This window comes from Anarhichas minor, unplaced genomic scaffold (assembly GCF_050575085.1).
Source record: "Anarhichas minor isolate MPS153535 unplaced genomic scaffold, ASM5057508v1 ptg000004l, whole genome shotgun sequence".
Taxonomy (NCBI): domain Eukaryota; kingdom Metazoa; phylum Chordata; class Actinopteri; order Perciformes; family Anarhichadidae; genus Anarhichas; species Anarhichas minor.
In genome coordinates this window covers 3,413,959-3,534,292 of record NW_027466450.1, presented here as the reverse complement: position 1 = coordinate 3,534,292, position 120,334 = coordinate 3,413,959, and the positions used below count along the sequence as shown (strand labels likewise).

The 120,334-nt window shown below is 41.1% G+C and overlaps 4 protein-coding genes across 13 annotated transcripts; 2 read left to right on the top strand and 2 right to left on the bottom strand.

Annotated features, from left to right (window-relative positions):
- Positions 1-9,083: 9,083 nt before the first annotated feature.
- On the bottom strand, positions 9,084-46,499 carry LOC142971151 (nck-associated protein 5-like). The gene is made up of 12 exons (XM_076111790.1): positions 46,471-46,499; positions 40,112-40,202; positions 36,963-37,118; positions 32,686-32,754; positions 30,733-30,771; positions 29,901-30,020; positions 20,058-20,234; positions 17,027-19,917; positions 16,575-16,689; positions 15,758-15,833; positions 10,448-10,834; positions 9,084-9,208 (listed from the first exon to the last, which is right to left on the bottom strand). The coding sequence occupies exons 1-12, from the start codon at positions 46,497-46,499 to the stop codon at positions 9,084-9,086; spliced, it is 4,275 nt and encodes a 1,424-aa protein (XP_075967905.1).
- Positions 46,500-61,861: 15,362 nt separating this feature from the next.
- ftcdnl1 (formiminotransferase cyclodeaminase N-terminal like 1) lies at positions 61,862-73,254 on the bottom strand. Of its 6 annotated transcripts, none has more exons than XM_076106586.1 (6): positions 73,233-73,254; positions 68,124-68,254; positions 67,639-67,734; positions 66,925-67,080; positions 64,574-64,762; positions 61,862-63,170 (listed from the first exon to the last, which is right to left on the bottom strand). In XM_076106586.1, exons 2-6 carry the CDS (start codon positions 68,236-68,238, stop codon positions 62,734-62,736), a joined length of 993 nt encoding a protein of 330 aa, XP_075962701.1. In that variant the 5' UTR covers positions 68,239-68,254; positions 73,233-73,254; the 3' UTR covers positions 61,862-62,733. The 6 variants fall into 6 exon arrangements, with proteins under 6 accessions (XP_075962701.1, XP_075962668.1, XP_075962676.1 ...); XM_076106553.1 differs by lacking the exon at positions 73,233-73,254 and adding an exon at positions 69,089-70,113; XM_076106561.1 differs by lacking the exon at positions 73,233-73,254 and adding an exon at positions 69,146-70,113.
- On the top strand, positions 70,144-86,817 carry LOC142965530 (uncharacterized). 5 transcript variants are annotated; one of them, XM_076106514.1, is made up of 23 exons: positions 70,144-70,304; positions 71,164-71,240; positions 72,262-72,327; positions 72,426-72,532; positions 74,884-75,132; positions 75,722-75,840; positions 76,272-76,390; positions 76,874-77,198; positions 77,356-77,483; positions 80,194-80,316; positions 80,424-80,457; positions 81,305-81,532; positions 81,686-82,158; positions 82,414-82,541; positions 82,762-82,878; positions 82,974-83,090; positions 83,681-83,776; positions 83,866-84,047; positions 84,189-84,235; positions 84,364-84,407; positions 84,680-84,748; positions 84,868-85,018; positions 85,195-86,817. In XM_076106514.1, exons 2-23 carry the CDS (start codon positions 71,187-71,189, stop codon positions 85,330-85,332), a joined length of 3,114 nt encoding a protein of 1,037 aa, XP_075962629.1. In that variant the 5' UTR covers positions 70,144-70,304; positions 71,164-71,186; the 3' UTR covers positions 85,333-86,817. The 5 variants fall into 5 exon arrangements, with proteins under 5 accessions (XP_075962629.1, XP_075962637.1, XP_075962642.1 ...); XM_076106522.1 differs by lacking the exon at positions 72,262-72,327 and having other exon boundaries at positions 70,145-70,304; XM_076106527.1 differs by lacking the exons at positions 70,144-70,304; positions 71,164-71,240 and adding an exon at positions 71,356-71,480.
- A 2,434-nt stretch (positions 86,818-89,251) lies between these two features.
- impg2a (interphotoreceptor matrix proteoglycan 2a) lies at positions 89,252-111,153 on the top strand. The gene is given in 23 exon segments (XM_076103048.1): positions 89,252-89,362; positions 89,467-89,685; positions 91,824-91,990; positions 92,080-92,105; positions 92,218-92,250; positions 93,259-93,301; positions 93,356-93,359; positions 93,704-93,771; positions 93,868-94,026; positions 94,942-95,067; positions 95,070-95,131; positions 97,332-97,540; positions 98,700-98,743; positions 100,758-100,953; positions 101,227-102,179; positions 102,482-102,769; positions 102,862-103,081; positions 104,789-104,999; positions 106,008-106,196; positions 107,017-107,218; positions 107,952-108,031; positions 108,559-108,626; positions 109,156-111,153. Coding segments are annotated over 22 exon segments (3,624 nt in total). The 5' UTR covers positions 89,252-89,283; the 3' UTR covers positions 108,605-108,626; positions 109,156-111,153.
- The last annotated feature ends 9,181 nt before the right edge of the window (positions 111,154-120,334 follow it).

Genomic DNA, 120,334 nt, shown 5'->3' with positions numbered 1-120,334 from the left:
ACTTTGGGACGAGGGAACCGGAAGTGCAATGATGCTGCTGACTTCTTTCCAGGTTTTAGGACTCATTCCTGCAGCACTCTATTGGGATCATTAAAGTCTCATGAAGACTCATAAACAGGCATTTCTTTCTGCTCTTCCGACTACCCTAAATCTGTCTTACAGAGGCCAAATAACTTCAGAATTTTTGCTTTATATATAGCTCGTCATTTTACAGAAATTAAACTGACAGTACAGATTCAGTGCTTTCACCTCCAAAGTCCCCAATCAGAGTTTAAGTCATCTCAGTGCAGAAAATCACTTCATTACCACGCTTCAGTTTTATCTCCATCCCCCCTTTGACCCAATATATCAAATCTATTAAAGATGATAGCGTCTACCCACTTTGTTATAAAAGCAGGGGCGTAAATAGACGGTGCAGGTTGCACTGGGCATTTGGGAAGTTTGAGGTCATCTGGTGGATGGATGGCAAATGGGCCAAGAGGGAATCTGACTGTAGAGGAGGGACAGAGAGACACAGAGACAATATATCTTCACTGCATGATGTGTATGCATGGATCTTTGAAACAAGTGATACATGATTTTTCTGATTCGACAAAAGGTAACTCAAATGCAATGTTTGGGTAACATGGGTTTTGTGGTCTCCGGGGGAACAAAGTGTTATCGTGGGACCTCAAAGGGCTACTTTTCATGAACCAAATCATAAACCAACATGTGCCTGAGGAAAAATATTGCAGGCCGTGAAATGCATCATAAGTTAGAGGTAAACAGAGAGGCTCTCCAGTTCAGCATGTGCCACAAAAGGCTCGGCGATAAGGCTCTGTGAAGTGAGGCACTTTTCAAAAACTAATAACACAGTCTGTAACACTTGGGGGGGGGGGGGGGGGGGGGGGGGGTTGGAAACTCTTTCACATATTCAAAAGATGGATTAGTCTTTTCAGTGCTGTACAGCGTGGACTAATATTTTATATGGGGCTGAAACCTCGCTGAACAATTTCTGCTTCGCAACTGTGGCCGTTGGTGCTGAGCCCGACACCATATCAACATGTTCTTTCCCAACAACCAACCCATTTATACTGTATATGCCTCACCACACCGACCAGCACACTGCTGCATGAAGAGTAAGAGGAGTATTTCGGTGCAGAAGAAACCAAGATGAGATCTGCAGCAAAGGTAATGCTTTGTCATTGTTTACCGGTCCCAGAGGATTTTGGTCCGTCTCAATCCTTCGTACGAACTCCAATAGTTTCATTCAGAGTCATCATGATCAACCTGTTTCAATTAGCGGATGAAACACGTTGTCAGTGCTCCATCAAGAGGCTGTGGGGAAGTTGTTAGTGATTTATTGTGGTAATCAGCTCGAATGGAACTAGGATAATTACACATTAAGACACACATGAATGTTATGAATCCCTTCTTTGGTGGAACTTTAAATTAGCAAACGGGTCATTTACACAACATTTTAGGCAATGTGAAGATTCGCAACATCAAACAGGACACTTTTTGCTCTGAAATGAGGTGTTCAGGAAGACATTTAAAGTGAAACCGCTAGTATGAAAGTAAAGGACATAATAGGCAGCTATAGCTGTCAGAATAAAAGATGGTTCAGTATTTTAGGAGAAAAATGTACCGACTGGAATTCCTAATTTGAGAGTTTCACTTCATTTTTTTATGCATTAGAATGAAATACACTCTTAGTCAGGCGTCAGCAGTGAGAGCAACACTGCATTTAGGAGAGTTTAGCTAAATGTGCACCAGCTTCTCCCTGTGGCAGCCTCTAAGTACGAGTGTCCTAACATGACTGATGGCACACTGGGAGGCATTATGCATAGAGCCTTTCATAACAGCAACACTAATCAAGGATGACTGACCATCAGATCAGAAAAGAAGCCTGCATGCATCTGAAAAGTGAAAGTAAAGCTTTTTGAACAAAATGTCCAAAATGAGTTCAATTTATAAGGGACATATGAGACGTTTTTATCTTTGGAAAAGAATCATAATGCATGCCTTGTTATTGAATTATTGTCTATAAATCAAAATAAAATCATGTCAACGAGAGTATAAGACGCTAGGACTTAAAGCATTTACTCTGACAGCTCAAACTGCACAAGGTTACAGGAACCTTGATAAGGATAGGCTGTTTGTCCACTTCATTTACAGTTAAGAACAATATATCTAAGCTTCTTTGTTGGCATCAAGGACAAGGACGTAATGTTTTACTGGGGATGGGATAGGGGGACATGCCTCACTTTTCAAAATCCTATCTTTATTGTTCAGATAGATTTTTTTGTTACTAAACATTTCTGAACATTCTTCTCTGACTGATCAGTGATCGTTGTCCAGATTGGACAAGATCTGGGTTGATACAAATGTTGAGTAGGGCGGGTCATTCCTTCGCCACAGTAGGAAAAACCATTTGGCCACCTCTCTCATTGGTGGAGGGTGTTGAGGCCCTATGAAGACTGAAGTAAAGAACTGCAGACACCACTCAGGGCTGTAAAAAAATCTTCACCACCGTTGTGTGTTTTTTGGGTTTGAAAGATAATTTAGTCAGCATTTAGTTACAGTTAACACTCTTCTAAAACATGCTAGAAAAAACGTAACCTCTTTGGTAGAGGTAATTAAACACCAGATGAGCAAAGTGCTCTAAAATATCGATCATAAATCCGTCTCTTTCAAAGAAACTAAAGCTGATTTTAAGAGGGTTAGTGCGTTTATTATGGAAAAGCATAAGAGACAGTTTCATCATCATTTTGTATTTGAATGTATCTACAGGTCAAAATATGTATAAATACATGATACATGTGTTTATTATTTTTGTTTTACTTATGCATGTAAATAAAATCTTTCATTGTGAACTCAACTGCACAACATTTCTGTGGGTCATGTTGTTCATTATCAATCACGTCTCAGAGGAGAAGAAAAGACTGGAAGACACTGATTGATTTGAGGCCTTCTCCTCTGAAGTTTGCCGTCCTTGTTCTGAGAAGCACCTGATTCAGCGTCTGTGCGGCCCTTTCCACCTGATCAATCAGTCCAATCAATCTTATCTGCTCCCTTGGAATGATGTGTGGTTTGGTAGTTACACTATACAGCTAATGAGATCGTGGGAACTATAATTGTCAGGGGAAGAGTTGCACAATTGCACACAAGAGTACATTTGATCAAGGCACCATGCTCACTTCTTATTTGGCTTAAAGTGTTAACGGAGAGCCAACAGTGTCTGGTGCCACTACTCGTTAAAAGAATAATTTCACATTTCAGGAAATACGCCTATTTGCCTTAGTTGGAATTAAAAAATGGATACCACGCTCATGTGTGTCACAGGTGGAAACACTCCTAGTTCTGTCTAATTAAGACGACATAGCCTATCTGATTTGTTTAATCGGTACAATCCGTACGTAAAAATACTCCGTTACATAACCCCCTTTAAGACTGTAACTTATGTATTTGTACACATTAAACATTTTGCTTAGTGAGCTTTACAGGTGCTCGTAAGCAATTTTTCTTTTTTTAAACCTTTATACAGAGCTAGGCAGGCTGTTACCCCCACCTCAAGTCTGTATGCTAAACTGAGTTAACTAAACTAAGCATCTCCTGGCTCCTATGAGAGTGGCATCAATCTTCTCAATTAACTCTCGGCAGAAAGTTATGAAGCATGTTTTTTCAAATGTGGAACTATTCCTTTGATGTTATGGAAAGATCGTGATCGTGGACAGATGATAAAAAAGAAACTAACACTGCCAGTGTTGTAAGGAAATTCTTATTCACACACTTCAACTGTATTTCCTTTACCTTGTCCTTCACTAAACCTCACACCAATTACTGCAACACATGGATGTCGATTTTAGAATAAGCCTTCTTCATTTTTGTTTGCTTTTTCATTTTTAGTTTTCATCTGACAACACTGTTTGGCAGCTCAGCAGGAGTTTGCTTCCAGTTTGAGAAATTCTGGTCCAGTGCACATGACATGTTGGTTGGTATTCTGCAAATTGTTTGCTTTGCATTTAATGGAAAAAAAAGAACTCTTGTTGTCACAGAGTTGGAAAAGTAAGTTGGACCCAGTGCTCTGTAGCGCTTCCATCTTTCATACAGGCAAGCGGAGAGATTGGGCTGGAATCTGGGAGTGGAGGAAACGGTCTCCCCTGTTTGCATAAAAATCACACCTGTTGCTTCTTTTAGCCACATGAATTCACTCAAATACAACAAACCAAAAGGCAGAATCCATAATGTATAAGTATTGAAATAGTTTATTTTTTTCTTTCTTTCTTTTACATAAAACAAAGAATATCAGTAATATACAATTCTCAATCCGCACTGCTAAGGTGACTGTCACACGAGAACATCACTGTTATTATTGGGTTCTGAAAAAAAACAAACATTTAGAGGGAGAATAACTGTAATAGTGAGTAACAATATGTGCAATAAATGGTAAATTACACTCATCAGTGCTGAGTGCAAATGCAGGGCATTAGAGTAAATGTTAGAAAAATACAATACTCTTGTGAGAGTGAGACTCTTCATTATGTGAGCCATTTTAAAAACACAGACACCATGCTCCATCGACCCGTATCAGTACAGCCAATCCGTTCCCTGATCCATTAACACCTCGTCTCACCTATGTACGCTACATATTTCAGTCATTAAACCTGTGTGATGCTATTGGCATGAACTCCCCTTTAAGTTTACAATTATTACCTTCAACATATACATGTAGCAAGTGAGTAAAGATTTAAAGAGGTAAATACAGTTAAATGACATGACTAATGACATTGTGCAACGGTACAGTGCTCCATGGTTCTACATCACGTGAAAGTGTAAACTGTGTCTAGGGTTTCAAAACAATATGGCTATAGTCACCATGACAAGTCTGATATGTAGATTCAGTTGCATTCATTTTCTGTATATGATTAGCTCAGAGCAGTGTTTGGCAATATGCATTTTGGCAAACATTTACACAGGAAGGGCAGGGAGCCGACAAAGGTGTGAGGGGGGAAACATCGCAAAGCAGCTAAAAGTCGGGATGCATTCAAAACACCAAAAACGTTACTATAAAGGACACAGCATACAAAATAGAGAAACTGGTGAGGTATTATACAGTTAAATGTCCAGACAAAAACTGACAAGAGGAAAATATTGAGTTCAGGTAATATCCTTAAACCATTACAGAACAATGAAATCTGGTGTGTTCACTCAACCCAGTCGCCAGAAAATATGTTGTCATTGTACATTTCTGCAAATGTTTATGCAAATGTTTCTGAAACAATTTCATACCAGTCTTGTATGACACTTGCAGAAACACTCAATGGAACGTGATTAACATTGTGAAACAATTGGTTAGGTTGAGGCAATAAAATTACTTGGTTAAGGGTAGAAAAAAAGTTAATGGTTTGTTAACATAATAACGTAACAATACAAAAACATTACGTAATATGCGTAAAGTCAATGTCTACTTTTGGTTTCACACGGTTCATGAACAGAAATCTGTGTTTGTTTGACCCATCCACCACACCTCCCACCTCCCCTGTAATGCTCATTGTACTTTTTTTGTTTTTGTACCACGTTATCTTTCAATAATGGTCGCTGGATAAACTACATCACTTGCTCTGCGTATCGCTCTTTGAACTACACACTTGCTCCGAGCGAATGCAAAACGTATCCAAAACGTATTCAACGTATCCGTGGTTTGCACAAACGTACAATGCCTTTTCCTAGGGACTGGGCTGGTTCACTGGCTGCAATGAAATGGTTGCACATTTTAAAGTTGAGGTTTACTTATTAAATCCACAGCATCTATCAGAGACAATAAATGGTATTTTCCCTGAGCTAGCACAACAATGTCCACAATGTGCCTACTAGGTGCTAAGGTTACATGCAAAACTCACTGCTTTGTCTTGATGTCATAACTGTGGAAATATGTAAAAAATACAGAACGCAGTACACACGTGAAGAGTTTCATGACAAGATGCAATGTGCACTGTTTTCAAAACGTGACAGTTATTTAAAGTAATTTCAAGCGTGATAGTCAGACCCACGATGGAGGATATTCAAAATAGACCTTTGCTTACGTAATGACAATATGTAATGTGTGTAATATGTCATAAAAACTGAGCAGTGCATATCAAGTGTCCCTCATCAGTATTTTTTACCTCTTGCGATGAAACTCGTCATATAATGGATATCAGATTCATACGATGCATTTCTGTGGTTAGAATAAGTGCGAGGGTGGTTGCATGCAAGTTGATATTAACATTGTGACAATAAAAAAAAAAAGTTTCCAACAAGATAGTGCACACTTTAAAGAATCACATTACTAAGTCAGGTATAGAGCTCATGAATGGCAATCAGTAGTAAGTGCTGTACATAAAATGTCTGCAGGATGGAAGTCATAATTTGTGATCTTGAGTTTATAAGTTTCCATCTGAAAATAAATTACTGACATATTTATTGAAGCTTAGATATTTATAAGATCTTAAGCAGAATTTGATCTTCACATAAACATTTATTAAAATGTTCATACATTGCTGGAGAATGCAAATAAATGTCTAAACAATCCATGCTCAGCAGGATTTTAGTGGAGGCCTTTAATTTGCATCATTAATCTCCAAAAGTGGCCACAGCTGGTGCCATAATGGAGGTCTGGTGGTGATTTGGTGGTTTGAACCTGCATTAACCAATTTTTCTTTCTTTCTTTTTTAAATAAAATGGAATCAAATGATACTTTTTAGCTTCTTTTGGCTCATTGTATTGGTTGTGCAGGCGCACAGTCAGATAAACCCACTGTGCGCTAACTGCGCGCACCAAATGAGAAAGCTACCGAGTGGCTTGTTCATGTAGTGAAACAGCTTGCAAGACCCAAAACTATTTCTAAAGAGTTGGCGGAGACCAAAAAAGGGATAAAAGGAGTATGTGTTGTACTTTGAATATAAGATTCGTAAAGTGGCCAGAACCAATCAGATAGGACGTTGCTTTTTGTCTGCTGGATATTAAAATAGGCTCTTGCAAACTATGTTAGCTATGTCAGTCATTGTGTTAAGCATTTGCTCTGTGCACTAGTGGCTACATTTTAAGTTTTAAAAAAGCAGGTTAGGAAATTTGCTGTAATGTGTTTCGATGTTTAGATTATGGAACTATAAACAGTGTGTCCGCAAAGTACTAACAGTCCTATGTATACTGCTTTGTTAGAACATTTCAATCAGAAACAACTCAGTTAGAGCAGTTAGTTTAGCTAGCTAACGAGCATGGTTATGTCGTCTCAATGTAAACTCGCAGCTGCAGGCCACGTATGTTAGCTTAAACTGGACCCACTGTTCAGGCGTTAGCTTGTGTGCAACTGTGTTCATGAGATGATTACAAGTAGCCCTGAAAGAGCTACAGTAGCTAACCGCACATCACCAAAATAAAAAAGCCGGCCACGTGCATGTTTTTGTCAAAATTATTACTTCTCAGGGTGGAAAAAAAAAAAAGGTAAAGGAAAATAACTATGTCTGTTTACCTCTAGTCCTGTGAGACAGCAGAGCTGTACATTTAGAATTTCAACCAGCTGCTCCCAGCTGATGCCAATGAGCTGCAAACCTCCAAAATGGCTGCCAGAAGGTTGATTACTACACCTGAAAGGCTACTCAGTATCTCCACACTGCACTAAAACCTAGGGGGAAGCCTGCAATGCCAAGCTCAGTTGTTGTCCAGCTCTGAGTGTTTCATCCTGACACAGGCACGCCGTATCCAAACGGTGGGACTTAGGGATCCTCCATGTGTGTTCGAGTGATAAATCCAACTGATTGATTGATTCCTTGCTTCGGGATGGCTGAGTAACTCTGAAATGGAAGATGTAGAGCAGAGTGAGATCCTGCAGCACGATGCCATGCATGCGAACAGCATGCAAAACAAAACATCTGCCATATAAAGAAAAGTAACATCATTTTATAAATTGTTTTGTATAATGCAATATTTATTTGTTTATTTCCCCGGAAATGGTTAAATCACATACTGCAATACAAATCCTCTGTGTGTGCTGAGAACCTGCACATACAGAGCCAATTTTATTCAAAAGAAAGTCAGAAACTCTTTCCGCTGACTGCAGAGCACCTCAAATTACAGTTTATGGTGATTTCAAGAGTATTGTGTTGTTGGAAGTTAATTTAACATGTACCGCAGCTGCAGTTTTCCTGCATGCACTGTGGTTAAATGCAAATAGAAACAGACAACTTGTGATTTGATTGCAGTGGGCAGGGATGATATTTGTAAGAAACCTACTGCCCTGCATGTTGATGCGAAGTTGCATCATTTTCCCCACATAAATCAGTTGCTTAAGTTCAACTGGCACCTGATCGGATTTCTGGATTGTTACTGTGGGAAAACTGTGTGTTATAACCTTGTACAGAAAATGAGTATTTCTGTAAATGAAACGGATTTAATAAAATCATTACACCCAACACAGAATCATTATGGGCATTTTGTTTGTGTGTCAGACAGCACCTGTGCAACATCAAACCTGTGGCTGGTTAACCCAAAGGTATATCGTACGTTCTTATCTTATATTTACCACACACACACACACACACACACACACACACACACACACACACACACACACACACACACACACACACACACACACACACACACACACACACACACACACACACACACACACACACACACACACACACGTCGGAAATATCAGCATAAATGTACTGTAGTGAAATGCAAATGATGTTTGTGAAACTTGTCAGTCATGTGTTTATTTGTTACCATTAAGCTTACTTTCTGCTCTGTGGGGATGAAAATTAGTTTTTACAGGAAAGTGTAGCATTTTAAATGCACTTTTGAGGCAAACTGTACAGTTTCTACGACATGAAGAGAAATTGTTGCACTTCACTTCATCTTTGTAGCTACACGCCACAGTGACTTGACTTTGACGCTCAGAAGTAATAACCTAAAAATCGTCTCTAGTTTTTTAGTATCCTATCATGAAGGAACTTCTCAGTGTAACACTGGATAAAATATTTAGAGAATAAAAACGGACACTGGAAAAATGATACGTGGACACAGCATATAACAGGTTTTCGGCCTGAAGTTATCACTTAAATAAACCTGTTCCATCGTCTCTTACAGTTGGCAAGCTGAAGTCTTGTCTGCTCTTTCTGTTGGCTTGGAGTGGCTCGTGTTTTCGATTTGATATAGGTCAACTTCTTTGGTTCCATCCCACCTGGAAAAAAAGCACAGAATGAAACTCATTTCAGAGGTTTTCACAGCAGTCAGACTTTAGTCTCTCTCCTGTCAAGCAAAGGACTCAAATGTGAAGTTAGGAGAACAGGCTGACATCTGACATCTTCAAAGAGAGCAAGATTATCATTCTGAATTCAAAGTGGCAGGAGATTTGAGTGAGGTCTAAAGCATCGTGAAAGATGACAACATTGTAATTCTGACCTGAAAGTGACAGCCACCTCTCCAAACTGAAACAATGTGCAAATGAAGCTTGAGTCTAGTTCGTCAAATATGGGGTGACAGCTTAGGTGGCCTAAATCAAACTGTTAAAAGTAGTCACTGTGCGTCAGAAGAAATGACTGACATATAAAGTTGGGCTGTCAGTTGGGCTGTAGGGTTAGCAATCTGCACTAAGAAACAAGTGAAACATGACTTTAATTAGCTAGCTAGCTAGAGCAACTTTAATAAAACCTGCAAGCGACAGTTGCCATTTCAGCCTGCACAATTGATGGTCGTCGGCTAGAAATGAGAAGCCTGCTTTTGTCTACCTCTGTCTGAAATCAGGTTTTTAAAATTTACTACAAATTGCGAGTCATACATTTGCCACAGAAATCATGATAAACTGCATGCCATGCAAGAATGGAACGCTGGACAGGCTTATAGCAACAGTAACTAACTTTCCAGGCTGTAACATTACAAAAAAAAAAACTTTTCTTTTTTCTTTTACTGCTGCAACGTGACTTGTGATAAACGTAAGGAAGATTGAAATGAGAACAGATTGCCAATCACTTTCAAATAATAAAGTCAATCAAGCGAGACACAGCTGCTTTAACTGAGCACCAGCTCATTAAGTGTCTGTGTTCCCCATTCCCATCATAGTCCTTTTGAAACTGTGCTGATGAAAATATATAGCGTGTGTGTGTGTGGTGGAGAACAACATCTTCTTAACATGCTCCTCACAATGGATAAATGAATAATGAATTACACGAGCAGAACCTTCATTGGGTATTTCCTTTTTGAACGAGAGTGACAGATGTCAGAAATTTGCAGCCTGTTATATAGCTTATACAGAACAATTTGTTATATAAAAAAAAATTGCATTTAAGATTACATTTTTCTTTCTATGAGATGAGTTCAGGAGTTTAGTGGAAGAGAAAGGAGAAAACCCTACGAGCGTCATCTTCACTTCAGCAGCCCACACACTGTGCTTCTTGCAGAAACTTCTGTGGCTTTACTGTACCTGGTGGTGGTCTGGGCAGCCTGCTCTGGGTATCACACACACTGGCAGAGGTCACAATGGGTTCAGATTGGGGTTGGATGGGCTGGAGGAAGGCCACAGTGGGGAAAGGCACTGACTGGATATGGGTCATAGAGGAGTCGGAGAGGGAGTTTGGCACCCTTGCATGGCTGCAGTCCTTAAAGCTGGAGGGTATTCTCCACCGGGGTAATGGGGAAAGAGACATGTCCTCGCTGGAGGAACCGGGGACACTGGGTGGACTGAGGGACGGTTCTGGGGTTGATGAGGATTTGGGGAGGAGGTGCAGGATGGAGGCGAAGAAGGAACAGGATTCAGGAAGGGGGATGGTCCCAATTCCACTGTCCAACGTTCGCATCTTGCAGCCGGAGCCTGCGGCACAAGGAGAACAGTCGAAGTGGCTCAGGGTCGTGGGAAAGACAAGGAGAACAACAGGAAGGAAACAACAGGGTAACCATGGTTGAAGTGGCGCTAAAGAAACTGTAAAATGTATATACACTAACATAATAATTGACTGTCTAGTGTCTCGAAGGACAGTCTGTCTGGGGTAAGTTGTTCCATGTGGATCATAAACTGTTTGTCATTCATGGATAACAACCCAGTCAACACAAAAAATGTTGGCGTTGTATGTTTCTGCCACCCACGGTATACATTGAACGTCGACGTTTCTGAACGAAAAAAACAAGTCATAAACGTGTTTCATATCAACCTCCTATCACGCTTGCAGCAACACACAATTACACGTAGTCGCTCAATATACTACACGACTTGCTCAGATCGAATTCAAAAACATTGACATTCAACGCATCAGTGGTTTGAAGAAACGTACAATGCAAACCATTTTTGACTGGGCTGTGGATAAGCTGCTAGAAATGATAACTGATGATTTGAATCAGTTGAAAAACGTTCACTATCAAATGAGAGCAGCTTTACCAATCAATATTAATTTACCTTTCTGCATAAGCTTGTTTCCCTGATGCCTCCTTGTTGTTCCTGCAACATTATCTTGACTGTTTGAGCTCTAAGGAGCAGATTCTAGTGTTGTGTTTTTGATCATTTCAAAGCAGACATGCAACAGATGGTTGGTCTGTTTTTTTTCTTTCTACTCATGCTTGCCGATAGTTTCCTCTTAAAAGCAAAGTTGAAAAATGGTGGTTCAGTACATATAATTACACACTAGTGTAAAGATTTTGCTGATCACACCCTACATGTAGCCCCACCACAGAGGACGACTCGGCCAATACAAATGAAGCCCACTTAAACCACTGCTGCTTTGTATTACAGATGTTTAATGGGTGTGCGAATACTAGCATGCATTGATCACACTGTGAATGTGAAAAGCACGGAATGGCATATGACATGAAACTTAAATACAACCCCATAAGTGTGTATTTTGTTTGCAACATATCAAACATAACTGCCAAACACACAGTTATGTTGTATGTGATGTTTCTCAGCTTTGAGATTAAAGATGCAGAATTTGCATTGTTCAATCAAAAGTCTGACATTGTGTCTCCAGAATTACACATTATAACAGTTGTTGGATCAGAGAATCGTCTATCTTGCAAAACAAATGTCAAAAAGATATCCTCCAGCTGTTGTCATGCAGGCTCATGTTATATGTACCCTGTGGCAGGAACCTGCAGGCAATCTCACACTGGAGCAAAGGCAACAGCTGCTCCCCCTTTATTAATTAAGACTTTACACCCCTCTTCTGGGATACAAGCTCATTCCCCCCCCCTTTTTTCTCATTCCGTGTTTAAGCTAGAGTGCTCAAATGAATAGAGTTTTTCAAATTTGTCACCCAAGGGAAATAGTATAGGATCAGTTTTATGTATAGTACTTTTCCGTTAAAATAAACGACATACTCGCATCATATTACAAATGAGTTGCAAATGTCAACGTAAGCAGCAATAAAAAACATCTTAGCACCTCGGAATAGCTTAATTTAGAGCATGAGTGACGGACACATTGTAGCAATGTCACTAACATCCATTGCAGTTATATGACAATTGCTGCTTTTCATGTATCACATTTGTTTTGCTTTAAGTGTCTGTCAGTGAAGCAGCGCTTGAGATGGAAATGGTCATTTATACCCTGTTGTGAACAAGAACAATTAATTGAATTGAGAAGACACTGAACAGAGACACTATTGATTAGTTTGGTCTTTAGTTGGAAGTTAACAAGAACCACTGTGACACATTCTTCCCTGGAAAGGCAGAATCACAGAGGCTGAGAAATGATTGTTTTCAACAAGCCTTTCGCATGTACGGTGAGGTTGTTATCCTCCTCACATCACATCCCCTCTCTGTTATGCCAAGCTCAATCAATAACTGCTCCATGTCACAAAGCAACACTGCAGTAATAATCTTCAGATTTATTCTTTGGCCAGTGTGTTGATTGACAGCTGAATCGACAGAACCCTAACCCTAACCTCTGTTGTCTGGATAAAGATTTTTACAGTTAGCATTTAAACATTTGCAGGTACATTATTTGTAGTTCAAAGTGCCGACTAGCTAATCAGCGGTCTAGCCTGGAAACTGGGTAAAGTCACAAAAAAAGGGAAAGGTGCAAACCAGGAGCAAACACGAGGACCAAACGCTGGAGCACGGAGCAGACACGAGGGAGACACAATGCTGGAACAGACAGGGGAACGAACAAGGACGATCTGACAACCAGAACGGGGAAAGCAGGGGAGTATATATGTGTGGGGTGATGAGAAGATTGAAGGCAGCTGTGTGGACTGGGCAGGTGAGTAGGATGAGTGTAATCAGGGGAAACATACACACACACACACACACACACACAGAAACACAGGAACACAGGGGGCAAAGCCTAAAACGTGACAGTGTCATTCCCCAGTGTCACTCCCCATCCCCAACTTTAAAATAAGAGAGAAGAAGAAGAAGTCTAATTCGATGAGAAATAACAAAAACAGTCTCAGATGTACAAATGTGGCACCTCAGTATAAACTACAGACCTTGTGACTAATGTTGTTTTTCGTTTGACTCGCATTATTTTGAAGCATCAAGTTAAAAAACTATTCTGTCAACTCTTCATGAGGCCCGACAAGTTCATGCCAAGCTTGGATGGTTTAATTCAGCTCACAGCTGAAGGCAAACTTAATTCACTCAGCAGTGGCTTGGGTGAGCGTGCTTAACTGGTTCAGTACTGAAATTTTAATGAGGTGATTAAACCCTGAGGGCAGGCAGTCGCCCGAATCAAATACGCTTGATATTTGCAGCGTCTTGCCCATGGTGTCACTCTGGCCACTGAAATTCCAGCAGGGTCTGTCAGCGTCCTCTACCTGAGCGATGTGGAGAGTTTTATCTGCAGCTATTTTTAACCTAGTAAGTGACCACAATGAAATAACGACCAAATTAAGTTTTACTTGTTGTCTAGTTTCAGTCTCCTCTCTCATTGTTGGCTAGGTTGCGACCTTAAGTTAAATAGTAAGCGGAAAATAACTCATGTGTGTTGGTCAGTGTGAGCGAGAGAGATCGCATTTGAGCAGCAAATTGACCGAAGCAAAATGGACCTGAAGTGTTTTGACATACGTGTTTGGGATACTTGCCCATGAATCCATTTTCAATAAGAGACCCGTTTGAACCACACCCAGGGGTTATTAGAACTGATTCGAAAGAGACCCAAAGACAGTCGATCCCGATCTGAAAAGACCTGATAATTAAATCCAAAATGTGGTTGAACCAAGCAGACCCAAGCTGGGAGAAAACACCAATACATGCAGCAGCAATACATGTCCTTTTTATCTGAACTTCACATTTCACACCGTCTCATCATTGCCCTTTATGCCTCCTGACATGTAGGGCAGCAAAACCGTCTGCCCCCCCAAAAACATTCTTCTTGACATGTGATGATCATGCCACGCCATTATCTGGTCATTAGATAATTTGTGAATTGGACATATTCAAATTACCCTTCTCAAGAAAACATATATCTCCTTCCAACCTCTCTGAGCAATGAATTTCACTATTTCACAATGTTTAACCAAGACTAGCACGTAATCCACAAAACCAGTCCCAAAATGTAGACATTCTGATTGAGTGTGTCTATGAAGCAGACAGAGCAGGATAGTTGTTGGACCGTGGTTGGGGCTCGTCGATGCTACGCTATGATGGGCTAGTCTTGCTTGAGGGGTGGGACTTAGCGAAGGGTCAAGACAATACAATGGGACCTTACATAACCCATTCGCCTAAAAAGTATTTTTGGGCTAACATGTTAGAGAAGAAGCCATTGCACATTCCTAATTAATACACATGTACGTATTAGAAAAGAAAAAAGATGAAAAAATTTAGCCGTTGAGCTAAACAAACTATTATGTGCGTTACAAGTAGCTTTCCATACAGCCTAGGGTTGGCTGGGATTTGGTGACCTGTGGAGTCGGTTGCTTATTACCAAACACCTGCTGTAATTATGTACTAGATAAATTAGTGTAACAGGAAGCGTCGGTCTCGGGGCTATCATTAAATACGCTCTTTCCGAGTGATAAAATGTATTCTAAAGCTGAACCTGTCAAACTGCTCAAAATCTGTAACAGCACCACCATTTATCCACTTGCGACACGTAGCCCAACTTAATTAATTGGTCAAAAATGTGGAAACTAGGACTGGAGTTTCCAAGTGCAGCGCTGTACAAAGGATAATCCCATCCTCAATCCACCTCAACATCATCATCATCATATGACAACACAGCTCTACAAGAGGTCAGTGCTGGAACTGTCCAGTCGAACTTCCTACATCACTGTGGCCGGAACAAAAACGCCATGAAGGAGCTTGGATCACCATATGGATGAGTAGGTTCATCCCAATTGGGTGAGCCTGTGCATGCAAATTTTTAGTGCATGGATCTGTGAAGATGAGTGGTCAAGGACATATACAATGTCCCCATTAAAGGGCAAACTCTGAGTGAAATACAATCGTGGTGAAATGGTTCCTGTTTGCCTTGATTCAAACTGCCACCCAAAACAAAAAACAAATGCAGAAATAGAACAAATAAAATTAACAGAAATATGGAGGAAAAAGCACACACTGACAAAATTGAGCATTTTGCATGTTTGCTTGACTGTTTGTAGCATATTCATCATGTTTATGACTTACACATATCTTTCATATTTGGTCTTCACTTCTGTCTGCAAACTGTAAAATGGTAAGCACAGATAACACCTTAATGCTAGCATGCTGAAATTGCTCAAAGAGCAAATTGGGGAATTACTCATTGCAGTGACCGTAAGGAATTCTGGAGAGTCCTACAAAACAGTGATTAGAAAAGTCTGACCTATTACAGCATCCTGGTTGGGGCTCTTCACTGTGGATCCATTTTCACCATCAGCTCTCAGGTTCACCATCTGCATCTATGTGTTTTTGTAGAAAGTCAAAAGAGAAGTTACCTACGTGTTCTTCCATACTTCTGCATGTACAGTGTCACCCAACCTTGACTGTGTCAGAGTCCTAACGTGACAAATGAAAGAATTTGCTCCATATTCTGTTAGCATTTTTAGCTCTACCCTTATTTTCCTCTATTGACTGATAAGTGGCACTGCATATCGTAAGTTTCACAGGTTTTGAACTTCAAACAATAATCACATATTCAAACTACGATATAGTATGTCGGCTTGATACTAAAACTTAATGTGTTCACTTGTTGAAATATTAATACATTCTTTGGATGAATAAATGGACTCCAATGGTAACATTGTGATTAATTTAAAAGGTCACAAGATAGGATTTGGTAATTCAGGCTGAAATGATGAAACTGTGTGTAAGAGTGGTTGAGAATTAAAAAAAAAAAATGGAGGGACAGTTGGTGGAATCAGCCTGAAGTAATTCTCACTTGTAAAGATGGTCATGTAGTGGCTTTCTGTTTTCATTTGATCCCACTTTATTTTTTATACTAATTATAAGTATATTTCTTATACATTTGTTGTTTTTGTTCATATTGTACTTTCTGGTGCAATTACAGTAATGTCATATTACTAAAACAAACATACTTTTACATAAAACAGGTTTTGGGGACACATCTATAAAGACATTTTTGTGATGAGAACTAAAACTGGCCACATACAAATAAAATGAGAGGAAATTATTTAATTTACCTTCGGGTCCCCAGTGAAGTCAGTATGTTCTTGTATCTCATTCAGGGACATTCCTGGGCAGGGCATTGAGATGCATGCCCGCACTGCATCATGAGACTCTCTCATCGCCACAGAGCTGAAAGAAAACAGTTTGTCAACAGATCACTACATACTGAGATCCTCTGATATTGACTCAACATGCCCTGGATGATTTGGATAAATTACCCTATATCGCTTTAAATCTCTGTATGAAATTAGTCTCAATTGGTCTCTGGGCTAAGGAGACTAGCAGATGACAACTTGATTAAAAATGTCCGTAGTCCTCTGAGGCATTAAGTACTTCATTAGCAATAAACTATGAAGAAAATCTGCTGGAACAAAAACTGAAGGTTTAATGTTGAGATGAAGATTCAATGAAAGTCGAAAAGCGAGTCAAAAGATGGCATTCAATAGTGATTTTAGGAATTCCTTACCTTTCTTTTCCATCGCTTTTTCTTCTGTCTCTCTTTTTGTCAGACTTTGTTTGCTTTCCTCCCAGAAGTGATGTAATCTTTTGCTCCCTCTTGTCCTCTTTAACTTTGGGTGGATCAGTCTTTTTGCTGCTTGGAGCAGGAAGCTTACTCTTACGAAAACCAAACCAATTTGCTAAGGTTGAGCCCGATTTTTGCTTCACTTCACTGGTTCTCTCCTGTTCCTGAGTCTTGTGCAAGTTCTCCTCTATGCCGAGCATCACTTTCTCTTCGATTGTGGTTATAGAACTTTGTCTCTCTGGTTCTTCAGAAACTGGCTCGCCAAAGGCGCTTGAAAACTGTTGCTCAATCTGAAGGCGCCTAGCCTGCTCTCGTTGGTGTTTAAGACTCTGAAGTCTTTCACTGGAGGACTCCAAATGTGAAGGTATTGTCAGGCCCTCTTCAATCAAAAAGTTGTTCAAAAGGGATCGATTCATTGGACAATGGTAGCTACTTGAGCAGCTCATACTTCCCGGAAGGACATCACTAAGAGAGTTCAAGGAGCTACCTGAGTGTGTTTTGATCTGGGTACGGACCTTTCCAGATCTGTTGAAGCTTGGCCTGTCCATGTAGCGTGCACCAAAGCTCTGGCTACGAGCCTTAGCCCCATTCATTCCCATTACTGGCTTAAGTGGAGGTCTGGTTGACACAGACACAGAACGTTTAAACAGCCAACCTTCCTCATCAAATCCCCAATCTAACATCACACCACTATCTGATGCAACAGGTTGAACAGAGGGCTCAGAATCCAGTGAGTTACAGCGGGTCTCAATCTTTTTGCGGACTTTATCATGAGCTCCACACTCATGTATCATCTGGGGATCACATGTAAAAGTCTGAAAGGTGTGGATACCTTTTGCAGTGGAGTTTGTATCATCTTTGTCATGTCTTCCAAAAACTAGGAAGGTATTGGTTTCCTGTCCAGAAATTGCCTCATGAGATTTAGCATTTACAGGGAGAGACATAATTACAGGTCTTGAGGTGGAACTCTGAGGATTATTGGCAATCCCATGGCAGTACATCTTAGAATATGCCTGAGACAATACATTTGAAAGTTTTGGCTCACTAATGCTTTGTTGGGATCTTTGTAAGATGCTCTGACTTGGAAATATAGATGGAGCACCATGTTCATCATGGCATGTGGCAGTTCTGTCCATAGATAGCTGGACTGACTCTGAAGACTCTTGAAGTGAGACAGATGGCATCTTAGATGACTGGGTATGGTAGAGCTTGGCAGGGATATCTGTCAGTGGCTTCCCATCAGCACCCAGTTGTGGAGCTGTATGTTGATTGTCCTTTGCTATGTTGGATTGTTGTGGCTGTAAAATAGAAGGAAGATATGATTGTGGCTTGGTGGTGCCCGATTTTATCTTGCCAGTAGTAGAGCTTTGAGCCTGACCTGCAGATGTATATGCTTTTGGTAAGCTGTCATAACTGGGCCGAAGGACAAGAGAAGTAGTTCGACCTGGGGGTGGTGGTGGGGACAGGGACCTACGTTCTGAAAGTGCGGGAAAGTGCTGGTCTTGGCGTCGTTGTTTTCGTGGAGAACAGGGTAAGTTGTCGTAGATGCTCTCTTCCACAGACTCGTTGCTTGATTGAAGTCCAGTGACTTGCAAAGATGATTTTGTTGGGCTCTTTGAGCATTCATTGATCCCTGGCGGCTTAAATGTCTTTGAATGTTTCACAGGGGATGCGAGGGGAGAGCGTACACTCTTGAGAGACTTGGAACTTGTTGGTACCAAAATGTTCTCATCTTTCTCAACTTTAGATAATGATCCCTTGTTTGAACAATGTGTTTTATTGAGATTTGTACTTTTGCTAGGAACACTGTGCCCAGGAGGGCTTGACTGTCCTTTGGACCTGTGGCCCTTGATGAGTTTTTGGTGGAGGGGAGAATGTGTATGCTTAGGTTGTTCTTTCCCTCCATCCGCACTCTTGCTCCGCAGAATGAAAGCCTTTCTTGCTGAGTCACAAAGCTGAGGTTTCAGTTTCCTCTGTGGAGATTCTGAGATGGTGTAGTCCTGGCTTTCACTGACAGCTTGACTCGCCTGGTCTCTGCAGTGAGGAACCTCCATTGAGGAGCTGCGCTGTCTGGCTACACTCACAGAGCTCAGAGCACTTGTTGCAGAATGCTGAATAGAGGAGCTCACGTTATTTGTATCTGCTTCGACTTGCTTGAATGCAAATCTGCCCTGTTGTCTTTTGACATGATCAAGTCTGGATTTACGATCAGTAGGCCTTTCCTGGTTATTGTTTCTGTCACTTAACTTCATGCTTGAAGGCTTGTTTTTTTCCTCCAAATGCGTAAGGCTATCTGTTGGGCTTACACCAGGTTTTACTGAGGGGCCCTCCAAAAATAAGAAGTTGTCTGTGACAGGTGAGGGAAAAAGACCAGAATTCCCTCCAAGTTTTACAGGGTCTTGTTGAAAATTGTTGTCATCATCCCTTGTGACATCCAGTTTCTGCAAGCAAACAAGCTCTTTTGTTGGTTGATCACTGGATTCTGTACTTTGTAATTTAGTTGATTCAGTATTGGCATCATCTGAGTCTAGGGGGGCAGTAGTCCCTGCTCCAGCCTTCAAAGATTTACTTGGAGGGGCTAATTGCTTGGCTGTACTCCCTTGTTGGCCACACTTGACACCAAACGAGTATATGCCCTCGTTGGAAGTCATACAATCTTTGCAGTGTGGCACAGATGCAAGTGAGGATGCCTCTTTGGAGCTGCACATTTGGAGACGCTTCAGGCCTTTCAGAATGTGGCCTTCCTTCCATCCCAGGTCTGTCTGCTCAATGGATGCAGAGTGGTTGCTGGATACTGAACCCGTACTCATCCTTTTGTCCCGGCTTGCGGTGCACTGTGCATTACAAATCATATTTACAATTATTGAAATGGAATTTACAGAGGGATCACCAACATGCCATTGAGATGACAACTTTGACAACTTCCTTTTTCTTCAAATCAAAGGAAGATGATTGTAAGATGAAAGAAACCCACCTGCTTGGAGAATCCGCGTCCCTCTGCCCAAGTGTGGGAGCCACTGGAGTACTCACTACCAGCACTGGATAGTGACAGTTCACTGCCACTGCCGCTACCACTACTGCGTGGGCATGTTAGACTCAGCAGGCTGGGCCACCTTCCGGGAATACCTGCTTTTCCATTCCTTTGGACCTCCTGGAAAATCATTAATTATGTAATGAATCAACAGAAATTAAACAAGCAATGCATGTCCTTATTGCAGGCTAACATTGACAAAGCATTGGCAATAAGAGACATATTAACAGGATATACAATTCAATTTATCAGTAGTGACAAATATTGTAATTATGACTCTCTTTGCAGTCTGAAGGAAATACACTATGATAATGCCCCATGGCTCTCCATTTGTCTCTGACACAGATCCCAAAGAATCGATAGGCTGGAGACATGGCTGTCTCTTTCCAACCAAAGGCTAATTGAGGAATAGACTGACATTTTCAACTCCAATTGTCAGAAGGCCTTTGTTGTAAAATACAATGTGTCTGCATGTTTCTCTGGTCTTGCAGGTGTACCATCATAAATGTTTTGAAGCTGGTCAATGAGACATTTTAAAGGGAGGCCTCTGTGTTCTGACATGTAACACTGAACATGGAACATCTTGATGTGTCTGCCTTTCATTCATATTTAAAACAGAACTGCACATTAACTGATGGCAGTAGATTATGATGCTTTTATGTTGGTCAGCGTTTACAAAATTAACCAAAATCAACATTCACATAGTGTTCCTCTGACTCAGATCAAATTGTTTTCTGCTAATGCCAGAACAACCATTTGCCCACACTGTGCCTGTTCATCATAAGTGACAGATGAAAGGAAAGTGCATTGGAAGCCTCTTGATTGAATAGTTTAGTGTAATGCAGGCAGAAGTATAACTCATAGAATGTTGTAGAAGATTGATATCACAGAATATTGTTTCCAAAAAATGTCTTCAGCTGATGCAAAATATTTGTATTAAAGAGAAATGATGACAGAGGTAGCTTTGAAAGAAATGTTGAAAGCTTTGAAAGGACTTTCACTGCATATTTTATCACATACATTTTATTTGGGAATAGACTCCCTTGTTCTAAATCTGAAGCAGCAGTTCCCTGTAGTGATCAAGCTGCCATCTGTCTATCTGAGGTTTATTTATTGATTGGTTTATCAATTGATACTAAATTGATTTTCCCCCAGTCGTTTACGTGTATCTGCTGTAAATTAAATAAAACAATTGAATTTTCTCTGACTAGTTAATGACCCAAATCACTCCAGTGATGTAATGTGGATGAGTCACTAGTACTGCCAAACTAGCTGAGCATCAACACTGTACAACTCCATACAACTTGTAGACACTTCTGGCTCTTTGTTTTAGTTTTCCAGCTAACATTAATCCTGATGAGCTGAGTGTGCGGTATCAGCCTAGCACGAAATAGCAAAAATGTTCTCATGTCCTGTGATGGTAGCAGTGTAACATTATCTTCGTTGTCAGCCTGATATTAATATAAACTAGGTTTGCAAAAAATTGAATAATCAAACATGTTAGTGAGTTGACTGTTTAGCCTTTCATTTTGAATGTTTATTGTTTTAGAACTGCTCATAGAAACTGGTATGGACTTGGTTTCCAAGTATTTACTATACGATATGGATCACATCCAGTATGCTCCATATAAGCTTTAAGCTTTTTGAAACTAGTTTTATGGCCCAAACAGCACGAGAGAAAATACATTTATCAGTTTTTTGGTATTATGTAAATTTTGATTTCAGTATAAGTATTGATTTTGATAAGATGCAAGGCATTAAAAAGCACTGAATAGGCAGAAGGTACAATTGTCAATTTGATGTCTTCGCTTCATGGCTTATAGGTCCACTTTTCGAGTCCTGTGTAGAGAGTCCAGTATGTTCCTAGGAACTGCTGGCACTATTCACTGGCACGCAGCAGATGCTGTTTGCATTGGTGCCATTTCCAATCAAAGGGACCCAAAGGTGTCAAAAGTGTTGTGACCCCATTTAAAATAGCATTGAACGTTTGCAAGGCTGCCATGGCCAGCTTCCTCTCAAAGTCATTAATGTCATATGTCAGCAATAATTAATGTGAATAGGAAATAATTGCATAAGGGAGCCAGGGACTGAAGTGATTTGGTCTATTCATTGATATTCACCTATTATTTGATTATCCGTGCTAGCCATTATTTCACGAGCACAGTGGGAGGAGGACACATTTGACCATGATTGTGCGGATTAATCTTGGAACTAATTACAGTCAGCATGTCGAGGGCTATCTGAGATTTGAGTGATCCACTTTAACAAACCCTCAACCAGACTGGCCCTGTGCTTAAAGTCAAGGGCAAAATTGAGAGTTGTGGAGATGTTTCTTCCCCTTCATATATTGCAATAATTTCCCCCTTTGTGAGGCGACATTTCTTAATATTTCTGTACATACAATTCAGACATGATTATTACAAATAGTGAAAGAAGAACATGCAACCACACCAACGCCTCTTCCAAATAGTTGTCATATGAAAGATTTGCTCAAGGCCCCATATTTTAAATACAGTGTCTCAGGGGTGGCAGAAATCATCAGCTCTATGTTGTATATACAGTATACCTAAACCTACATTTGCATTTTGCAAAGGTACTTTCATCAAAGTCAGTGGGCCTAATGAGTCACACAGGATGTACTCATCATAAAATCAAACAGCATCAAATTCAGAAGCTCAGAAAGTTCTGTAGATAGAGATATCAGGAGTTACTCACAAATTATTTAAAAGCTCAAAGCCAGGCGTTTTCGACTTAAAAGTACGTCTATGTCGTGACTAAAAGAAAAAGTAAGTGAATAAATAAATGTATGACACATCTATAAATGGAAGTGCTAAAATGATTTGGTTTTGTGTGACTGTTTGCGTTTGTTCTGTCTGGCTGTGGAAGATCCAAGACAAGAGTGGAGCACTTTATACTGCATCTATTTGCATGTTGTTTCTTCTTTTTCATATAATTATTACTATCATTATCATTTATCATTAGTAGCACTGACTCAGACTTTTAAAGGGGACAACCTCAAGTTGCATTATGGGACAGGTTTTTAGAGCTTGACCCGTAGGGACTGAAAGTCAGAATATCCCTGCCTCCCTTGCATCAGTTATGAGCACGTATACAGTATAAAGAGTGACAAAGTCTGCATAGTAAGGAGGTCAGGTTGGATGGATGGATGTGTCAAACAAAGACAGGACTATCACCCAGGAGACCTGCTTGTGTCACGCGTGAAACTAAAACTCATCAAATTGACTTATTTTTTGTGTTAAAACAGAGTTACTAATTTTGACTCAAACCATGATCGTTTCCTAAATCTAACAAACTAGTTTTGTTGCCTAAACCTAAATAAGCTGTTTTGTTGTTGTGTTGTGTCAAATCCACAACATTAATTACTTAAAAAATAAGTTTAGCCCATCTGATGCATTAGAATGGTAGTGCTAATGGGCTGATAACATTTTAAATAGGTAATTGGAGAATAGCAAAAGAGAATGTCATTTTCAGGTTCACTGCCACCAACCAGGCTGCTGATGAATGGGCCATTCAGATACAAGGACAATGCACTTTAGCCTCCATGGACTTTTGAGTTCATTTTAAATTTCACAATCGCATCAAAACTCGTCCATGCATCCCCCAGTGCCGCCCAAAGCAAGGTTACACTCAGCTGCTCTTGAAACCAGTGTCTTCCCCTCTGGTGTTAGAAACACATTCTTCACTGCTCTCACCTCATTCAATATCACACTGTCTTCCAACTCATACACATTCTTGTCTTCAGGCTCCTTGTCATTAATACTTCCTGCGGATCTACACCTTACTGTTTCTCTTTTTCATGTCCCCCCCTGCTACTCAGTGTTTAGCCGGGTTGGGCTCTAACTAGACGCACTGCTGTTCACTTTGGTGAACTTTGGCATGACATACAGAGAGAGGAGGGAAGCAGGAGTGAAATGGTGGAAAAGCAGACCGCACTAGCTTGTAGCCCTGCATGGTGAGGTGAGCAGATATAGTGTAACTTGAATCACATAATTGAAAGTCAAGTTAAACTTTTTTTAGTTTTAAATCAGAGCTTAGTGCAAGCAAAACGTGTGTACATGTGAAACTTATATAACGAGGCCTACGAGGGAAAGAGTTGTTTTTGTTGTACAATGTGTCTCTGTTGTAAATCTTCCTGCGAGGCAAAAGCAAATGCATTTTCAGACACTTTAAGAAAGGGTAAATAATTGTGCCTTTGTTATAAGAGGTCACACAGCAACAAAATCAAATGCCGTCTGGGGCACTTCAAAGGGGCAAATGCATTTGACATTATTACATTGCCTTTATCTTTTGCTGCAGCCCTCCCAGGAAGCATATCTGAGGAAAGAGGCAACTGTTGGTGTTTAAAAACCTTGCAGTCCCAGGTCTCTTGAGTGTCGCTCTGCCACTGAATTCCAATAACATTGTGACAGATGACCCTGTCACACAGTCACACAGCTAGGACTCTTTGGCACAGAGACATAGCGAGACAATGTTGTTGTTGTGAAGGTTCTAATCATTTAATGAAACATCCAGAGTCACGGTCTAATCATCGAAATGAAGTAACACATTATTAGAGCTTGTTCTCTACAGTGGATCCTTGATTTCAGACAGAGGTAAAGCGGGGTTCTCATTTCTAGCCGGCAATTGCTGATTTTTTCGGATGAAATAACAACTGTGACTTACAAATTAATTAAATGTGACTAACCAAACGTTAGCTGTAAGCTAGCTAACAATGTGGTGAAGATCTTGCAGCTAATGTCTGTACAGTTGATACATTGGCTGTTTGTGTGACAGCTCAGCCACTGACTGACTGATATCTCTCTCTCTCTCTCTCTCTCTCTCTCTCTCTCTCTCTCTCTCTCTCTCTCTCTCTCTCTCTCTCTCTACATGGACTTTCAACTGGTGAGGATGCTGACCTGGGGCTTTTTTTGTGCGATTACAGCAATTTGCATTTTTTTTCAACTTTTGTGTCAGTCATTAGTACTTTGACACAGAACATGAATATTATCTGACAAAATATGCCAATGTATCAACTGTACAGACATTAGCTGCAAGATCTTCACCACATTGCTAGCTTAGGCCTACGGCTAACGTTTATACAGTTGTTGTCCAGCTGTCAAATACGCACAAATGTATACGAATATTTGCTTGGCTCTGTACCTGAACACACCTTTATTGTTATAAGTATGAATGGGCCAAATGGAAGGTCAGACTATTTTTGTTTTTAGCATTTAGCATTTTAGCATTTTCACTTCACAGGATAAAAGGCGTTTAGGGTGAGGACTTAATGTATTCGGCAAACACTATACTGAGTATCGCTGGATGGAGTAAATGGTGTGTAAACTTCCCCAAATCCAATAAACAGCTACACAGAGCCACTACCAGTAGCCTCTGGTATCTCTGTTAGTATCCCAGACTAAGCCCCACATAGTGGGGAAATACTACATGGTGGATGTGCTCACTGTGAGCACCCCTGTTGGGCATTTCTTACGTAACCTCCAATCTGTGCACCTTATATTTTGTGCTCTCTTGCCTATAATTACTTTGCACATCCCCTCAGTAAAATGCACAAACTAGAAACAAGATTAAAGAGAGAGTTATTCCCACTCTCTCTTTTTCTCTTTTGTGTGTCGTGTAATGCATTGCACCACGCTCTGAGTCAGTCAACCTGACTGGGAACAGGGGTGCTCACAGTGATAAAAGGATCTAATAAGCATAACTCAGCAATGGAAAACTAATTTTCCGTCTCTCTACATCATTTTCCGTGTTATCTGGCAAATTGATACACCGCAGAGTGTTATGTCTCCGATCTCAAAACCATCCATCACTGATCACAGAGGGAGACAATGAAATGACCTGTGTTACATTTTTTTTCCGAGTACTCTCTGCAGCTGTAACAGTGTAGAGCATAATGGATTCGGGCTTCTTTGCTCCCACTTTGGGGAAGTAGAAAGGCCAGGATCTCTTGTAATCATGCAGCTCATCTGATCTCAGAAGGCAGGCTCATCACTCAGACAGGTGAGCAGCTCAGGGTCTTTAGAGAAAAGGGACTTGTGAGGAACAATGGCTTGGACCATGTCTGGCACATTGAATGCATTCTGGCAATGGGTTCAGAGCAGATCATCCACCATGTTATTTCTACTGAACAAGCTCAAGAAGAAATTAAAACCAGTCTGTCCATGAAATAATATTCAACTCACCAAAATATCTTTTGATGTCCTATGGTGAAAGTACCATTTGAATTACTCTTTCGAAGCAGCAACAACATCCTTTGTATAACTTTTAAATTATTTTCTAATACAGGCTTATGTGAAAGATTATTCTAGTTCAGTACATTAACTTCCATGCTCACAAAAAGAGAAAGGCTTCAGAAAATAACACAGCTTTTGCTATCACAGGCTTTTGCAACAACAAAAAACACTGAGCAATCCTTTCATAAAGTTTTTGTGGTATGAACCATAACCTTTTGTGCCTAAAACCTTAACCTGATGAACTGTTTTGGTTCTCTTCAACCTGTTTTGTTTTTAGTAAAAAAGCTCTAAAAACCCTCTATGCCACCTGCCTCTCACCAATCAGAACAAAAGAGTGGGGCATTTAGCTGCTAACGAGCCAGAAATTTGCATCAGCAGTTGGTGGAGATCTAAACAGAGCTTAAAGGAAAGAAAATAGTGGACATACAAGTGAATGCTAATGTCTGCTGGATAAGTAAATTGCCATCTGCTTGCTAAGTCGTTCACCGTTTGTATCTTTTTAAGGTGATGATATGTAAAAAAAATGTATTTACAACAGCAACATAAACCAATTGTTTTGATCAATTAAACATTTTGTGTAATATATCATATGAACAAATCATCATCCTAGATACAAATTCCCTAACCCTCCGAAAACTCTCGGGGTTCAGTGACTTAATATTTTAGTCATAACCACAAGCAAATTGTTGCTTAGCTGCACAGCAGGTGGTCACAGCAGGAAATCACATTTGTAACATTTCTCAATTAAAATACCCCAAACTTTGGAATCAAAGATTTAAATGCAAAGCTTGCTCTAAAAACCTTTGTTTGCGACTTTGCTGGAAATCAATATAACAACTGTAGTTATTATTCAAGCTTTAGGCATGAGATCATTATCTTACAGTACTACTGTAGCCTCCTGGATAACTGTGAATGCTGCATTAGTGAATCAAAGGCATCATTTGGCACATAAAAGGGTTTTTCTCATGCTGCTGGCAATGTTGTGTTATTAACATTTTTATTTTTATGCTGTAAAAATTCATCTTGCCCTGTGAAACAGTGAAATTGTCTCGTAAGTTTGGGAATTCAGTGCCCACAGTAACAATAGGGTTTATTTTCTAGCCTGAAAATGATCTAATGTTTAATCAGAGGAATCTCGGCTGAACCAAAAAAATCACACAAAATATGACCACACATATTGAAAAACATCTGTGATATGATTGATAATAGCACTGTCTCAAACTCAAGAAATTTGGCCAACTAGTTGCTAAGTCAGCATGTAAATTAACAAGGAGACCTTGTCAAAGTTTCTCAGTACGATATTCAGAGAGAGATTGCCTCCACACGGCTCTCAACATGGCAGCTAACGATGCAAACAGTACAAACAATGACAACAGTGCTGACAGAGCGCGTTAAACAGTGTTTAACGCTTCTGCAACAACGTTTTCAGCTGAAACAGCCCATTGGCACAGTGCAGTGCTGTGGATTACAGCCAGTGGGGCACAATAGAGAAACTCGGATTACAAGACACGCAAAGGGAAAGTGACTTCGTTGTTTGCTGCTGTATTAATGCACTGAATATTGTTTTGAGAAACTTTAAATCAGGCTCTAAGGAAAAAATATCAGCATGTCCAATACTCTCTCCTACAGAAGCAGCTGAGCAGCTCTGCTGTGATACATACGGTTCTCCTACTAAGACATAATCCCTCTTTTAGCCACATCTGCAAGTTTGGCCTTTACAGAAAAGGTTATAGATGAAGGACAGCATTTCCTGCTCTGCTAGGCTCCCAGCATACTTAATGACCTGGTATGGGAATTCCTAGACTTTCCTTGACAACTTCTTGACTTGGAAAGTGTATAAGTGTATCCATTATTTTTTTAATTACCAATTCTATCTGTGATATCAAACTGGTGCCCTGAATACAGATAGCTTGAGTTTGTTAGTGTAGAGGAATCCTGCTGACAACCCGACAGTCCAAAGAGACCTTTAGAAACAAAGCAACTTGAAACTTCTTGCCTGCCTTACGCATAATTATTCTCTGCAGAGACAGAAGGGTCGTTTTATCAGAATTTGAGTTTTGGATGAGACAAAGAGAGTAAATACAAATATAATATGTGAAAATCCAAAATTGTATCGGTCAGATACACTATATTTTGCATTTAAGCAATAAGTATATGTCTTAGCTGTTCCAGTCTAATTTCACTTCACAATGAACTGTATAATGTACCCTTGGATAAATTAGTGACAAGCAGGACAAGCAGTGCACTGCACCAGTATTTGCGGAGCTGGAGCTATTCAACACCACAGCACACACTTTAAGTGTAATTGGCTTCAACAAGCGTATGTATTCCCGCTGGTACAATGACAGTGAGAGATCCTTATTGCAGTCAAATAACACAACGTTTCTGTCAATTACAGCTTACATTCCTTTGAAAATGAGGGGCTAACAAGCTGGGCTCGACCATCCAAGTCAGAGGCTTTCTTCCAATATTCAGCTCAGAATGCAAAAAGAATCATCTGTCCACCAAAAGTATCATCCCTCATCAATTATTCATGGTAGAGCTGAGCAGTTGACTTTAGATTCATGCAGCAAGTTTCACAACAGGACACATAATTGCTCCATATATATATATATATATATAACACCAAAACATAGTGAGAGCCTTGAGATCAGGGGTGCCTCATTATTGTTACACGCTGATCAAAGCAGCTATATCGAGCCTGTCATCAGGTTGCATGAATACACCTCAAAATACTTATAACAATTCCAAAAATTGAATCAGGCAAACTGTGGATCAAAGGTTTGCTGGAGGAAAGTTTAGAAGAAAAAGGAAACATTACAAGGTGCTGTCATGCTGAATATTACTGTTGCAAAGGAGAAATAAACTGCAGTTTGTTGGTTTTACCAGGCGGATCATGACAATTTTAAAAGACACACAAGCATCACTGAAATAGTAAACATAATGGCACAAGCACATGTATCCGCATATGCACGCACCATAGGCGTGCTATCGATAAGAGCAGCTTCAAAACTCTCCAGTACAGTTAGTGGTGAAGTTCTACAAGATACTACAAGAAGGCCCAGGTTTAAAGCAATTATCCCTCCTGCTCTATGCTTGAGAGCATTCCAATTAGAGAAACATGAGCAACTCTGCATCTCTCTTTCCGGCTACAGCTGGATAAGAGGTCTGGCTCACTATTAGGCTAAATTCTGACATGATTAGCATAAAAGAAGAGAGTGGTAAGGGATTTTAATGCTTGTTTGATGACCTACAGCGCACTGGAGCATACTACTTTGACAAAACAACACTATTTAGGAAAGGAAGAATATAAGGCCCAAATAAATCCTTTACCAATTCTAAATCCGACAGTAAATCTGAACAGCGTAACAATTTATATTGAATTGCACCCTGGATAGACTTCTCTCTCTTCGTGGTCCTTTATAAAGTTAGTAACCTTTAGAAGTAGAGCACTGCTCATGTAAAATTCAAAAAGCCTTGAAGCGGGGTTGCTCTGTCAGTGCCTGTTTGTATCCATTGTGCCATGTGTTCCTACCTGGGAGACAGGAACCGTGGACATTTTGACACGTTGTTGAAACAGCACACTCAGTATGCGGTTTTGCTGCTCCAAGTCAAAGACACGGGTCCGCAGCTTCACACACTCCTCTTTCAAGTCCTAGAAACCCCCCAGAGAGAAGAAGAATGGACAGATAAGTGCGAATGACGGGGATATTTCAGAGAACCACCACGTGTACCAGATGCTAATTCAACAGGAACAGGACTCAAAGCTGTATTCCTGCAAGATGAACACGGCAGTGCTCTAAAACATGGTCAACTAAAACAATATGGATCACAGGCATTTTTGCAGATGAATCCTCATATTATAAGAGTGCTTTCTGTTGAGAAATATTGAAATATGCTCGATGAAGATCAATATGTGGTCTGGCACATTCATTTATCTAAACAAAGGACTCCATATTCAAAGGGTAGAAGAAAATGAATATATGTAATCATATACATATACATATAGAATTGAAGCGAATAGATTGGCCCCAATCTCCCAATCAAGCTATTTGAGTCAGTATCGGCTCGTTATCTGATATACTGGTATTGGTTCATCCTTAGAATTTATAGGGATTTTACTTTTACATTTATTTCCTATTTTATTTTCTAAAGCCATCAGATCCATGAGTCTGACTTGTGTCTATGTCTGGTAACCCAAAAGGATTTAAGATTCTACTGTTGAAGATCATACGGTTTGACATGTGCTGCTAATCTTTCTCCATGTTGGTGACATGCTGATCATTGTGACAGTTATCATATCCCTGACGGATTCTAATGGCTGACAGGATTAACGACGCGTCAATGCTGCAGAGACAAAGACAAACCTTCTGTGTGAGGAGGGCCTGGACCACCTGGTTAGCCACCTTGAAGAGAATTGAAAAAAAGTCAGTTAGAATATGTAAACAAAATGCATTATGAGTCTGGCAATTATTTGGATTTCAGAACTTTCTGTGGAGCTTTGAAATGGAGAGAGACTGTAAATGAAAACGAGCCAGTACAAACAGCATCAGAGAGAATCTAGAGGCATGTAAGATGCTGTGAGGACAAATTGACAGCGTGTTGCATCACAAAGTCCGATTTAGTGAAATCACACAGCAGCGGCCTGCAGTTAGTCCACGTAACTTTATTCTCAGCACATAAATAAAACAAAATAGAGTGAAAAAAAAAAAATCTGAACAAATGTCTTTTTTGAGAGAATGTTTCTTTTTCTACCTACAAAATGCATCTGCTGACCTGAATGCATGTATCAGACTCACCAAACTTTTGTCTTCTTAATATTTGATGAAAAAGGAAAATCATTTGTTTAGTTTTTATTGTTAATATAAAAAGGTATAATCTGAAATGTCTTCTTTCCTGCTTATAATGTCTGAAGCGGAAGCATAATATACCGTGACACTGGAATAATAATGTTTCTACTTTTGAGTGCCTCAAAATGATTCCCCTCTGCCTCTTTCATCTATCTACCAAAACAACTCGCCTCGGCTCATTTACACCATGACAGGAAGCCTTCTGAATGCTTTCACCCCCAAAAAAAGATTAATGTGCATAATAAGACTGAAAAGCAGGAGAAGAGAAATTCATCCCACAGCTGAAACTCTAAAATGTCTGTCCTCAACCAGAGTATGTTAAATTCTCATGGGCAGCAATCTCCATGGTAACAAGCCCATTAGTGAAGCCCGCTAAAAAAATAAAGTGGATCAGTCTTGCTGACTGGAGAGAGACGAGCGAAAAGAAGGGAAAGAGATGGAGAGACAATCAAAGGGTTGTCAGGGAGAAAAGGAGTGCAGGCAGACACGCCACATGCAGGAGCTGAGAGTCGGCCCTCCTGAGCGGTGAGGCTCGCTCCTCCAGCTCTCATTCTTATATCGCCCGTGGCTCTGTTGTCTGTCCACTTCAATTAGAGATGTTCCCTTCTCTTGGCTCTCCTCTATGGACTGCACTAACACCGTAGATAATAGGCTGAGTGTGTAAGTGTGTCTCTAGCTAGAAGCTGATCGTCATCTCAAGTCATAATCAACAGATAACTTTGTCTGGCCTGAAGTTAAAAGTTAGAGAACTATTGTCCAGCATTTTGGGTTTTTGTTTTGTTTATATTTACTTTCCTATCAAGAGTGAGGGGTAGAAATTGATACCACTCTCATAAATGTGCCGGAGCACCAAACCAGGTTAGCCTAGCTTAGCATAACAACTGGAGGCAAGGGGAAAAAAAGATCCACCAGCCAGCACCTTGAAAGCTCTAAAACATGTTGGGTCTTGTTTGTTTAAATAACACTACACCATTAGCTTGCTGTGCAAAGGGGAAAAATAATACACACACTTCCAAAGCTCCTACAAAAATAGACTTTAGAAAGTTAACAACTGTCCAAACTTATAGTGGAGTGTATTGTGACAAATCAGTAGAATACTGTCTTAATTAATGAGCTAGCTGTTTCCCCTTGCAGCCAGTCTTTATGCTGAGCTAAGCTAATCAAATCCTGGCTACGGCTTCATATTAACCCTACAGACATGAAGTAGGGAATAAGTTCGTTTTCTTATTTCTTCAGAATCAGTTGTTAGCATTATGTTGACATTGTGGAAATATTACACAAGCAATTATATTTTGCCCTGCAACTATTGCTATACTGCAAACCAGTACTGACATGAGATACATCCGACATTTCCAATAGAAGATAAGCTAAATGGTACCACCGTTTGAAAATGTATTGTGGGACGTGTGGAGCGTAACAGTACAAGCAGTGAAGATAGATAGTAAAATTTCAAAAGGCAGTAGCACTCACCTCATCCAGACAGCGTTCATACTGCTTCCTCTGGTTGTCGTTTTCCATTGACAGAGCAGAGTTCTCAGCCTGTAGAAAACACAGACAGATAAACTGCATGAATTACATAAAATATAATTTAGAAACATCCAGACATAGTTTTTTAGTCTCAGCTGAGAATCGAATACACACGATAAATAATATGATCGTTCCTGCCAAAAAAACAAGCATCTTTATAACTGTGAGCCTTTGATGATATTTTCTTCTCTCAGACAAACAGAGAAGCAGACCGATGGACAGTGAGGAGGCTCTCTCCCTGCAGCACTGTAGAGTTCGCTGGTTCACTGGAGAAAGATCCAAATGAATGAAGCTTTACATTTCAGGCATCCAAACTCCATCGGGCAGAACTTCACAGAGTCTGTATGGCTCACTCGAGGTAGATATAATTCAATTACTGACTGAGTTTTTGCACGACGGCTAACAAAAAAAAACATTCTTGAAACTCAGGAGGTGACTTTCCACTGAAAATGATTAATCCAGTAAATCTTAAAGGCCAGGCTGAGGCGGCTTGTTTTCACTAAAGTGCTGTGGGCAGCTCCTCCGAACAACAGGCTCACAAAACATCTTGGAAATGGCTGATAATGGCAGATGTGAGCAGGGTTCAAAATAAGTGGCCACCTCACAGCTAGGCATTGTCTTCAAACCCAAGGAGATAGCCAGAGATAATCAACGCAGTATTTTAACCCGGTTCTCAGTGGTCCACACAAGACGTCTCATTTTCTTTCTTAGAGAGGAATCTTTGGACGGTGTTTAAAAGGCCACAGATCAGCCTGAAGGCTTGCAGCTGGTCTGTGTAAAGGTCAGGGAAGTCCAAGTTATGAGTTTGAACTTTAAGTGTTTGAGCCTTAATATCGTATGGGTTGCGTGAGCTCGACACTTGCTATTGATGTAGCAGTACATCTTTACAAATGAGCATGATTGATTCACATGTTATACAGTAGATTGCAGGTTAAGAGAACAACCTCTCTTTTCAATACATATTGCATTTAAAATCTTAATTCATAAAAATGAAGGAGCTGTTTTTGCCTCTGCATAAAGTACATAAATAATATCCAGAGTGTAAACATAAATCACGTGAAAAGATGTAAATGTTTGGTTGCGTTCTTACCGCCATGCTCCCTCATCCTTGTTTTTGCACAGTTATCATGGTTGATCAGCAGCGAGCATCGAATCAATCAGTGTTTCAGACTTAACTGTCAAATTCCACTGAATATTAGTTTTTGGTTGAGAGGAGTCAGTGACTTCACCTCGGTCAAAAAGCACAGCAAGCTCAGTTTGTTTTTATCATTTATCGCTTCACTCTTATTTGTGGAGCATTTATTTTTCTTTCAGTTTTTCATAGATTATATGGAAGGTAGCCAAGTGTGCCATAACGACTGGAAAGTAGTTTCAAACTAAATGGAAAACCTTGTAATGTTTCTCCAGTTCGGCATTAAAGTTTAATTATAAAATAAAGGCAGCCACCCACCATGAAGAGGCAACGGCATGGAGACCACAAAATACACTCAGAATGATCCATTAGGGTCAACAAAGTAGACAAGAAAATTGATGTAATTTAATTCACTTTATTGTAAAAAATCATCACTAATGACAGAGTGGTTATGCGGGCTTAGTAGTATGCAAGCATGAGACCACAGTATTAGCAGAGGAAATTAAATATTACTGAAATATCACTGAAATGGTAATATGGTGGAGAATTCAGCAAGCATCCACGCTGGTAATTACTTTCACACAATTATTGTGACGTTATCAGGATGTGGGATGCAACTTTGCTGTCTTTGCAGTGATGAGATCAGCTTTGATGCCCGTATGATGTGGTTTGCATTATGCTGCTGGCAATCAATCAATCAAATAATGAAAATCTGCCGATGTATTTGTTTGGTCAGTTTGAATTGAATCATTTGCTTGGTTTTCACACTTTATTTACAGTCTTTTAGCAGAGTCACTGCAAGTTTTACATGTTATACATTGTGTTTTTCAGAAAAAGTCAGGCTTTTCACAAATGCCATCAGTTTGCATGTGAGCTGTACTCTGTTGCACTATGCATGTTTGGACAAGAACAATTTGTAGGACTTAAATGTTTTTTTGCTAAACTAAAATTGTCTGACTTTTTTGTCCATATGACCTCAGGTTTCACATTCTCACTCCCAACATGTCGAATACCGAGGCTCGCTAAGTGAGCCTAAGCTTCAAACTATGACGATCCCTGCTTTCTTAGAATTAAAAAAAAGGCTTTTTCTGTGTCTAACGAGTTTACTCCTGATCAGCCAAGAATTACTTTTTTCATATGTATTTCATAAAAGAGCACCATGGTTACAGCAAACGTTCCAGGTATGTGGTAGAAGTGGAATTATGAAATTCTATTGGTAAACAAATGTATGTTCCTAAAGCATTGAGGGATAACTCTGTAATATGCAACCGCTAAATGAGCTGCGAGGGCAAACGAGCTGCCTACATGTAAGGATACGTCCAGTAACGGCGCTTGGTTTTGCCTCTAACGGGCTCAGATTGTTATTATAACTGTCTGACAACAAAATGGAAAGGACCCTACAGAGACTCAAACTGTTTTTACTTGCCTTTCGTTTGATCCAGTCTGTTTGTTTTAGTGTCCAAGTCCCGCTCAAGGAGAAGTCTCGTAGTGAAATCTGAATATCCCTATACTCGGACCCAAATAAACAAGCCAAGGGCGGCCATTGAATTCAAAGATCTTAATCATCTCAACATTCTGCCATGACATGGAAAATCATCACCTCACAAGATTTGAGAACGAGACTTCTCCTTGAGCGGGGCTCTTTCCATAATGTTGTCAGGCACTTATAATAACAATCAGAGCCTGCCATGGCAAAACATAAGCACTATTAGTGAATGTAAATTACAGAGCTGGCCTCAATACATTGCAGTACATGCTCAGTACCAGACCAATTTCAGAACTTGTTGTCCCTATGCATCAGTTAGACACAAATCATGGGAAAATAGGGTCCAGGTTGAAAGAAATAACTAAGTCACCCTTTAAGGTAAAGCACAATCGTTATTACTGATCGTAACTTTAAAAACAACATTAACAAATACGAGCATCACAAAATAAAATCCAGTACAACAACTGCAGAATTAGCAAAGTGAATCCTGTTTCTGGGTGGATTTTACCTTTAGGCTTGGCTTTTGCAGGAGTTATAAAAGTGTGATCAATAATAGCTGGGAGACCTCTCACAGAATGGCAAGTCCTATTACCTTCAGCAGGCAAGGTGTGACAGCGAGGCACACTGTACATTCACTGGAACACTGGCTGCAAATGTTAACTACCCTGTCAGCATTTTAATTATCACTTTCCGATTTGAATAACTCCTTTGTATCCCACTGTTCCCCGTCTTGCCCCTTGCACCGCTCTGCAGCATAATGGGGTCTCATTTTCTGTGATCTCATTTTTAAAGATGGATAGAGCAGCGATGAAACACTGATTGTGCTTGTTTCTCACCTACACGGCTCACTGGTATTTCAACGGGTAAACAAAGCTACACAGAGTCGGGTGTTATGAATGACACGCGACGGTGGTTAATGATCATTTCCTTCAAACAAGTTCATGCTTTTCATTTGATAACCGACAAACTTTCATGCTACAGTGTTCTTGAGGAATCCAGTACCTGAGGCAGCTTTTGAATTATTTTGATGCATCTTAGATTCCACTAATGATTGAATGTAGTCTAGCCCTCGGCAAGCAAGTTTCACCACAACACCCAGTCCAACACAACAAAAATAGCAATTCAAAGCTAAAGTACAGGGGCAATTCTAAAGGTTTGATGAAGGCCAGTAAGACAAAATTAAACATTTTAATGGCCAGATTTGGTCCACAGGCCACAATTTGCCTACCTGTGCTATAGCGAAATAAAAAAAAAAAAAATGTATCTGCATAAACAACCACTCAAAGTGTTACCCAACGCCATGTCACTTCTTTAACAACCCTTACCCTGTAATCCTTTAATTTAAATCTTGTAGTGATCAGACAGACCATAATGTAACCACTACAATAATGTTCAGTCCTTGGAAAAAAACAGCCTTGTGTGCCGTCCTTGAGCTGCCCAATTATTCCAAGTCTCTATTGAAATACGTCTGATAAAAAAAAAGAGAGTGGTACTCTCAATATATCGATCAATGTGACATTTCAGGGATGGGAAAAGGGAGGAGTGGGGAAATGGGGAACAGTAGGGGGAAGGGGAAGAAGTGGACCATGCAATCCGCTTTACCTCCAGGGCTCGGAGTCGCTCTAGCAGGGGATTGCTGTCCTTTGAATTTTCATCTGACCCTCCGCCGGCCTCGGGCGAGGCAGGCATCTCTGCTGCTGTGGCTGTGGGACCCTCCAGACTGTCTTGCTGCTTCCACATTTCCTCCAGGAGTTTGTCCTGAAACGCAGTGAGAGCGGATCAAAGACGCGCATGCCTTCAAGTCACAAAGAAAATGAAAAATGCATTCTTCATCATTGTGGGCTCCACTTATATTAGCAATAAATCTTGATAAACGACACCCTAACTGCATTTATAAAACTTCCACTTCACTTCAAAGTTCATAAACCCAGAATACTTTCATTGGTGACATTGCATCAAATGACCCCCTGTTATGTATGAGACTGTCAGTCTCCCTGGGGAATCAACACTTACTGTGAAGCTTCAGCAGAATTGTAGCCTTTTTGAGCTTCGGTTCACTGAGCTGTATGGTTGACTAGTTACATCCCAAAAACTACCCAAGTGCACCTGCTGTTTTTGGTTCATGTATGCGCAACGGAGCAAAGTGCAAAAGGGCTGGGTGAAGAGGAATATAAATTGGAGGGTGTGTTGACTTATAAATACACTCTCAGCCAGTCACATCGCTGGTCACATCGTTAAACACCGAGAATCAGCGTTTCCAGAAAATCACATTGTTGTACTTCTCTGGAGGATGCAGAGCAACGTAATCTGAACATACAGCATCACAAACCCACAGAAGCACACAGGGATTTTAACGTTAATTAGTCAAATTAAATTAATAACAATAGACTGTTTGGTGAAACAGTTTATATGACTGCATCAATCCAATGCTATTTCATTCATATTCCTACTATATTTTCATGCTGTAAATGGTCACATCATAATTTAAAATGTTAATTTTGAAATGCAATTCAAGAATAAAGAACGAAACGCTGATTTAACAATCATTTTAACAATTGAAAAGGAGGCCGAGGTATAAATGAGCTCTGGTAATCTGACGTCTCCACAGAACACAACAGAACCCTGAGTTGTAAAGGACCAGTCTTATGTGTGCAGAGGTGTGTGTGTGTGTGTGGTTATTTTGTAGCAGCCTGAGGTCTTTTGCACGTGATTTGACGAAGGTAAACTCAGTGGATGGCCGCGTGTAATGGCACAGTGCTCTTCTCTAATAAAAGGCTGTCCTGCTTTTGTCTCCGACTGCTTTCAGATGGCTGCAGGGACTCAGTGAACTGAAGGAGAAGCTATTCATTCGGTATAAAGCAGCCGTGGACAAAGAAACTCATATTCACTTACAGATAAACGCAGACTGATAACGATGTTCCTGCCTTAACCACATTGAAAGATGTTTTTGATGCTGATTGAAACGCACCTACTGGTTGGAGAGTGATTCATTTCAATGGTTTATTTAAATTTGTAAGCATTATTCAGTTATTGCTGCGCATTTGCTCCAAAATTAAGTTTGCTCTCGTTTGATAAGAAGTAATACCGTGACGTCTATTCTTAAAGGTAAAGTCCAATGACCAATTTTCAAAAGAAGAGTCAACAACTTGCTTCACACTGCTTCATTTGAATGAGCCTTCCACCTGTTTGCACCCCTCCTCCCACCTGTGCACCGCGCGCTCTGCACTTGGCAACCAAACACAACACAGCTGGGCAAAGCAAATTCAAGAAAATAACAAGCGCGGTCAGCCCGCGGCTTTCACTGGTTGTTGGGATGCCAGAAAAGTAGGGCACTGAAAGTCTTTCTCTCTCCTCATATGAATGCTGTTAATGTGAAAAACATCAGGTTGAGTTGACGGAAACTTAACAGATGGATCAGGCGTATGGTAAAGAAAAAACAACTGGATTTAATTGGAGTTGAATGAATGCTCTCTGTTGAAAAAGAGAAACTGAGAGCAGCAGAGTGGTACATATAACATAACTCTTTTTTTTGTTTTAGGCTACAGGTAATTCCCCTCCTATATGTTTTTTTTTACCAGGGCTTAATTGTTTGTTCCATTGACTATTTTTTGAGATTCCGCCTATATTTGAAAACTTTTTTTGCCGATTTTTATGGTCAGTGTTTTGTCAGTGTTTTGTAAAAGACCAATCTAATCCAAAATACTGTATTAGGATTTTGATCTCCCCCTTAATTATTAAGCCCTCGTACAGTTTAGGAAACTAAAACAAGACAGACTGTTGTTAGGAGAAGAACCAAACCTGCTATCTCCAGAGTCAGATGATGTTGTATCTAACAACACTACTCACACTTTCACTGTCTTTGCTACTCAGAGAGGATAGTCTTCACTGCACAGTGACAAGAGGTCACTTGTAAGGAAAACATATTTATTTGTTTGAACAAATGCACGTTTTCTGGTGAGAACCGTCACTCCGGCTCACAAGTTCAGACAAGCTGGGTGTACACTTCCTGCCCAGTGTGAAGTGGCAGAGAGGCGAAGTTAACAAGTGGCTTGTGAAGAGAGTGGAATATTTACCAAGACAAAGAGAGACAAATATTTTCAGCTTTTAACGCTGAATGTATTCATGGCCAGAGAGCAGCAGCACTGGAGCTGGTAGTGGTATTGAGCTCAGTGGTTCAACTATGATTTTCACATGTCCTTGCGATTCTGCATTTGCAGGGAAGTGATTCAGTTGAAGCCTTGACTTTCCTCCGAAGGGTTCAAGTGTCCCTGTAGTAGGTATTGACTTAGATTTAAATTTTTTTATTTTAAGTGCTAACTCCCAGGAAATGAACACCGCTTTAAATAAATCAGCTTTCATCTCAGTTGGCTGCATTTTTGTTGCATGCATTTTAATCTTGATAGAGGAAATTATAAACGTGACTGGAAACATGAAGCCATCATCTGAAAAAGATCAATCGTAAGCCTAATGGCAAATCATCCATATAGGATTTTCTAAAGTGTTATATCTGCAATCTGGATGATGAAAAGTGAAGAAAAAAAATCAATTGCTCCCATATTTTACAGTTCTGTAATAGTGCACGAAAAAAGCTCAAACTACTGTTTCACTTTATCATCTGAAGTTTTTCAGTTTCTTGACAATACTTCATTTGATTCAGATCAAAATGGTTTGCGCAAAGAACAGCATAAATATCAGTGTTATAAAACCATAATAATACCAAAGGACTTAGTGACCGGTGGTCCCTCTTGTACCTTGTATGCTTTCATGAGGTCCAGTGTGTCCACCTTGGGCCCTTCCAGTGAGTCCTGGTTCTGTAGTAGCGTCCGCACCGTCTCCTCCATGCTGTGTTCAAGAAGAAAACAGGCAAAGTGGTCAGAGTAACCCACTGGATGGCAGGAAGTGCTAGAGAATCAAAAACGCAACGGGCATGATGGAAAAAAACGTTGAATCTAAAGTTGAAGTGAACATTTTAAAACCATTCTAAAAGCTCAACTAGTTGACCAAACACTGTATATTCACATACACATTAGATGCAATTTTCTAAGATTATCACAATTGAAGATGTAAAAATATTTAAATATATATAATGATTATGAGGATACACCTTTGTTTACATTTGGATCACTGCCTTTATGTAATAGCTCATGACAAAGCACACACTGAATAGGGAAATTAACAATGTCTGCAGAACAATGAAATGTTTCCAGCTCGGTGAGTACAGTAATGAAGTTGCTAATTGGATGCAAAGCTATAGAAATGAGGGGTTGTGAAGCTGATACACCTGTTTATGGAAGTTCTCATGTTATGGGGACATTTCTCTTTTAAGAACACATTTCAGCATTTGCAATGACTGCATAGGTTACACTATTAAAGCTGCAATTGAATTTATGTCATGCTGTGTTGTACTATTTATACTTAAACAGGCAGATTAACAAGAAAGAGTTCAGCTGTTTAAAGTTTTAATTGATTCCCTGAAACCAACATGTTTCTGCAATCTGCCTTCAGAAGAATCACATAACACATAAAACACTGTGGCTTTAATGAGGAAGAACTGATATTTTGGCCACTTTGGGGCAGCAGAAATGAAATGTGAACACTTCATTGACATATCATCACCTTTTCATGTTGATATGGGAAACGTGTTCGCAAACTGTTTCTAATTCCAGCAGATACAAAGCAACATTACCAATAATTTGGAGAATATCTTTTTTCTTTTCTTGCAGTGCGCAGCAATATCAGTGACCTCTTTCACATTGCACATAGTTATTGATCCATTAGTTAACATTTTAAAAAGATTGTAGCGTAGATTTATTGTTTGATTTCAGGTATTATCTGACCCAAATTAAATATTCAAATGTTCTAAAATCATGCCTGAAAATTCAGATTATGAATAGTTTTCATATTCACATTGTCACATTGTCCTTAGACATATACTACCTCCACATATTAATAACGCTTCGCAACATACAACCTCGGCTGACATTTGCTCGAATAGCTTCCACTGCAGTGTAGTCTTGCCTTGTGATTTTGTAATTGTTTTCCCTCCGAGCAGTCTATGCTTGATCGACACTGACTATGTTCCGCATAGTGTTGTGCGCAGTGACATTTTGCTCTGTCACTTCCAAAGCAGCTTGTCCCCGTGTATGATGCATGTGGCACAGTCTTTAGCACTAGCTGCTGACTGTGAGCACACCAATGGCATTCCTGGCCCAAGCCACTAGCCACCAAAATGAAATCAGCGGGTGAGGTGGTGGTGGTCACGAATCCGTCAAACTGAATCAGATGCACGATGCCACCCTCTGTTACCACCAATGCTCTCTGAAGTGATAGTGAGGAGTACAAAGGTCACATCTTCAGCATCTACTCCACTAATAAGAATATATGAGTTAACACATCTTCCTGTGTGCCCTGTATGAATACATCTGATACTAAATCTACTAAAGGTATTATCATACAAATCTTTTTCGGCATCTTTTGGTTATGTTTCACAGCATCTGAGCCTCAACATCACTAAATGAAACTGTCGCAATTTACCATCGATAATTTTATCATTTTATAATTTTAACACTGGTGCCGGTCCTCCTTAAAGTTTTCTCTCCTCGTGCTTCCTCCTCACAAAGTCGCACAAATCCACCTGACTCCATTCAACATTCATGTTATTCTCAGCAATATTTCATTCAAAGCCTCCACTTTTTCCCCACTCTGTAGTCATTCACCCCATGCTGCTTTCCAAACTGAACTCTCACCGGTGCTGGTCATTTGAAATGAGGCTAACCACACGGGCCCTCAGCCTCCTCGGCTCAGACTTTGTCATTACTTTGTGTTTGTGATTGGGCACTGAAGGGAAAGTGGGTCTCTTGGTCTCCCAGTGGACCATGTGGGGAATAATGTGCAGCCGAGTGCTCTCAGAAAGGGGAAAAACAAGCTCCTACCCTGTTCGGCTCTAACCTAACAAGGCCTCGTACTCTCTTCGCCATCCCAGACTCATGACTACAGTCTAGCAGGAGAGATGTCTGCGGTCTGATTGTCCCTGTGTGTTCAACCTCATTTCAGAAGTGCTGCTGAATGAACGCTGAATTGTTCTTTTGCGCTAACTTACTTCGGATTTGGAAAAATGTCTGTTGCATTGTGGTTCTGGCCACATTGTAAAAACTCACAAGAGACAGATTAAAACTGCTTTCACAGGCTGCGCTGGATTCCCTGTGACTCATAAACTGACCTTTATATGTAAAACCATTTTTCTTTTGAGACAAGAAACGCACCAGAACATGACAACGGCAACACTGCGCTGTTGACAATTGACTTGTGCCGCGTTGCAACGGCTTTTTGCTACGTTAAGCAGACTGTAAAGCGCATCTAAATCACGTTGTGTCTGAAACAACACATTTCAAACAATTGCATCTTTAATGAAGCCATTTTGAATGTTGTGTTTGAATGCCTGATCAATCTCAGAACCCATTGGCTGTCGGTCTGAATACGTCTAAGCCTCTAGCAGCAAGGAGCTATATTTCTGGGGTTGCGGTGTAGCCAGATATCCGGACCAAGACTTCCTTTTCCATGCACTGCCTGCTGTTTACAGTCAGATCAGTAACTTAAGGTGTGAATCGGGATTGTTTCACAAGTAGCCAGTTTACAAGCTCATTTTAAACTAAATCCTCGTCAGACGATAGCGATGGCTAAAGATGAATGCCTGATATGATAGCAGTATTTCCAAATGAAGTGTATGTTGTAGATTAATGCACAATATCAGAAGGCATTTTTGCAAAGTTCAGAATTGACTCCATGGACATTGAAAACTATCATTCTAATGTCGTATGAAGCAAATGTTCTTTTTTTAGACAAAAATACAGTTCATACTATACTTTTGGGAAGTAATGAATACATATGGTGCTTTTTATGCTTTTTAACAAACTCGTCCTTGTACTTCAACTCTTTAAGCTTTAATATAATCAATATTGAAGGTGAAATATAACTCTCTGGACTCCTGCGAAGCATTATTTTGGTTCATAACATTCCAGCTCTTCCTTTAAATATGGAAGATCTACCTATCTATCATGTACTATGAAGCATACACAGTACACATGCTGCATGTATACTCTCTACATATGCAGACACACATGTGCACCCATGCATGTGTTTACATGTATATGATGTAGATATTTGTCCTGGATTGAAATGACCACTTCCTTCTGTGACCTTTTGCCACAGGCTGCACTTTTCATGCCCGACAATGTATGAATGAACGGCCTAGTTCCCCCCTTAACCCCTGCAGTAAGGTGACCCCTTTCCCCACTTTAATGAAAACTGAGCCAGTGCCAGACACAAGCTGTATGGGGAAGCACCTCACTACTATTCCTCTCAAGGGTTTTCCTCCCTGTTTATTTGCAGCACACTGATGCATTTAGGTGTATTTAAATATACTGACAAGAATTCCATATTTATTTGATATGTCAACAGAAGGATAATTTGGTTATACTAACTCAGCTGAGTCACAGGGTCCCACTGCATTTATTTAAAAACCCAAAATGTGTGGATGTCAAAAAAAGGGGTGTAGATGTTTGTTTTGACAGTTCACATAAAATCAATCTGTAAATGCTAAATATTTAGGTGATGAATGAGTCAAATTAGTTTATTGTTTGGTGTTCCATTATTCTATCCATTGTCTACGCCCACTTATTGCTAAACAAGGTCACTGAAACTGTTGTCTATTAACAATCATACACAAGACACAAAAAGTTCTTTACTTTTTAAAACAAACATCTTAACCAATTTAACAATCTTCATCTTGTGCAGAACGGGCTAAGTTGCTCTTACAGTTATGAAATACCAAGACAGCAAAGTGCATAAAGACAATGTAACGTGTGTCATATATATAAAGAGAGAGGTTTTTTATATTATTAAACAGAAATGCTTCAAACTTAATGATCTACTTTTCTTCTAATAATGAAATAAGAAATCAAGAGAAAAAAGATAAGTAGCATCTCAAATGGTGAGCCAACAAAATGACTCAGACGTGATTTGGTGTTTGTTGTAAATCTAAATTCCAATCAAAACCACCCAGATCTTTTCATGCGGAAAATATCTAAAAACTTGTAAGATTTGAGTGATGAAGTTGTTCTGTAAATAAAATATGAGACACAAAGGATCCTCCAGAGCTTCACCAGCACCACTTAAGGGTCGTTAGAGGCCAGTGTTTAAAGAAATATCACCGGCAAATGTCATCAGAGCACTGACTTAAAAAGGCTGCTTTTGGATTAGACAAGAATAAATGGATCTAGATATACTTATCATAACAATTAACCTGTCTCTGTCATTTAACGTTCACGAACACCCTAGCCATATTTGTAATGCTAAATATGCCTTTTAGCTGTGTAAATATCTAAGAAAATGTAAATTCATTATGCAAACAAAACCCAATCTGCTTCTATTATACACCATGACCACGCCCACGTAGGAGACAGGAAGTGTGTACCATTTCAACTAATAGAAGATAAAACGAAGGACAACAGTACAGCAAGAAGAAACTTTTTTTACCTTCAGAAAAAAAGAGACCCCCTGTTCGTCCAGCGACAGCAGCATAATAAAACTCAATCAGGTTTACTCTGTCCCGTAACCTTCTTTGAGGAAGCTAGTCTTAAAGTTTGGTGCAACATAATTTATATAGTTTATTTAAGTTATACCACAATTAAATCAGGTTTAAAACTTAATGCTAAGACAAAAATAAGACCAAAAGGTTGTGATATACAGTTGTCTGAACCATCCCTCTGTGATAACTAGCAGGGAGGAAAGAACAAACTTAATTCAGGCAGTGGTTCAGATCTGCGTGGGGTGAATTAACTTACAGTCACATATCATCGGGCCTCATCTCACACCTCACTGAGCATATGCAGATGAGATCGAACTTGGATCATGAGGGGCCATCAGCAGCCTGACAGTTGGCTGGACATAATGCTCCGTTATTATTTCTCTTTATGGCATGCTGGGAGGGGAGATCAATAAGTGGGGACACAGTGGTAGCCTCTCGCTGCAGTAGGTTGACACTTCATATCAGGTTTTAGTGTCGGCTACTCCAATAAAACTGAGCATATCTTTTCTTTCCAAGACAGTTCTCTGCATGAAGTGGGCTCTCAAGTTAATGAAAATGTTGGATGTCGCCACTGAAGCCCAGCAGTTCATCACATTTGGTGTTGGGCCTTTGATGGATGTGTGCTATGCATTATGTTTGTTGCTCGCCTCCACAGTTTGTCATTGAGTTGTGGCCTTTAATCTACCGAGATATAAGCTACTGTGATACAGCGGACACTTTTTGATACTAAAAAAAAGTCGGCATAGCTGGCAAGCTGTTGCGTCTTGCACAGGAGAATGAGGGCAACAATGTTTCAACATTGTCATTAAATAAGCAATGAACTATGAAAACATCTTATATGGAGATAATTGCAGGTGGGTTTTCAAATCTCACTTGTCAGGGATCCAAACAGTGTCGCCTGTCTGATGGCAGTCAGTTGGCATGTGACACCTGGGCGACGCCTCCATCGGTCCCTTTTTTTCTGTCAATGCTCTCCACCTTGGCAAGCCAACGTTGACGGTAACTCTGTTTATTCCTCGCTCTGCCTTCTTGTGAATGCCAAATTTGCTCTTGTTTTTGAAGTTTCATTGTTTGTAGCCATCGCTCATCTTTCCTTTGTTTGTTCGGTCATAGTAACTCTTTACTGACAGTAAATGAAATCATTAGTAGTTTCTGAAATTGTATACATCCGAAACTAAATGGAAAGTTCTCAGTTCAGTTCTGAAACATCTCGCATCCTATGACAGGATACAGAGACTATTTGAATGTAAGGTCAATCATTTAAATAGAAATGTTAATGAAATCATTGTTATTTAATGCAAATGTCTTTCAAACTACACAACCCTGAACTCTTCTGCCCCAACCACATGTAGCAAACTTTGTACAACTCCCTATGGAGCCCCAAGAGGCTTTAGATAACTTTCACATAGTACTCCCCTTTAAGATCTCAAATATCGGCATCAGTATTTGCCTTTAAAAGTCGGGCTCTAGTAGAGAACTCCGCTGTGTTTCAGTGTCGTGTTGTTGGTGTGGGGAAGGTGCTACCTGGAGAAGTGCTGCTGCAGTGACACCATCTGCCGCCCACCCTGCTGAGACTTAGCCCTCTCCCTTCTCTCCACGCCCAGATGTTGTTTGTTCTCCAGCTGGGGATTATTATTATGGATCAGTCTTGGTGGCGTAGCTGCAGGGGAGAGGAGTAAACACAGTAAATTTGTTGTTAATCTTGCATATTATAATCCCACTGACGATTTCAAAGATACAGACAGTACATCTGTTCATTTCCCTTTCCCTCTTACATCTATGTTTTAAAAAAAAGTTTGGAAAAGAGCAGGACCTGTGCAGAGCATCTCCTTCCTCTCTCCACCTCACACACTAGTTTTGAATTAGTGTCGACATACGGGTTTACCCCACAACTGACAGGTTAGGCGAACTCCCTTCTCTCTACTCACATTTAAACAGGGCCTTGGGGTAAACTGTCATTTTGGAACCAAATACCTGTATATATATTTTAAAAAATGAAGAAATCAAGGATGTCATCATACTGCTAACGGTAGCAAAAGTTCTGGTGTTGTTCATATTATAATTACCATATTGCCTTATGGCTAGTCCTTTGGGTGTTTACCTGTCTGAATATTACTCAGCTGAAAAACAGTTGTGACACAAAGGGCTTCAGTACAGGAAGAAAATAAAGAATTATTTATTGTACTTTAATAGATTTTTGAAATAGATTAATCTCAATTCACACTATAATGAATGAATATAATGTGTATGATTTCAATCTTGTGTCAGATTGATTATACATCTACATCAGCTAGTACGACTGTAACTGCTGTCACCAACCCTCTACACTTTTGTCACAGCAGACATTTTGTCACAACAGGAAAAGCACAGGTGCATCTAACATTAACAAAGCATGGCTCAGTTCCTTCGTGTCCTAGAAAGCCGTACAAGTGAGCAACATGCACAATGCCAGAATCCTAGAATTAATACAACAAAATATCAAAAATAGCCAGTATTAATGGTAATAATTACATGTGCTGTTGATGATACACACACATCAGAATGGTTGCTTTGTAAAAGGTCTATACAACTGCTATGATTACTAGTATTTCTGCTACTATTGTGACCAGAATGCTGAATGAATGCTGAGGAAAAATAATCTACACATGTGAACTAGCCACATACATATAGCAGGGTTGCCGAAACTGAAACAATCCTTTACAGAATTAACAGTCAACCTGTCCACCCTGAACATGGATCAGGGTCATTCAATTAGTCATTGGAAGTATTAAATAATCAGTCAGATTTACATGTATTTTTCTTTCTTTTTGAGAATGTATTCCATCAGATTTTCCCTCGTTTGTCTGTCCTTCGTCCCAGAAGAGCATGTAAACACAGTGAAGAATAGCTGGTGTACTCCAAAAATTATTTGAGTATTTTCATTCTTTTCATGCAAAGGGAAGGTCAAATCTAAAAAAGCAAAGGCAAAATTTGAGGGACCTGACACACATGTGAATCCTGAATCGGCACTGCCATCTAGTGATGTTTGCAGATTACTGCAGGATCACTGCACAGTCTCAACATAAATCAATTTCAATGTTCATCCACCTGTTGTCCCCTCCTGCTTTGAATCCTGAGGACCTAACAAAGAGAGCAGTCAAATAGTTCACATGTTCACAAATAGTTCACATGTTCTTGCTCAGAAAAAAAGCCTGTTCACAGTTTTTTTTCATTGTCTCACGAAGTAGCTAAATGAAGCCTTTTTTTTTTTTCATGTTGCTGCTGTTTTGTTGTAAATATAGGTTCCAAGCACATGAAAAGGCATTTTACTTCATTTTGCATCGCCATAGCAGGAACAGCACAGGTGAAATCACGAATGATAATGATTTATATTTTCAATTCCAGGCTCAGTGTACATTTGGGCTCACTGTCTTTGCTTACTGGGACACTTAATGCAATGGAGCCTTCGTTTAAGTTATAAGTTACACCTGTGTTTCGTCTGCCATAACAAGTGTGCTGTAAAACAGGACCATATGACTGAAGCTGTTAAGCCACATTGTTAATCAAGTTACCTATAATGCCCAAATGCTTTTTCCAGCTTGTTCTGAGAAAAGTCATCTTCCAGTCGACAGCACACAGTATAGTCTCCTAATGAAATTGCCAAAAGTAGTAGTAGTAATGGTAGTAGTAGTAATAGTAGTAGTAGTAGTAGTAGTAGCGGCGCTTTATTTCAGTTCCTATTAATAATTTTCTAAAAAGAATGCACGTATAAATAAATAACAATAAGGCAATACATTTAAGGGAAAACCAAAAACTATTGACCAAACAGCTGTAGGCTGAAGCTTAAGCTCATTCTACCCTTTTTACAACATGCAGCCCTTACACGTCTAGGTTTAGTCTATACACAATCAAAACAAAGTTCCAAACGTTCCATGCACAATAATAATCATGACTTTATTCCACAACCACCCCAAGATATAAATATATTCTTTAATATTTGTCCGATTACATATTTCCTATTCCCCTAAATAAATAATTCTCTCATTTCAAACAACCTCTGAAAAGAGAATAGCATGCAAGTTAATAAATAATGCGTTGGTTGGTTTGTTGGTTTCTGTAGCATGAGAATTTGATTACTGTTGGTTTTGTGCGTGTTTACCTCCACACGGTAGCGTATTGTATGCAACTCTGATAGCACAAGAGTATACGTATATAGTAAGTTCTGATTTAAGGTATCTTTGGTTTTATATTGGAACGGTTTTGGAGATATTTTGTTTTTACGTTATTTATGTAATGCTCAAGCCATAACTTTTCAAGTATGTGTTGTCCCAATAGTTGGCCAGTAGATGGAGTTCTTCATTCATTTTCCTCACTAGTCTTTCACCATCTGAATTTACCGCCTGCCTCCTCGTATGTTTGTCTGTTCTCCTTACAGCCACACTGTAACAGAGGAAGCAGGAGAAGACACACCTGCCTGCCTGCCAGCCAGATTACACCGCAAGTCAGAGGTGTTGGTATATTTAGCTGAGTCACATGTCGCCTTTAAATGAGTCGTGTGACACTCTTTTCAGAAATCATACATTTATTTATTGACTCCAATCCAAAGTCAGAATGTACAAATTAAATAACAAAGAAAATCTCTACTTACAAAGTTTTTCCTCAAAGACGTATTATTCTCGGTTAGAACATCATTTGTAATAAAACAAATTGCTCATTTTGTACAGTGACTCATTAAAGAGTGGGTGTCTCATTTCTCAAATAGCAGATACCTCGTTAAGAAATGAAACCCTTCAAATATACCCACGGTGTCACTGGGGATGTATGAGAATGTCAAGACATTCACACTGTTTCAGTAAAATAACTAAACTACTGTAAACACACAGCATTATGTGCCAATGCCACTGAGGGAGTCCATTCTTAGACTTCATCCTCTATTAATAGACAGTGACACGCTGTTCTTTGGACAAGATCTCACCAGTGTACTAATTTAACAATTACCAACAGAGGTCCGTTTAGTTTTGCACAGTGGTAGGTTTCATTCATTCGTACATCTCAACTGGGTAAAGACTTAGAGATATAAAAAATAAAGGATTTTGTCTATGAATCAGATAATAGATAAGAGTATTCACATAAGAAGATGACAGTCTATAAATACTATACAATATTGTGCATACATAAAGTATATTAATGTGTAACAATGCATGTTAGTTGTCAAATTAATGTAGTGTAGCAGGAAATGTAATATTTCCCTGGATGAAGTCGAGTAGAAGCCCAAAGTAGCGCAAAATGGATCGGCCTACCTCAAAAATAAAGTACAGGCTCTTTTCAGCATCTTGATATAGATGATGAAGCAACTTGAGACAGCGCAAGCAAATTGACAAAAGAAAAGCAAGTGAAGAAAACATTTTTGCCACTGATAACAGACAAAAAATAACAATTTAAACACAAGAAAACTGAGAAACAGATTCACCAATTTTGACAATGCATACGCAGCATTAAGAGACACGCTGGAAACACAGAAACCACAAGCAAATACGGCTAGAGACCATCTTTTGATGTGATCACACCAACCGCGACACCGAATTAGACCAGCTCTGGCCACACCCATCTTTGAGGTCAGCCTTCATTTTGGTCTCAACACCTGTAATGTTTTGTGACTGCATCCTGCACATCCGCCGCTATTGTCCGTGACAGAATCTGTCCACAGGCAGACAGACATATAAACACCTGGTAAAGTACTCGATGACACACGCACAGACTCAGAAGGTGAAAATAATGCCTGGCTTGCTGTCCCTGCTGGTAAAAATACCATCAGAAGTTTCCTGGGGAAACAAAAAATATAATTTTTCTGTTTAAGCGTCCCAGTAAATCATGACTGTGTGACAATGAGTCAGCATGAACAATACCAAGACCCTGAAACTGAAGCAGCTTAGTGGAGTTCAGCCAGCATTCATTTTATTCTCTACGCCTGTAGAGCATGCTTGTGCTTTACTGTGACGTGTGAAAATGTCTACCTTTACAGAGCACTACTACTAGAAGGTTAACGCTAGGCCAGTATATCCAATACAATTTGAATCCCATATTCAGAATGTTAGTCAGTGAGTTTTTAGAGCTCTTTTTGATGAATTCAGCTGCGTTCTCCGGCTGAAAACAACGGTACGAGAGCGGTGAGAGTGAAACTAAACAGTGAAGTTGTGTCTCTGATAGATAAACAATGAGTGGGAACTCATTGTAAAGCTCTGAAAAACTGTAGGAGCTGCAAATTCCGGGGATAATTCTATGACGGTTCATCACTATCAGGGACCCCTTTTACATTTCTTTGATACATTATGAAATTATTATAAAATAATGCGAAGCTAAGCATCTGTAAAACATGTTGTATCTCATTTTTTTTAACCAATACACCCACAGCAGTGTACAACAATTTGTGAATTTAGGGGGAAGTGTAACTATTTCTCACTGAACAGCATCTGGATGGAGTTATCGTGCACAACTTCCTAGAGACTTGACAAAGTGAAGTTGCAAAGTTTGGTACCATTGTACCTTAACAGAAACCGGTACTAAAACTGTAAGTGGCAACATGTTTTTGAGCTAGTAGTAATGGTAGTAGTAGTAGTAGCGCCCCCCCCCCAGGATGAAACCATTAAAGGTCAGCTCCACTCCTAGTTGGCTTGTGTTTTTGTTCTTGTAAGTAGTTGTACCTTGAGCTCTCTCAGGCACTGTGTTATACCTTTGAAGACAGGTTCTTCTATATTTAGACCTTCTGAATTATTTATTCGTAAAGAGGGAGAACATACAATTAGTTACAGGTTAACTAGAAGGGCACTTGGGTAGCGCAAACAAACTAAAAAAACGGGTTCCTCCATGGCCTCCATGGCGGAGGCAATAATAAATATCCTGACTAAAACCGCAATATTATCACCTTAAAAAATTTAAATAATTCAGGTTACCTGTAAATCAAGCTTGTAGCTTTATAGCTATTTTGCATTGTTGTCTACAGTCTAAACAAACTGATCTGAGTCATCTTTAAAACATTTTGCTGTCCTATCTTTAATCTGATTGTGAACGTTACGCTGATCACTAGCCTTCCATTAGATTACATTATTCAGTCCACATTAGAGCCTTTGTTACGCCACTTAAATATCCTGAGAGCCGTTTGTGTTTCTCTGCATCAGTGTCACAGAGACAAACAGTTAGACATTTACTTTTCAATCACAACGACTGGCAGAGAAAAAACAAAGCTAGAGTGTGTTTACTTTTACCTTTCAGAGAGGAAAGCACTCCGGTGTAAATAATGTAATTGCACGTCTTCCTTGTGGGTGGGTGGGAGGGTAAATTGGTGTAATCAAGGCAGCAGCTCAGCCTCTGGCATTGATGTTGGAATGAATTAGGACAGGACCTCGCTGAGATTTCGCCCCCTGGGTATCTAATGAATACATACTTCTCCCCCAAATCACATCCTGCTGATATACTGGCGAGCCAGTCTGAGTGAGTGTACCGCACAACCCACACTGGGAAATGAGTAGGAAATGTAGCTTTCACAAGGAACTGTACTTTTACACTTTTAAACATCAAGCTCAGGATTTTCACACAGACAACTGATACTGAGCACACCAGGAGAATAAACAATGTAACATTACATGTGTTACCTTTTATAACTCATTTTCACAGCTTCCCATCAGTACAGCTAGAGAATGTAGATGTTGTTTGAAACTTGTTTCCTTTGTTGAATTTATGTCTTTCTGTACTGTTCAGTTGATGCACTCCTGCCTCTCATATACAGAAGGCTACTACCATTCGGATAGAGATTTACTTTGTAATTTGACCTGTCAAATTACAAAGCACTTGGTTAAAAAACAAGTTACGTTTTTTTTTTTTATTGTGGTCCCCACTGTATTTATGTATGGAATTTAAAAGCAAGACTAAGAATCTACCGCCACGCTAGCAGCTCTGTGAGGCTTATGCCTGATTTATTATGCCATCAGTGCATGCTACGTCAGCGAGGGTCAGTGCACCTGATGCAGATTGTCGAGGGCTCACACCGGGTCGTCTCTTTTCGGATAAGCTAACAAAACCATTACATAAAAAGTGGTTTATTAACAAAATCTTTGCCATAACCCCAAGAATAAACCTACAAGGACCTCATGCCTATTTGTAACTTAAAAACAGAGATGATTTGAAAAAAAATTTTAAACTGAACATAAATGTGTGTACCAGATATTTCAGTAACAACCAAAAAGTCGACCTTCCCTTGGCGCAAGTGGAAAAGGGATTACCAATGTCAGTAATATTCATCGACAGAGAACTATTGAGATGTACAAAGTTCCAATCCACAGATGTTGAGATATTTCACTGAATAAGTGTGAATGTCATCAGGGCATCACAAAAATGATCAGCATTTTCCCTCTAAGGGCCTGAATATCTGGAGCAAATGTCAAGAAAATCCCTCCATCAATTGTCAAGATATGTCCTTTACAAATGTCAAGCTTATCGTGGCAATACAGGAAAAGTCAGGTATCACAAACATCACTCGGCTTCATCCTCTGGGGACCATGAATGTCTTTATAAAATGTCCTGGCAATAGTCTGGACCAAAGCGGTGGACCAACATGGTCATGAAAGGACATGTTCAATATTACAACAAGTGTGTGCAGCATTAAAACACACACATGAACTGCAATACCTGCAACAACTTCTGTCAATGTCTAAAAGTACTCAGAAGTTTTAACTGACGGATTTGCTAACACAGAGTTTGCAGAGATGATAACCAAAAGACAACAAATAATATTAATTCAAAAATAATGCTTTAGCTGAAATGACTAAGATCATGAGCAACCAGTGAGGTGATAGATTTGACCAAGTCACAGTGCTACTCCTGTCGCCTGCATCTGATGGAGAAATACTGAAATGTCGGAAAACAAATGAGAAACAAATATAAACAAAATAAGTATATAATAAATTAATTCATTATGTCATTAACATATTCATTTAATTCAGTTCAGTATTAGAGAGGGTTTTAAATTATCTGGTAAACATGGAAATGTTATGCGTCCCTCTTCCCTTTCATTCCACAAATAGTCCTTGGATGAGATATTTTTAGCACGAGGCTATTTTTTATGCGTCCTTGATGTTGGAAAGGTTCTAACTCACTGTAATGCTGTTACCATTCTGTCGTCCCCAGTCTCTTATCTGGTTCTGCAGTAAGTCTTTACGGAACAGTCAAGTTCGATCTTTGATGAAGAGCTATTTATTACAGATTTGTTTCATTCATTTGAACGTTTATTTATTCAGGGAATGATTCAGCTCTTTCTCAGCTCCACCCTGCTGAACACTGTCATCAGACTTAAACCGGTCAATTCTAATATTGAAAGTTGTACATTTAAATTAGATTCACGGGTTTCATGCTTCTTTTTTTTAATGCCACAAAATGGCAACAATTCATATTTTATACAGAATTGTCCTGTTGTTATATTGGCTAAGCTCATTAGAATCTAAACTTGCACTAATCAAACATGTTTCTACTAACCATCAATACAAGAACCACATCATGTGAAAGTAGTCCATCAGAGTGGCACCACACACACACACACACACACACACACACACACACACACACACACACACACACACACACACACACACACACACACACACACACAATTATCATCCAACACTGCAGCTCTACCTTTTTAGCTCACTGCTTTGGTTTTATACTTCACAGATATACAATTTACAGCCAACAAAGCTTCTACAGTATAAGCCCATGTACACTATACGTTACAGGAAACACATGCCAGTGTGACAGTGAGCTGACATGAACAATACCAAATGAGCTGTTATAATGTTTCAACACATGCAACCAAATACATCATGTGCTAGACAATAAAAGCCCAACAAACATTGAGGTTATCATTTCAATTTGGCAGTTTTGGGCCACTTGGGAGCAGAAAAACATCAAAACAAGTATGCACCGTCAACACCACCAAGGTGGTTGATGTACTGTAGCTTATGTGCTAGCAAACAATCGACTGTTTACATATCAAGCAGACACGGAGGAAGATTAGGAAAGGAACAGTGTTTCTGGCCACCAGAAACACGTACGCACAAAAGCAATCAACTTGTAAAGCTGCTCAAAACGACATTCGGAGCACATGCATTGCCTCCACACGGCTCTCAACATGGCAATGATTGAGCTGGCCATTAAAGCTGATTCCAATGTTAATTTGAAAACTATTGATTACTGCTGGTTAAGGACTTCTCTCCAATGGATTTTCAAACGGCGCATTAACCACTACTTACCCATGTTTTCCAGACCACTGTGGAGAGTCCAGCAATAGCCCTCCCTGTCCAAGCCTTTCTTTAACCTTTAGGCTACCGCCGACCCCTTTTATGCCACTGCACAATGCCATCATCCAGCCGCCCAATCGAATGCATTAGACTATCTGCTTCAATGCACCAAACATGGAATAGATGCAGCAACAGACAATGGTCATCCTCTTGCCCTGAGCTACTCTACATCCACTCCTGTTTAAAGGAATGTTCTACATCAAGGTCAGGTCAGCCCTGTTGTTACGATACTACTTCTCAGACGTCCCCTTGAATGAGGCAATCGACTCGTAAGTGTCATCATATGTTGAGGAGATAAGTGAGGTTATAGCTCCTGCAGTGAGGCAGGATTATGAGAATTAACAAACCCTTATTTTTCAAACTGACTGTCATGTCAGCGGAGCAATTACAATGATGTGACAGATTAGATTCTGTTTAGCATTTTGTTATGCCATGAGGGACAGGGCCTAGTTGTTCACTTTTCTTTGTTCACTGTAAATCACAGCGTTTTCTCAGCTCTCTGTTAAGCCACTTCTCCTGTTAACTCTTTATGCTGGAGATTTCTGTTGAGCTACAGCACCATGAGAAGTCTGATAACCAGTCGGTTAAGTGGTGACCACTGGAGGTACTGCCTGTACTACTGTCAATAGCACTACACCTACACAAGCAAGCAAACAAACAAACTGTAAATCAATCCCCATGGAAATGATTAACAACAGATGTGTGAGATGACATGTAGGCCGCTTCTCGAGATGCTGAGATCATTCTTAAGTGGAGCTATGTTTGACATGACGTGACTAGAGAGGGAACATTTTGGACCCACACAATGAACAAATCTGGACCACATTTAGAGTCAAGTTGCTGCTGGCATTTAAAGGGCTACAATAAGACATATGTGGCATTGATTGTATCATCATTATTAAGAAGGCACAGATTACCAAAATTGGTATCTGATGCCAAGTTGGACCAGAGTTTTCAGTCACTTGACATGCAGATGCATGTCATCAGATGTGAGCTTTGAGCATCTAACTCAGGTGTTAAATGCAAAATAAAAAGGACACACTGAAGAAATCTTTTCATTTTCGTACATTTTTTAAATACATGACAAGATTTAAGTCTCAAAATTCTAAAAGTGTAAGCTCACTCACCAAGGTATTTGTGAATGTATAAAGCTGCCAGTATGCTTCTTCAGAAGTGCTCGTAGAATCCTTTAATAACTTCTGAAACTCCTCCCCCCGCACCTTTCTGATATAGAATTAGAGCGGACTGTGTCCGACCATCAAACTATAAAGCAAGGAACCACAGTCGGTCTGTGGGTTTGTGGATATATCCTTTGCATATCTGGACCACTGCTCATTCGATCTCCTTCACACTTGGCGTGTGCTTCGGACCCAAGGACGTGCAGTGTTTGGTGCAATTTGGCCATATGGTGGCGCTCTAACAATAAACGTTTGAACTGTAAATATCAGAAACAAAAGCATTTCTTTCTATCCATATACTGTATGCCCATTTGCGTCCAGATAGATTGTCCTCCATTTTGAATTGTGTCAAAATCAGTTTTTTTCGCTACTACTCCTACTGATTTTGAGCAATTGTCACCAAATCTGGCAAAGATCATTTCTAGATTAACCTGGAAAAAGCTACTTTTTGGGATTTCAGATTTTCCAAACTTTTTTGCTATGGCTGACTCACACAGTTAGGTCAAATGCTGTCGGCAGAGCTGATATAAAAAAAAAAGTCATATCATTTGAAGCTTTGTGCAATTGCAACCACATTTGGTGGACATGTGTCGACATGATGTCTGGGTGACTATACAATAGGTGGGACTGTAGCAGCATCATCTAACTTTAAAACAAGGAATCTCTGTCTGTCTGTCTGTCTGTAGACTGTCATCCCATCGACTTCACACGTGGCGGGTGCAAGCAGCCATACCGCGGTTCTTGACGATGCTGCAAGCAGAACTTCTGGGGGCCAAGCAATTGGTCCTTTTGGGATGGTCACACACTCCCAATGGGTTTCTGCAACTTACTGAAGCTGACATTCACACCCAATTCACAGGGTGATTGGCCAGCTGTGAGGAGCTGAAAAAGTTCCCCGAGGTTTGAACTTCTCTTGCTAGCTCTTTGCTTCAGTCTTAGCACAACTGTTTCTGTCACTTGGCACGTGAATAACTGAGTGCAACACTATGAATGTCCGTCTGAAAATGTGCGCCATAATCCCCATACGGTGTCTTGTCCTCCCCTCTCTATGACGGCTGGTTTTTCACTCCACCTATGAATGTAGCAGTTCGGAACAATGATGAACACTTCTGATATCCGATGGGGTCGGACAACACGTCGTACAAACTAGTTCATTTCCAGCACACGTTTGTTCCAGCAAAACAAGCTTACGCTCAGCAGATTTACAATCTCCTGTGATATATTCAAACTTCATTCAGTTAAATAAACCCAAATTAAAACTGGCTTTCTCAAGCTACTAAATCAGCATCCAACGGAAAATATGTAAACTATGGCATCGCAATGACAGGACTAAAATCAGCATCCTCCGCTCCCCATCACATGACGTGTATTTACTGAATGAGATGCTCTTTGCTCACCTATTGCCCTCTGTCTAACCTCTAGTCAAAATGTCTGACCTCTGGTTAAGTAACACCCACTACTATCTTGTGGTTGGAGATGTCCCGATCTGTGATGTGTGTTATTGACTTCTGTAAGGTTGCTGGATTAAGTTAAAATTAGATGAACTAAAATGACCTGAACTGAACTGTACTGACCAGACTGAGGAGGAAGTGACTATGGTCGAATGTGTCTTTATCAGACAGGCTCAGATGGGATCCAGCTGAATCATATTGCTTTATCTTCCCCAGGGACACATTTTCCTTGTGTCCATTTCCCCTCCAAGCAGAACGAAGCCAAATGCTTTCAGAAACCAAGAAGACTTGAATAAATGTTTTATTCAGGTCTTCTCAGCCTGTCCTATCCTAACCTACTTTCCTCAGTACTTTGGGGGAAGCGCAGTTACTTGTTGCTCGCCATGATATCTCCTAGGTCATGCATTATACATGGAGCTATTCTGCATAGTGCATGCACACAATATTGCATCAGTTCATCATCACAGTCACGCCATGGTACTGTTTGAAGCCTCTAAAAGGAACTCCATATATCCCCCCCACCCCCAATTTCTGTGTCCAAGAGGGAGCAGGCACGCGTGTGAGAAAATAGAAATTGGATGTACGTGGTCGTAGTGATTTGTAATGTATTCATGCAACACACAGGCACGTGCACATACAAAACCCATCAGCCTGACATTTGAGCGTGCATGTCAGAGCACGGCATCCTTACCCTGGCAGTGGCTGCGTGTACCCACGGAGACAGATGTCAGCAGAGGTGGCAGGTTGAGCGGTCTCCGCCGAGGTGTAGAGCATTCCTCGTGCGCATCACATCCAAAGACCACCGGAGGGGCGGTGCACGGCGAAGAGCCAGGACTCCACAATCTGGGTCAGTGCTGCTGGAGCCATCCTTATGATGAAGAAGGTAGCCACAGAGAGGAGTGCAGACGTCACAGGCCCACATGGATCCTAGCATCCAGCCACCGGTCGCATCCTCCGTCTGCAGTTATTTCGCATCCGGATGCAATGAATCCCACTGAGACTCAGACGGGGGAAAATCCATGGGGTTCTCACATCCACACACGACGAGGGCTTTCTGCTATGAGAAAATAACCTAGTCTGCACGAAGCATCGCCGCCTCAGTGACAGACTCTCCTCGCATTTCTCCTCCTCCTCTCTCTGCCTCCGCCTAATTCACTGCTTTATCGCTCTATTTCTGTCTTTCTCTGATGCTCAACCATATTTCCACTTCACTGCCCTCTCTCTCTCTCTCCCTCTCTCTAATTCTCAGCTGTGTCTCAGTGCTCTGCTCAGCCTGTGCCCAGAGGATGTTGAACATGTGTTCAGGGTGGGGGTTGGGGACAGCTGACTTCATAGGTGGCACGCTTACTTCCCACACTGATAGGTTAGGGAGCATGGCACTGTGCGCTCACATTTTGGGCACAGCAGCATCTAACTGGCAGTTGCGTTAGGCAAAATCAGCTTGGCCTCTTTTTCTTGTAAATGTTCCTGTTTTTGAATCAAGCATCTGAGCAGTCGTAGATGGGATTAATGGCTGTGATTAACCGTCACGCTGTACTTGATTGCAGGAAATCTGTGGGCTAGGAAAGTAACGACGGGAAGGAGGAGGTGATTTCTATATGTGACATGATAAAATCACTGCCAGCTTACTAAATAGCCCTGCAGGAATGTCAGATGTGGGGGGAAATAAATCTTATAGGCTCAGATTCTACTGAAGCACATGAGTGTTTTTGCTCCCGCTTTACCCAATCTGCCTCTTTCTAGACGAGACACATTTCTCTATATACAACAGGAGCAGAGGGAAAAGAAAAGATGTGGGAGGCAGAGTGTGTAGGGGAAAAAAAAAATGGACAAACAGAGAGAGGGGGGAGAAAGGGAGAAGGAAGGAGGAGGGAACAGAGAAAGCAGCAGGAAAAAAAAGAAAGAGAGAACAGAGAGCTTTGGAATATTTATAGCAGGCTGGAGACTGATGTAAAGAAATAAGCTCCTCTATTTCTGTGCTGTGACACACACGGTCGCATCTTGGATGGTACGCTGTCAGGCTAAGTCATATCAAAGGGATCCTATGGTGCTTCTGCAGCAAGGATGCAAATATAATGCAGCTGCATGCAGGAACATACAGGTCTTTATTGAAGCAGATTGCACACCGAAAAATAGATTTAGGCTTCAGTGGGAAAGTGTTTTTTAAATGGATATTAACTGCTGAAGGAAGTGCACTTAATCATGGAAATGATGACCTTGTGACAATCATAAGAGCCATTAGACTGAGTCACATAACCCACGAGGTTGTATGGCAGGGTGGGGACTTTTGGGAAAGATGAAATTCCCTGATTTTCATTTATAGTCTTCTTTTTCCTGGGAAGCAAAGTGTGTCTGTTGTCAAAATGACAATCAAACGCTTTTCACTGTTAGCAGAAGAAAAATGAGTCGAGTCGAAATGGATTTTGTATCCAAGACGCGATTTTGCTTGCAAATTTAGAAACGCGTGTGTGTTTGTGGAGACAGGATACCTCTGGGCTTATGCTGTGACCTAGATTAGGCCTTGATGCTCCCAAGCCTGGCAGGCTGAGTGTATGTGTGTGTGTCATCCATAGAGTAAATGCGTTTGCACGTGTGTCTAGATGCAGAAGAGAAAGTGTAAGACAGCAGAGAGGAGAGAGAAAGGATGTGTGTGTGTGTGTGTGTGTGTGTGTGTGTGTGTGTGTGTGTGTGTGAAAGGGAGGGGGAGAGTTGTGTATATACGCATGAAATGAAGCTGCATGGCTGCGTTGCTTGTGCGTCTAAGAGCCTCAGCTGGATGATATACAAAGAGGTGAATGTTCACACACCAAGAGAGCTTATTCAATGCACACATTGATGAAAATTGCACGGCTTCTGCCTCAAAGGGCAACTTTACGTAACTTCAAATGCAGAGAAATGCACACAGCATGATGAAAAACATTTTTAAATTCAGAAATTGACGCCAAAGCATATTAATCTGACTGGAGGATTTTGTGAATCATGCTACCTTGGTTAGTGCGTAAAGATTAACAGATTAGCGCCCACTCTCTGCATGTAGGTTATAGGCAGTTATTGGCTCTGGCATCACTGATGTCCTGAACATATGGCTAAAAATGTAACATCAGGATTTGCTTGCTTTTGAAACTTATGCTGACCTTGCCTTTGTGCCACATCCATATAGCCCAGGTTATTATTACCTAATGACTCAAAACCATACCTCCTTGCCCCATGAATGTGCTGCTATTCAATGCATTATACTGACCTTATGTAAGAAATGAGTGGAATCATCTCGCCCCAGATAATTTCTGACCTGTCCGCTGGCCAAATTCGTCTCAACGTTATTAAATTGTTTATCATCTGCATCATAAGCTCACACTGTGTATAGACTTTACAAGATGTTTGACTAAATGGTAAACAACTATATATATATATATATATATATATATATATATATATATATATATATGTTTAAAACTGCGCTCAAATTGGTAAGTTTACATAGTACACATGCCGCCAAAGTGCTGGATGTTTCTAGAAGAATTCTGTCCATGACTTGTGATAAAAATAGCTGTTTCACACACAGATGGTGAATCTCCCACAGAGTCATGCATGCAAGGCTGATGGTGGAAAATGATGGGAAACGACTCATCAGCAGAGACTCATCAGTAAACATAAGTGTTCCATTTGTTCCAAACAGGAAATGACACACACACACACACACACACACACACACACACACACACACACACACACACACATATATAAGACAATTCAAATTCCACTCTGGAGGACGATATTGTGGGATTTATGGGTCTTGGTTGGGTAGAGAAGAAATTCTGAAATAAAACCCCAAATGTCTTTCAGTGCAAGTGTCGGAGTAGGAAGGCCCTGATCAGACAGGTGTGTTAGAGAGGATGTGGGAATATTTGCCACAGTTTAACTTGAACCCCCACCTCATGAACAGAATACCAGGATAAAAATGTTTAATCAATAAATTACTTTGTTTAATGTTATATTCATAACATGCTATCACAAACAGTTGCTCATCAAAAAAAATAAAAAATCTATAAATGCAGTCATTAGTGATCTTAATCAATGTTAGCAATATTAAAGATTAGATGTCAATATTAGCGTTATTGGATTGTATCTCAGGTAATATGAATCTATGAGTAAATTAAGTGAAATGCCCTGAACGAGTAAACAGGTCAATGGTTCCAGTTACTGAATGCTAAGTGCATTACCAAAGGAAACATTTAAACCTTCTCTACATGCTAAAGCTGTGTGCATGGAGCTGTAGGCTAGTAAGAACCAGTTTGGTGTTTCGAGAATGGTGTTTCATGTATGTCCCTTTCCAAAGTCAAAATAATACAAGAGCAAAATTGTAAGGAATGAGTTTAACAATGGGTCTGCCTGCTCTAACGTAAGATGCAAATGTTAGCATCCCTGGCTAACTAGCATCAGCAGTAACTTAGCATTACCTCCAAAGTCAAAGCACATATTATTTGGTGATATTGTTGTGTTGGATTTTGGGTTACATTAGTCACATGTTGAGGACCAGAACATCCGCTGTGTGGGAGCCAAGATGCTACTATATTAGAGTTTAAACTAGTTAGAAGCTCAGTCTCAAACTATATTAGGATTGGGGAAGTTTACACTCCAATGGATTTAGGTACGTTTGCCAACACACTGCTTTGTCTCGGTACTTACTACTTAAATTGAAGCATAGTGCTTGAAAATAAAAAAACAGAGAAGGCAGCTTAACAAACGGTCAACTCTCATGGTAATTAAAGTGACATCAAACAAAGATGAGGTTCTTTTGCGTGAGGTTTTACTGGTTTTGGCAAGGATTCATTTTCACATACGGATCCTTCCCTGTTCTTTCCAGAACTCGGCAATCCTTTGAGACAGTGCGAACTCTGCCAGGCCCCTGCACTCATGGGGGGTGAACCCCACCAGCGCGGTGCCCATCACGCCAACCCCCTCTCTCCCCGCCAGCTCCGCGACCCTTGCCGTGATGAGGGAAGCTGGAACATGGCAGTACGGCTGGCTGCCGATGCTGAAACACGGCCACGGTTCACCTGCAGTCGTTTGACTAGTCGGGCTCCCTTTCACGCTTTCCACATTACAGGCGATTTCCACAGCGCCCTCATGTGGCAAGGCCAGCACCTGCACCCCAGGCAGCCCCCCCGGGGTCGACTCCCTGAGGGCCGCGGCGATGCTGCGTCCCATGGCCATGTCCTGGGTGTCGATAGTAACGTTGCAGTTCATGACGTACGGACCGGCTCCAACACCTGCAGGACATCAGCCAAAATCAGAACACAGAAAACTTAACCCGTCTCATTTACTCTTCTTCAGTAAGCGCAGTCCTGCATTTTACTTTCAGCAGACAGCTTTTGCTATTGCAGAAAACAACCGCAGAGGAATCAGCGATTGTATAAGGAAGGGATGAAGACCTTCTTTGGTGAAGGAGTTTCGACCTTGCCTCAAAATGCAAACGTGTTGTTGCTCAATTGCATTATAGTGTACTGAGGCTAGTGTCGGTGGTGAAATATGGATATTCTGCCACTCACGCAATTGATTTCCCCCTGTAAAACTGTTGAAAAACAATTCAAAACAGCAGGTCTAGAAAGACGCTCTTGCTCTGAGTGTTAGGATCCCTGTCTGCTCCTCTGTTTTTTCCCCTGTCTGTTTTGTTATTGTGGGCCATGTGCTTATGCTTTGTTTTTGTGTCAGCCTACAGTTTCCATCCCCGTGTTCCGCCCTCTACCACATCCCTATCCTCAGGAATTCCAGCTGATCATCCCCAGCTGGCTTAAATACCTCGGCGTTTCCCCGGCGCGGCGTCAGTCCGTCCGGTTACCAGTCTGGTCACGTAAGTCTGAACACCGATTCAGTGAAGACCGTTACCCGTTTGTTTTCTGTTCCTTCAGTTCTGAGTGCGGTCGAGTTTCCCTCCCGACTCCGGAGGCTCCCTGTCCCGGCCTCGGTTGAGCTTCCCTCCCGACTCCGGTGGAGATTATAGGAGTGACTTTAATTTGCTGGACAGTTAGTCTTTGTTTTTTGTTTGTTCTTTCTGTGACTCCTCCTGCACAGTTAAATAAAGTCTTGGCTGGAGTAAACCTGCTGTGTGCGTGCGTTTGGGTCCACTAACTACACTACCACATAACACTGAGGGACTGACACAGTTTGTCTTGAGATAAACAAAAGAGACTGTCGATCAAACACCTTTGATGTTGCACCAGAAACATCTTAAGATGACACGACACTGGCAATGATTGCCAAGTTTTTATGTAAGAATAAGTAAACAGCAGTGGATAACAGAATGGACAAAGATAACAGAAGGTAGGTCACACCAACAGCTGTTTTTAAAGGATAAGTCCGTCTTTCAATACTCTCATCACATGCCATATTGTCTATTGAAACAGTGTTCGCTCCGTGTAATCACTCATGTCCATAATGGCCATGAAGTGATGACTCTATAGTGTGCTAGCGTGACTACACCATAAGAGATTGGAGGACAAAATCAGCAGTCCTCGCTATGTGCAAAAATTCATCCTAAAATTCAGCTGGAGCTAATGCTAATGTCAGCAGATACCCTTTTAATTTGGATAACTCAGACTTCTGGAGCCTCATATTAGCTTCAGCTGAACTTTAGAACACATTTGTTACCCAGACATATACCCATGGTTCTCACCTGTTAGACCAAAGGGTTTCTGTGGCTGCGGCCCCATGTCGGGCCTGATTGCCTGCAAGTCTGGCGTCTTCTTGAACCAGCCCATCTCCTTCCTCCTCTGTGCCAGCCCCCGCTGCAGGGGGGAGTCTGCCCAGCCGAACAGGAAAGCACTGGTGCCCTGGACCCGCTCCGTGAGTCCCTGAGCAACAGCTGAGCCCCGGCAAGAACGCAGACGTGTTAGTTAACCAGCAAATGGAGCGCATGTCATCACATGCACGCAACTTCAAAAGCACGAGAGCAATGAGAGCATGACAGACAAAACACACCTGAGGGGATTTAATTCAGACGGAGGGAAATACACGGACACATGGACTGCTCATTACGCGCATGCATAAATACAGTGCTTGTTAGTGAGTTTGCCAATTATTATTCTGAAATCACACCGCACAGATTAGCATACATCAGGCATGCTGGCACACATGCTGGGCTGCTGCTTATTATCAGCAAGACACATGGCTGCTAAGTCAGCTGGCAAACTGTGAAACTAATCAACAGCACAGGAAGCTAAAGATGTCACCTCATCAGCCACTAAACGCATTGCTCTAGAACTCATTACAAATACTATACGTCAGGGCCGATGAATGAGGCAGATACTTTCTAAATGACTAAAGAATAGCCCAAAACAGGGTTGAGCGAAAAATTACAGCTGCCCACTGCAAAGGGGAAATTGCAACTTCAAGTCACATCTATTGCATGTGTCATCCCTGTGTGCACACACTGGATGTTTACTCTATTTGAGCCATAGAGTCAAAACCTGTTCATCTCAGTCCTAAGCAGGTGCTGCAGAGTGCTGCAGAGACACGAGTAATTGCTGCCTTCAAATGGAACTCGTGAGCTCATGGTTACAACACGGGATGTCGTGCACACAGTAGCCTTGGTGTTCAAGGGGTTAAGTCGTGAGAATGGTCTCATTCACATGAACGGAGGTATTAAAATAACTCCGGATATAAGTGCATTTTAAAACTGTCAGGACTTTTTTTTTTAAATTAATTTATTATACTATATTGATCCCTTTAAGGGGAAATTTGTCTCTGCATTTGACCCATCCCTGTAGGGATGGGTGGGCTGCCAATGACAGGCAGCCTGGGGTTCAGTGTAGTACACTTCGACACGTGACACGTCCCAGTCGAGGATCGAACCATTGACCTTCCGGTTCCCAGAACAACCCTCTTAACCCAGTGAGCCACGGTCGCCCCCGTCGTGAGAATGGTCTCATTCACATGAACGGAGGTATTAAAATAACTCCGGATATAAGTGCATTTTGAAACTGTCAGGACCTAATGATTTAAATGAGGGCTATTCAAGTGTTCATACGCTGATTTAGCTCTAAATGATCCGCTGATTTACAGACATCTATTTTCCAATGTAGGTCCATGGGAAAAACTATTTTTGGGATAACGTGACAATCTGGCATCCACAAGCCACCAAGGATAACAATTTAGCAAGCTAGCTAGCGGATACCATTTTGCAGGAAATTAAAGGCATAATGTAAGAGGAAAAAGATGAATCCGTTGGGAATGTCAACATTTTCCTCAGACATTTAAAATTACAAAGAAAAACTCGATAGGACTAAAATAACAATATATTAAACGTGCAAGATCCGAGATTGGGAGAATTTAGATTGCCTCTCAACGGCTCTCAACATGGTGTCGGCGAGCCGGCGGCTCACTGCTAAGGGTGCTAACGATGCTAACAGTGCAAACTATGGCGAAAGTGCTGACAGAGCTAACAGTGTCTACCTGAGGGGGAAGAGAGTGCAGAGAGGCTGCCATGAGCTAACCAGGGGAGCACGCTCACGTGCACTAAAAGCACGTTTGGCCGGCCCGTCTAGGTCAGTAAAGCAAGGAGAGGCTCGGATGACATCACACAAAGAGGGAGAGTGAGTTCACTCTCTGCTCGGGTATTACTCCACTATATTTTTTACATAGCAAGTAGTTGTTTGTTGCTATTAATGCTCTGTATGTTAAATACAGCTCCTTTAAGAATGAACTAAACATCCACCGAAAAATGAACCTCCATGGCCTCCGCCTTTTCTGAAAAGATCAGCCAACGCGTCACAACTCGTGAACTCCGAGCTTTCAAGAAAATTTCCACTAAGGAGGTTGTGGCTAATACAAGAGGGAGGCGTTCATATGAACTCCTCTTTCTCGTGAACACTGTAAACATGACCTCATTTGAAGGCAACAAATGACGGTGCCCTGAAAGCTAATGAACAGATACAACATAGGACAACAACTGTAAGCTCAACTGACAGGGACATGTATCTACGTGCACTCACACACACACACATGCATGTACAAATGGCACCTCACCCCGAGCCTCTTTAGCACAGTCCTCCACTCCCACCTCCTCCCCCAGGGGGTAGAAGGGTATGAGGTCGACGGCACCCATACATGGGTGGACCCCCTTGTGGGCGCCCATGTCGATCAGCCCGCAGGCTTTCTCGCATGCAGACAGAACCGCCTCCCCTTGAGTGCAACAAAAATGACATCATAACAATACATCAAACATACTGTCAAAGCCAAGTCCTGATGTGATGGTTAGGAAATGTAACTAGTTTTTCTATTTATTTATTTTTATTTAAAGTTGTTTGTTAGCTTCAGCAGAAATTCTGATCCAAGACTGAAAAAAACTGAATTCAATATGATGAAAAATAGAAGATGTGGTTAAATTAAGCTGTTTCAGTCTTTAGGAGTGGGTGGAGGACAAACAACTGTAAACCTCGACAACTCTGGCTGCATTGCCAGACGGTCGTGTTGCGGATAAGCATCCAATGAGATAAACTTTTCACTGTGATCTTTGCCAGAAAAAATGTTCATCCTGATTTTTTTTTTGTGTGCGTTTAAATCCCTGACAAAGTTTATTAAAGGATCCCCCCCCCCCCCCCCTCAGAGGATTGGAGAGCAGACTGAATCCCAGCTGTAGTACTGCTGCAGAAAGTAGCTGACTCTATTCTTCCCTCTGTAGCAGGAGAAAGAACGTAAAACCGTGACATTGCACCACACATGTAAAGGTTCAATACTTACCGATAGAGTCGATACTGGCCACAATGGTGATGACGGAGCGGTTGTAGTCATGGTCGTTAAAGATGTTCAGCACCGTGATCCCCTCTCGTCTAACACCTGATGTATAATTGTAGAATAATCACCCAGGTTTAAATGATGTTTTAGGTGAGGCGCCTGAGTCTTCTCAGGTCACTATGAAGCTTTGGAGCGACATAACAAAACCAGAAACCATGTCTAACAGCATCATGGAGGACAGGGAAGTGAATGTGGGAAAATAAAGTATTGTGAGTAAGTCAATTTAATAATGTTAAAATTAGGAATAGTCAGGAGGAATAGCCTCCGGACTGATGTTAGCTGTCTTTAGCATCCTTAGGGGTTGTAACGTAGCCTGTGAATAAAGGTTGAGTTATTCTTTCTCTGCAAGACAGAGACCAAATGAATGCTTTTAGTAATAATTATCCCCAGACTCATTAATTACAAGTGATAAAACATTAAATGTCACTTGCCTTTATTGTTGTATAAGGCTGCCCTGGCCACAGTCTCCACCAGGTCTTTCCTGCGAGCCTCGGAAACATTGAGAAGACAAGCCACCAGTCTTCTACCAAAGGAACTCGAGGCCATGTTTCTACCGTAGCTGCTGAAAGTACAGAATGTAAACATGAAGTTCACTGACCAGACTAAAGACGAACCAAAAGCTGAAGAGCAGCCAGTCATAAAACAATATTCCACTCCTGCCCAAATGTATCTTGACAGCAACGAAGCCAAGATAATGACTTTCTTCACCATGCATGACAACACATGTTAAAGTATGCCACTTTCTAAACGAAAAGTTGAATTCATAAGCAACACATTAAGAAGGTTTGCTTCTACAGGTTTATTTGCTCTGCTAGAAGCTTACGGTAGCTACTTGCTACTGTTTGAAAACTTCATAGATATGTCTGTGTATCTAAAATCACTTTGCTGACTCCTCTCTACCTGTGATTTTGTTATAATCTTAGCATTTACCATTATTTATAATTGATTTATTTTGGCAAGTGGGTGAGATCTTTAATAAATGCATGACTCTTAAACTGCTGAATGTCAACTGTTCACTCCAAATAATAAAATAAAATGTCTGATGATGCCATCTACAGACGGTTTGTGGAGCTGCCCTTTACTACGGGAACAACAAAGTAACAAAATACTTGTTTTTGCCTGTGACAAAATTGTGACCGAAGCATGCAAAGTTTAGCATGCTGACAAGAGAGCAGCTCCAGAAAATAAACTAAAGGGCATGACTCCAGGAAATACAAGAGTACAATCTGTGTAATGTGGTTTATAGTCTAGACTGAAGCTACAGTTTAATAGTTTACTTTAAGTAGTCCTGTGGGTATTATTAAACTGACAGTGTCTCTCCATATCAGTGCCGACTGTCTGTACAGTTACAGAAAGTGTTCAAAGTCCATGATGGAGTAATAAGTAACTCACTGACCTGCAATTCACAAACATGCAATTGCACCTAAAAACCGGGCCATAAAGAATAGCATACTTGCGTTACATTAAATGATCTTTCAGCATTGACATGTGAAGTGCATTCTTTGGTGCTGATCCACGGGGGGAAAGCGCATTTACGTAAACACCAACCTCCATGCACAGTCCACGCAAATACACACAGGTAGACTTTAGCACTTGTGGCTAAAGATGAGAGAATAAGTACAAGATGGTTCGCTCCTGTTTACGACCTACTGGAAACCGGTCTTTTCTGTTGGACGCAAAATTTTGCTTCGAGCCTGTAACGTATTTTGCACAATTGTGTAAATTATTCATCTTTTGCGTGCTTAGTTGTTTTATTATTTGTACTGTTTTTGTGACTTATTATTGTCTACGTATGTATGTACTTTGTATATTAGGAAGAATAACCCAAACCAGACAGGGCTGAGTTTAAGAATGTTGTACCTTAACATGCAAAGCTTACAAATTGCATATTAAGGGGCGGGTGTTGCAATGGCTATAAACAGCTACATGCATTACATAGCAGTATTTTAGTCTGTCTATGTCCCTTCCAAATGAAGAATGAATAAATAAATGATACATAGATCCAGTCCACACAACATAAACAAATGGTTACTGAATTGAATAAATTAGTCATGTTTGCTTAATCTAGAATGTATAACATTTATGTATCTATTTCCTGCATTTGTTTTATCTGTATAATGCCTGTAATATTTATGTTAAGCGGAAGTACAAAGGAGTTCTTCTCTCACGTCTCTCCGGAATCAGAAACAAATACATGCGCGAAAGTGCTAATGGCTTGCTGTTGTGTAGCAGAGCTGTAAACAGTGGTATCGGAGTCAATCTATTAATCTATATCGGTCGCGGGAAGCCTCGGGCCGAGCTTTTGCTTAGTTAATTACAATATCTGGATGACAATCAATATATTGCAGTAACCTATTCCAAATAGGCGGGCTTCCATCAGAACCCGAAAACAATCTATAACCTCTTTGTGCACCTCGCTGTTTCCCCCGAAACACTTCCGGTGATCACCGGATGTTGCTAAAGTAGCATAGAAACGCCTGTGAAGTGAATTGGGACAGGCAAAATGTGTCTCTACAGTGTTTACAAGGTGCTGTTGGAAACCTTGGTTTGGAAATAGTTGTCTACACACTCCTTATATTCTCTGTTGATATCAAGAGAAGCCCCGGCCTCGGGTAAGCTTTATCTCTGCTACGTTTAGCTAGCATCATAGACAATGTAGCGTAGCACTAGCAAGCTAGCCCAGTCGACTAATGCTACCGCAATCAGATTAAAGTCTTCAGTTTCTGTCGTGTTCATTATTTTAAAACTCTTAACAGGTGGTCGTTGCGGGGGGTGCATAACAATTCCCATAATTATCATAGGGGTGCCCTGTTTCGAACGGGTAACGTTAGCGTTACACGTGCTATATGTGCAAGTATATTTTAGTAGTATGGGGTTAATCAACTGTGCAGGGTTAAAAGGAAAGGAAAAGCAAACAAATTAATAAATGAAAACCAAAAGCCATCTGAGAAACAATGGGGTTGCCATATTTTGAAAATGTAAAACGAATACCCACGCAGTGTTTATTTTTTATGTTTTCTAATTGACTAAAACAAAGAACATCTCTAGTTCAGGCCTCATCGGATTGTTTGGAATTTAATAGATATCTTTCAGGTTACTATCCAGTTTTTTTACCCTCAGGTTTTCATCTCCTAAAGAGTGCATCATCTTTTGTTTGGATTTGTTAAGTAAACGAGACCATCTGCGAGATATTGTCTATTTCTATATAGTAATCTTTAACGCTCGTCATTGGAGCCACCAGGTTGGACTGGGTCTTACAATCTCAACATGTCACATGTGTAGTTGAAATTACTTGATTAAGCCACCTAGTTTGAATAGGACCATTTTACTTAGCAAAAAGCAACAGCTTGGTTATTGCTTAGAGAATGGATGTCATTTTATTTTATGTATTACAATTCTGGACGTTCCTGACCACCTTGCCATTTTGACAGAGACAGACCGTTTATATTGTTTTGTTTGTTTTTCTTGCAGCGTTCTTGCTGTGTCTGACCATCATGGAGCGAAGAAGAGCCTTAACTATTCCATTTAATGTCGACAAGGATAACCGGGTATGTGTGACCCATGTTTTCACGACATGCATGTCAGCTTGCAACCTTTTTGTACTGAAGTGACGCTTGCTTTATGGCTGCCATCATATTGTGCTGTTCTTGTGTTGATCCCAAGCTGGTGGTGATCTGGGATGGATTAATGGCTCTACTCTCACACAGACCTGCTCATGTGATTGCTATATTGCTAAATTCAGTTGATCAGTGAACCCACTTCCCTGCTGTTAAAAGAAATGTATCTCAGTAAGTGTTAGACATTTTTTTGCTGATAATCGTTAAGCATAGTCAAAGCTGCTACTACGCTACAGCTACCATAATTAGCTGCTACCAGTGCTGCAACAAAATATTATTTTCATTATGGACTTTTGCAGTTTCTCAGTTCACCATGCGGCCTATAAAATGTCAGAAAATTTAACACAGGTCCAAATTCTGTTCTTTAAATTGCTTGTTTTGTGTGACCACGGAAAAAGGATCCATTACCCAAGACAGATAATGAGCAAATCCTTACAAGTGAGCATAAACTAACCTCCCGGTTAAAATGCAGCACAGACTTGTGTCATTACAGCAGCACATTTGCTCCGTCTCACACTCGAACATGTTTTTTCTAAAAAAGAAATGTGTCGTGTTGAGTCCACAAGTGCTGTTTACGGGCCTTGTTTTTGACTTTACACACATGCTTCAGTCTGCGCTTAGCTTCTCCTCTCCTCATCCCTCTGTGTGTGTGCGAGTGTAGACGTACCTCAGAGTCACGTTCAGAGGCTTCAGCTCTGCCCCCCCCCCCTGTGGGTTACGCTCTGACATAAGCAACTCCGACGAGGTTTAGCTCGTCTCCATGACATGACCCGGGAAGAGCTCCGCCAAAAAAACAAAACAACAAATATACAAATACCAAAATCTACCCAACGAACAGATAACAGTCAAATATTTGGGTCCAGCCTTAGTCACGATCTTTGCTTATTTGCACTTGCTGTATTTTGCACACATTGGGCTGTTGCTTGGTAACTAACCACACTGTGAATTTTAGGTGGAAAACCCGCTCAAAATCTCCGTGCCATGTCTTTCATCACAGTGTGGAAAGTTAGAAAGACAGGTACAGCGATACCTTTGTTGTGACCACATGAACAAATGTCACGGTGATAGTATGGTTATTCTGGACTATATCTGAGACTCTCTCCTTCCCTTCAACAGGTTTCCTGGACTGCATTTGCAGATTGCAAACGCAGACATCGTAGTTCACAGCGTATGAATGGATCCATGCAGTTTGATCACAACTTTGCAAAATTTGAAATGGCCAGGTAAGCAGACTAGTTGGTTTAGACGGAAGGACTTTTTCAGGGTGTTGATTGCAGCGTAGAATTCCTCGTTGTTGTTCTGCCTATGAGTTAAACGGACCCATTGTGTTGTCTGTACTAAAGTAGGCTCACTTCCTGCTTCGCTACAGTGCAGAAGCTCTTCTCGGCTTCGCTGATATGTAAAATGATATCTAAAACTGCAACACGTTCAGACAGATTTCCTATAACAACTAAATCACCGGGAGGATCATTTCTGACAACTTTGAGTTGAGATAATCTACTTTCAACTGCCGTCTGCTACCCACAACGTCATCGTCACCCAAACAGTAACTCGGTGGACTACTGACAGCATCGTACCCTGGACTACGCTATACCTCTCTGCTCATCAGAATCATGATTGTCATGATTTATTGAAGAAGATAATTGTATTTTAGACAAAATAATTATTACCACTGCAATAAATATTCTGCTCCTCGTGCGCAAATGCGTTTTTGACGAGCACATGTTGTGACAAGTGCACGGTCCACCCTCCCTACGCGCCTACCCACAAGGATGGAAAAGAAGGCCGACGTTCCTGCTCCACTGTGATTATGAATGCGACTACGTGGAACTTTAACTCGCACACTCACAAAAAAATGATCGCTTATGTGATAATATTGGTTGCAGTCCTGAAGCCCTGCATGCAATGTGCCAACCTGCTCACCAGGAGCAGTCGGGGGGTTCAGCTGTCTTGCTCAAGGACACTTCGACACTCTCTCTGGAGGAGCCAGAATCAGCCAGGAACCGTCAGTTTACCAGTCGACTGCTCTACCAGCTGCAGCATGCCGTCCCGCTTCGATCTCCAACATCTGGCAGACAGCTATAGATGGAACAACTGGTAAAACAGACTTGATTCATTATTGACACAGAAGTAGAGATGACTACTGCCAATTCTGGACATGCGAGTGTTCACGAAGAGTCCAGCGCCCAAACGGGCACAATCCGTAACGCCAACCTCGTTGATTCCAAAGACGATGGAGAGAACAGCGCTCACCTTCCTGGGCTCACCAGACTGATAAGAAGCTGCAAATGGTTTTCATGGATGCCACTAAGCTGACCTGCGACATCTGAAATCGCCGCCATTCAACACCGAGCATCTCTGCCTGGTGTTCAGTAGGTTGTATGAAATGCAACAACGGTCCACGGCTGGAATCAAACCAGCTGCACTGCAATACTGTGTTATGTGCTTATTCAGCTTATTCAGCTGCTGCAGCGCTCCATGTGTCTCTGTCTCATGTGAAGCACTTTGAAACGCCTCGTTGTTGAAAGCGGTGCAAAATAAATAAACGTTGTGCTCTGTAGAGTTGATTGCAGTTTCTTAAACTTTCACAAGATGGGGCTCTCACCCTAAAATTCTAATAATATAATTTTTATTGAAATGATTTACAGCTTTTTTTTTTTCATAAGCAATATTAAAATTATAACTTAAATTTCTTAACCCTTTGAACATCTAAAGCAGTATTGTAGGCTGCACCTTTGGAGTTCAATGTATTTGAGATATATATATATATATATATATATATTCAAATTGTCTTTTACACAAAGTTGTTTTACTTTTAATATGACGACTGTGCAGATACTGTATGTTAAATGTACAGGTGTGCTTTTATTTAGATTTGATTGGTATCATTTTAATTGGGGAGAGGTATCTCATCTTCATTTGAAAAAAGCAATTTTTGAAACTGGTTGATTTATTTCTTCAGTGACTGAATAATTGTAATATTTTGTAATTTATTTTGTTCTATTAAGCTCATTCATTTACCCTCTTTTCACAGACTGCTACTGAACTTTTAACTTCTGTCTTGCTGTATTTGTTTTCAGATTTATTAGTGTTATCTAGATGTAAAAAAATCAGCTGTAACTGATCAGCCGTACACGGCGTTTTTGCAGATGACATCGCTGTATGTTAACGGTGATGCAGCTCCATGCATGACAGAAACAAATGCTCTAGGTGTGATGTTACAAACATTGTAGAAGTATCATGCTTTCCTCACTGATTGTACAGAAGCCTTTAACACCATGACTCTTCAATGTTTCATAAAAATTTGGTCTTAAAGCTGTTACAGCCTTTTCATCTGAGAAAATGACTTTTCTATCACCTGCTTATTAAAGAAAACCTTATTTATTTATGAGCACCGTGACTCAAGGCCAAGCTTATCATGACCGCACACATGGCTTATCTACACCCCTCCCTCTGGATCCTGTGGTAAACACGAGGTCTGGCCTGCGATGGTAGATGAGCTGTAAGTTAGAATACCTTGAATACTTTGCTCTAGGACGGTTGTGAATAACTGCTTCTGTGTTTCATCCTGTAGGAAGAAGCCCTGTCTGATCTTGACCAATGTCCTAGAGACAGAACCCGGCAAGGAGTACATGGAAAGGATAAAACAGAGTCATGCTTTGGGGAGTCGAGGGTCAAGTACACGGAGGGAGAGTGGTCGCTCCAGAGAGGAGCCCCTGATCTGCAGAGACATGAGGTCCAGACAGAGGGAGGCCAGGAATGATGAGAACAAGAGTGTAACCCCTAAATGCAACCAGAAGACCACCTCTTCGCCCGCTCATAGGTAGGAAGTCCCTGTTAAGGCAATACTATGGCTCTGTCCAAAGGTAACCAATTCCACCTGCCAGCACCTCTAAAGCTTAACTAGCACGTTATACCTTGTACGTTTTAATCTGTATAATTAGCGAAATGTAAAAATAACAAGTCGCTTTTCATCGATGACTTCCTGAAGATTTATTTTCACCTTAAAAGTTCACTTCGCTATTTTTCAACCTGGACCGTGTTTTGTTTCTGTGTCTAACTGACGAACAAGGAGCCAGACTGCAGCTGCTCACCGGCACCTTTTAATGGAGTTTGGCTTTGCCGGCTGAATCTTTGGCTCTCAGTATTTTCCAGGAAGAAAACGTGGTGATTTTATTTGGAATAATACCTCACGGAAAGCTTTCACAGCTTAGATTCTAGTTCAAATATGTGTTTCTGCTTTTGAGTTTTTGTCTAATTTCTTTGGTTCGGTACATTTTTTTTCATATATGAAGTTCCAATGACTAAGTTTGACTCTACTTTGTGTGGCTTTTGCTAAACAATGAGAGTTTTGCCTCCAGCACAATCAGAGCAATGTGTTAATTCTTTCACTCTTTTCATTCTTTCTTTAGGTCAAGACTCAGGGGAAGATCACAAAACGTTGATGGTGACGTGGAAATGGAAGAAAACAAAGATATTGAAGAGGTGATAATAGGAAAGGACAACGGAGACGACTTCGCTGAAGTTGTAGGTGTGTAAACATGACGGCATTCAGACACACAGTTGCTGATGTGCTGGTGCTCTTCATGACCGTTGTATTTCACCGGGTTATTCTCGTAAAACTTTGACTTTATCAGTTCTGCTACCGCTCTGAAAGCGTCACGCTTACATTTAGCTACTTTTCCCTGTCTTTGTCTCGTACGTCCTTTTAAGGGTTCTTCCAATGAGAACGATGTATTGATACTGCTGGCGCTTTATCCAGAGTAAATAAACAGATGCTACACTTTATGTAGCATCTGAAATAAAATGCTACAGAATTTGCTCAGCTATTCCCTTACACGCATGTCTTCTCTATTTTCTCATCATAGTGGTAGCAGTAGTAGTAGTAGCAGTCAGGCTGTCAGTACTGCCTGTGTTTATTTTAGCCTGATAGCTTGATCAGTATTTATCCATCTCATACAGATTGTGGGTTGTCAGTTAGCTGGGGGCCTGCCGTGGATACAGGAAGTTGTGATGAGTTCCCCCCAGCTAGCATCAAGGACCGGTTGACTGATCCAGAAAAAGAAGTACAGCACAGTCTGGTGAGTACCGAGCAGGGCCACAGAGAAAGCCTCAGAACTCTCTGTCCAGCCAAGGAGTAGACTTCATCCAAACATTACCACGAAAGGCTTAAATGAATGACCAGACGTGCACCTCATTATGTTAAAGTGATTGCATTTTTTCACATCATGTCTTGAATACGCCCTTGAGTCAATTTTAGGACTCGGTAACATTTCCATGGCACTCCGACGCGGCACAACTCTGAAATGAATACCATCACATGAATGTAAAAGCCACAGAAGTTTTCACCTAAGTGGATGGAATTATGAATATCCGGCAAAAAGCTTTACATGCCACTTGTGAACAAATAGTACATTAAAACTTCACTGACCAGATACGTTTTAAAATCCATCAGCCTGTTGTTCTTTCTCGATATCAGTAGTTCATCTTTGCACACCTGCACGAGTTATCTGATGAACTAACGCCTAAATTGAGGTGCTCTGCGTTCTGTGCTGTTTCTACAGAAGAGGAAAAAAACGGATGAAGAGCCCCAGTGCAATGGGACAGGCAGCCCCAAACGCCACCGCGAGAGTGTGCTTCGCCTCAGCGGAGAAGACAGAAGAGATGGAGGACGGGCACCGACACGCGCTTGTCTGGAGGAAAGTGGGGAAGACGGAGATTTGGAGAGCCTGGACCGTACCATTGTACAGTTCACGGTGGGAGCGGATGATCAAACAGAAGTTCTGCTCCCAACCATCTGTCCTAATTCGGAGGCCAGAGACTCTATTAGTACCCCCAGAAGAAGTCTATCGTCTCGCCAGGACAACACAACTATAACCTCTGAACCCAGTGAGTACAACACAGGATGAGATCTTCTAGACTTGGAAGCTGCATTCTGTGCAGAAACTCAGTTAACAGAAGAACTGAGCTTCTGCCAGCTGTTTCTGAAACTGGCTCCTGGAAGAACGGGCATAATCAAATAGTTTCTTTTTTTTTTTTTTTTCAGTTGTGCTGTCCAGTGATGATGAGGAGAGTGGTGACGCAGCATCCAGCACACTGGTCACTGTGGAAGACGGAGTAATACAGGAAGCTGTGGCCAAACAGCAAGACGCTTCAGATATAGAGCACATGCAGGTTGGCAGAATGTGTCCCTGTATTTAGTTTGAGCCGTACCTCTTCAGAAACACATTTTATAAAAGATCAAGCATGTTTTCGACTGACGACGTAGTCCTGTATCTGACTCCATAAGACCAGAGCGGAAATAGATCTCTAAACATGATCGGGGCATCTCTACATTTCTTGATTAGAATGCCTCCATGTTTGCAGGACAGTGCCCCTTTATTTTTTTAAATGTAGCCATATATGAAAAAGCATGTTGTAGAGAGACCTGCAATCACAGAAGCTAACAGGAGCCTCATACGAGCTTCCTGTCACAACGAGGTCACTGACTTTCCTGCTGTAACAAACTCATCTTTTCTTTTTTCTAGATTTATTTAGTTTTGTACATACTTTTTAACCCCCATTCCCTCTCAAGCTAACGAGACGTTATTGAGAGCGATGTTTTTATAACAAGATACCAAAAACGTTGCAGTATGCATTGCTGTCAACTACTGTGTCAATTCGTGTTCCTGCCACTAGGTGGCGCTATGTGGAGCCAACAGGCGTTTTAAAGCCTACACATAGTGGCTTAAAAATATTGGAATTGGAAAAATATTAAATTGAAAAAGTAAAGACTGGTTTCGACTATATTGCTTGTCCTTACAGCTCAATCTCATCGTAGTATTGGGGGTTATTGTTGGAATGCTGTTAAGCATTCCAACTATTGTTCTTCAAATCTTTATACTTCTTCTTATTTTTATATTTCTTCCGTACGCTTTTTGAAACTCTTCTGCTCCTTCATATTTTAAGCTACAGAAACCGTTCAACTATCAAAATGTTCAGCTCTTTCAGCAGAGGGGTGCTATGACTTTTCATATTTCTAACCTTTAAACTTTATGAATTATTAAGCTTTTTGCAATTTTTTTTTTGAATGGGTTTCTATGGAGAAAATGTTCAAATCCTCTTCAACTTTCAAATCCTTCTACTTCCTCATACTTTCAGCTACAGACACCATTTCAACTTTAAAATGTTGAGAAAACCCTGATCTATTGCCGCATTATTCAGCTTTTTTATATCTTTTATACTTTTTGAACTGCAGCAGTTTAACTTTTATGATTTTTTCAGTCCTTTTCTGACTTTATAATGGGTGTGTATTGCGCAGCTTAGAGTGCGTGATGTCACCGCTAGAGTGAAGAGCAGCTTGAGATTCTTGTGAAAAAAACATTTGTCTTTTGCCACTGTGTCCACAATCTTCACTCTTCATGCATAATTTCTGGATGTAGAAGTAGCTAATCTTGTCCTTGTCGTAGACAAATGACTGTGGAATCCCACAGATTTACACATTTGACACAGAAGCCTGTAATTGAGAGGAAAACCAACTTTCTGCTCCATAGAGACCAATGTTAAATTTTGCTTCAAAAACATCTTCCACAGAACACGGTACCCCATTTCTAAATCGCCAGTTCAGCCACATTTGTTAAACTACAGACACAATTTTTACAGGATCTGTTCTTCAACTCATCCTTCCTCTCATTTATTAATATCGGAGCAATAGGAGCTACGGTTATGGGAGTTTTGAGGATTTGTTTGAGAGGTGTTTCCCTGTTTAATCTCCATGAAAAGGCTGCAAGGACACAGGTGTTTCTGATTAAGCTCATTAGTGATGTTGATAAACACAGACTCACAGACACACACGCACTCCTCTCTCTCTCTCTCTCTGTGTCTCTCTATCTCTCTGTGTGTGTGTCTCTCTCTCTCTGTGTCTCTCTCTCATACAGTCATTCAGGTTCTTAGAGATCTTTAGAGGATCCCCCCCCACACACACACACCCCATTTTAAAATAAAAGCCCCACAGAATGAATTCTAACTGAAATGCTTATGATGAAGCCTGACATTTAATAACCTGTTTGTGTTTATCTAACATTATGAGTCCATCTCTTCTCCCCCCCCCCACACCCCATTTCAAAATAAAAGCCCCACAGAGTGAATTCTAACTGAAATGCTTGTGATGAAGCCTGTCATTTAATAACCTGTTTGTGTTAATCTAACAATATGAGTCCATCTCCTCTCCCCTTCCCCACCCAGCCCCACCCTTTCAAAAATAAAAGCCCCATGGATTAACTGTATGTAAACATTAAGCTCAAAATTTGACTTTTTCAAATACTGCCATTACTATTACTACTACTACTACTGTTATATTATATACTATGACCACTACTACAGCTATTACTACTACTACTTCTACTACTTCTTCTAAATACTAATACTTCTACTACTAATGATACTTCTACTACAACTACAACTTCTACTACTACTACTACAAATATCACTACTGCTGACATTTTTTAAGCCACAGAAACCATTCGAATATCAAAATGTTCAGCTCTTTCAGGAGAGGGGTGATATTACTTTTCATATTTGTAATCTTTAAATTCTTTGAATTATTAAGCTATTTGCAATTTTCTTTTGAATGGGATCTCTATGGAGAAAATCTTCAAATCCTGTTAAACTTCTTCAACTTTCAGCTACATATGACTTCATATTTGTAATCTTTCAACTTTTTGAATTATTAAGCTTTTTGCAATTTTTTTAAAATTGGATATCTATTTTCAGCAATGTTTTTGAGATTCATTTCAGCTTTCAGCATTCCAACGCATTTTCAGCAGGAAATGCATTTTCTAGTTGTACTGTAGTGTACTACTGTTTGCACACATTTCTCCAAACTGAGTGTGTTTGTGTGTTGCAGGTGTTGCGTGTAGTTGTAGATCTTCCTGGTTCATTGGAAGTCTCTTCGATCCCCAGTATAGACTACTCCTTCTCCACGCTGCACTGTGGAGGATACCAAGGGAAAGCCAATGGAGACATCATGGTAAACTGTGTAAACTACATAAACTCACGTTCGGTATTCGTATCACATTTCAGGACATGAGGCGTAACACCTCTTTTTTTTTTTTTTTTTTTATGCCTCTTTCACAGATAGCAGACCAACAAATCATAATTCCACTGACAGGTAATGTTGTGAGTAGTTATTTTAAACGTTGGTATCAAGTACACTGAAGTAAAATCACAGTGTTTGTAGAGGAACTGTGGCCTGCTTGAGCTCTTTGGTGTGGGTTGTTTAAACTGCTTGTTTTGGTTATGCTGTCTGCACACCATCCACTCACAGCTTAGTGGTCTATTTCAGATGCTAAAGTGTGTGTGTGTGTGTGTGTGTGTTCCTGGATTAGACCCTCAAGCGCACTTTCACCTTCTGAGCCTGTGAAATCTGCCCTTCAGGGAACTAAGGTGGTCATTTCTTGAGGTGTGATGTTGGCTTTGACATATGTTTGTTAAACACAAATAGGTGACATGATAGTTTTGTGAAATATTTTGTGCAAACCGAGCAACATATTTTCTAGCAAGCACAAGTTTTGTTTCTGGAAAATGAGTCTGAATTAGATAACGTTTTGAATGAATAACGGCTGATTACTTAAACCTTGAGCCAAGCCTTCGGCATGATTCACAAGAACCTACAGGATGTAGGAACAATGTGGCGATTTGAGCGTAGAAACATTATGTTCTATGATTTGAAAACGTTCGTAGGATTCACACTAACTGATTAGGAAAGCTCTAAAGCTGTATTTAGGCATCTGCAGTGGCATGATTGGAACATCTACGGAGATGAGCTTAAATCTGGATGGAAGATGGGATTGACTGTCTTTGGTTTTGAAGTTGATGGAAAGTATTTACTGCTACAGGAGGGGAACATGTGAGGTGTGTCCTTGTTTTCTTTTTGTGTGCGAGGCATTCTTCTTAGTGTGGTAAAGACAAAGACTTGGCGAGCTGCTGAACTAAGCTCACCACCTCGTTCTCTCCAGACGCCGATGAACAGGTGGAGGTGGTATTAACCCTGGATCGTAAAGACCTGAGGAGGTACAGCGTGTGGGAACAGCAGGAGCTGGAGGAGCGGGAGCTTCACTTTAAGGATGGCGAGGAGCCTCTCCCCGTTGCCGTCCTTCTGTTTTGTGTGTCACAAAGCGCTGCAGCTGCTACACAGCGAGAGCTCCTGAAGCTGTGTGTCAAAGAAGACGGAAACACGAGCTCTGGTGAGCACACTTCAACCTCACATTTAATGCTTATTGGAGACGCGTAGCATTTAGGCTGCAATCGCTCTGTATTGTTTGATGCGTCACATTATTCCTAATGTAAATCTGCACGGTGCATGATAACAGTGTTATGGTTTCTTTTTATTTGAACAGACAAGGTGAGCCCCTTCATTCTGCTGACGCTGAGCTATGCTGTGGTGGGAATGGAGGGGGCGTTATTACGCTCCCTCCTGGACATCGACTGTCTCAACAGTCTGACACAGGAACAGTCCATCCACAATGCAGACCAGATCAGTTGTTTGGAGGACTTCCGCTCTCCTGTTCTTTCTCTGGATGATAGCGTGGAGCTGATCAGAAGAACTGGACTGGACTCTCATCTGTTGTCTCTGCTCGGCCTGGAGACCACTGACTCTAGTCTAGACCCGGACCAGGATGGTCCACCTAGTGATACGGACGATGACGCCACACCTCACATCCTGCTGGAGGTTGAGTCGCAGAAGGAGACCGTGCTGGAGCTGGAGCTGGAGACGGAGACGGAACAAGAGACAGAGACGGAACAAGACACGGGGACGCAACTCAAACCAGAGGAGGATCAGAAAGAGCAGGAGCTCCAACATCGGCCTGAGGTAAGTTTGTTCCCAAGTTATTTTTTGGCCTTTAAAACAAAGCAGCATCTACCTCATGCATATGTTTACTGGTCGTGCCCGGTTAAATCTGTGGTATTTTGCTATATTTGACTGTTTATCATCTCCTGTTAATCATATTGCAACGCCTCAGTCTTATTTTCTGTCCCCCTGACCCCCGGGCTGGGAACCACTTGTTCACATGGTCAGTGTTAAATTATTACATGTTGCTCCTGCGATGTGAATTTCCTCCCTCAGGAAAAGAAGAAGGAGCCCACTCCTGTGTACACGCTGTGCCATCGTAGAACCAAAGGATCCTACCGCGTGTCCATGTGTAAACCACACTCAAGGATGACTAAATTTAAACATCAGGGCCTGGCTCGCAGGCAAGTAAAGCTACCTTATCATATGTGCAGCTTCTCATGCAGCCGGACCCAGCAGGTGTTGGCACGTGGCGTCTTGCAGTTCTGAATGCATGTAACTGATGGAAGAACATTTTTTTAATGACCTTCACATGTATGGTTTCTCTGTGCATGGACAGCTGTTGCCACGTCATTCATCTACTGCCAGTGTAAACCGGCTCTTCTTTCTTCCACCTCTGCTTAGGTTGATCCAGTTCCCCCCCCCTCCACTGAAAGGAGGAATAACCGTCACAATGGAGGACCTGCGCTGCCTTGACACCGGGCACTTCCTAAATGACGTTATCATTGACTTTTACCTCAAGTAAGTGATGCATTGAAATATTTTTGTTCCTCACAAAGATTATTGGGAAGAGATCCGCCTTTTGAACCGATCGTGTCGATGTGTTTTTGAACCAGATACGTCCTGCAGAATGCCTCTGCCGCTGTGGCCGAGCGCTCCCACATCTTCAGCAGCTTCTTTTACAAGCAGCTGACACGGAGGGACAACGCCAGTGAAGGCGTCACCACCGACTCGTGCGTAGTGCTGCCAAAAATTCATCTTTTCTGTTGCGAATTTTCGTATGTGCTGCTTCCAGGAAATGGCCACAGACGGCTGACGATGACAAAATCTTTCTTCTTTTTGTGTTTTATTACCAAATGACGGCAAGGCATCAGAATTGAAACTCCATCACAAACCTGAACAGTGTTTATAATGTTTCTGCATATAAATGCACATATTTTTATCATTTCCATTTCTTGTACTGGCATGTTACAACATACTTATGTCTTCATGATGTTTGTAGATATACTGTAAAAAGAATAAACAAGTAGAATCAACATAAGCATAAGATGCTCTATGATTTCATAAATTATCAGCTTAGTGAAGCCTTCAACTTAATATCTTGGAAGTTAAATGGAGAATGAATTGCTTCCACTCGGCACTGGCCCTGCGCTCTTGGTGGTCAAGAATTCCCAAAACTCAAAAGTTTGATATATTCAGAGTTCCAGACTCGGTATACGGAGCCAGTACGGGAGGAACATGAGTGGACCTCCCATCACTACTCTCTAGTGTCTATAGTTGATTATATGTATGTGAATTACTGTTTATTTTTGTGTGCCTCCAGCTGTCAGAGGCAGAGGCGACACCAACGGGTGAAGACATGGACACGCCATGTTGACATCTTCAAAAAGGACTTCCTGTTTGTCCCTGTCAATCAGGAGTGAGTTAAAAACATCATGAAGAGGTGTATTGTACGGAGGTTTTTCTGTATATCACACTATGCGTCACATTGCTCTGTTGTCTGTTTAGGGCTCATTGGTATTTAGTCGTCATCTGCTTTCCTGGACTGGACGAGCCAAAGTCTGAGACCTGGAGTGGTCCAAACGGCGAGTTGCCGGAACAAGAGGTGGCTCAGGGGTCTGAAAGCCCAAAGGACGACGCAGAGACACCGCCCACATTAAACCACAGTGACGGCTTGGACACAGAGACGGGTATGTTTGACCAAATGACACTGAACGAGATTAAATTACGGCCGGTCTTTGCAATTCTCCTGTGTTTTTGTTGTACATTTCAGGAACTTTATTTATTTATGTTGTGAATGCAAAGTTCATGGTTGGTTTCATGTGTTTTAGAAAAGCCTCAAGAAGATTCCACTAAAGACCCTTCGCCTGTTCCAGTGGTAAGATACATTCTGTTCTCTACTCACGAGGAATAACACTCGATTTTCTTTAATCTCATTGACTAATGTTCAACAATCTTTAATTGTTCCTCCAAGTCTACTCAGTGTCATTTTGTCTTTGTTTGTAGAACTGCACAGAAAAGACCTTCCAGAAGAAAACTGTTAGCAAGACGTGAGTGTGCGGTTACACAGAGTCACTTTATTCTGCTGCCTGATGCATGACAATAAGAACTGGTTTGTCTTTAAATGTAAAGCACTTTGGTTGAAAAGGATTGTGATGGTTACTTTCAGATATATTTAGAGTCTGAACTGTGTCTCGGAGGTTTGTCTTTTCATATATCCATACTACAACAGTTAATAAATGGTCTTGGTGGTCTGCTTTCAGTCGCATACGCACTGCCCCGTAAACATCGAATGACAGACGTGCCTCTCTCTTTTCTGTAGGCCGTGTATTCTTATCATGGATTCCCTCAAACTTTCTCTCCACGAGCGAGTCTTCAAACTCTTACGGGAGTAAGTATGAGACTTCTAATCCGTCCGTCTGTTGCAGCGTGTGTGTGTGTGTGTGTGTGTGTGTGTGTGTGTGTGTGTGTGTGTGAATGGATGGAAGATAATGTGTGTTTGTCCCTCAGGTACTTGCAGTCGGAATGGGAGGTCCGTCGTGGTTCATCGACGGACTTTAGCGCTGATCAGATGCAAACCTCACACTGCAAAGTTCCCCTTCAAGACAACAGCAGCGACTGCGGCCTCTACCTGCTGCAATACGTCGAGAGTTTTCTGAAGGTAAAGAAGCTGACGGCATCAGTTTATCTAGGGCGCACGTAGTCTGACACATTTAAATGTACTATTAGATCAGCATCACCTTTAAATCTTCATGTTTTGATTGAAGCTCAGTGGGGCATTAAAATGTTTTAAGCATGTACACGGTAATAGAAAATGAATTCTGCTTCTGCTCTCAGGACCCTGTGGTGCACTTTGACCTCCCTCTATACCTACAACAATGGTTTCCACGGCAGCAGGTGCGGAGGAAAAGAGACGAAATCCGAGATCTGGTACTTAACCTCAGCCGAGATCAGAACCTTGGTACGAAGGGATGAAGCAGCTCTTCTGTTCAGTGCGTCCCATTCCTGTAGCCATTATAAAGCACCGCTCATAGTGAGCGGCGGACTTCTCAGCGTGAACTAAAAGGATTTCCTTTGCATTAGATGCTGTTATTGTTATTCCACATTAACTCGAACCACACATGTAAACCTCTGACTGTCTCTGGATCCTGTGAGTGCACATGAAGATAAACAAGTAGCTGTTTTTACAATAGATTACGTCTAGACATGAAATTGTTTCTGCACCCCATGACGTTTTACGGATTGTTTTTATGCTGCAAGATTATTTTTTTTTTATAAAAACAATGATTTGTATTTATTTTGTATGTAGAAAGAGTGTAAACGTGTAACAACGGTAACGCCTAGATTTGACATGTGCTGCTTTCTTTGCTGACATTTGTTGGGCATTTGAAGTCATGTGACTTCATGTTTATCTGTCATGGGTTTTCTAATCAAACCTGTTCTGGTCCTGCATTCTTTGCATAGGTACACCTTCACTGGATGCACACAGGCGGAGTATAACATACATTTGCCATGTGGCCGACCCGAATTTCATTATAAGATAACTTGAAGCCTTTGGGAACCGGAATCCCGTCATTAAATTTCAGTTCTATCTTTTGTCTCTTTTGAAAACATGCTAAAAAAGGGAAAGACGTTCAGTCACTCAGTGCCTCCTTCAGTTCTCCTGAGAGCCTCCCAGTGCTGGATCAGAAACATGACAGTCTCTACAGGTGGAAACCAACTATCATCAAATTGATCCACCATGAGCTCTAAAATCATGTTGGGACACAGCGATGGTTCCTAATAGATCGACTTTACCTGCATAAATTGGCTGAATTAGACCAAATTGGGATGTAAGACTATCAATACAGGCTACTGTTGTTAGTTTGCATATAACATATTCTATATCATAGTTCTGATAGTCATAGGACATTTTAATTATTTTATTGAAATACAACTTTCATAAAGTTCAGGGGTGTACATACATTATTAGCATGTGTGATGGTATGCTATCAAACGTAAAAGCTACTACATTCAGACCTAAGAGACATTGCTGTCCGTCACTACTGTTGCCTAAATTCTTCTCAGCAGAGAGTCTTGTGTAGTGTTTTCCCTTTTTGTTCAGATGTTTATCTCTTTTAACCCTTAATGTTTTCTAGGCGTTGTGTTCGACGAATGTACAGAAGCTGATTCCAAAACTTCTTTAGTTTCAATGATATTATTAAAACTTGTAGACCAAATAACACTTGTTTGTTTTCATCTGTAACCACAAACCTAGATAGTTGCATTAAACAAGCCCAGCGTGTTTTTTTTATGATTAAATACCAACCGGACAATATTTGAGTAGGGTCCTGACTCTTGACCGCTTGTCCCACAAGATGAGGATTACAGTTGGGTAACTAAAACGGAAAGGTAATGTCTGTGTTGTAAATAAACCGGTTTATTCCTTTTTATGTATTAAAAGTTTCCTTTGGCTCCTGATCTATCTATCTATCTGCAAACACTTTTTTAATAATTCTCTTTTTGACCAGAGGAGCCAACTTTGTTCTTCTCGGGTCAAAGGCTTCATTTTGAAATGCCTGTCCGTTACAATGCCAATATAAACTGTCCAGAGGGTTACATGGTCGGCTTAGGTGCATTTACTGTCTCAGCGTGTCAGATCCCCTCTCAGTCTGACTCTGAGTAATCCCCCCCCCCCCCCGTTCTGCATGGCAGTGGGCTGCAGCCATCAGGCGTATGCAACATCTACACTCATTGCCAATTTATTAAGTACACTTAGCTAAAGGTAATAATAATACAACAGTCCTGAAATATATCCTAGTATGCATTCGTTTGAGCCAGGCGTGCCTAATAAACTGTCAACTGTGTGTATATTAACACATGTTTATGGATTGCCTGTGCAGTGTTGTGTACTCCGCAGTATTAGAAGCAGCATCACTGAAATCTCTCATTCAGGAATGCACTGATACCGTCTGAGTACAGCCACTGCCCTCTAGGCCCACTTGGCTCCTATTCCATGGCTAGTCATCCATGATCTCTGGGTACAGGATCAACATTTTTCAGCCAACGGCTATGGCCAGGTCTTTGGTTTGACACCTGCACCACGAAGAGGGCCATTGGGCCAATCAAAGAGACAAACACAATTTATTGATGGATTCTTACCCTAACACATATATACTGTACACATATATACCCTAACATATATATACTGTATATATATATATATATATATATATATATATATTTTAACTGTCAAACAAATTGTAATCCTTTCTATACAACTATTTGATGGATTGGCACAAAGGTTTGAACAGACATTCGTGGTTCTCAGATGGTGTACCCAAGGCTTTGGTGATTCCTTGATCTTTTCCTTGAGTGCCTCCATGAGATTGATATTTGTGGCTTTGAAAGAAGTATCTTTAACAACTGTTTGTACTGACATTCATGGTACCCAGAGGCTGTATCGTAATGATTTTGGTGCTCATTTAGTTCTCCCCTAGGACAACGTCAACATGTTAATTTGTCCTGTACTTTTGGTTGGTTTATGACCAAAGATCACTGCAGACCCTTCACACCCTGGACACAACCTGTTCCAACTCCTACAGCTACAGGGCTCTGTACGCCAAAACCACCAGACACAGGAACAGCTTCTTTCCACTGGCCGTCACTCTCATGAACAATAAATAAGTAATATTGCACTACTACCTCTGTTTGCACTATTGTATTATATATATACATATATATACACACTTTTTGTTTGGGATATATTTATACTTATGCGCACGCATACATGGCCAATAAAGCTGATTCTGATTCTGACCAAAAGATCTGCAAAACGAATGACATTTTACGACCGGACTTGTACTGTGTATTTACAAGTGGTAATTATCAAACGTGAGCCGTCTAACACACTTAATTAAAACGCTGAACATGGTAAACGTTACAGCTCCAGTATGTTAGCATTGTCATTGTGAGCTTGTTACTGCCATTGTCAGCTTACTTGCTTTTTTGTTTTTCCGCATACGTAATGCGGCTACTTAAAGATAAGAAGAGGAGGAAGAGTTGAGGGTTAAAGGTTGACTCCAGACTAAGCCAATGACTATGTTGTCAAAATACACATACTGAGAGGATTTCAGTTACCGCTTCTCAGGTCAACACCTCAACCTTACACTTAATCACTGTATTTTTGTGTGGTAGGGTGTAGTAGTGCTTTCTCCTGTCAAATGATCTTCTTGCCTTTTGATTGATGTACCCCCCCCCCCCCCCCCAACATTTAGAGCAGACACGTGGCCGGCCATTATGATTTACAAAGGCTGGGTGTGTTTAATACCAATTGCCTAATTGGTTAGCAGGGTGTTTAACAGTTAAGGGGACTGTCCTTCAACTGGGGTAACTGGATTAAGTCTCTTTTATTGGCCGTTTGCTAAATTCTTGGCGAAAACCTTAAATCCTAACTAATCTCCTGACAACAATCAGTAAACTATGATAATATCTGTATGTATTGATGTATCCTCCTGCTTGCTGTTGATTCTGTGGCCTTTGTTACCTCTGTCCATGTTTTTTCCACACTATATGCCCCCCCCCCCCCCCCCCGCTCCCCCCTCCCTTCAGTGTTGCTCCAGTAACTTCTTGGCGAGCTCTTCTAGGGCTTACAGTAAACAGGATTAGAGAGCATTAAAAAAATCCCCCTCTTTCAAAGAGCCATCTGCCTTTCTACCTGAGCCAGGAGCTGTCCTCACTGCACCGTGGGACACGCCTCTCTTCAGCGGCAGAGGGAAACCAAGCATGTCATCGTGTCGTCAAATGACTTCTCTACGTGCTTCCGTTATTTTTCTGCGTCTGGAGACTTTTTAACTATGCAAACTTGTAAGAAGCTGTTGAGCAGAAGTACACATCTACTTAATCCTTTTCCAAGTCCAAGGAATTAAACACAGTCACGGATTTAACATGAGCATCATATCTGGGAGATGTGTCTTCTACTCTGTCTTTTTTTATATTGTGGTCATATTTTTGGACATAAGGACAGGTACGTATTGTCGTTAACTTTTAAAGTTCTTGCTCACATCTTACTCAAAGAAGAGTTAACCATTAAGTCTGGAATGTGTGTTTTCTGTTGTTGTTGTCCCCCAGATGCAACGCTGGAAGGTTCCTCTATGGGTTACCTGAGTCAGGAGCCTGTGGAGTTGCCACGGCGCGTTAATGTTTCTGATGTCAAGGGATCTGATGAAGGCCATGCAGTTATCTCTCGACGGAAACGGAACATCCTTTTCCCGAGTGGAGTCAAACTCTGTGGACAAGAGACCGCCCAGCAAGTCATTTCAAGCCACCTGAGCTACTTTCATCTCAGAGGTAAGACTGAACATTAAATATGAGTAGATCACTGTACACTGTGGAAGGATACATCACTATTGTGAGGTGAGGGAACACAAACAGCAAAAACAGAATTTCATTTTGTGAGATTCTGTCCCCACTGTCACATTCCTGAGGAATTAATGTCCACCGGGCACATTACATTACAGCAAGTGATCCACCTGGGTCAAGCAGAAGAATGTTGGTGGACATCTGCCTTGACACCATTACATTACATTACAGTCATTTAGCAGACGCTTTTATCCAAAGCGACTTACAATAAGTGTATTCAACAAAGGTATTCAAGATAACTACTAGTGACCAGAAGTCATAAGTGCATTTCCTTTTTTAAACAAGCATAAACCAGAGCAAAAGTACAGTGTAGAAACAAAGCAATACGAATACAATAAGGGCTAAGTGGAAGGCTCAGGGTAGTACTTCTTGAAGAGGTGAGTTGCAATTAGGCCTTAAGAGATTTACATTCAAATAGACTGTGGTCTACTTACAGGATCAGTTCACCTGAATTGCAAATACAACACATTTTCTGACCCTAGTCGTATCGAGTCCTGCAGATAGTTCAGTTTTTTTTTGTTTTGTTACGTGGCCAGGATTTGAGATATGTACCTTCAGTAACTTCACCATATGCTGGGACGCATACTGCGAGGTATACTCTATTGACATAGTTTGTATATCTTAAGGGTATTATTGTTAATTTCAAGGAAAATTATATCTATTTTTTGGTTGCAAAATCAACTCCCTACGGTGGAACAATGGACTAAGAGACTGAGGCAGGTGTACTGATTGCACAATTACGTGTTAAACAAAACCAATATTTTTGTGCAGAGATGGACACTTAATTCTGTGTCTGATTGAATAGTAGAATATTATGATTTAAAAAAAAATGTATAAATATTTTAGTTTGATAATATATCATATTAGTTAATAAAAGAAGAGTTTTCCACCCACGTAGCTTTACAACCCCATAACATTACTGGACTCACGATCAACAGTTTTTTATAAAGTATCAAAATCAATAGGGCAGAACCAGAGATATGGTATTCTTCTCCCTTAATAAAACCCGGCGCCTACATTACCCACAATTCAACTCAACCGCAGACAGTCAGGTCGGAGATTCTGGTGTGTTCTGCTAATAGCGGCTAATCAAGCAGAGATGAGGAGTGGGCTACAGACAACATTATCTTAGGTGTAGCAGCAGAAACCTTAGAGGTGGATATCTCAAACGTCAGACACAACACCAAAACAGTCTGCATGGTTATACACCAGTGGTGGAATGTAATCAAGTACAATAAGTACAAACTTGAGGTACTTGTAATTGAGTAGTACCATTATATACTTGTCTTTATTTCTACTTCACTACATTTCAGAGAGAAATAATGTACTTTATGTAGTGGTTTTGCTACTTTTACTTAAATAATGAATATTTTTCCACCACGATGAGATACTTTTAAGGGTGAGCGTTTGTGTGATTTGTGAAATGACAACTCAAGAAACATATACAGCGCACCACAGGTGGACAGCAGTTGTGAATCAAGTATATTCAAGAGAGAAGAAACATTTTGTTCTGTTATTGCTTAAGAGACGGTCTGTAACGTATGTGCGTGTGAGTGGACAGAGATCAAGGTGTGAACTCCAGGGCAGCTAGACGTAGACAAAGACAGGCTTGTTTGTGCCAAGAGACAGTCTGTGAACGGGGAACAGTTGAGGTCTGTTATGTAAGGTAGATTTGGATTTAGCGATGACCACTGGTGTCTCAGTCCTCACAGACGGTGTTGATTAGGGAAGAAGATTGGAGCATTTGTTTGTGCATCGACTTTGGATCAGTGCACGGTAGGCTGACTCATGAAAGGGAGTTATGTCATGAAGTTAACATGGCAGTGGACCTAGATTTGGGCCTCAGACCTCACTGCTAATAATATAAAGGTCTATCATGGTTGTATAAAGATGCTTGTATTCACCTGCTAATGAGCCAACAGAATGGTCTTTGTTGCCTAGAAGAGACCTTCACACTTTGAAGTGTCGCCCCAACCAAAATAACTTGGACAACACTACTATGGAACAAGTTCTGCAAGCTTGTGTTTTAAAGTGGATGGTGTTTTTCTTTTCTCTGGTCTGAAAAGTGTGCCAGGAGACCATATGGGAGGCTTTCAAGATCTTTTGGGACCGCCTCCCAGAGCAAGACGAGTACCAAAGCTGGATGAGCCAATGCCAGGAGGGCACAGTTACGGCACAAGATGTGGGCAGCTACTTTAGCCAATCAGAGGAGCATCATGCTCTGGTTCAAAAGGTTAGTGGCTGACTAATGCTTTAATAAACCAGTATCTGTGCGCAGTACAAAACATAATAGACAACTCTGATTTTTCTTTCTCCTTCTAGAGAATGTCACTGCCAGGTTTGAAAAGGTAAAATAAACGTCTGTTCTCTCAGTGCTAACCCAACATTTCAATCATACATTTATTGATCTCATCATTAGGTCTGTCTTGTAAATGTATCTGTTCTTCCAACCATCTGTAGTGAAACAACCAGGTCCTGGCAACATATGTGCAGGTAAGGCTCTTCAACCTTACCTGTTCATACTCCTGCACGTTAGTTAGCACACATGGCTTCATCACATGGCTGTGAATTGTTTCCTGTTTGATTTGTTGCTCTTTTATATACAGTATGTGCTTTTCCTTTTTCTGAGTGTAAAAGATAGCACTGGCATTATTTAGTCTTTTTTAAATTATTTTCAATAAATCACACAAAAAAAACACAAAGCCAACTGGAGAGGTGCACACAGTGGAATGCAACAACCACTGCTGCATTACGTGATTGAATTAATACAACCAATGATTGGCTCGACACCAATGGGCTCTAAGGCATCATAAAACACACTTCACATTCAAACTAAAAAACAAGCTGCGGTGAATGCAGGCAATCGGCTCAATGTTGTATAATACACATACAAGCTTGCAAAAAACAAAATTAAACTCACCAAGCTGTCAGAATGCGAGATTAGCTGTGGACTGCCACATAGGAGCACACACACACACACACATAGACGCACGCAACCGATTGCATGATTCCCCTTGCGGAGATGACAATAAATTCATTCTACCAACAAGTTTCGGTCTGTGCAGCCACCGTCTGATACATCTAATGCCCTCATGTTATTGTCTTCCATCCATGCATGCTTGCCATTTCCCCCTGTTTCCAGTCTTTATGCTAAGCTAAGCTAACCGGTTGCTGGCATCTTGAGATAGCGTACAAATGTGAGACTGGTACCACTAACTATTCCTATTACTAACTATTCCTTAAGTCTTAAAATAGTTTTATGCCAATTCGTTTTTCATGACTTGGGGGCAGTTATATCAGGCTTTGTCTGAGACTACAGCGCTTAATAACAGAGTAAATTAATGATTAGTTTTGTTTAGATTGATTTGTTGAATTTAAAAAAAAGTAGCTCTTTTCTTTAAATCCTACTTGTACCTCTACCCACAGTGTGCGTGTGTGTGCTTGTTATTATTAAGTAATATGATATAAGCACTGTTGTAACAATCTTCTTCTGTTTCGCAGCACTCCGACACAACGAGCACCGGAAGCTGTTGAAGCTGTTGAAGCTGCTGAAGCTGCTGAAGCTGTTGAAGCTGCTGAAGCTGCTGAAGCTGCTGAGCTAGGTCAGTGTCCCTTTTCGCTGTAGGACATCATGTGACTTTGATCACATGATGTCTCTACTGTCCAATAAGCATATCTGTACCTCTGCACAAACATTGCTGTTTCAGTGTCAGACCATTATCTTGTGTGTGTTTCCAAGTACTTGTTCCTACAATATTCCAGCTTTCTATGCAGTAAGTTAGTGAATCTTTCTGTGTGTTTGCTGAGTGAGCTTGGCTGTAGGCCACATCTGGTCAGGCCAGGGCCGTCTAATCCATACAGCCATCCGTAATCACACGTGCCAAAGCTCACGTCCACCTGAAATAAACCGTTTCTTTTTTTAATGCACATGAACTCAACCACCCAGAAGACAAAGATAAAGGACAGAAGGTGCAGGAAGCAGCCGCCATTGTCCCAGAGGCGGTGGAGAGTCCAGTGAGTGCGCACACAGATAGTTTACAGACTCCCAATGTTTTACTAACGTGCACATATAACTACTATATTACAGAGTCTCTTTCTCATATGGCACAGATAATGGACAATGACATTGCCGTGCAGCCTCCCAACCCCGCTGGGCTGGAGCAGGTGGTGGAGCTAAGCGTCCTCCTGACCGGAGAGACGTACAGCGACGACCTCGGCGATCCAGCCAGCTTCCAGCGCCAAACTCTCAGCAGACAGTTTGCTGAAAAGGTTTGTCTCTGGCTCCGTCGCCTTCCGTCCGTCTCTCTTTATGACTCCCCTTAGTGCTACTGTTTCTTGGCTCCGGACTGGGCTCACTATAGCTCCTGGTTTGTGGTCTGCAATGGATGAATTGTTTGTTTTAATATCACACACTTTAACAGCAGCCGTAGTTAAACCCAAACTGTTTGGCTGGGAGCTCAAAAGCACTTTCCTATGTGCTGAAAGTACAGTGTTATGACTTGCCTTGGGAATAGATAAAGATATAAAGATATGCACATGGACACGTATGCACTCTGCCTTTGGAAGCAACTTCAGTGGTTTTACAGGTACTTGGAAAATTCCGTAAATTTGTTGAGGTGATTTTCTCTGGCATCGTAAGCATGCACTTGATTTCATGTCCCCTTATCGCTGATCTGTGTTTCTCTGTGAAGATCTGCTATACACATACAATCTTGCATGCCTTCACATACACACTCTGCGAACACACAAACTCACGTGCCTTACAGAAATTATAAGTGTGAGTGGAGCAGAGGACAAGGTATTATATGAATGTTAAGAAGGGGGAATTGGAGGACAAAGACCCTGGAGACCTGTTTCTGTGTCCTCTTTCTCTGATGGATTCAATAAACCGGGTCAGTGAGTCTGCAGAACAGTACAGGGATTGTTTTTCTTAGTCCATAGAAGCAAGGCCTTGTAGACCAATAAAAAAAGTTGACCACAGTGCACTAGTCTGCCTCCAGAGGATAATGATCTGGGCCACTGCACAAACGACTCGAGACCTTTCAGTTGCTTTGAACAAAATTAGCCCTTTTGGAACCATAAATCAAACTTTATTTCGCCAAGCGAGTTCATCGTAACCATATCAAAATAAGAAGCCTCCTCCTGAGGCTTGTTCATCATGCGTGATCGTTTTTGTCCTTGCAGATAGAGGACGCTCTGGAGGGGCTTCCTGGATTCAAGAGTATGTCTGTGCTGGACTTCAGGTCAGTATTGTTGCTGTGGTTTAATCCTGTGGACAAAATAACTGTCCTCTCAATATGGCCATTATTACCTTGACTTGTAGTATTGACACCACTTCACTTGTTTCATGTAGGCCCCAGAAGGACACTGAAGGGTGAGTCATCAGTACCGGCTGTAGTAGTTTCACCTAGAATATTCTAGTATTTAAGCCCACCGATCCCCCGTCGACCATCCCTTAGCTAAATCTGTGTGAGTGTGTGTGTGGCGTCATCTTCATCTCACGCTGTATTTACCCTGTGAGCGTGGGCACGTGTGTCACTAGTTGCCTGTGTTAATGGTCTTAGTGTGGTCACTCACATGTTAAGTGGGATCAGGATGGGTGGAGACGAGTGAGCAGATATAGAGAAGATTATCAGGGCTTTACAACCTCACCAATCAGCCTCTGGTCGAAGGAGGAAGAGGGAAAGATGTTGTGTGTGTCAGGGGAGCAAAGGTGAAATGGAAGTTGGTGGGTAATGGTGTTCAGATACTTTACTTCAGTAAAAGTAGCTATACCACTGCATGAAAATACTCCATTGCAAGTAAAAGACATTTTAAGAAATGCACTTCTTACCTCTGTATGGTAGATATAAGGCTGTAGCTGATGGCGTAGCTTAGCATAACTACTGAAAACAGAGGGACACACACAACCTGGCTCAGTACAAAGTAAAAAATATTCACTTTCCAGCTACTCTAATGCATTTCAATGCTGCAGCTGATTGAGGTGGAACCAACGTTATGCGCTATTGGGCATCTTTTTAACAATTTGTCATTTCACAAGATGAAAAATGTTGAACGTTTTCCCCAGAAATATAGTGGAATAACAGTAGCACAAAATGGAAATACTTACTAGCGCACATATATATTTATATACAATACTTGAGTAAATGTACTTAGTTAGAATCCACTCCTGCGAGAGATTTTAAATGCACACGTACTGCTCTTTTTGTTGTAAACTGCTCTTTGTATATTTAATAATTGTGAAAACATGCTAAGTACACTGAGACCTTCTCACAGTGATGCTGTCCTGCTGGTATCAGCAGATCCCAGGTCAAAGCAGGAGTACAGTTCTGTCTGACTCTGTGTATATGTGAAGCTAAACGGGGAAAGTTGGATCTCCTTCTAAACGGGGCCGACTGCGGGCCAGCACGTGCTCAGTTGTCTGCCAGGAACCCAACAAACTGGGTCAGAGTGGAGGGCTCCCAGTAGTCAAATGAAGGCTGATAGATTGGCTTTTTCCATTCCAAGCAGTAAATCACTCGAGTCATCAGTCATCTGTGATCGCTTTAGGTTTGATGTAAAATCATGCTAATGCCTGAGCGATTTATTATACTTTCTTATTGTAAATGTGTATAGGATGAATGTAAAATGGTGTGCAGTTAAGGTGTACCGATTGGGAAACATCCCCACCAAGTTTGGGTCAGAAAAAAGAAAAATAAACCTTTTCCTCTCACCTGAGAACTATAAAAATATCACAATATTAATAGGAATTAAGATTGAAATCCACTCCTTGGTTTCAGTCAATCTCACCGTAAGGTCCATTTAGAAGCTTATGGAAATACATTATGTACAGTCTGTATATTTCACAATCTACAAAACCCTTTTGCACAACTATATCCCTGAAGTAAAAAAACTTCTGATATTAATATATATCTTGATATATGTTAAAATATGCTATGCAAAATATCTGCAAAATCACACATAAAAGAATAGAATTGATTTTCACTGTGCCAATGTTTTGCATCAAAGAAAAGTGTTGACACGCATTAAAACAAAAACCTTGATAACCATTTTTAGTTTTAATACAAGTTGCTCGGGAAAGTTAATGTGCGCCACAGGATTATGTAAAACATTAAGAAAATATAATGACACTCAGTGGCCACTTTATTAGGTACATCTGTAAAATAATTAGAACTACTCTTCCATGAATTCTACCTCACAGAGGTATTAATTTACCTGTACGTTTATTATTAAGATATGAATGATGTTGAACTGGACTGTATTATATTCAGAGGCGCTTTTAATGTTTTGCCTTTTCCATTTACAATAGTGATTATAAACACATTTCGGTATAATGCAGTCCAACACCACCGACTAAGATCTCAGTCATAAAGTGACAGAGTCAACAAAGACTCAAAATTAAATGTAGAATTTGTGGCATCACGTTGCATTAAATTACACAGGTGAACCTAATTTAGAGGCCAGGGAGTGTATATCAAAATGTGATTCCATTAATTGAACAACACTATTGAATTACTTCCTAGCCCTGTTCGGTATGTGGCCTGAATGTAACGTCTACATATTTGTGTCTTCAGGCTGGACGGCGTGGTGGTGGTCTACACTGTCACAGTGATGGTGGATGGAGCAGGAGTGAGCACTGACCAACTGGACTACCTGACCTTGCAGTCGAACCGGGTGGAGAACTCGTACCGTGAGGTCATGGCGCTCCCCACGGTGGTCTACACCATCAGCGAGGTCAAAAACCTAAACACTGAAGCCCTGCATGACGACGAGCTGGAGAGCGGTAAGACGATGGCCGGCGATATTCCCCGCTCTGTGACAGAACAAACACATGCCATCATTATAGCTGTTTATTTAATTGTCATGTCAGCGAAGTCGCCGGGGACGCATTGGCAGAAGTAGTGCATGCAATGCAGGGCAAACCTCCAAACGTCATATCAAATGGAGACACAGTAGACCCAGCATTGATCTTACAACATACGCTACACCACTTCAGAAAACAGTCCTGGGTTTTAATAGTCTCATCTGTTTCTTATTCGTCTGCTCTTTCCGTCAAAGAGGACAGAGGAAAAAGTTTCAGCTCAAAAGTGGGGCATTTTTAATGAACAAAAAACATAACCATCAGTTTTAGGACAAGTGTATTTATTCTGTGTGACACTTAAATCCTTGTCATTAAGTGGTCTGCGAGAGAGCGCCGAGCAAAAAGTATGTTTGAAATCGGAGCCCTCAGATTTCTTTTGGCTTTACTGTAGTCCTTCATTTTGGCTGACACCCAGTGGATCTTACATTCTGGACAGTATATGAAGAAAAGGGATAATAATTGATGCAGCAGAAGACACAAAAGTAAAACACACACACACACACACACACACACGAATGCTCACATAGGGAGATTTAAACCACTGCATCTGTTAGAGTTAGCCAGTCAGTAAGTAGGTTAGCTTCCTCCTACTTATGGCCAGAGTCCTTCTTTCAGAAATGTGAAGAAATTGAAAGATGTGATAATGTCTATACCATCGCTCCCTCCTGAGTGATTTCTCCCTGCTCATGTTTTTGGAGAGAATGCATGCCATTAGTTTACTGTGTTAGCGAGCTCCCCTGGAGGTGCATAACATCTGATGCTTACATCAATTATGAGCTTGGACTTGTGAAATCATTGCTAAACAGTCTCATATTGCCGACATGTGTGGCTAGGGGAACTTAGAGGCACAGCTTGGTTTTGTTTTTCTGCTTTGGTGGCCATTTAGTAATAGCCTTGGCTCCACACCGGCTGATATTCACTACAGATTTGAACACAGATTTGTAGATATATTTACCCCTGAACGCTGTCAAAATGAACGCCATCAGTTAAAAAGGGATCTGCAGACTCCTGCAGGTATTATTTTGAGCTATTTAGCACATTTTCATTGTTTTCATATTTGTCTCCCCCACTGGTTCCACAGTGTCTGAGGTCCCCGAGTCTGTCAACGCTGCAGACGGAGCCACGGTGAGTTAACAAGTTATCGCCACAATCGTGACAACAATCTCTCTCCGCGCTCTACAGCCGCTTTGAGCCCCTCAAAGCTGATGAATCACTTTTATTTAAGGAAGCTTGACAGCAGAAGTATGAATGCTGTTGCGGTTAACCTGTAACCGGCTTGTGATGTCATCAAGACCCAACCCAGTGCAGGGAGAGGATGACCTCACAAGCAAAGATGAAGTGAGGCTTTGAGGATTAGCTTGGCTCTTGCTATATTAAACCACTGCTATTCTGGGGCAAAAGCTACAATGCACCACACCACAGCGAGTAAAGAGGAGAGACAGCACATAATTCGAGGGCCAAAGCGCAAAACCTCCTATCTGCAGAATTTTCTGATTGCCGGATTTCACTTTGGATGATGAGAACAAGGAAGGCTGTTCATATTCAGTCTGTCTTAAAATAATCCCGCCCTTTGTTGAAACTTAATTTAGAGCATCATTTTGTAGAACCTCTTCCAACTTGCACCAAGTGCAAAATATCCTATCTGCAAAATGATCCAGGCATTTTTCAGATAGGAGGTTTTGCTTTTCGGCCATCGATATGAGTTTATTCAGACAAATCACTCCATCCTGAGTCGGTCTTTATTTGTGCCGTCTTGTGGTCGACTGTGCACTTTGATGCTAATCAGAGTTCGGGTTCACTAAATGCGTCTGCTGGTTCACTTTGCAGCTCAGCTCGCTGAGTGATTAATTTGACTTGTTAAATGAGTTGGGAGAGTTTCTCTTCTTCTCATCGGCAATTGATTCACAGGCAAGAGCGCAGAGCTACTGTGCCACCGAAGCACTTTGCTGCCCTGGTTTGGATTTGGAACATTTGAGATTCAGCCGCTGGTTTTTCAAGCTTTCTTTGAGTTGATATTAAACGTAAGGAGCCATGCCACTTTTTAAAGTTCAGCCAATACATGCAGCGAGCTAAACACACTTCAAATACAGGTTGAAGACAGCTGATTGCCTTTAGAGATTTTAGTGAAAGCAATTGTGAAACTATCAAGACAGTATTGGACAACAAATCCAATGAGAGTGATTAAAAACAAGAGTTAGATAAACAAGAGTAGACCAAATGTATTGCAAGGAAACTAAAGTATAGACAAGGTGTCACATTAATTACATTGTGCTTCTTATCAAGAAATGACAAACTACCTCATAGGAATAAGAGTACTTACAGGAAGCAGATGAGGCAACCTTCTCCCATGTGCGCTCATTTTCTGTAACCAGTGTAGCATGAAAGTGGAATTATCACGCTAGTTAGCTAACTAACCAGCCAAGATGGCGACGGCCAAAAATGCCAAACTCGGGGCTTCAAAACAGCAGTCCACAAACCAACTGGTGAAGTCACGTTGACTACGTCCACTTCTTATATACTTATATCACCATGACGTAGTGCTGTAGAAGTGTACAAAGGGCAGCTATGATCACTGATGGGCCTCAGAGCGCCATCTAGTGGGCCTTAGAAGTACTGCCACATGGTTTAAACAAAAAAGAAAAGTTTGGGAAATTTACAAAGCCAGATACAACGTTTTCTATCTAAATGTGCTCAATAATTCAAATCAATAATAAACCTAAGAAAAACACTTATGCTTGAATACCACCAAGCACATCATCAAACGTGTATTGCCACTGTCAGTTAGCTAACATTCTCTAATGCAGACACAATATTGATTGGTTTTTGAAACAAATATAGTAATGTGTCAGACAATAAAAGCTTGGCGAGGAAACCCTGAAATTCTGACGTTTTTGATATTCCATTTCCTAATATGTCTCCCTGTCATATTCCATCCCACAGTTAATTCGTTGTTTGCTTTACCATTTAATTTAAGATACAAACATAGGAATTATGTCCAACCTACTGAGCAGCAGCAGGAGCTCTGATTGGCCTGACCTGTAAACACAAAACATCTGGCCAATCAAAGCTCCTGTTGAATGGCACACTCCAATGAAACAGTGCCCAAAGCTTCAGATAATAAATGCTGCTTGTGATGCAGATTGATGCTGTTGATGAGCCACCAGCGGTCACGATCCTTAAAGAGGACTCAGAGGTTGTCAACGAAGACTACGTCCTGCCTAACCCCTCTGAAACCAACACAGTGGCGAACACAGAAAATGACGTCATTGTCCTGGAGGAGAGTGCAGTTGTGTCTCCTGCTCCTGGCCTGACCATTAGTGCACCTGAAGCTGGCAGTGAGTGTTAATCCTAGCTCCCTTTTCAATTATTATTTTCCTTTTTGTGACATTCTCGCTGTCTTGCACTTCCTACTGCTTTACGTTTGCACTAAAACTACTTCTTAGGAAATTGACGGATGATTTTCTTTTCCTCTCAATTCAAATTTTTTCGATCTTATCTGAATGTTTTTTTTCTGGTTTGCCGGACAGATCTGTCGGCTGTAGCCAGTATCAAAAAAAGGAGTCCAGCAGAGACTGAGTTGAGTTTATTCTTTTCTTTGTTTTTTTTAGGCATTGAGGAGGAAGGTCTGTTGCCCTGGGACACTGTGTGGACTGCTGCTGTAGAAACCCCTCCACCAGAGGAGCTCCCAGCGGAACTTCCCTTCCCTGAGCTGCCAGAGGGCGTCACACTGCCTGAACCACCAGTGGCCATCGAGGCCTCTGGTTCGGGCACAGATGACCTGGAGGACCTGCTCCACCCATCTACGCCGACAGAGGAAGGAGAAGTGTCTCTTGCGGAGACTGGCTCAGAAGATGGGCTGATAACAGAAGATATAGCCATAAATACAGATGCCATCTCTGAAGCTGAAACAGAGGATGTTGAGGTTGCGGCAGTGGGAGAAGAGCTTACTGTTGCAGCTTTGGAAGAGGAGCATCTGGATGACATTGTTGTGAATGAGGCAAAGATTCCAGAGGAGCTTGAGATCTCTACAATCGCAGCTGAGACCGCAGAAGAAGGCCTGCCTGTCCTGGTCCCCCCTCTTGAGGCTGTAGATGAAGCGAGTGAAGCACCAGAGCCGGAGGCAGCAGAAACAGGTCTGCTTCCTGTTGGTGAAGACCCGGCAGAGGGCGCAGAAGAGTCCAACCTCACAGATGTAAATCCTGCAGAAGGCGCAGACATCAATATGGTGTCGACCTATCCTGAGGAACCTGTATTTGAAGAGGGTGGCATGGAGGAAGCAACAGAGAGGGAGGAACAGGAGGTGAAGGAAGAGACTGCACCTGAAGCTCCACCTGCAGAGGAAGAAGGCCCAGCAGCTCCAGAGATGTCCACAGAGGATCTTACAGAGGATGAGATTTTACTGGTTAACAAAGATGAACTCGAGCCACCAGTGACAGATTATCTGAGCCCTGCCGAACCGACTGCCCTGTCTCCAGAGAGGGAGTCGCCTTCCACCCGTATCTCTGAAGTGGACCCTCCCTCTGAAGGGCAACCTGACGTCATTATCCCTTCACTGGGGGAGGTAAAGCAAAAGAATTGTATTGAAAACAATTCAAATCTAGTATCACTAAATACACAATTGTATGTATTTATTTTTTAAATACAGGACTGGCAAGCAGGTCTTGCTTTTAATTTAAATGTCTTTTTTTTGTGTGTAAGGAAATCTAAACTATGGATACTTCAGTTAATGTGCATATTTTTTGATTTTCAAACGAGGACACAACTTTTTTTTCTACACATTTGTTTTTTAAGCTTAAGACCAAGTAAACCAGCATGCCAGTTAGAAGTAGAAAGTCTCATCTCAAAACCTTTTTAACCCACCAGATCCAGACCACTAACCAAGGCCTGGACGATGGCACCGTTGGAGAGCGAGACTACGATGTGATCCATTATGGTTACGATTTGAATAACCACACAGAGGAGGGCAGCACTGGCTTTCCATTTGGTGTGGCACGCGACACAGACCAAGTCAGTATCGCCATGCCTGTGAACCCTGGACGAGCACTGATGGTGTTCTTCAGCCTGCGGGTGACCAACATGATCTTTTCAGATGATCTCTTTAACAAGAGCTCCCCAGAATACAAAGCTTTGGAGCAACGCTTCATTGAGCTGGTAAACATCTCATATTTACTGAACCTCTGCTAATCAGTATTCCCACTGTTGTGTTGAAACATCAAACTCTTCATTTTTCAATGTTTTCCCAGCTTGTGCCCTACCTGCAGTCCAACCTGAGTAACTTTGAGAACCTGGAGATCCTGAACTTCAGGAATGGGAGCATTGTGGTCAACAGCCGGATGAAATTTGGCAAACCTGTGCCACAAAGTGTCACCACCACAGTCTATCTGATCCTGGAGGACTTCTGTAAAACAGCCTACCAGACCATGAACCTGGCCATCGATAAGTACTCACTGGACGTCGAGTCAGGTAGGTTCTCACCGGTACACTGTGGCGTTTTTATGAGTGCTTAGATCAACTTAAGCCAGCAATTGTGATAACATCAACTGTTTGAAGGTTATGCCAGATGTTTCTCAAAGGAAATGCGGTTATTCGTTTTCTGGCAGCGAGTTAGATTAGAGGATTGATAACCACTCTCATGTCTGTGCGGTAGATATGAAGCCTGAAGTTAAGCTATTAGCTTAGCTTTAAAACTGGAAACGGAGGGGGAAACAGCTAGCCTGGCTCGGTCAAAAGGTAACTACATCCGCTGTCCGCCACCGTCAAGACTCTAGAGGAGTCATTCCCAAAGACTGGGTCTGGACCCACAGGAGATTTTATCAGAATTGCCAAATAAATTTGAAGAATTTCTTCCATATTCTTGTATTTAACATTTATATCTGCAGTCCTCTTTGAGCCACATGTTAACTCCACCTAAATGCATTGATTTGGTCTCATTTATAGGAATATGAACCCCCTTTAAACCCACAAATGGTTAATTTAAACCAAAAATATATAACTTGTGAATCACTGAGCTTCAGAAGTGCTGGTAGATGGATTTTGTTACCTTTGGACAGAAACAGGCTAGCTGTTTCCCTCTCTCTCCAGTCTTTATGCTAAGCTATGCTAACAGGCTCCTGGCTCTAGCTTCATATTGAAACGTCAGAGTGACCTCAATCTTCTCATCTAACTTTCAGCAAAATGTTGAACTATTCCCTCAGTGGGTGTAATCTCTGAACATTGTTTTGGAAAATAACTTCACTTCAAGCAGGTGTTGAATCACCGTGAAGAGTCACATCAGCTGGCTTGAGATAATCAGGGCTTCCCTGGACAGCAGCCAAGTTGACACGTGCAACTGCACTTTGACCGCTTTGCAGCTCTGGTTTTTCACAGTGTGTCTGTTATATGGAGCCAGTCTTCTGTGCACTTTTTATTTTATTTCTTCATGTGGTGTCGAACTCAAGGCTTCTGTGTAACAGAGCATTAGTCAGTTTATAATCAGCCGTCATTCTTGTGTTTACAATCATGACTGAGCGGTCATAATCTGAGTCACAGCCAACGCACAGTAATGGATCCCAGCATGCATTAGGGGTGTATTAAAAAGGGAGGAAGAATGTTGTTTGCTTGTGTCTGTGTTTTGCAAATAAATATTATAGTCAAGTAATAAAAAAAAAAACCTACTATATTTAAAATCTTGTGCAGGCTATTTTTTTGTTGAGTTTGTTTTAGTTTTATTATTTTTGCTGTTATTTAGCTACCACTCTCATGTATGTACGGTGAATATGGTAATTAAGCTTAGCTTAGCATAATGATTGAAAATAAGGGGTGTGGCTCTGTCAGAAGCTAAAAACATCTGACAACCAGCGCCTATAAAGTTCAATAATTAACATGTATCTCATTTGTTGGATTTGTACAAAACCCGAAGTGTAAAAACTGGTACAGACAAGAGAGTAATATTCTCATCCTACTCTCGGGAAGAACTCACATTTGACCAAAACGTTGAGCTATTCCTTTAAATCTATGTTACCTTTTTCAGGTTGTAATTTAAGTATGTATATTGTTAATTCTAAATCCTTTGAGATAATATAGCTGGAGAAATGTACTCTTTGTCTCTTGTTAAATGCTGATCACCACATGAGCATGTTACAGTTTCTCTTGATACCTAAAGTCAACACTCCTGGTGTCTTTCATTTCCAGGTGACAAGGCCGACCCCTGTAAGTTCCAGGCGTGCAACGAGTACGCAGAGTGCAAGGTGAACAAGTGGTCGGGGGAGGGGGAGTGCGTCTGCAATGCTGGCTACTTCAGCGTGGAAGGACTGCCCTGTCAGAGCATCTGTGAGCTGCAGACTGACTTTTGCCTCAATGACGGCAAATGTGACATCATCCCCGGCAAGGGAGCCATCTGCAGGTGGGTGGGGATTAGGGGAAGTGATCTGCGTGTGTGCGGGGAAAGGGTGTCTGAGTAGGCAGATTTAAAAGGCCAGTGCTTCATCCCAGAAACAGCTTTTCAACTGTTCATGCAGGGGGACAGATTCGTAGCTTCTAGCTATAGAGTTGGTCTTGTTTTGCTTGGCTCTACGTTGATGAGGTGAAGATGAGAGATGTTCAACGCTCTCAAAGCATTCGTTCAAAAGCACATTTTTTATTTGACTCCTAATACTTTGGAGAAAGAATTATAATCATAGCTAACTAAATGGAATAAAGAATTGGTTTTGCACCTTATTTGGCAACAAATACTAATTAACTGTCTTCAAACATCAAGATTTTAAAAACGAAAATCATGCCAACATTTTGAGTCAGCTATCAATTGGCCAATTACTATGTTCATTTAATTTTGGCCTTTGGCACTAAATGTACTGTAAATGGTACATTGATTTCAATGATTTAAAAACAATGAGCACGATTTGGGGAGTTTTTGTGTCTAAGCATATTTGTGCGTGTGTGTCTCCAAACAGACATTTGCATGGGTGTAAAATAATGTGCCAGTAATCCAAATCAGTGACAGAAACATTTCCTGTGGCTGTGTTGAAACACCACAGGACACGAGAACATCCTCTAGCACGTCATAAAACATGCAGGCAGCTCCAGATGCTGCTGGATTGTTCATGCCGTCCAATCGCAAGTATTGCATTACTTTATGGAGACAGGAGACAAACATTTGAGGACTTATTTTATTCCAAAATAAGGCAATCATGGTTTAATAGCACATACAGAACATTATAATTGTTGTTATTAACTATGTCAAGACAACATAGAAACATGATTCAGATTTTTACATTCTCTAATCATTCAACAGATAATAAAAAACAGGATGTTGTTCTTCTGCTTTTGAACAGTTTTATGAAGGTCTGTGCTCAGTCTTCTGTTTTTGTTGTGAAAATGATTGTAGCTGACACATTTTTCATCGTCACCTCAGGTGTCGCGTCGGGGAGAACTGGTGGTACAGAGGAGAGCACTGTGAGGAGTATGTATCTGAGCCGCTGGTGGTCGGCATAGCGATCGCCTCCGTAGCTGGATTCCTATTGGTGGCCTCCGCAGTCATCTTCTTCCTCGCCAGGACGTTACGTGATCAGTATGACAAGGACGAGTCTGAGGACCCCATACGGTGAGGAAAACCACTCGCTTACCCAAGGGCCAAACTTCTCCACAGAGCTCCATGAATTAGATCTATTACATTCTCAATGTGTCGCTCCATAGTTTTTATATTTAAATGTTTATTTATCAGTGAGTGACACGAAGGTGAAAAAAAAGGAGCACAATTGTGTCTATTCTTGAAAATAAACAAACCTTACTTTTCTGTTTGATAGTGAACAGAAACGCTTACATTTAGTGTGTTTGAAGTTTTCTCTCCTCCACGTAATCTTTTTGAGATTAAAGGAGCCTGGTTACTTTCTTGCGGGAACAGAATACGTTTAGAGTTTAGTTTAGAGACATCTCATGACTGTATCTTCAGTTAGACGGCCTAATTATCTACCACACCGTCCCTTTATTCCTCTGGACTCCCTTTGCCCTGGGTGTCCCTTCCTCCTGTCCTCCTTTGATCTTTCCTTTACTTTCAGTCTTTTGTTGCAGACACGAAGACACACAATGCGTCTGTTCACCATCTATCAATGTGTGTGTGTGTGTGTGTGTGTGTGGCATGGTTCCCAGAGCAGCATGTGGAAAAACACTGTGTTAACCTAAGACAGTTAACTGATCAGATATCATGTTGATGTATTTCCAAAAAAGCCTTAAACATCTAACACAATAGGCTTCCTTATAGTCTGGCCTCAGACAGACACTAGTAATGAAGGTTAATACATAATGAAGGTTTATCAACACTTAGGTCTTATTCACTGCAGCCCAGTTTTCTTTTCCTAGATGACGTGTTGCTTTGTGTATCATTCAGCCTGCACAATGTGACAGATTCATGTGCTGCTTTGCAGGCGAGCAGAGAGTCTCCCGTCTCTGGAAAGAGCGACCAAGTACAACCCCATGTATGAGAGTGAGGCCACCACAGGCTACAGCCATTACTACCGCCGCTACCCTGAGGCTCTTGTGTACAGCAGCACCAGCACTGAGGCCTCCACTGACTTCAGCAGCGAGGAGATACGACACATCTACGAGAACAGTGAACTGACCAAGGAGGTGTGTGTGTGTGTGTGTGTGTGTGGGCTGCTATCCACTGGTTGATTCAGAACATGCCTTTTTTCTTTTTTGTACCTCATTATTTTTATTATACAGTGAAATGTTTGCACTGATACGATGCTGATAAAATCAATATTTTTTTATCAAAAACATCTAAAGCAGCATATTAACTACAGCCATGCTGTGTGATTGGGTATATGTACAGTTACAATAAGGGGTCACAGATAAAGTTCGTGGCGACTGAAGGTTGTCTTCTTTACAACCCCCTTACCCTCACTGGGCTGGCTTGTGTCTTAGTTTTGCAAGAGTTTTCCCCGCACACATTAAAACACCAAGCTGGCGTTTAAATTCATACTTTCATAAGCCTTATTTGGAAAAGCTCAGGTGCCCTTTTGAAATGTCTTCACTCGTTTTAAACACAAAAATCCACATAGCTGTACTGAAGTGCAGGTGGGAGATGTGCCTTGCTCAAAGCCATCCAGATGTTAGACCCAAGGCGAGGTATATCACTTTCATTTCCCACATCCAAATTTTACCTGGATCTGAATTGGGAAATCTCAGGTTCAAAATTGTTCATTCACCAACTGGCTATTACACCTTCAAACAGGAAATCATTGTAGTTTTTTCTTTGTGTAAAATTTCCCTTTTTGATTCAGCCACGTCCTGTTCAGTTTAATGTTTATCTGCCTGTGATGTAATGTTCCCATCCGACTGATACCATGTGTTCCTGCAGGAAATCCAAGACAGGATACGCATTGTTGAGCTCTACGCGAAGGACCGACAGTTTGCAGACTTTGTACGGCATCATCAAGCGTGAGTGCCTCTCTTGTTTTCCCTTTCATACTGCAATGAGATAAACACATGGACCAAGCAAACCAGGATATGGGGAAAAGGGGAAGTGAGTTTTAGATACAGGAGTCTGGCAAGATTGTACCGAAAAAAAGGATTAGTTAGTTAGTTGACAGCTGCAGGAGACGAGTGAAAGAGGTCGAGCCACGCCAAACCAGTGTGGATACAGATTTATCATTCTAAAATCTTCACCAATCAGGCCCGGAGCTGATACGATGAGACAGAAACCATTAGGAGACACAGACATTCCTTCGTGTTTGCCAACAGTCTGGCAGTAGCAATGTGTCTGTGTGTATAAAGTGGTGGTTGTTCTTTAAGTCCTATCTGGCTGTATCGACCACCACCGCTCTGTGTGCCATAGAGTTGCTTCTTGCCAGACCAACCTTGAGAGTAAAGTTGTGGGTACTTTCATGTGCTGTTAAAGTAAAGTAAAGTAACAACTTGACCTAGAAAAATGAAATCTAATATGTTTGCGTTTGTATGTGCTGCAGTGTCGTGGATACCCGCAGAGAGAGCTCCGCCTCTACACACACGTGAAAGTCTCCTGTGAACAAACAAGGTATTTCTGTCTTCCCTTGAAGATTGCAGCAGGTTAGTTAGTGTCAGTCACAAGTCCTCTCAAGATCTTGGTCAGAAATACCAGCTACAGTAGGTTGGGATGAAAAGACATCAACAGTTTCAGGAAAGGGGACAAATATATATATATATAGTTGCATATTCACTAAAGAACAAAGGTGATAGCTCCTGCAGTTTTGGACACCTAACTATAAAATATATATAAATAAACAACAACTACAACTAAGAACTACTAAATAAGCGTATTTCCCATTTGATAACTAGTGGGCTCACATCATATTGCAGCCTCATGAATCAATAGAATAAGGTGTTTCCAAGAGCTTAAAGACAAATTGTACTTGCAGAGTCACAATCCATTCATTTAAGACACTTAATAGTAAGATATCATATTGGCAGAACATTTTTAAAACATATACATACAGTAGAAGACTGTGTACTGTGTATATTAGGTGTTTCTAATACATGAAAGAATGTGGACCCTGCATACTGACACACTTTTTCCTGCTGCACAGAAACATGCCTCGGTAGTTAGTGAAGTGAAGCTCCCCATCAAGACTCTTCTCTTTCTTCATCATGGCACTCGTTGACTGTTCTTCCTCCTTCCTTTGTGCCTTCTCTTGACTGGGTGAGCTGGTTGTGACGTCAAGTGTTGCTCATCTGCTGGACGACTCCCTTCGGAGGAAAACTTGACTAAAGCCCATTACTTGAAATGTTCATCACAATCCTGTCAGCAGTACGTTTGTTTAGTGGAATAATCGGTTTTGTTTCATCATGTCATATCTGTCCATACTTAAAGGGAAGAACATAAAACTGTGAATATGTATAAAGTGTTACTGTTAGGATGTTTGCTATTTAAAATATTAACCTCTACTTATTTTTGTCGCTATAAAGGTCAAATTTACTCTTTAGGTTTTCTCAGGGAGGCGCTGAGAACGTTTTTGAATCAATGGTGCTATCTTAATTTAAAATGTAGGGGTCTATAATGATTTATTTTTACAATTTTGAAGCATCACCAACGGATCAACTCTGTATACACTACGGTGCGTCAAAGAAATAGTTCAGCATTTTGCGGAAAATCTGTCTATGGGGAAATATGCGTATTCCCTTTCTGGCGGAGACTTAATTGAGAAGATTGATTGGACCCTCATATCTGTCGGTGAAGGTACAGTCAGCAGCTGTTAGCTTAGCACAAAAACTGGAAACAGGGAGAAACAGCTAGTCTGACTCTGCTCTGAGGTAACAAAATCTGCACACTTAAATACATATATTTTAAACAAACAAGATATAAGGTGTTAGTACGCTTTGGAGGTGCTGGTAGATGGATTTTGTTATGTTGGGACAAAGCTAAGCTAGCTGTTTGCCCCTGTTTCCAGTCTTCGTGCTAAGCTAAGCTAAACAGCTGCTTGCTGCTTTGCCCAACATCTACAGATAGAGGAATCAATCTTCCCATCTAAATCTTCGCAAGAAAGCAAAGAAGCGTTCTTCCAAAAAATGTTCAACGATTCCTTTGAGATGGCCAAATTTGGTGCTAGTGTATGTATTATTACTGTCCATCAATGTAAAAGCAGCCTTTCGCAATCTGAACATTGTTCCAACTATTTTTCTACTGGCAGGTGATTTTTTTTTCCGCCTTTTTAACGGCTCCATCAATCAAAAGCTTTGGTGTGTATGTTTGCAAAGGTACGGCGTGGTAGACATGAGAAAGGGAAAACATGGTGATGAGAGAAAGGCAGAAAGCGTGAACCATTTATAGTTCTGGGATTCAGAAATAAGTGAAAACATGTTTCCGTGGAAAAATGCTCTGGGGCAAACGGCCGAGGGATTTATTCAAATGGTCTGCTTTCAGACGTCATGTCTAATGCACCTGAAAAAACAGGAATAGCAAGCTGATAAACAACATGCTCTCTTTGGAAAGCCAACCTCAAGCTGTGTCTCCTGTTGAAAAAACTTTAAGGCTACCAGCAATTCTTCAAAAGAATGATCTACCCTGGGACTACTTGTTTGGCCACCATCCTGCTCCTCAATCAGAAACCTGTCAGACTAACTCCAGTGTGTTCTTTGGTCTTCTCACATGTTCTTCGAGACAAGACTTCGTATTGAGCCCTCTGTCGGCCAGTGTGACTGTCAGAATCAGACACAGAGATCGTGTCCTAGCTTCTTGTTTACATTACATTGCTTTTTTACTCTTATTTCAGAGGTCTACATAAGCGACAAACACCGACGAAGGAAGCAGACTCTTGCGACAGTGTCTTGCCTTTTGCAATCTGCATATTCAGTTGTATTTGTATATGCATGCTTTTTTTCTCCACATCCTCCATCTGCCCCCTGGGAAAACGACCAATCATCCCATACTGCTGTCATGTAAATATCAGTGAGGATATTATTAACAGTTGTAGGATGTAAATCATGTGTGTCAATATATGAACACATTCTTTTTATACTGATATTTCTTTCACCATTTTAACAGTGTTATCATGGAGTGCTGCTGTGTACATTATTAATAACAAATTGGAACATGTCTGAAAATAAAATGTTTTATACAAAATGCAGAGGTGGATTTCAACTTAGGTAATTTACTTAACCACTGTACAATTTTGAGGTACTTGAGTATTTCCATTTCATGCAATTTATACTTCTATTCAGTTGTAGTTACTTTTCAGATTGAGATTGTATCTATAAAGCACATGATCAGCCTGTAAAATAAGATGTTTTGTTATCAAATAAGAAGTGTCCAACAGTAGCTCCGCCTCCAATAAATAGCCGCCTATGCATCAGTAATAATAATGTAACAGATATAATGCTATATGGGGCAAATCTACAACATGGGTACTTTTACTTTTGATACTTTAAGAATATTTCGTCCATTATATTTATTTAACGTTTATTCGCTTTCTTGCCGAGAAGTAGTTGAGAGGATGTCACCTGATATCACATCAGCAGCTAGTTAGCTTAGCTCACTTAGTTTAGTTAGCCTGGCTCTTTCGAAAGATAGCAAAATCCAACCACCAGTAACTCCAAAGAAAGGGGTCATATTTAGATAGCACCTCTATAGCACCTCTTGTGCTTGTCAGTGTCACAAAAAACACATAAGACTTTCTCCCAGAGTCACTGATATCTTTTTCCACTATGTTCTTCGACTAGCTGCTCCTGCATAATCTGAAGAGCAGATTAGCCTCATCAGGTATGGATCATAGGCCCCTATGTGGCCTTTACAGTTTCTAAAAGATTGTATACCAGTAATCAGCCTTGTACACATATGCCATGGGTGTGGTTGTGTCATTTCACACCTATGCACAAGTAAAGGACATTGTGTAAACACGGCATTAGTGTGGTAAAACGATACAACTATGAGCATTGTGTCATACTTGGATCCAGCTGCAGTTTCTTGTTACATTTTATGAGTATTGTTCCAGAGGTTTGGATTATATTTGGTGTGGTTTGATGAGGTCAGCGGGTGTGTTGTTGGCCAGTCATGGCATATTTTTAATCAAATTTAATATAAGAAAATCAAAATCACTATGGTGACAGAGCAGGAGGGTGTGTCTGCTTTGAGTGGCTCAGAGGTCCGTGTCACTGCAGTGCATGGCAGTGGGTGAAAAATGTAAACACCAAGTGCGGGAGGAAATCATTACTGCATGCAGACAGACTGACATGTAATGTTTTCATGCTGGAGGATATTTTTGGGTCGTGGAGTGACGAACGGATGAAAAGTTCCAGTGTTGCAGAATTGTTGCTTGACGTGTAATTTATGATCGTGTTCCTCGTGTTTGTGGAAAAACCTTTGTTCATTTGCGTTACTCAACTTATTGTTTGGGTTCCCACGGACCTCATTTCTGTTAGTAGGAATAAAAACAAAATTATTTTTGGAATATTTTGGTGGTTCTGGGCAGGAGGCTGTAATGCCCCTATTGCAACAAGCCCCACTAAAATGTTCACTCTCTCACCATTCAAAAAGCGATCACTATGATTTTAGTCAAATAAATTAGGGGCTTCTTTCCAAAAAAAAAAAAAAAAAAAAAAAAAAAAGGAATGAACAATCTGAATTAAACAATCTGTATTTACAACAGCAGCTCATTCAGGAATTGTTGGGTGTTAATTGTGCCGTTGGGTGCAGTTAATTATTGAAAATAGCCGGACTGTGGTGTTTTGGATGTGTCTGATCCTGTGATATCACCAGGGGGCCGTGTATCTGTTTGCCTGCACTCAGATGACCATAAATAGATATATGTTTGATGAAAGCTGCATTAATCTTAACTTGATTTTCAAATTAGATTTTAACCAGCTGTGTTTTCATGACTCAGATGCATGTGTGTGTGTCCGTGTTGGAGAGGCTCCAAGTACGATTGGAGATGAACTGGAGTATGACACTGAATAGATACCTGATTGCACAGGATTCCCACATTTTGAACACGTTAAGTAATCAGAGCCCCTTCTTTTTTCCTGTCCTCCTTCCTCTTTCTCAACAACAGCCTGTAATTATGCTGATAAGCCTGCAGAGGTGTTATTTGATATATCAAAGAGTCTGCACCTCATTGCCTTGTGTCTGTGCAGACTCTTGTTAAGTGTCTTATAAAAGTCTGCTGATTTATGAGCAGATAAATGACAGAGTTAGCGGGAAAGCCCTCACCAGCTGGCTGTGAAACACTGTGCAGAAACGGTGGTGTTTATATGCTGTACCCGTGCAGCATGGAAAGGAGTTTGGTACACTGGTACCTCTGAATGTGACCCACAAGTAGGACTTTTATTCATTGCTTTCAGCAGCTGTTTGGGAAGATTTCTTACTAAAGATAATTTCAAATTGTTACACCTGGAGGCAAATTAGCTTTAATCGATAAGCTGTTTTACTACACCAAGAACATGGCAGATTCTGTTGTACTCGTACATCTCTTTGTTATAGTACTTTCTCCTGCAATCTTTTGCACTCTCACTAGTCCCTCCTCTCGTCATTTCCTTTTATATCTAATGGCTGTGTGTTTTCTTTCTAAGCCTGATGTGGACACAATAAAGTCTCCTGTATGTTTTTTTTTTCATGTGGGTGTGTGTCAGTGGGAGGAGGATGGAAGATGAGAGCCAATCGGATCGAGGGAGAAAGAATCAGAAAAGGCACGTGGCTGGATTACTGCCCTGTCTTCGGCCCACGTGCCTCACCAGCAGCGTAGTGTATGTAATGGGTAACCAGGAGTTCACTGGCGGATAGGAGTATGCAAGTCATCATTTGCTTTTCCCCCAACTCCCACTGGCCTAATGGTCATTGCCACAGGCCCAAATCGGCCCATTATTGAACACTCAGCATTTATCACCATATATTTCCCTCAGTGGTTAAAAGGAGAGCAAACACTGTTAGGAGACTTCATCGGGTGGCTATAAACTCCAAATGAATGCCAATGTTTATCTGCTGGATGTGTGAATAAGCAAGATTATCTTTGTTTATCTGACACAACAGCCTTAGGAACAAGGAATAAGGAACAAAGAATGTATTGTGATATCTCAGGAACACCTCGAGGGATTTCTTCAAATTTGGCACAAACATCCACATCAAGGATGAACTGATGATTTGGTGCGTAAAGGTCACTGGGACATCACAAAACGCATTTCTGGCCATAACTCAAGAATCCATAGGCGAATTATGACAACTTCACACAAATGTCTAACAGGAATACATTATGAAGTGATGACATTTTGGACAGATGTGGATGTAAACGGCAAGTTGACTAGGTAATTCTTTAAAATTCATTATTTGTTTTTTAATTATTTCATTATTAGGAGGAGAATGGCAAGATGTGTAAATGTTCCTTAATTGGCATTTTCAGTCAAAACCTTTTTTAGTCTAATTATTGTAAGATGTATCAATACTGGCCCAAAAACCATACGGTATAGATGAGCTTAAGCCAATTACCAGCAAAGTAGAGTATTTGGTGTTGGGAATGTAGAGGAGCGTGTTTGGTTTATCAGCATCTAAGAAACTAAATTCTTGACATCAATAGAAATATTAATGTCAGTAACAATTATTAATGATTATTAATAACAACGGGGCACCACCCTGCGAACAGGGACCAATAACCAAACAATAACTAAGTCTCATAATTAGCGTTCACTCATAATGTCAATAGTCTGAGTACTATTACACATTCAGAGTGAAAGTGAAGGTTTAAGTTCGAGCACAGGCCACTACATCCAGTTATTATTACACACATATGCACAAGTAATCACAGACGACTGCTCTTTAAAATATAACAGAGTTTATTAAATCAAAACAATAAATGATCAAATCAAGTGCTATCAAAATCAACAAACACTATCATACAATTATATATCTAATACCTAAAGTCAAATGAATAAAGTGGGGTAAGGATATGTGTATCAATATATGCACATGTAGGTGTGTGTGTGTGTGTGTGTGTGTGTGTGTGTGTAAAGAAAGGGGGGGGGGGGGGGAGCCTACTCAACAGTGATGGTGGTTAATCTCAATAGGGCGTGTGAGCCTACAGGCCAAGATGGTGAGTCTAGAGACCGGCGACCAAAATGGCGGAGAGGTGGCTGCTAGAACCACGTGGGACGGTGTACCATGTGGGTAGGGGTCAGAGATTAAGTAATCACGAGTCTGAGAGGTTCACCCAAAATCAGTAGCTCTAACTACGTGTGTGTGCGGGTAGTAGAGAGAGAGAGAGAGAGAGAAAATCGAGCTCTGACCGCGGTGCTCTGCGCAGTAGTGAGGCAGTGAGGAACAGCACGCTTTTGCGGTGATAGTTGCGGTTCTAGATCTCACTCGCAGAGCCGATTTAAAGAGGAGAGAATAAAACCAAAAACAAAATAAAAGAATCCCCAAAACAAACAGATCTTTGTCACTGCGGTGAAACGCGAGTTTGTCTCCCTATCACCCCGAAACTCGGTCGGCCAGACGAGAGTCGGCCACCGTAGTTTTAGTTTTTAAAGTGATAGAATCACAAGCTCCACATCCACTAACAGCGACGGATCAAATGCGAACGGTTACAGCAGAAAATACACAATATAACGGGACTCCGTGGTCCGCGATGCTGGCGTAATAACACGTTATAACACGACAGTAACTTAACACAACAAGATACAGGAATAACAACGACATAAACGAATAGTCTAAATTAAGCTAATGCTAAGCTAAGCTAAGCTAGGCCCAGATACCAGTAACTCTTACTTGTAGAAGCTTCGTTCGGTAGGGTACGTTTCCCGTGGTGGGGATCAGTCGGTCCTCGAGTAGCCGCTGGCTCTCGGTGGCGCGGCCTCGGGGCTGGCTGGCGCAGACTTGGCCTCCTCGCTGCAGAGAGGGGCTTTTTAACTTCGGCTGAGGGACGAGGTTTGGGTCGTCCTTCCCGGAAATCTTCGGCGAGGAAAGATTGTTACCTTCTGCCGGCGGTGTGTACACAAAAAGGGTGGGAGAACGGGGCATAGGAGTTATCCGTTCTCGCACTACAGGATCCAAAACTCAAAATAAAACACAGTCTGTTCGACCAGCGAATGTTACATGTGACCTGATAGGATTTGATGAGGCCGCGGTTCCTCGTGGATCTTCTTGTCCCCTGGACGAGTCCGGGGTGAAGAGAGCCTTGTGGATCTCCTTACACCAGCGGTGTCTGGACGGAAGAGAGCGAATGGCGTTTCCTGCTCGCTTATAAACCAGGTCTCGAACAGTGGGGGGCCATTTCTTGGCCAATGAGGGGCCAGGATCAAGTTTTGGCTGTGCTGGGAGGTGTAGTCATTCATCTTGGAGTTTCCATCAGACGTTGTATGACAGGACGGAGCATGGGTGCTTCTAGACTAGGGCCAGATCCCAACATTGGACTTCCTGTTGTGCATCGTATAATTCATGGGATTAATTAGCATAACAACATCCAAGGCAGATACACACGGCGATACAGACCTCCGGAGATATAGCTAGCATAATGGGTTGTTGATTCCAGCTTGCCATTGCATCACCCCATTTTTCAGCCTGCTTCTACTTTTCCTTCCAAAATCCCACTCAAAGCATTATTTCGGTGTTTTGGCAATTCAAATGATGTACTTCAGTTTGTGATGGTTAAATTCTTTTCTCTTGCTTGGCGGTCGCTGCCGAGGGCTTCTCTCTCTCTCACTCTGAGGCCTTTTGGTTTGTGATGCAACCCTCTCCGAGACTGATTTATACCACACAGATGTTCTAGGATGAGCACTTATCCTGTTGAGAAGTACTGTGCGTGTGTGAGAGAGTTTCTATGTGATGAGTGTGATGCCATTAGTAGCGAAACAGAGCTGTCCAAGGACTGCAAGGGAAACACTTAAGGACCTATGGTACTGTCATGAAAATAGTTTTTCAACTCCCTTTTCCCCATTTAGGAGAATAGCTTCCTGACTCAGTGACAAAATGGATAAGTGCAATGAACACTCGAAAGTGTTCATTTGAACCGATTTTAAACTGGATAGGGTTTAACACTAACCTGTTACCACTCCAGTAAAATTAGCCTAAAACGCTTATCCAAGGCATACCCAAAGTAAATTGAATGCTGTTCTTGAACCATTTGGAGTACATGCATGGTTTTGGTCTCTTTTGAAAGGCAACACACTGCAGTTGTTTTCCACCCCCCCAACAGTCAGAATCACTGTAAGTGATACTGGCATTGAGTAATAGAAGTTTGATCACTGAAGTAGAAGGTTTTTATTTCCGCCTGAATATTCTTTTGCAGATGACTATAGCTGGGACTTATTAGCTCGTCTGCCTTACTTGTAGGCCAGCTAGCAGGCTCTGGCATGTCAAAGAATACACCCAACATGTCAAACTAAAGATCTGATTGGTTGAAGACTGACAATCAACAATATCGTCCCCATTCACTTAAACTGCAAAGGGATTCACTTGTGAGTCTGCAGGCCTCGGGCCTGTCTTCTTACCTAGAGACACAGAGGTGAAATCTGATTGGATAAAAGCTCTACTTAAAACAAGCTGCACTGGAAGCAGAGCAACTGAGGAAGACAGGAGCTGTGCAATGAGAAAATAAGATAATGGGAAAAATATTTTTATAGATTATAATACATGTAGTGTATTTAAGAAAAAATATTAAATTATAAAATTGTCACGTCCAAGGGGCAGATCAGAGACTCAAGCGCAGACTGACACTTGAGACGAGGTGAAGTTGAAAACAAGGTATTTTACTGGTCACCAAAAAAAGTAATAAACAAGAACTTAAAGAGACTCCAACAGGGAGCGAGCAAAAACCGGAAAAAGGCAAAGTCCCAAAAAAAAGCAAAGTCTCAAACCATGGAACGTAGAGAGACAACACGAGGGACAAACACTGGAGACACGATGAGCACATGGGGAGGACCCAGGCCGGAACATGAAGAACAAAGACGATCTGACAACCAGAACAGGGAAAGCAGGGGAGTATATATGTGTGGGGTGATGAGTAGATTGCAGGCAGCTGAGTTGAATGAGTGCAGTGTGGGATTGGCAGAGGAAAGAGCCAGGGGCAGGTGATTGAGCACAGATGAAGTGAATGAAGGCAATCAGGAGACACTCAGAGACAGAGACACAGGAACACAGGGGGGCAAAGCCTAAACCATGACAACAATAGCTATAACTTTGTGATTCTGTTTAGGCTAGCAGAGAAGGCCTTGCTGGCCCTGACGGCCCACCAGTGTCCATGCATTGCTGTCTCAACTTTTGGATATAGTTTTAATTTCAATTCATATTTTTACAAATAAAGTGAGCTACTCCACAAACTCCACATCCCCCCTACAACTGCAGAAGTAAGTTACCCTGGTTGGAAATCATTGCTTTATCAGACCGTAAACTCATCAAGCAGCAAAGCTGATATTTATTTCCCTGCAGCGATTCATTTCTCCTTTATCAAATTGATTGATATTATATACAAGACATATTCCAGATAAAAACACAACCTTCTATACAACGGAGTGAAGCTTACCGTCAAAAACAACTCCTATTGTCGTCCCTCTTTAATCAGCGCTGGATTCAGACCAGGTTCTTGGCAGCAACACTAACCAGTTGGCTATTTATCAGCTAGTGTCGGATGGAAGTTTGGCACCAGTCATCTCTCTGTTTTGGTGATTGTTGTTGTGTTGAACAAACACTCGACTCACGGTATAACAGGCTGAGACAGTTTGTGTAAAGAAAAACCTTTGATGCGATGAGGCATTTCTCCCCACTGACATACAAACAATGCAAAATAAATATTAGTTTTTCTTCTCTTTTCCAATTATGCTCCGTCGCTATTATATGTAATGGATCGTTCCCTCCATGACATTATTTATAACTGCACTGGAACTGCTTGATCAAGAGGGTGAAAGACATGATCTCAGCTATCTTGTTCCAGACCTTCTGTCGTCAGAGACCTCAGCAGGGACGGGAGAGAGCAAGCAGTTCACATGTTGCAGGGAAACCTCTTCTGATCCGTCACTACCTCAGTTCATAGCGAGGGACAGGTACGTCCTTTCTGGATTGGGAAGAAGAAGCTGCTCACATATCCACTGAGCTCACAAACTGATGGCATTCACATTAGCTTTTAGGGACCACAGTGTTAAATGTCAGGGGAAAAAAATACAGACTTTTTACTCCCTTATGATATTGAATATTCTCTGTTTATGACATTATGATTTTACAGTGTTGGTTTTGTGAGATCATCTGGAGGTCTTTTATTGTTTTGGTTGCTCCGTGCTGACTGCTAATGATGGAAGACAAGACAGGATCCTGGACAAATTTAGATCAAAGTCATAAACGTCAATCCGTGTTTTCTTTGGTCGGCTTTCTGAATGTTGGACTGTTGACCTTGGCAGCTGGTGCGAAACCATGAGGAGCCGAAGTCACAGCCTCAAGTCGTGTCGCGTCTGTTCCACCAGCTTCTGTCACTCAGTGCACTCTCTCATTCAGCGTTTCATTGGCCTATTTGAATAAAACGAAGTGTGTCCTTTCAATGAGACTGACTATTTCAAAAAGTCCCTACTTCTGCCACCAAATAAAATCAAAGTCCTGTTTGTGATTGGCTTCAGCTTATCATTTACATTTTTGACCACACGTCTGTCTTGTGTGAGTAATACTTGGCAGGAGCACCAGGGCCTCATTTGGACGAGAAAGGCGACGTGTGGAAAAAGAAAACAGTCTGAGGCAGCGTGCAGGTGTAGAGACCACAGTAGACCAAAAGCCCCTCTGAGGCCATCTGCTCATGTGGAGAGAGCAGCTGGATAATCTCATTTAAGTCTGTAAACAGGAGACAGTAGCAGAACCACCAGACTGTTCATCATCATCATCATCATCATCCTCATCATAATCCAGAGGCTGAATCAAACACAAACCCTTTGAGACTTTTATCCTCAATAATTTGTTTTTGCTCAACCTTCTGTAAATGCTCATGGCGTTCGTTATTCATGTGAAATATCAATGCTTTTTGAGGAGACATTTTAAAAATCCAATTGAATTTTTTTGTCAAGTTGCTACAAAAATACATCATCCCTGCACCACTCTATAGCAGCACTAAATAAAAGAGTGGATACAAACCAGTCCACAGATCATTGAATATTGACCTTTCATGCAGTATAATCCATTCATCAATCATTAAGCAAAAGTCACATTATTCTTGTTGACCATTTTCAAAAGCATACCAAAAGATTGAGGCGCACCATTCAATCAGTCATGGGTTTCTGGTGATTTCACTACAGTATGATAGTTAACTTGTGGAG

Bases quoted from the DNA above. Each gene is read 5' to 3' on its own strand.
- LOC142965530 (XM_076106514.1), top strand. From the start codon at position 71,187: ATGGAGCGAAGAAGAGCCTTAACTATTCCATTTAATGTCGACAAGGAT. The intron at 76,391-76,873 runs GTGAGTACCGAG...CTGTTTCTACAG, and splicing joins AAGAAGTACAGCACAGTCTG to AAGAGGAAAAAAACGGATGA. The intron at 80,317-80,423 runs GTAAACTGTGTA...CCTCTTTCACAG, and splicing joins AAGCCAATGGAGACATCATG to ATAGCAGACCAACAAATCAT.
- LOC142971151 (XM_076111790.1), bottom strand. From the start codon at position 46,499: ATGGTGTCACTGCAGCAGCACTTCTCCAG. The intron at 16,690-17,026 runs GTAAGGAATTCC...GTTTTCTTTCAG, and splicing joins AAAAGCGATGGAAAAGAAAG to CTCTGTGGCGATGAGAGAGT. The intron at 15,834-16,574 runs GTAAATTAAATA...AAAAACACATAG, and splicing joins ACTTCACTGGGGACCCGAAG to ATGCAGATGGTGAACCTGAG.
- ftcdnl1 (XM_076106543.1), bottom strand. From the start codon at position 68,403: ATGGTGAAGAAAGTCATTATCTTGGCTTCGTTGCTGTCAAGATACATT. The intron at 64,763-66,924 runs GTGAGGTGCCAT...GCCGGGGCTCAG, and splicing joins CTGTGCTAAAGAGGCTCGGG to CTGTTGCTCAGGGACTCACG. The intron at 63,171-64,573 runs GTGAGAACCATG...GATGTCCTGCAG, and splicing joins GAAACCCTTTGGTCTAACAG to GTGTTGGAGCCGGTCCGTAC.